The sequence below is a fragment of the Mobula hypostoma genome, chromosome 2 (genome assembly GCF_963921235.1).
Source record: "Mobula hypostoma chromosome 2, sMobHyp1.1, whole genome shotgun sequence".
Classification (NCBI taxonomy): domain Eukaryota; kingdom Metazoa; phylum Chordata; class Chondrichthyes; order Myliobatiformes; family Myliobatidae; genus Mobula; species Mobula hypostoma.
Window position 1 is genome coordinate 34588021 of NC_086098.1, and position 130134 is coordinate 34718154.

The 130134-nt window shown below is 42.0% G+C and overlaps 1 protein-coding gene across 1 annotated transcript; it reads left to right on the forward strand.

Moving 5' to 3' along the window:
- Positions 1-13281: 13281 nt before the first annotated feature.
- Positions 13282-121405, forward strand: LOC134358524 (macoilin-like). The gene is made up of 12 exons (XM_063070847.1): positions 13282-13460; positions 14118-14198; positions 60864-61005; positions 65706-65832; positions 83104-83227; positions 86627-86802; positions 87765-88221; positions 97553-97711; positions 97835-98017; positions 99771-99891; positions 118932-119106; positions 120966-121405. The coding sequence occupies exons 2-12, from the start codon at positions 14170-14172 to the stop codon at positions 121163-121165; spliced, it is 1893 nt and encodes a 630-aa protein (XP_062926917.1). The 5' UTR covers positions 13282-13460; positions 14118-14169; the 3' UTR covers positions 121166-121405.
- The last annotated feature ends 8729 nt before the right edge of the window (positions 121406-130134 follow it).

Sequence of the window (130134 nt, forward strand, 5' to 3'; positions counted from 1 at the left end):
GTCCGGTCCATCGACCCTTGCTCCAGGTTTTCCTGTCTACCCTGTTTCTGTTCTTGTTGAGCTCTAATTGAGGCAGCGGATTCTCGTTGGGGCTGGCTGCATAAATACCTTCAGAGACCAGGGTGTGGCTGCTGGATTGTTCTTGTCCTTACTCCTTGTATCCCTTCCCCTGCCTTCTGTTTCCTGGCCTGAAGCCCTGCCTTGTCTTGCCGGTAACTCTTGCCTCGCCTGAAGTTCTGTCTTGCCTTGCATTGCCTGAAGCCTTGCCTGAAGCCTTGCCTTGTCTTGCTGTCTTGTCCTGGAGCCACCCCGTACCTAGTTCCCTTCCTGTCCCTTGCCTCTGTCAGGTAAGTCTGGCCGTATTGCCGTTACCTACGGTTGGTTCTGTCTCTTCCTGTCCCTTGCCTCTGTCGGGTGGTGATCCGCGCCCTGCCCAGGGGAACCGCGCCCTGCCCAGGAGGAGCCTCCAGCCTCTAGCCTCGCCTCCAATCTCCTGCCTCCTGCCAAGCCTTGCCTCAAGTCTCTAGCCTCAAGCCTGAAGATTCCAGCCTCCTGCCTCCTGCCAAGCCTCGCCTCTAGTCTCTAGCCTCAAGCCTGAAGACTCCAACCTCGTCCTGCCTGCCAGCCAAGCCTCGTCCTTGCCTAGTTCTGGGGTCTGAGCCAGAGGCAAGACCCAGTTACTGGGTCCTTGTCCAGTCTCTGGCTCGGAGTCCGAGCCTGGGCTCCTAGCTCTCTTGTCCAGTCCTGTTCCGGGTTCCCGGTTTTCGTGTCCATGTCCTTGCCCTCACCCTGTATCCTAGTCCTGTCCCTAGTACTTCAGTGTACGTGTCTTGCACTTGGGTCCGTTCCCAGCCACCGCCTTATGACAGAAAGTTTGCTAGGTCTGCATAGGAAGTGGGGTGGCGGGGAGTGGTTTAAACTAAAGTTGAAGGGGATGGGAACCTGTGTGTCAGAACAGATAATGGGGTTTGGGAAACAAATGTTAAGACCTCAGACAAAGTCAGGAATCTAAAGGTTGTGTATGGTATGACTGATATCTTAAGCTGCGCATATTTCAATGCAAGAGGTACTGTAGGAAAAGCAAGTGAGCTCAGGGCATGGATCAACACCTGGAATTATGACATTGTAGCCAACAGTGAGACCTGGTTGCAGGAAGGGCAGTACTGGCAGCTGAATATTCCAGGGTTCCATTGTTTTAGATGCAACAGAGCAGGAGGGATTAATGGAAGAGGGGTGGCGTAACTGGTCAGGGAAAATGTCATGGTAGTGCTCAGTCAGTCCGGACTGGAGAACTCGTCTAGTGACACATTATGGGTGGAAATCCCATAAACCACAAACCCCAGCTTGTCCCTGTGGTGCCCCAACGCAGAACATCCTCCACCTGGCCCAATCATGCCCTCTCAGCAAGATCTGAGATGGCTTTGCCTCAGTCGATGCAGCCACAAGCTGGAGGAGTGGCTTGACAGGAGGCAATTAGAAACGTGAAGAGAAAAACAGCGGCCATAATAAACAACAACATGGGTGAAAATGAGAAATAAGACAGGCACGACCACATTAATGGGGCTAAATTACAGACCATCCAACAGTCTGCAGGATTTAGAGCAGTGATTCCCAAAGGGGGGGGGGTGGCATTATGGGAAATAGAAGCTGATGGGAGGGTTGTTCAAGATTCCTGGGGGGGTGGTGTTCAAAACTCCTGGGGGGGTGCGGTAGGTGGCACCCTAACTTGAGGCACAAGACCTGACCAACCAATAGTAGAGCAACAACTTCCAAAACAGAGTATGAGGCACTGGAACAGAGGAAGAGCCGTAGGTCTGCTGGTGGTAGGTACTCGTCATCACAACGCATCCAAAACTCAGCAATCACATCCGACCTTACCAATCAACCAGACATTATTGGGGATGCATAAATTAGCAACCAGGATGCCCATCAGTTCCCCTTGATTCATGGCACGGAACGAGTTCATGCAATTTAACAGTTGATAGGTCAAGTACACCCTATCAACTTTACAGATCTATGAAAAACAGATCATGCAACAATACAGCGCTGGCCGGAAGCAAACGGTGAAAAAAAGCCAATCAGTGAACCTGCCAACCCCAAGGATCCCTCTTGAGATGTTCAAAGTGATCTTGGCCTCATACGTGCAGTTAAGAGCCATCTTTGAGACCTTATGTGCTAACTGAAATAGTATAAACTGGGATAGTCAATCGTGCTAACTGGAATAGTATAAAGGTAGCTTGCCGAACACCAGCTCTATTCCGATTAACATTCAGATTCTAATCTGAATCCTTGTCAACATAATTTTCACTGTTATGATTGTCTTCATCTTCGTCTTATCGTTCCTTTGTGAGCCACCACCATCGTTGCATCTGTGTCAACTCATTGCCCTCGTCAACATCAGATAGGCATTTCCAGTTTGTGTTAATTTTTTATTTTAATTTAGCCCCGTTAGTGATAGATAAATACGTACGGCGTGATCTCCGAGTCTGAAGGCGGTGAAGCTTTGAATTCTAATCCTGCTAAGAGGCAGAAACTACAGAAAGTGCATCAATAGGACATTACATACCTGGAGTGCGGTTTTATTTCATTCTCATCAGAACAGTGACACCCCGTGCGTTTTATTTGTATTACTGTACCACCCAATGAAGCCATGAAACCATCAAGATTGCAGGAACACTTCCGTAAAAGACACCGTGAAAAGGCTACTTATGTTATTACTCAATTCCAGAAGATGAAAGAAGCATCTGAAAAGTGTCGCACAATCGAGTCATTTGCCAAGAAAGCTAAAAATGACCTTGATAATTATCTCATTGCTTCTTATAACAGCAAAGTGTGGAAAAACTCATACAATAGGTGAAAGATTAATAATGCCTGCTGTATCAGAAGTGCTCACTGCTGTTCTCAAAATTTTAAAACCAATTCCACTGAGAAATAACTCTAGCTCATCGTCTTGACAAAACGAGTGAAGACACTGAGCATCAACTATGCACAAAGCTACAAAAAAACAGAATTTGGGATACAACTGGATGAGTCAACTGTGTGAGACAATGAGGCATTGCTAATGGCATATGTATGGCTTATCAAAAATTTTGTAAAAAGTTAAAACAAATTGTCAACAGAGAATCAATCTATGATGAGCTCAAATGTATATTGAGGATAAAAGTATTCTGATTAGGAACATGATTTCTTGTGCAACAAATGGAACACCATATATGACAGGCAGCCATGCTGGTTTAGTGGTATTTATGAAAAAAGAAATTCCAAGTCTGTTTCCAATCTATTGTGTAATTCATCGTCAACCTCTCATAGCCAAAAACCCCTGCCAGTGACTTCTTTCAAACATGACTCTTGTAATATCTGCTATCAATAAAATTAAAGCTTTTCCATTAAATTAGGGGTCCCCAAACTTTTTTGCACCGCGGACCGGTCTAATATCGACAATATTCTTGTGGACCGGCTGACACGGCGGGGGGGGGGGCGGTGTTCACGTAGGGTTAAACTCACCTCAGTCTTTTACAGTTAGGGTTGCCAACTTTCTCACTCCCAAATAAGGGACAAAAGTAGCAGTCAAATACGGGACAATTTACCCCAGGAAAGACTACAATGACCATGGAGCCTCGCGCAGGCACCTGTGTGCGCATGTGTGACGTGCGCATGTGATGTGTGTGCATGCGCGTACGTGCCGATTTTTCCCCACAAAATCCGGTTTTGCCTTCATCTTCCCGATTATACTGTACATACATTATTTCTACTTTATATAGGCGGTGTATTTATCATATCATTCCTGCTTTTACTATATGTTAGTGTTATTTATTTTCGGTTTTATGTGTTATTTGGTATGATTTGTTAGGTTATTTTTTAGGTCTGGGAACGCTCAAAAATTTTTCCCATAAACATTAATGGTAATTGCTGCTTCGCTTCACGCCATTTTGGCACGAAAGGTTTCATAGGAACGCTCTACCTTAGCGGGGGAAATATGGGACAAGGGCGGTCCTGTATGGGACAAACCAATTTAGCTCAATATACAGGATGTCCCGGCAAGTACGGGACAGTTGACAACCCTATCTTCAAGTTCAACAGTGCATGACAGGGAATGAGGAAAGGTGCAGCTGACTCATATCGTTTCCTCACGGCCTGGTAGCACATGCTTTGCAGCCCGGTGGGTGGGGACCGCTGATCTATATCAATGATCTGGGTGATAATATGGTTAACTAGATCAGCAATTTGGTGGAGACCCCAAGATTGGTGGTATAGTGGACAGCGAGGAAAGACTACCAGAGCTTGCAGTGGGATCTGGACCAGCTGGAAAAGATGTGCTGAAAACTGGCAGATGGAATTTAATACAGACAAGTGCGAGGTGTTGAACTTTGTAAGGTCTTTCAGAGAGAATGGTAAGGCTGTAGGAGAAAGGATGCAGGCATACAGGTCCATAATTCATTGAAAATGGCGTCACAGGTGGATAGGGTTCTAGAGAAAGCTTTTGACACATTGCCCTTCATAAATCAATGTATTAAGTACAGTAGATGGAATGTTTATGTTGATGTTGTATAAGACGTTGGTGTGACCTAATCTGGAAAATTGTGTGCAGTTTTAGTCAACTACCTACAGGAAAGATGTAAGTATGTTTGAAAGAGCACAGAGAAAATTTACAAGCATGTTGCTGGGACTGGAGAAACTGAGTTATAATGAAAGATTGAATGGGTTAGGACTGTATTCCTTAGAACGTAGAAGATTGAGAGGAGATTTGATAGAGGTATACAAAATTATGAGGGATATAGATAGGGTAAGTGCAAGCAGGTTTTTTCCACTTAATTTGGGTTGGGACTACTAGACATCCTGGGTTAAGGGTGAAAGGAGAAAAGTTTAAGGGGAACGTGAGGGGAAACCTCTTCACTCAGATTGTTGTGAGAGTGTGGAATGAGCTGCTAGCACAAGCGGTGGATGTGATCTTGATTTCAACATTTAAGAGAAGTTTGGATAGGTACATAGATGATTGGAGTATGGAGGACTTTGGTCCTGGTGCAGTTTGATGGGAGTAGGCAGTTCAGATGATTCGGCAGACTAGATGTATTGCTAGCAGTCCTGGCACAAAAATGTATTGTAAAACACTTTCTGCCATAAAGAAAATAACTTCATGTATAATTTAAGACATAATTTTGCAGACTGAAGAAATTCATTCAATTTGTAGTTGACAATACATAGTGAATCATAGTGAATACATAGTGTTGAAAGATTTGTTTTACAGATTCTTCTGCCCCACAGTATAATTCGTGATTTTTTAGCCTATAGTATTACAGAACTGAAATATCCTCATTCATCTCTTTTGTTTGTGCTGCATGATTCCACTTAACACCTGATATTGTTTAAATTTCTGTTAATGATGCCACGCAAAGCTTTTCAGGCAAACATGACTGACACTGCCAACCTCTTTCGAAAGCAATTTAACTACTCCAAGATAATTTGCGCTCACATCTATTATAGCAATGCCAAGAAATTAACAGCTGTAGTCGTACGTATTGGTATTACATAACAGGGAGTGAACTTTATTCATTATCGTGGCACATCATTTTGAAACATGCTGGAGTGGAAGTTTTGATAGGAGAGCTGAAATTATCACTGTAGATAAATGATCCCACCCCCTTATCAGATATATTTTCCATGCACAGCCTGTGTTTTGCTTTACTGAAGCTCTAACTCATTCCGATGTGCAAAGCAAGTATCTTTCCCTTCACTTGGTCCTGCTCAATACTCACCTTGTTCTCACTGGTTATTTAAGGAGGTCATTAATGCCTCCATCAAGGCATCGATGGAGTGGACAGCCAGTGTCTTTTTGCCCAAGGCGGAAATGGCTAATATGAAAGGGCGTAAATTTAGGGTGATTGTAGTAAAGTGTGTGTGGGGGGGGGGGGCGGGTGGGATGCCAGATGTAAGTATTTTACACAGGGAGTGGTGGGGTGATTGGAACATTATGCCAGGATGGTGGCAGGGGCAGATACATTGGAGACATTTTGGAGATTCTTAGATAGGCAAATGGATGAAAGAAAAACGAGGGCTAAATGGGAGGCAACCGTTACATTGATTCTGCACAACATCGGGGGCTAAAGGGCCTGACCTGTGCTGTACTGTTCTATGTTCCATCTCTCAGCACATTACTTTTAGCTTCCTTACCTTCATCTACAAGTCTCTTCATTGCCTCATCACACGTTAATGTTGCAAACTCCTCCAGGCCCATTTCGTTCTTTGGGCTGCACATCTTCAGTTGAAGTTTCAAGATTCACGATCGTTCATTGGTCCTCAGTACATGAGTATAAAGGAGAATGAAGTGATTGTTACTCCAGATCCCACGCAGCAGGAAAAAAACACAATAAGCAAAACAAACAGAATAAAAAAAAACAAAAACACAATCCTTTGTAAAGCTGCCGCTGCTACTGTGCGATCAAGAATCACCGGAGGGGAAGGCCCCAAATCCTCAGTTTTGCCTATTGCCTGTTGTCGGGGCTGGGGTCGAAGCGCTCAGCAGAGATGGTGCTCAGTGCTCGGTGTCAGAGAGCTGGTCAGAGGCTCAGAGTTTTCGGACGGACCCGGAGTCGGACTCTGGTTGGATGCTGCATCGGCAAGTTTGCGGCACTGGAGGTTCACCGTCTGCGTGAGATGATGGGACTTTCGAGAGACTTTGAGACTTTTTACCGTGCCCATGGTCTGTTCTTTATCAAATTACGGTATTGTTTTGCACTGTTGTAACTATATATTATAATTATGTTGTTTTTGTCAGTTTTTCAGTTGGTTTGTCTTGTGTTTCTGTGATATCATTCTGGAGAAACATTTTATCATTTCTTAATGCATGCATTACTAAATGACAATAAAAGAGGACCGCGTGTCCTCATAACCTAATCTAATCTAATGTACAAGTGACTGTTTTATCTGTATAGAGAGGGTGACTGTATGTACATAAAGTGCAGCTCGGTGATGTGTATGTAGTGGTGTAATGTTGGCACAGGAGCAAGCAGAGCCTTTTGAATAGCCTCTCTCCACCAGGAGAGACTTCCATATTTCTTTGTGACACAGAATGAGGTCATTTCAGCCCAGTGAGATTATGCCAGTGCACAGAGCCATCCCACTGCACATAAATTTCCCTGTAACTATTCTCTGTATATTCCCTTCAACTCCTCCCAGATTCTAGCTTTTACCTACACAACAGGGGCAACTTGAACTGGTCTATTAACTGACTTGTCTTTGAGATGCAGGAAGAAAGCAGATCACCCAGAGGTGGTCACAGGCAAATTCCAGAGAACACTGGTGATAGGGATAGAATCCAAGTTCAATTTCAGGTTATTGTCGTTCACTTGTACACGTACCGTATACTGCCAAATGAAAAAATGTGCGCAACACTGTACACATAATTCACATACATAACACATAAAGTAATATTGCCACAAATAAAATAACAAATAATAGGGTGCATAAATGATACAAGACAATAAGATATAGGAACAGAATTAGGCTAATTGACCCATCCAGACTGCTCCACCATTTCATCATGGCTGATCCAATTTTCCACTCATCCCCAGTCTCCTGCCTTCTCCCCATGTCCCTTCATGCCCTAACCAATCAAGAGTCTACCAACCTCTGTCTTAACTATACATAAAGATTTGGCCTCCACAGCTGCCTGTGGCAAAGAATTCCACAGATTCACTATTCTCTGGCTAAAGAAATTCCTCCTTATCTCTGTTCTAAAAGGACACCCCTCTATTCTGAGGCTGTGTCCTCTGGGTCTAGACATTCCAACCACAGGAAACATCCTCTCAACATCCACTCTATCAAGGCCTTTCACCATTGAATAGGTTTCAATAAGGTCATCCCTCATTTTCTGAATTCTAGTGAATACTGGCCCAGAGCCATCAGCCACTCTTCATATGACAAGCCATTCATTCCTGGGATCATTTTCAGGACCCTCCTTCCCAGTACTGAGGTCAGACTAACTGGCCTATAGTTTCCTTTCTTCTGCCTCCTCTCTCTCTTCTTGAAGAGTGGAATGACATTTGCAATTTTCCAGTCTTCTGGAGGTGATATTGAGGGACCAGATGAGATTGTCCATTATGTGCACTCCCAGAAGCTTAGTGCTACTGTCTCTCCACAGAGCAGCCATGTATGTGCAGTGAGGAGTGGCCAGCCTACACCTTCTTGAAATCCACTATCATCTCTTTAGTCTTGCGCATTTTGTGCTTGCACCATTCCACCAGCCCCTCATTGCTGTTGATGAGGCCAGCCACTGTTGTGTCATAGTGAACTTGATGATTCAGTTTGAACTGGATATAGCAATGCAGCATGTGTCGGCTGCAGGCTGAACATGCAGCCCTATAGGGAGCACTGGTGCTTGGCATGATGGAGCTAGAGGTGTTTCTGCCAACACGGACTGTTTGTGTCCTTTCTGTCAGGAGGTCCACCATCCAGTTACACAGAGAGGTGTTGAGATCCTACGAGGACAGTTTATCCACCAACTTCTGAATGAAGATCCAGAGATCCAAGTTACTGGAGCTCTGAGGCAGCAGCTCTAATAGGCGATATTGATGATACAGCCATACCCATTAAAAAGATCATCTTTAGAATGAACTGAGCATTTATGGAGATGGTTGGAGCAAAAATTGATGGAGAAACTTAGTAGGTTGAGCAGCATCACCAGGGGAAAGGGGTTTTGGTTTGAAACCTTGCACTGGGACTGGGAATTCCCTTCCCACAGATACTGAGGTCCTCCAGCAGTTTGTCATCTTTTGCTCCAGATTCAAGGATCTGCACTCTCTTATGTCTCCATGGCTATGGCTGGAATAAGTTTGGTAGCCAAGTTTGAACCTACAAATCTCTACTTTCTTAAGATGCACACATTTACTGACTGCATAGGAATCATTCAGAAATTACAATTCGGAAGGATACTGGTTGTCTATCATGTACGATAAGGACAGTGAACCTGTGCGAGAGGGTTTTTAAAGTGGAAAAGCCGTTGCACTGGGGCAGTTCCACTCTCTTGACTTCACAAGTCTTTATCCGGTGGTACAAACAAGCGCCAAAAACTTGTGTCTTCCTTGTTTGCAGTGGAATACCATGACATCTCCTGTGCTTTGCCATGCACTTTGCTCTCCAGGGAGTGTTGCAGTACTGCCTTCCTGGCTGTCGGATCTCACTGTAGACTTCACCCACAGGAGCTGACTTCACATGTTAGGACAGGCATGTCCCTCGCTCACTGGGTAGGAGGCTGCCGGCTACCCTTGCCTGGTTTAGCCCATTTCCCGAAGCGGTGTACGGGAGTGTGCTGCTGTCGCATGCTATTTGGAGCCACAGGTGAGGGCTGAGTACCTGGTGGCCAGTGGGGATCAAGAGTGAGTGAGCTGCCTCGGAATAGTCATGGCAAGCCCCCCCAGCAGAGGTCCTACGCCCACCACCCCTCCCACTCCCTGGACACCTCATACTCCACTAAGGATACTTAAACTTAAATTGTAAAAGATACAGCTGTTCTTTGATCATGTCACTTTTTTTTCCTAGTTAAAAGCTAAATCCTGTATTTTTCAGGTAAGTAGAATGGCTTGTTTGAAACTGATTACATTTTGGACAAAATACATGTGGCTCCGGCACCACCTATTGATGGGACTGAAACATCAAAACAAAAGAACTGCAGATGCAGCATATCCAAAATCAAAGCAGAAAATGTTAGAAATACTCAGAAAATCAGGTGGCATCTATAGGAAGAGATAATCATCATTATTGTGCTGTGTCATAAGACGTAGATGATCATGGTCTCATGACCAAGATTTTTCTTGGCAAATTTTTCTGCGGAAGTGCTTTGCCATCACTTTCGTTTGGGCAGTGTCTTTACAAGACAAGTGACCCCAGCCATTGTCAATACTTTTCAGAGACTGTCTCCCTGGTGTCAGTGGTTGCATAACCAGGAAGTGATAAGCACCAGTTGCTCACATGACCATCCACCACCTGCTCCCACGGCTTCACGTGACTTCACTCCACCACCCTGTGCGAAAAGAAACAAAGTTAATTTTGAAAAGCTAACTGTCCCACTCTTTCCATAGATATTACTTGACCTGCTACGTATTTCCAGCATTTTCTGTTTATATGAATGGACTATTGATTATTCAACCCATGATAACTGTTCTAGAAAGGTCCATATCTCTCAATATAATATGTACTGATTACAGAGAGCCTAACAATATAAAACCATATTTACACTTCTTTTAAGTACTACTGAACTCAAGCAAAGGCACCTTCCTGTAATTCAAATTTACTGCCACTTCAACCAGGATGAGTGGTTCTGTAACTTTCATAAATTAATGAACAAGAACTTGGGAGGTAGAATATATCGAAAGAAAGTTGTGTAATGATATCTTGCCTCAATAAAATGGATACCCAGTGAAAATACATCTTGTATGCTGTGTATGAGCTTGGTCTTGTTACAAATCTCATTTGCCCATATTGGGATCTTCTGTGCATTGATAGTTTAAGTGTTTTGTTGAAATGGTTCTTAAATGCAGTAATTGTATCTGATTTCACCAACTCCTCTGGTAACATGCTTCTGATATCATGTATTCTCTGTGTGGACAATTTACCCAATCAGATCCCCTAAGGGGAATGGAATTAGTGCAGGAAAGTGATGCTGAGGTCAAAAGACATACCATAGTCCAAAGGTGTACCAGTTAGTAGGTTAATTGGTCATTGTAAATTGTCCTATGATTAGGCTAGTATTGACTAGATGGGTTGCTTGGCAGTGTGGCTCGTTGGGCTGGAAGAGCCTGCTCCGCTCGGTATCTCTAAATAAATAAATAAACGATCAGCTATCATCTTGTTGAGTGGCAGAGCAATCATGATGGCCTGAATGGCCTCTCTGATTACTGATTTTTGTGTTCTTACGTCTGTTTTCTCCCATTGTTACTACAACACTCAATGATCAGCTACAGAGTTTTCATCCTGCTAATTCCACTGGATATTACACATCAGTGTAGTGAGTATATTACACAATACAGCACTAATACAGGAAATTATTCCTATGCTCTTCCAAGAACTCTACCCATGCAAATTTCTTTTGGTTCTTTTTTCATGAGACAATATAATAGAAACAGTTTGGTGTGGAAGGGGGGCATCTTGCTCTCTAAGAATGATGCCAATTCTCAGTAAACCAATCTATTCGTTCCCATTTCTGGTCTCTTTTCCCCTTACCATGCAAATTATTTTCAACTGATGAAAATAAAAAAAAAATCAGATGCCAGAAAACTACAATAAAAGCAGGAATGCTGGAAGAATTCAGCAGATTGGGCAGCAAATGTGACAGAACATCAAGGTGCTTGGATTGAAGCGTGAACTGGTTCTCTTTTCACAGATACTGCCTGATGAGCTGCTGAGTTTATCCAACAGTTTTTTTTTAAATTCAGATTTTCAGAACATATATTTTTTAGTTGATTTTTATATACCCTGCTTTAAATGAAAGATATTTAGGTTGCTTACAATATCAAATTCAGTGCATGACAAACTGTGGAAAAGGATGGAAGTTTTTACTAGATAGTAAGCAAAGACCGAAAGGCCGGGCAGACAAGAGGAAGTTAAGAGAAGATACAGTTAAGAGCCGAGAAATATATATCTTGTCAAAAACACAAGAGATTCTGCAGATGCTGAAAATCCTTGAGCAACTCACACAAAATGCTCGAAGAGCACAACAAGTCAGGCAGCATCTATGGAGGGAAATAAACAGTCTGACTGAGACCCTTCATCAGGACTCGTGCGTGTTTCTTGATGGAGAACGGGAAAAAGAAGCCACAGCTGTCAGAGGATAGATGGACACAGAGACCTAGGTGTGGACATTTGGATATGTGTAACTGCACGTAAAAGCTTCGAAATGAGAAAAATTCTACGTTTTATCTAATCTTACAGATCCAGAGAGCAGGCTGGTTTTCGAAAAATGATTAGAGAAAGAAAATAAGAAACAGGATAAGAACATGTTGCCTCAGATAAAGTTATAATACTAGAATAGATCGCATGAACTAGAGAGCCTCACATCCAGAATTCCAACCCTTCTATCAATCTAGACTTAAACCTGTTCAGTATGTTTTCGCTCATTGTGCTCTAACATGCCTTTAAATATTTTAGTGCACTCAGTCGCCAGTTTATCCGGTACACCTGTACAACTGCTTGTTAATGTGAATATCTAATTAAGCAGCCAATCATGTGGCAGCAACTCAATGCAGATAAGGTCAAGAGTTCAGCTGTTGTTCACCCAAACTTCAGAATCTCATGGAAGAAATGTAAACTAAGTGACTTTGACTGTGGAGTGATTGTTGGTGCCAGACCGTCGGGTTTGAGTGTCTCAGAGACTGCTGATCTCCTGCGATTTTCAGACACAACAGAATCCAGAGTTTACAGAGAATGACGTGAAAAACAAACAAAAAAGTATCCAGGGAGTTGCAGTTCTGAGTGCGAAAACTTCTTGTTAACGACAGAGGTCAAAGACGAATGGTTCTAGCTGATAGGAAGGTGATAGTAATACAAAATACCATGCATTGCAACAGTGGCGTGCAGAAGAGCATCTCCGAACACAGCACGACGAACCTTAAAGCGGTTGCAGCAGAAAACCGCGAACATTCACTCAGTGGCCACTGTATAGGTAGAGGAGGTACCTAATAAAGTGGCCTCTGAGCGTAAGCATACTCTGCGATACTTTAAGGTCCAAATTACTTTGGTTACCTAATACAAAGTATTATATTACACGTCTGGGCCAATTCCATTTGAACAATCCCCATACTGATTTCGCTATTTTCTTTTAATTGCAATTCGACATTGTAGTTAAGAGAGATCGATCACACATCAACACACAATAATTTCCACTGCTCCGTTTGATGGTGCCCCGTATTCAATCTCGAAATGCAAACACCCTCACAGCCAGCGGATGAAACGGTACATGCTCCGAGCTCATCCTAAAAACTAGAAGGGCACATATGGTCTCATTGTTTAACAGTCACCAGTGATTGCATCTGTAATATGGGACTTCGCCTCTGCTGTTCTTAATGCTTGTTTATTTTCCCTTTTCCACAAGCGAGCATGAGCCTTGGCTGATTTGGGTTTTAACTGTTCCCAAATACCGACAATATAATGTTATAGCATCTTTTGCACCAATATCTGGAGCTTGGACCTAGCTTAAATCCACACACACGCCAGACTGGGGTAAATTGGGTGTGTGTGTGTGTCGTGGGGGGGGGGGGAGCCTGCGTGTACGTCGGGGGCATCGGGGCGGGTTTAAGCATCTAAATCTTTGTATCTGAATCCCCTGGCGAGGTTATGTTTTCGCGGCTTGTGGCGCGATATTTATTTACAAACGTGGCCAGCGCACCAGTGGACCTAGTGGGAGACTGACGGGAGGATGCGAGGTTGCAAAGGCAGCAGTTTGGCAGCAGCCGGCGTCTGTGCGAGCTAAGGTAAGGGCTGGGAGCGCAGCTCTTTGTGTTCCGCGCTGCCCCGGGTTTATTGTTAAAACATCAGCAGCTTCCACGCCGGCTTCACATCCAGGCGCCAAGACAGCAAGAGAAACTGTCCCTCTCACTGCAGGCGAATGAGTGTTGAAGGGTTTAAAACATGATTTTATATGCAAATAGATGAAAATATAAATCTGTGCCTTCTCCTTGAATTGGACTTGTTAACAGAACTTCTCTCCACCTGCTTGATAGAGATCATTCAGCAAGCGGCGTCTTTCCGTTCAGACACATCTTCCTTCAAACACCTCTCTCTCTTTGTCTGATTCATTTAGACGGCCGTTTGGGATGTCTCATGTCGTCTCTGATAACATTGAGACATCAGACTGTCTCTTCCATTTAGCTACACGTAGGTTGCGACTAAGGGTCACCTGCTGGTCCATGGGTCCAGTAAACATTAGGTCCACACCAGAGTCTCGAACCTCTTCCTGGATGAGCGGATGGGTCTGGGCTTCACAGCCAGATCTCTACAAAATGCAGAGATTAGGATGTAGGTTGCGAAACGTTAACACTTTCGTTCCGGCACTGCTATATTTTCCTCGAAACGATTATCCTCTTCGAGAGCGGCCGTCAGTAACATTGCTCATTCTTACATAATTCTAGATTTTCTGTCCAGGGAGTATGAGCGGTCGATTAACCAGCTGCGTGACGGAGAATGAGTTGGTGCACGGAAGAGATGGGAAGGTAGGAATAAATGCGAGGAACAAAGAGGACATATGATCTATCAATGCCATTTGGATAAGTAAAGTTTCCCTCCAGTTTGGGGACATGTCCAATGCTGGATTCACGTGCAAGAAATCATATAAATTCCATTAATCATATAGGTTGTGATATCATATCTGAGTTTTACATTGAGTTATAGCTATATTTTGAACACGTGATATTGATAATTACACAACAGGACATATTTGCAATGCTAACGTACTAGTTGTCAGGGAAACAGTAAACCAGTAATTGGGAGAAATCGTTTAATGTCATTATGTACGGGCTTTTATTAGGATGTTTCTAACAAAATCGCATCCTAATTATCTCTTCTTGGTTGAAAAGTATAGTACAAATCCAATATGAAAATTAGAATTTTGTACAAACAGTGTAATTAGAGCTTAATTAAGTTATTTATAATATTTAATGACCTAGCAGAAGTCTAGAAAGATTAATATTGACATTAATGTTTGTCATAAGTGAGTAATGATTTTGTATATTTGCTCAGCAGGATCTTCTAAGACAGGGAAGATGCATGTGTACAGTAAAGTGATTTACAACCAATGAAATACTTCTGAAATGTTTTATTGGCAATAGTGACATAAATGAGTAATGAATGAGTTTTAGAGGCCATGGTTCAGAATGAGTGACAGGAGATCTGGATCTCTGGATCTCCTGTCTGGAAATGGAGATCTCTGCCTGGAAATGTCCCTTAGATTCTACTTTCACCAGAAATCAAAACATCTCCAACATTACTTGCAAAAGTGTTAACCTCTGGAATTTCCTTTCTAAATCTCTTTTCTCCCATATTCCTCTCTCTCCTCTAAGCCACTATTTTGAACCCGCCTCTACAGCTGTGAATCTTATTATCCAACCTCACATTTTCTTCTGGGCTCAAGTGCCTTGAGTTGTTTTGCTACACTGAAGATGCCATATTGATAGAAGTTTAGTTGCAGAACAATGAACACATGTTCGTGTAAAATGCTATTAAATATGCACATATTATTTTACTTGTTTTCTGTAAGATGACACATTGTTTTAAAAGATTAGGGTTCTCAGCAAAAGATTTGACAGAATTTATTGCAATATAGCCCTTCGAGCCTCGCCTCCTAGCAACCCCCGATTTAACCCGGGCCTAGTCACAGGACCATTTACAATGACCAATTAACCTACCAACCGGTACGTCTTTAGACCATGGGAGCACTAGGAGGAAACCCATGTGGTTACTGGGAGAATGTAGAAACACTTTACAGACAGTGGCGAGAATTGAACCTGGGTCTCTGGTACTGTAAAGCATTGTGCTAACCACTGCCACCCCATGCTCTGCTACGTCAGCCTTACCTGCCTAATAATTAACTTGCTTTCACTGTGGCTTCAACTCCTGGACTGATACCAATCATTAACGTCTGTGTAAAATCAATGTTTATGGTAAGTGGTTTGATAATTAATGATAATTATTCATATAGACCTGTAATCAAATGTACACCATTTAAAGAATAGCATAAAAATGCTCAGATAATATCAAGATGTTTCATTCAGTAAGATCTCTATATTATTCTTCATTGAAATGCCTTAGTTCACCATTATACTGGTCCACAATCAAAGATGCTTTATTAGAAGTGAGATATGGAACCAGGCATAACACTCATTTTTATTACCATCTGTTGCAATAATTGATCCATTATTTCATATTTCAGATCCTCTGAAAGTTGGATATCATTCCTTTGGGCTTGGCTTTTGGCTGGGGCAGCAAGTAGGTTTTAGAGGCAAACTTAGTGCAGGATCCTTGCCTGCCTAAAGATAATTATCATGACTTACACCAGGAATACACTTCTTGGTGGATGCCTTGGAAACAATTTTGTGACAATTGCATGGCTACACAGCAGTTTCTTAACCATGGACCAAACATAAACGCTTTTTTCTGAGCCATGTCTTCATCTGCAAGTAAATGAGCTCACACTGGAATAATATATTTACTCTTGATTAGATTACTTTGCACAAGTTTATTCTTGTAATGATCTTTATACCATATAATTAAATGAAGATCCCTTTTAATAAGATGTACTGATGCATAACTAGATTAACCATTTGGCTTTTTATTCATTTCCAGAGAAAAGAAAATTAATTTAGGGCACTACGACAGCGTAGCGGTTAGTGTGACACCAGTACAGCTTGGGGCGCCAGATTTCAGGGTCAATTCCAGTGTCCTCTGTAGGAAGATTTCTACCTTCTTCCTGTATACACGTGGGTTGCCTCCGGGCGCTCTGGTATCCTCCCACAGTCCAGTAAATAGGTTAATTGTTCATTGGAAATTGCCCTGTGAATAGGCTAGGTGCGAATTGGTCGGTTCCTGGGTGGTGTGGCTCATTGGGCCGGAAAGGTCTGTTCCACTCTGTATTTCTAAATAAAAAATAAATATGTATGCTAAGCTTTAAAATATCTTTAAGTTGTTTTCCATTAAATTGTCACCATAGCAGAATGAGAAGAATAGAAAGCAGTCTTAGGGTGGCACGGTAGTGTAGTGATGAGTGCAATTGCTATACAGTACCAGCGATCACTGAAAGACTTTGATTCCTGCTGCTGATTGAAAGGAGTGTTTAGATTCTCCTCGTGTCCACGTGAGTTTTTCCTCTGGTATTCCAGTTTCCCTCCATATTCTAAACTTGTACGTTTAGGGTTAGTGAGTTACACTTGCTACACTTGTGGGCTGTCCTCAGCACTTCGCAAACAACGATGCAAAAGACGCCTTTCACTGTATGTTTCGATGTACATGCCAAGGGCAGGTCATGCCTTACAAGCCTGATTGAATTCTTTGAGGATGTAAGAAAACACATTGATGAAGGTAGAGCAGTGGATGTAGTGTATATGGATTTCAGTACGGTATTTGCTAAGGTTTCCCATGCAAAACTCATTCAGGAAGTAAAGAGGCATGGGATCCAAGGAGACCTTGCTTTGTGGATCCAGAATTGGCTTGCCCACCGAAGACAAAGGATGGTTGTAGATGGTTCATATTCTGCATGGAGATCGGTGACCAGTGGTGTGCCTCAGGGATCTGTTCTGGGACCCCTTCTCTTCATGATTTTTATAAATGACCTTGATGAAGAAGTAGAAGGGTGGATTAGTAAGTTTGCTGATGACACAAACGTTGGTGTACATTGTGGATAGTCTGGAGGGTTGTCAGAGATTACAGTGGGACATCAAGTGGCAGATGGAGTTCAACCCAGGTAAGTGTGAAGTGGTTCATTTTGACAGGTCAAATTTGAAGACAGGATACAGTATTAATGGTAAGACTCTTGGCAATGTGGAGGATCAGAGAGATCTTGGGGTTTGTGTTCATAGGACACTCAAAGCTACTGCGCAGGTCGACAGTTTTGCTAAGATGTTGGCATTCATCAACCTTTGGATTGAGTTCCAGAGTCATGAGGTAATGTTACAGCTATATAGGACCTTGGTTAGACCCCACTTGGAGTACTGTGTTCAGTTCTGGTCACCTCACTACAAGAAGGAGTGCAGAGGAGATTTACAAGTTAAAGTTATGGGGAAATGAATCTTATGAGATGCATTAAATACTTGCTTAATGATTTTACTTCATTTGTGCTTCTGCTGTTTTATAACATTTATGATTTATATCTTCTAAAACCTCCTTACAATAAAATAGTGCATTGTAGCAAATAATTCCTGTCAATCACATTGGATAGAAAGGATTTTATCTGGGAAACATCCATATCATATCTATTTACTCAAACAATATGTGTTAAAGTGTAGTCACAGTGGCCAAAAATTCAGCATCCACTTGGTACAAAACTCCAAGAAAATTCCTAATTAAAAGTTAGTATGGTGGGGAGCTGCCTTATGCCATGTGCTGTGCAGTCAGATCTCAGGCATCCAGCTGATGCCACACAGCCGAAGAAGCAGTCAAGAGTTTCTCACGATCAGAACATCTGGAGGTTAAAATGTATATATGTCATGATGTGTGCTGACAATATTGGTACCCAAGTGTAGAGGAAAGACAGACTCTTGGTATAGAAACAGTGACGAGAGTTTATTCATTACAATTCCAAAAGAATATCAGTGGGTCGGCCGAGCGACACTGTGAGAAGTAATATTCTCAAAACTACACCCAGCAATTAGTCCTGATCAGGTATCCACTTAAATAATATTAGTAACATGAAATCCCTGAACATATCAAAATAAACTTAACAAGCTTAAACAGAAGGCAGCAGGAGATTGAAATACAAAGAGTGAGTTGCTTGAGAAAAAAACGCAAGGAACTTTAAATGCTTAATGACTATTATTAAACACAATAACCCAATTCAGGTGCTCAAAAACCTCAGAGCCCAATGCTCTCTGGCACCATGCACAGGCCTGAGGAACTCATTACAAGACCCTCCTTCCCTATGGCTGGCACCTGACGGCCAGGGAGACCTAAAAATTCGAGATCTAGAAGATTTGAGAGTACTGGGGAGCTCGAGAGGGACAGAGACTTGGGAATGCCGAGAGGCAGCGAGACTTGGGAACGCTGAGAGGCAGAGAGACTTGGCAACGCCAAGAGGCAGAGCAATTTGCGAGCCCGGAGAGACTGTGAGACCAGGGAACCTCGAGCGAGACCAGGAAACCTTGAGGGGAACCTTGAGCAGGGCCCTGAGAAGGAGAGTTGGGAGTCCTCAAGACAGGGAGAACATAGAAAACACTTTGGAAACATTGAAAAGCTCTTGGAAAGATTGGCAATCTTGAGAAAGTTGAATGCATAGGCTGGGACGCTTAAGCCAGGGCACCTAAGCCCAAAAAAAGCCTGGAGACTCTGAGACTCGAAACCTAGGAAGGATCCTGCTCACAGTGTTTTAAGGCTGATTTATACTTGTGCATCAAATGGACGCCATACCCTACGCAAGTGGCCTACACGCGTTTTGAGCATTTATACTTGTGCGTTGGTGTGTCTGCATCGCTCTGCAATTCAGGAACGTCACGTATGCGCACATACCTGCCCGTCCAAGGCTTCATGGTCATGGGAGTCTTTCTCGGGGTAAACAAGTTTAAAGCGAGCGTCTTTTTTCGTAAAAGCGAAATGTGTCCTCCATAATTTCGGAGGTCTGTAAAGCTTTATGGAAAGCATTGCAGCCAGAGTTCCTTCCCTGCCCTTCAGTCGGCCAATGGGAAGCTATTGCAGCGTAGGAGGAAATATGATGCTACCAAGCGGACCAATCACAGTTGTTGTGGTCTGCATTGCCACGACGCGTAGTTACATTTTGGAAGAGGTGCGTGTCAGGCTATGGTGTAGGGATCCGCGTAGGGTTCATGGCGACGCCATACCTACGGCATCGATTTGACGCAGAAGTATAAATCAGCTTTTATTCTTACAAAATTTACACTATTGACTTAAATACTGATTTGTTATGCAGAACTGAGTCACAGAAACACCAAGCTGGGCACCTGGGTTCTTGTGACATGAAAAGCTCAGAATGTAGACCAGAGGAACTCAGGACATAGATTACAGGAGCTCAGAACATACACTCAGAACAGTCTCCAGACATGCACTGAGAATAGAGGGCACCCTCGCCTCCAGCCAGCTGATGCCAAAACACTGATGTTCAACCTCTGCTGGATCTTTCTGTCACAATGTGCACTGGCAATATCAGAACCCAAAGACAGACTCCTGATGTAGAAACAGCAATGAGAGTTTATTCATAATAATTCCAAAATAACATCGGTAGCTTACCCAAGTAACACCATAAGGAGTAACGTTCTCAAAAGTAGGACCCAGTGATTAGTGGTAATAGGGCATCTGCTTGAATATCACAAGTAACACGGAACCCCTGAGCCTATCAAATTAACCAGCTTAAACAGAAGGCACCAGGAGATCGCATTACAAAGAGTGAGTCACTCGAGAAAGAGCATAAGGAACTCTAAACGATTGAAGACAGTTGTTAAATAACAATAAACCAGTTCAGGTGCTCTAAAACACTCACCGGCGCCCTGCACAGACCCGAGGAGCTTATTACAGAAAACTAAAACATTTTGTTCAATATTAAAATTACATTCTCATTCTGTCTGAATTGTCATAAGCGCATATATGTTTTTCTTAAATTTTAGAAATTCTGAAGTTTTGAAATATTCATGTGGGGAACTATAGTCCACAAACATGACTTCTTCTTTTGTGACCATATAGTTTATTAAGCCGTAATTGTGACTGAGTTTGCCGTTACTCGCTCCATAAGAACACCGGTAATTGAGCATAGTTACAGGGCATTTGGCAGTGCCACTAGTTTGTGGTTAGCCTAAAGTCATATCAGTTTTTAGAGATTTTGCTTGCATGTGACAGAGAAAGTTGCAAATAAGATAGCTTGTGAAATACTGACAGCTACTGTGGTATTTATATATTAAACTGTGCACACATGAAAACCTCTCAACAAAAAAGATACTGCCACCAAGTCCAGGCTGATATGAAAAGCAAAGAACTGCCGATACTTGAAATCTAACTAAAAACATAGAATACCGGGAATATAGAGGGAAGCAAAGTGAAATTTTCAGGTGCTGGAATCTGAATCAGAACCATGATAAATAGAAAACAAATGAGTCTTTAGTAGCAGAGAAGGTGGGAACGGGCAATGGGTAGAAAAAGAATATCTCCGATAGGATAAGACCAGATGTGTAAACACTGCAGTTAAAATAAGAGTCCTTGTCGCCTCTATAATGTTTTGCTAATGGCAAGGTTGCAAGACATGTCCAGCAGGCCAGACTATATATAGAATAAAAGGAAAAACTGTAAGTCAAAATGATGACAAGCAGAAATGGCTAGTTCTGATACAGAAATACAAGAGATTCTGCAGATACTGGAAATCCAGAGCAACACACAGAAAATGCTGGAGGAACTCAGCAGCCCAGGCAGCATCTATGGAAAAAAGTACAGTCGACGTTTTGGGCCGAGATCCTTCATCAGGATGGGAAAGGAAGGGAGGAAGAAGCCAGAATAGGGTGATGGGGTGGGGGGGGGGTGGGGAGAATAAGGAGTACAAGCTGGAAGGCGATAGGTGCAGCTAGATGGGTGGGGAAGGCATGATGAAGTAAAAAGCAGGGATGCGATAGGTGGAAAAGGTAAAGGTGTGGAGAAGACAGGATCTAATAGGAGAAGAGAGTGGGCCTTGGGATGAAAGGAATTAGGAGGAGTACAAGGGGAAAGTGCTAGGCATGTGAAGAGAAGAGGTGAGAGGGGACCAAAGTGGGGAATTGAAGAAGAGGGAAGGGGGGAGGGGAAATTACCAGAAGTTGGAGAAACATGTATTCATGTTTTCAGGTTGGAGGCTACCCAGACAGAATATGAGGTGTTTCTCCTCCCACCTGAGGGTGGCCTCATTGTGGTAGTAGAGGAGGCCAAGGACCGACATGTTGGAATGGGAATGGGGATTGGAATTAAGATGGTTGGCTACCGGGAAATCCTGCTTTTTGTGAATGGAGCAAAGTGTTTCCCCCAATCTACAGTGGGCCCCGCCCGTGTAGAGGAGGTCCCATTGGGACCACTGGACACAACAGACAACTCCAGCTGATTTGCAGGTGAAGTGTTGCCTCACCTGGAAGGACTGTTCGGGGCTATGAATGGAGGTGAATGGGCAGATGTCGCACTTTTTCTGCTGGTAACGATAAGTGCCAGGAGTGGGGAAGGACAAATGGACAAGGGAATCACAGAAGGAGTAATCCTTGCGGAAGGTGGCGAATGCTGGGTGGGGTGCTAAAGATGTGTTTGATGACCTTTCATTGAAGATCATCCGATACAGGCGAGAGGGAGTTAGCTGAAGTTGGAGAATTTGAAAGGCAGTTGACAGAAAAATGAGAGCATGAGTGGGCTGTTCAATTAAAGTGGAAGGCCCCAGTTACTGTTTAACCAACTTTTTTCCTCCCTTTTTTAGTTCTAATGAAGTGTTCCTGAACCGAAACATAAATCTTTCCCGTTCCACAGATGCTGCTGATCGTTTCCAGCATTTTTTTTTACATTAACTGTGAAAATATTCTCTGCTGCTGTGTAGTTAGATATTTCCTACATGATTTCTTCTGAGGCAGAGCTAGGAGCTCATAACATCTTCATCCACCTACCTGTAAACTCAATGTGTCAATTTAGCCATGATCGACTGCTTAAATAATCTATTTGCAGTCGTAGTATTTCCTGAGAATAGTAGGAAATTTCAGATACACTTAGGATGCTCAGAAGTAAGATATGTGCCAGACTGAAGCAGATTCATTTTACAAAGTAACAGTTGATATACTCTGAATAGTGTCTTGGAAGATCTATTAGGTGACATACAAAAATTACAAGCCTACTTTAAAAAAAAGCGTAAAACACTTCACACTGCACCTTCCTGTCACTTTTCTACTTATTCCTATTGTACCATCATGAACATCTTCAAAGGTCGATGGGTGGTATTCATCGTGAGGGACCAAACCACCCAACACATGCCCTTTTCTCATTATTACCATCAGAGAAGAGGTTCTGGAGCCTTAAGATGCACACTCAATGTTTTAGGAATAGATTCTTCCCCCCTGCCATCGGGTTTCTGAGTGAACTCCCTCACTATTATTTTCAAACAAGAGAAAATCTGCAGATGCTGGAAACCCGAAGCAACACATACAACATGCTGGAGGAACTCAGCAGGCCAGGCAGCATCTCAATGGAAAAGAGTACAGTCGACATTTCGAGCCGAGACCCTTCACTGGGTTTCAGCTCGAAACATCGACTGTACCCGTTTTCATAGATGATGCCTGACATGCTGAGTTCCTCCAGCGCCCGTGTGTGTTGTTCGCTATTATTTTGCTTATTTAATTTTTTAATATATTTCTTATCATAATTTATCATATATTTTATGTATTGCACCATACTGCTGGCACAAAACAACAAATTTCATGACATATATCAGTGATAAGACACCTGATTCTGCAAAACCAATAATCTCAAACCCTCAGGGTATTTTCTTCCCCAGGCTGATAACTCTGTAGTAACAGAAGAAACCAGAGCAGGAAAAGGCTACTCGCTTCGCCATTCAATATGATCATGGCCAATCCAGTCTTTACTTCAATATCACTTTCCCACTCTCTCCCCTGTGATTCCATTGTACTTTAAATGTTTGTCATTAGCTTTCTGGAATATGCTTAATCACTCTTACACCCCACCCCCAGCTCAGTCAGATCCTGTATTTTAAGCAAGGCCCTACTTTCCATTTCACAATTATCACTGACGTAAATATCTGAATATAAATCTAACAGAAAATATACACTTCAAAGTTCAAAAAGTACATTTATTATCGAAGTATGTATACTAGGGGGGGTGATTGATAAGTTTGTGGCCTAAGGTAGAAGGAGTCAATTTTAGAAAACTTAGCACATTTATTTTTCAACATAGTCCCCTCCTACATTTACACACTTAGTGCAGCGGTTGTGGAGCATACGGGTCTTGAACCCCCAGAAAGTGTCCACAGCAGGGGTGGTTGATAAGTTCGTGGCCTAAGATAGAAGGAGATGAGTTACACAGCTCTTGTTACATGCACGTGCAGTTCAACTCTTTGAGTGAAAATGCAGAAAGTTTGAAGTTAATAACTCATCTCCTTCTACCTTGGGCCACAAACTTATCAACCACCCCTGCTGTGGACCTCTTCCGGAGGTCCAAGACACTGACTTCTACAAAGAAGGGATCCGTATGCTCCACGGCCGCTGGACTGAGTGTGTAAATGTAGGAAAAATAAATGTGCCTAGGTTTTCTAAAATTGACTCCTTCTACCTTAGGGCATGAACTTATCAATCACCCCTCGTCTATACGACCATAGAACCATAGAAACTACAGCACAGAAACAGACCTTTTGGCCCTTCTTGGCTGTGCCGAACCATTTTCTGCCTAGTCCCACTGACCTGCACACAGACCATATCCCTCCATACACCTCCCATCCATGTATCTGTCCAATTTATTCTTAAATGTTAAAAAAGAACCTGCATTTACCACCTCGTCTGGCAGCTCATTCCATACTCCCACCACTCTCTGTGTGAAAAAGCCCCCCCTAATGTTCCCTTTAAACATTTCCCCCCTCACCCTTAACCCATGTCCTCTGGTTTTTTTCTCCCCTTGCCTCAGTGGAAAAAGCCTGCTTGCATTCACTCTATCTATACCCATCATAATTTTATATACCTCTATCAAATCTCCCCTCAATCTTCTATGCTCCAGGGAATAAAGTCCTAACCTATTCAACCTTTCTCTGTAACTGAGTTTCTCAAGTCCCGGCAACATCCTTGTAAACCTTCTCTGCACTCTTTCAACCTTATTAATATCCTTCCTGTAATTTGGTGACCAAAACTGAAAACAATACTCCAGATTCGGCCTCACCAATGCCTTATACAACCTCATCATGACATTCTAGCTCTTATACTCAATACTTTGATTAATAAAGGCCAATGTACCAAACTCTCTCTTTACGACCCTATCTACCTGTGACGCTACTCTTAAGGAATTTTGTATCTGTATTCCCAGATCCCTCTGTTCCACTGCACTCCTCAGTGCCTTACCATTAACCCTGTATGTTCTACCTTGGTTTGTCCTTCCAACATGCAATACCTCACACTTGTCTGTATTAAACTCCATCTGCCATTTTTCAGCCCATTTTTCCAGCTGGTCCAAGTCCCTCTGCAGGCTCTGAAAACCTTCCTCACTGTCTACTACACCTCCAATCTTTGTATCATCAGCAAATTTGCTAATCCAATTTACCACATTATCATCCAGATCATTGATATAGATGAGAAATAACAATGGACCCAGCACTGATCCCTGTGGCACACCACTAGTCACAGGCCTCCACTCGGAGAGGCAATTTTCTACTACCACTCTTTGGCTTCTTCCATTGAGCCAATGTCTAATCCAATTTACCACCTCTCCATGTATATCTAGCGACTGAATTTTCCTAACTAACCTCCCATGCGGGACCTTGTCAAAGGCCTTACTGAAGTCCATGTAGACAATATCCACTGCCTTCCCTTCATCCACTTTCCTGGTAACCTCGTCGAAAAACTCCAACAGATTGGTCAAACATGACCTACCACGCACAAAGCCATGTTGACTCTCCCTAATAAGTCCCTGTCTATCCAAATGCTTGTAGATTCTGTCTCTTAGTACTCCCTCCAATAACTTACCTACTACCAATGTTAAACGTACTGGCCTATAATTTCCCAGATTACTTTTCGATCCTTTTTTAAACAGCGGAACAACATAAGCCACTCTCCAATCCTCCTGCACCTCACCTGTAGACAGTGACATTTTAAATATTTCTGCCAGGGCCCCTGCAATTTCAACACTAGTCTCCTTCAAGGTCCGAGGGAACACCCTGTCAGGTCCCGGGGATTTATCCACTTTAATTTTCCTCAAGACAGCAAGCACCTCCTCCTTTTTGATCTGTGCAGTTTCCATGATCTCACTACTTGTTTCCCTTAATTCCATAGACTTCATGCCAGTTTCCTCAGTAAATACAGATGCAAAAAACCTATTTAAGATCTCCCCCATTTCCTTTGGTTCCGCACATAGCCGACCACTCTGATCTTCAAGAGGACCAATTTTATCCCTTACAATCCTTTTGCTCTTAATATACCTGTAAAAGCTCTTTGGATTATCCTTCACTTTGACTGCCAAGGCAACCTCATGTCTTCTTTTAGCCCTCCTGATTTCTTTCTTAAGTATTTTCTTGCACTTCTTATACTCCTCAAGCACCTTATTTACTCCCTGCTTCCTATACATGTCATACAACTCCCTCTTCTTCTTTATCAGAGTTGCAATATCCCTTGAGAACCAAGGTTCCTTATTCCTATTCACTTTGCTTTTAATCCTGACAGGAACATACAAATTTTGCACTCTCAGAATTTCTCCTTTGAAGGCTTCCCACCTACCGATCACATCCTTGCCAGAGAACAACCTGTCCCAATCCACGCTTTTTAGATCCTTTCTCATTTCTTCAAATTTGGCCTTCTTCCAGTTAAGAACCTCAACCCTAGGACCAGATCTATCCTTGTCCATGATCAAGTTGAAACTAATGGTGTTATGATCACTGGAACCAAAGTGCTCCCCTACACAGACTTCTGTCACTTGTCCTAACTCATTTCCTAACAGGAGATCCAATATTGCACCCCTCTAGTTGGTCCCTCTGTATATTGATTTAGAAAACTTTCCTGAACACATTTTACAAACTCTAAACCATCTAGACCCCTAACAGTATGGGAGTCCCAATCAATATATGGAAAATTAAAATCCCCTACCACCACAACTTTATGTTTCCTGCAGTTGCCTGCTACCTCTCTGCAGATTTGCTCTTCCAATTCTCCTTGAGATTTGTCTCCTTACAGGCATCCACAAAACAAAGAAACCCAAAAGAACACACTTTTAAAAAGAAGACCATCAAATATCAAATGCACAGGGAAAAAAAAGAAGTCATGCAAACATCAAAGGTAACCAAATAGCATTCAGAACTGAAGTTCATGAAAGTGAGCCCACAACCATAAACCAGTCATCACTGCAGCTGGTCCAGGAGCCTGTCAGTTGACGGCCACAGCCTCAGTTCAATGCAGGGATGAGTAAACCTCTCAAAGCGGTAAGCAAAACACCGGCCTGTTCCTCATCTCTGGCCCTGACACCCTGACCTTTCCAATCTGGCCCAGGTCCTGCCACTTCAATATGCTCTTGGGCCCTGGCCCCTCATCCTCGAATTGACCCGAACCCAACCTTTCCAATCTGGTCCGGTGCTCAACTCAGTCAAACCTCATGTCGTTCCTTGCTCTTAGGCTTGGCTCTGCTGCCGTGACTGTGCTTCACCTCAGTTCTGGCACTTCAAATCGTCTCCAAGTCTGTTCCAGCAATGGCCAAACATTGGCTCATTCCCCACTCTCAGGCCTAGGCCCCGCTGCCTCGATTCGGCTCGTACTGCAACTGCCCTGAATCTTCAAGTGTTCAGTTCACACCACAAAGATGGTGATTCAAAAGCTCAACTCCAAAAGGGAATTTACAGCCTGTTGATTGCAGTGATTGTTTCCGTGAAAAAGTGTGAGGAATAGAGTTGCTAATGATTGTGGTTTGCTGCCAGCAAGTCATCGCAGTGCTTCACCAGTGCCATCTTAAACCAGATTCAACAGAGATTAGTGAAATAACTTCAAATTTAACGAGAGTGGTGAGATTGTTATTGAAGAAAAGTTAGAGAGAAAGCTATACAGGATGTCAGTGTATGCATAAGAAGGAAATTAGGTGGAAGGAAGTCTTTTCGTTTGAGCAACTGTCAGCTAAACATAGCTTACCCAAAACTCACTTTTTTCGATACCTACAAATAAGAGGCTTTTTCCAGTCTCAAATATGTACATTTCCTAAAAGTCCTGATAAGAATCTACTAGATGTAATTTTTAATTTGAAACCTTTTTATAATGGATCTATATCTAATATTTCTAATATGTTGCTAATATGTTAATGAGAAGTGTTCCTTTAGATAAAATTAAAAATCTTTGGGAACAAGACTTACAGACTTCAATTTCTGAGGAAACTTGGAATGAAATTTTTAAATTGGTTAACACTTCATCGTTATGTGCTCACCACTCTCTCCTACAATTTAAAGTGGTCTATAGGGCCCACATGACCAAGGATAAGTTGTCTCGCTTTTATTTGGATATATCTCCTTATTGTGATAAATGTAATAACGAAGAAGTTTCCCTCATTCATATGTTTTGGACATGTCCGAGTCTTGAAAATATTGGAAAGAAGTATTTCAAACCTTCTCGGTACTTTTTAAAGTAAATTTTAAGCTTAATCCTTTGACCAATTTATTTGGTATTGTTGGAGGAAAGGATATTATTTTGGAGAAATATGATTTGCACGTTTTGGCTTTTATGTCTCTTACGGCTAGGAGGGCGGTCTTGCTTAAATGGAAAGATGTGGTCCTGCCCACTCATGTTCAATGGCTGCGTGATGTGATGTCATGTTTAAATTTAGAGAAGAGTCGGTTCAAGCCTTTCAAACATTATGAGGACCTTTTTTGAACTATTTTCAAAACCTTTGATTTGCCGTTAAAGCACAGATGATGGCTAATAATGTACTTTTTTTTCTTTTTTCTTCTTTGCTAATCAGCTTTGGTCTTGGTAGTGAGTTAAGTCTTTTTCCATATAATAAATTTACTATATTTCAAAACTATGAATTAATCAATTTGTATGAATATAGAGTAAAGAGTTTGTATGTGTGATTCAATATAATGTATTTGATATATTTCTTTTTTCTTGAACTCTGTATTCTCCTATGCAGAAAATTAATAAAAATATTGAAAAAAGAAAAGGAAATTAGGAGGACAAAAAGGGACATGAGATATACCTGTTAGGAAGGATAAAGGCAAACCCTAAAAGATTCTGTACTAGGAAAATTGTTGCTCAACTTGGAGCTGCTGGAAATGCGTGAGGTCTTCAATGAACTCTTCTCATCCTTATTTTACTGAAGAGAAAATTGTGGAAGCTAGTAAGTTCAGGAGAGGAAACGATATTCTGGAGAACTTCAACGTCACCGAGGAGGAAGTACTAGAGATCCTGAAACACAGAAATCTAGATTAATCTCCAGTGCCTAAGCAGGTAATTCCAGGTATTTTAGGAAGCAAGGGAGGGTTTTGCTGGAATACTGGGAGAGACTTGTAATTTTGTTAGCCACAGGTGAAGTACTGGAAAACTGGAGGAAAGCTAATGGACACTTTTTTTATAAAGGGCAGCAGGGATAAATCAGGAAACTACAGGTGCAAAAATTATTGGAAAGGATTCTGAGAGAAAGGATTTATTTGCATTTAGAAAGGCAAGGGCTTAGTAGAGGTAGTGTGGCTCTGTGGGAAATTGCAGCTCAAGAATTTGATTGACTTTTTTGAAGAAGTGAACAAGACGAAAGAAGGTCGCTGAGCATTGTCTATATGGACCTTAGCTAGACGTTTGTAAAGGGTCTGCATCATAGGCTGGACTAGAAGGTTGGTAAACATGGTGTTGAGATGATCCAAGGTGAGCTAGTCATGGATACAAAATTGGCTTGGTAGATGGAGGGTTGTTTTGCAGATTGGAGACCTGTGGCCAGTGGTCTATCACAGGAATTGGAGCTGGGTCCCCTGCTGTTTGTCATATATATTAATAATTTGGATCAGAATGTTAGTGGCATGACTAGTAATTTGCAGATGACCCCAAAATTGGTGGTATGTGGAGGGTGAATAATGTTGTCCAACGATGCACAAAGATAGGCAGAATAATAGTTTGGTATGGACTAGGTGGGCTGAAGGGCCTGTTTCTGTGCTGTAGTGTTCTGTGTTCTATGATATTCATCAACCGAGAAAATTGGCAAAGAAGTGACAGATGAATTTTAACTCCAACAAGTGTGAGGTCATGCATTTTCTGAAGTTAAACGAGTGCAGGATATACATGGTGAATGGTAGGCTTCTGAGGAGAGTTATGGAATAGAGTAACCTTGGTGTTCAAGTACATTGGTCTCTGAGAGTGGCAACAGGTAGACAATTTGGTGAAGAAGGCATATGGCATGCTCGCCTTCATTAGTCAACACATGGAGTGCTTGGGACGTCACATTTCAGTTGGTTTATGTTTGTTAAGCTACACTTTCAGTATTGTACGCAGATCTGGTCACCACACTACAGGAAAGATGTGGTAACATTTAAATGATTGCAAAAGATATTCACTAGGATATATCCGAAAAAGGAGGGTTTTAGTTTCAACAAGAGATTAGATGGACTGTATTTATTCACATTGGGTTGCAGGGGGCCTTTAGAATGGTTTATAACATTATGAGTTTCATAAGACTCTTTTTAATAGGGTGGGGGAGTCTCAAACTAGGGGGCAACAACTTGGGTTAAAATGACTGTAAATCTTGGAATTTTCTCAGCCAAGGGCTGTGGGTGCTTGGCCAAGAAATGTATTAAGGGTTAAAATTAATATATGTTGTTGCTAAGGAATATGGAATACAAAAAAAGGTCAGAAAATGGACAAGGTCGAGGATAGCAATGATCTTATTGAGTGGTAGAACAGGCTCAAGGGGCCATCCTGTCCATAAACTGTTCCATCTGTTCTTAGAGTAATGTTTGGAATACATAACAAGGAATCAAACCAAGCCACAAAGGAATTAGAAGGCATTTTGTGTACTGAAGAGAAAACAGCAAGATGATTAAGATGATTATTGATTAAGTGCGTGCAATCTTCCCACAATGTCAGGCCTTATTTATTTACATCCACAAAACTCAGGGAATGGCTACTCGTGAGCCTGGTCATATTTCAGATTTAGATTTAGAAAATCAAAACTACTTGATTTTGTACATGAGGAAATTTGCATTTTTAACTAATGAAAGTACCAGTGCAATTCACTATTACACTCTATTGTTTTTGCCCAGTTTAGATTGCCCTACTCATGAGGGCTTTCAACTGCAGGATTAAAGGGCAAATCTCAAGTTGAAGACCATACATGAATACTCATGAATACAGCCAAACCAAGCAGCGTAACATTGTCAACTGCCGGTGACAAAATTTCCCATCGCTAAACCAAACAGGCTGGCGATTTATACTTATGCACAGGAATGCAGACAACTTGAATAGTTTAAGAGTAAATCTGAAGATACTGGAAATCCAAGCAACACACACAAAATGCTGCAGGAACTCAGCAGGTCAGGCAGCATCTGTGGAAAGGAGTACAGTCGACGTTTTGGGTCAAGGCCCTTCATCAGGACTGGAAAAATATTGGGGAGTCAGAGTAAGGAAGTGGGGGGAGAGGAGGGAGAAACACAAGGTGATAGGTGAAACCGGGAGGGGGAGGGATAAAGTAAAGAGCTGGGAAGTTGATTGGTGAAAAAGATACAAGGCTGGAGAAGGGGGAATCTGATAAGAGAGGACAGAAAGCCATGGAAGACAGAAAAGGGGGAGGAGCACCAGAGGGAGGTGATGGGAAGGCAAGGAGATAAGGTGAGAGAGGGAAAAGGGGATAGGGAATGGTGAAGTGGGGGGGCATTACCAGAAGTTTGAGAAAAGTCAATGTTCATGCCACTAGGTTGGAGGCTACCCCGATGGAATATATGGCGTTACCCCTCCAACCTGAGTGTGGCTTCATCATGTCAGTAGAGGAGGCCGTGGGTGGACATGTCGGAATGGGAATGGGAGGTGGAATTAAAATGTGGGGCTACTGGGAGATCCCACTTTTTCTGGCAGATGGAACATAGGTGCTCAGCGAAGCAGTCTTCCAATTCACATTGGGTCTCACCGATATACAGGAGGCCACACTGGGAGCACCGAATACAGTAGATTACCCCAACAGACTCACAGGTGAAGTGTTGCCTTACCTGAAAGGACTGTTTGGGGCCCTGAATGTAGGGGAAGGTGTGGCACTTTTTCCGCTTGCAAGGTAAGTGCCAGGAGGGAGATCAGTGGGGAGGGACAAATGGTCAAGGGAATTGTATAGGGAGTGATCCCTGCAGAAGGCAGAAAGTGGGGTGGAGGGAAAGATGTGCTTGGTGGTGGGATCCAGCTGGAGAGTGCAGAAGTTACAGAGAATTATGTGCTGGACATAGAGGCTGCTGGGGTGGTAGGTGAGGACAAGGGGAACCCTATTCCTGGTGGGGTTCAGTAGGATGGGGTGAAGGCAGATGTGCGCGAAATATAAGAGATTTGGTTGAGGGTAGTGTCGATGGAGGAAGGAAAGCCCCTTTTTTGGAAAAGGAGGTCATCTCATTAGTTCTGGAATGAACTTCCTTCTTGAATAGTTTAAGAATTAATTCACTGAGTTCATCACAAAAGGTCAAATTAGTTCCAAGAAAAGAACAAGGATGGAGTCACAGATCTGTACAGCACAGAAACAGGCCCATAGACCCATGCCAACCATGATGTCTATCCACACTAAGTTCAAATGTCTACATTAGGCCTATAAACTACAACTCCATTTCTATCCGAGTACTTCTCAAAATGTCTTTTAAACTCTGTAGTTCTATCTACCTCCAAAACTTCCTCTGGTACTCTTTGTATTAAAAAAATGGCCGAGAGATTCAGCTCCAACCTCCTTCCCCACAACGCTTTAAAGCTATGACTTTTAGTTTAGCCTCTTGACTCTATGAAAAGGATTCTGGCTATCTACCCTATGCCCCTGGTAAGTCTATAAAACTCTGTAAGGCAACCTCTCAACCTCCTATGAGAATAAGCCCAGCCTACCTGATCTCCCCTAATAATAAAATCGTCATTCTGGATAACATTTTGGTAATCCACTTGGCATTGTTTCTAATGCCACCACATCCATTCTGTAGAATGGTGACCAGAGTGTATACAATACTCCAAGTGTAGCCTGACCAATGTTCTGTACAGCAGCATGACATTGCAATTCTAATAGTCAATGCCTTAAACTATGAATGCAAGGTTGTTGACTGCCTTCTCTGCCACCCTATTCATTTGTGTCACCATTTTCTGAGAGGCATGAACTTGAATCCTCTTATTTTTTTTTGTAATTTATTTTTTATTGAAGTTCATCATCAAAGAAACATTTCTATAAGGTGTATTTCAGGTACTGTACATATATATCATATAATCATATTTGTCACAAATCTCCATATAATATTTATCTGAGGTATACACTTATAGAAAGAAGAGGAAAGAAAGAACAATCGAAAAAAGAAAACTCTGTACAAAGTAGGGAGTGATCTTTTTTTTTTACAACATATTCATTGACTTGTGAGAGTAAAATCAGGCCTATGAGGTGTTATGTAGTTAAACCATTTTTCCCAGTATGAATAAAATTGTTCCAACTTATGATTCTTCTCTATTTTGTAAATGTCCATTGTAATTTCCATCCATACATTTAAAGTTGGGCTCTCCAGTGATAACCATTTCCTGGTCAGGGTCTTTTTACCAGCCACCAGCAGTATATTCATTAAATATTCATCTCCTTTCAACCGTTCTTGAAGTATATACCCAAAATATATGGTCTTACTCTCTAAGGTTATTTCACATTTAAAGATGTCTTGTAGGGCATTATGTATCCCACTCTAATAGTCTTTGATAATGGGGCATTCCCAGAAAATATGATAATGGTTTGCATTTTGATTTCCACAATTTCTCCAGCAAACAGGAGGGGTTACTATCTTAATGAGATTTCTGAGAGGGTGTAATAAAATATCTTATCACGTTTTTCCTCCCAAACTCCCTCCATTTCTGTGAACTGGTACAATTCCATTGATACCTCCATATTATTGCATCCTCTTATTTCTAATTAAATACACTCAGTGGCCACTTTTTATTAGGTACACCTGCACACCTGTTCGTTAATGCAAATATCTAATAAGCCAATCATGTGACAGCAACTCTATGCATGAAAGCATGAAGACATGGTCAAGAAGCTCAGTTATTTTTCAGACCAAACATCAGAATGGGTTGACTGTGGAATGATTACTGGTGCCAGATGAAGTGATTAGAGTCTCTCTAAAACTGCTGATCTCCTGAGATTTTCACACACACTAGTCTCTAGAGTTTACAGAGAAGGGTGAGAAAAACAAAAAAAACATCCAGTGAGTGGCAGTTCTGTGGACAAAAACACCTTGTTAATGACAGAGGTTAGATGAGAATGGCCAGACTGTTTCAAGCTGACAGGAAGGCGATAGTAACTCAAATAACCACATGTTACAACAGTGGTGTGCAGAAGAGCATCTCTGAATGCACAACACGTCCAACCTTGAAGTTGATGTTCTACAGCAGCAGAAGATCACAAACATACATTCAGTGTCCACTTTATTAGATACAGGAGTTACAGCACCTAATAAAGTGGCCACGCAATGTATGTAGAAGGCTTTGGGATGCTTTTGCATCCTGATTGCTGAGGCCATTTCATGCCTATTTTTGCCCTCTAATTAAGTTTTCTCCAACAGCCCTATACATTTTTAAGTCCTCATTTGATATCAAATGCTTATACCTGACTTATACTTTCTTTTCAATTCTAATCACACCTTCAATTCCCTTTGATAATTAAGGGTCCCAATTCTGCCATCTTTGCTTCTTACCCCTAAGGGTACATGTTGACTTTGATCTCTTGCAACACTCACAACACGCTGGAGGAACTCAGCAGGTCGGGCAGCATCCGTGGAAAGGATCGGTCGACGTTTCGGGCTGGAGCCCTTCGTCAGGGGTTCCGGTCCGAAATGTCGACCGATCTTTTCCACGGATGCTGCCCGACCTGCTGAGGTCCTCCAGCGTGTTGTGAGTGTTACTTTGACCCCAGCATCTCCAGATTATTTTGTGTTTATGACTTTGATCTCTTAATATCTCACCTTCAAATGTCCTCCCTTGGATTTTTCTTTTGCTTTACCAGCTCCTCCTGATCTATTTTTGCCAGGTCCTACTGAAAACTATTGAAATCAGCATCCCACCAATTTAAAATCTTAAATCTTGTACATAGGTACTGTCAAGACAGTAATTTTCATCCAGTGTTTTCAAATAGTAGCTATCATTTAGGTGAAGTCCACTCTGTAAGCAGTACTCAGCCTGGCAGACCCAAAACTTCCAATTCCAGTGTTATCCCAGCAGACAGACAAAAAGTTTTTAAGTTTAGATTTGAGAACACACTGAGAATCAAAATTCAGCAGCCGGCAAGTGCAGAGCATTATGCTTTAGCAGCAAATTACCTGGTGGATGGTTCATAGTTGTGGTGCTATACATTGTCTTGGGGACTGTCACTGCATTGTAAAGCTGCTGGTGCACATACTTCAATCATTGATTATTAGAATTACTTGCTAACTCTGCAGAATTCTCCATAATAATTTTGAAACCAACTGTCAGTTAAACTTTAAACTTAATTTGAAGCAATTTAGCTGAACACCAGAAAGGTTTGAAGCATGTTTACTTTTAAATGGCAATTGATTTTCACTTGACTGAGATTCAGAACTCAATGGCAATAATGAACTTAGGCAAGAGTCTGCATGGCTTTTAATTGCTCATTCATTTTATTGCCAGTCTTGGTGAACAAATCACCTCATTAAGCATTTACAGAGTAACCAGCCGGATATCACTGGTTATCAAAACGGTGCTTTAACAAAGATTTGTCGTAATTAAAGAGGACTTTGTGATTCTCCTGTTTAAATGGACTGCTTGATAACCTAGAGGCCTCTCTGAAAGTTGCATTCATAAGGAGATGCATAATAGTCTACACACTACTTAATCTTAACGGACCCTTAGAAAAATTGTGATATCAATTAGTAGGCTTGAAATATTTTATAAAATAGTTTCAACACTTATTTTGCATCTGTTCACTTCTATTATTTCAGTATTCAGGTTGATTGTTGTAAGGATCAATATGATGATGTCAAATTCCATTAAAGTCAGTCTGTATTGCTGAAATAGGAAGTGGATTGTTCCTGGTGGAGGAGCTGAAATTCATTCTGATCTGGGAAAATTTGAAGAATGGCACAAGAATGTTTTCCAATGTTATATGGAAGCTTTGGTGATGGGGGTGAAATTTAGGATAGATGATCTGTGTCACCAGTGGACCAGAATTCCTCTAGAAAAGGAAGGTGGGAGCAGCTGGTCTTTGAGGTCAATGCCAAGAGTCAAAGTGCAGTAACAAGGATGTAGTGCTCCAAGAAGGTGATTGATCTCACTCAGGTGGCTAGAATCAGAGGATGCATCTTCAAGAACTGTATCCTGCCAATTACACAAACACTGTGAAATTCACTGTGTCTAGAAAGAAAGGTACATACAATACAACTCCAGATTCATTCCCAAGAGTCAGATGTTCCAATCTACCCTCACACACATTTAATATGAGCACAAACTTCATGTCTGCATTTCACAGCTTGCACACACTGTCAGCTTGTCAATCATCTCAACTGCATTACCCTGACAGATTGCTTAACTCTCAGAACCTCTCTTCCCTTTCTATTGTAAGTCATGGCAACCAGAGGCAGCAAAAGTTGGTGGCAAAGGGAGATGGTGCAGGCCATCAGAAACATGGCTGTTGATGAGATTGTGGGTGGAGCTGTCGAAGGGATCCCCTTATCCAGTGTTTCTTCTCATATATTGAATTACCTCCGATCCAACACATATCTTTGCCAATTTACAAGCCGTAGTTCGTGAAAGCACCTATTTGTTGCTTTTTATCATACCAAATCCTTGCCTTCATCACAACCCCTTTACAGTGCAGATAAAGGGCAGAAGCAACAAGAAGCAAACGATGATGGCGGGTATCATTTTAGACTTGCATAGAAACAGGTTCTGAATATGTGCATCTCTGGACACCAGCCCTAGGTAGTGTAGTCGTTAGTGTAACGTTATTACAGAGCCAGGGACCCAGGGTCAATTCTGACGCTCTTTGTGTAAGGAGTTTGTACGTTCTCTCCATGACCGTGTGACTTTCCCATGGGTGCTCCGGTTTCCTTCCACAGTCCAAAGACATACGGTTTAGTAGGTTAATTGGTCACATGCGTGTAATTGTGCAACGCAGCCTCTTAGGACTGGAAGGGCCTTTTACAGTGCTGCATCTTTAAAATAAATAAAAAGTAGATAGATAATTTGTTAGGCCCACATCTTTAGTTTGGTCTGGCAGTTTAGAGGAATACCACATGATCTGAGGAAATCCCTTCACATTATTTCATTGTGTACCAAATGAAATACTGGACCAAGTGTAATGGATGGTTTATAAATGTTTCAGTGAGTAGAAACGGCTCTGTGAGAAGTAAATTCTGGGACTTGTTTGTTTTATTCTTTGAGATTAAGTATTGCCTTTGTTTTTATGGGATTGGATGAGGCAGAGCGCCAAGTGTAGAATTTAAAAATCATAGGTCTATCTGAACAGCAAATTTTGAAACTCAGTTTCACATTGGTTATTTATGCAGGATTGCTTAGTGGAATTGTGTTGTTGTGAACCTTGCTTTTGAACAATTAAAGAGACAGGAGCAAGACCTTGCCCCTCTAGTCTGTCTCTTCAAATCATGGCTGACTTGACCTCAATTCCACTTTATTACCTGCTCCCTATTACCCTTGATTCCTTGCATGTACTTAACAGCACTGTTTGTGGACTGTTCAGAATGTTAATTTTTCATAATTAAGCAGTTTAATTCAATCATGTCAGTAAGAACCTTTTTATAAGTAATTACATTATTCAATATGATTGAACGCTATGGGCTTGAAGGCTGTGGGGTTCTAGTGGATTTACTCAGTGAGATATACATAAATATGTATAAGATTTAAATGAGCTACCTTCTGAAAAAATGAGGCTTTTGACAAGTATCGGCACAATTGCTAATTTTGTACTGCTATAAAAATTGTCCTCTGTATCATAACATCAGCTAAAATGCATGAAGCACTCGCACACTGCAGCATGACCTCCTATGTAGAGACAAAGCACAAATGAACTCCGCCAAGAAATGAAGAGGCTGATATATAAATATATTTCCCTTCTTTTTCAAAAAAAGAGATAAGTAAATCCAGCAAAATGAGAAAAGGTGGACATTATTGACTCCAGCCACTAATTGGAGACAAGTTTAACTGGGTTAATTCCTCCAAGAGGACACAATCTTGTAGGATTTGGAGGCTTGCGTGCCTTAATGACCCGGAGAACCATGTTGGCTGAAGTCAGTGCTTCATGCTTTGGCTCTTGGTAGGGTCACCCATGCCAAACAGGTCAAAGGGTAGAGACCAGACTAAGAGTCGTCCACAGGTCCTCTAGGTTCAGGGGTTCAGCTCAGAGCCAACAACCCTGACTGGTAAAACAAAATTATTACAGAAACAGTAATGAAGAATCCTTCTGTATCTATGTGCGACAGTATGGACAGACAGAGATAGAGGATCTCCATTTCTGCCCCAAATGCCAGTGGCATAACAGGCAGTAAGTAAGTTAGCTGGCTTAATGGACAGCCTGAGGAAAACATAACAGTTAAAAATGTGCATGGGGTTGGGGAAAGAGTTTGTGTTGAGAGATAATGAATGAGAGACTCGTGATTCCTTGCAGCAACAGTGTAGATAATGGAAATGATTTGGAGTCAGTGTTAAGCATTTTCCAGTAGTCCCAGAGAACACCTCTGGCTTAGATGCTCTCCTGCAGGTATGCAGAGTGACACACAACCACTCTTGCACCTCAATATTGCGTTTAGGATTGCTCTGTAGAATTATGGTGTTTTAAATTATTTGATTATACTGAAACCATTGCTTGCAAATTTGAGAATGCACCTTGTCCATTATTAGTTAGTGGCACTTCCATCCATTTAGAGGATTGTTTCTTCAGAAAACTGAAGCCACCGCTGATGAACTCAACTATGAGTTTTGCACCAAACCCATAGATGAATGGCACGTGCATTTCACCTTCAATGATCTGCATTGTGATATGTCTTGGAATGACATTATTTGGGATAATTATCACTTGGTTAATTGTTGAAAATGAGCTGCAGTCTCCGTGTGGCATAGTGAGTCAAGACAACCCAGGTTCATGCATATAGGAGCACAGCAATACTATTCTGAATAACTGCGGTTTCCAATTAATAAGGCTATGGGCAATCATAATCAGAATCAGAATCAAAATCAAGTTTAATATCACCGGCATATGCCATGAAATTTGCTGTTATGTGGCAGCAGTACATTGCAATGCGTAATAAAAACTGGATATTTATATTTAATTTATATTTATATAAAAAAGTTAAATTAAGTAAGTAGTGCAAAAAAAGTATGAAATCTGATGGCAGAGGGGAAGAAGCTGTCGCTGAATCATTGAGTATGTGCCTTCAGGCTCCTGTACCTCCTCCCTGATGATAGAATGAGAAAAGGTCATGTCTTGGGTGGCGGGGGTCCTTAATGATGGATGCCGTCTTTTTGAGGCATCGCTCCTTGATGGTGGGGAGGCGAGTGACCATGATGGAGCTGACTGAATTTACAACCTTCTGCAGCTTACTTTGATCCTGTGCAGTAAACCCCCATACCAGACAGTGATGTTGCTAGTTAGAATGCTCTTCATGGTACATCTGTAGAAATTTGTGAGCGTCTTTGGTGACCTACCAAATATCCTCAAACTCCGAATGAAGTATCGCTGCTATCGTGCCTTCTTTGTAGCTGCATGCTATACTGGGCCCAGGATAGATCCTCAGAGGAGTCAACACCCAGGAACTTGAAATTGCTCACCCTTTCCACTTCTGACCCCCGAGGACTGGTGCGTGTTCCCTCTTCTTACTGACATTGATTGCAAGGCAGCCCATATGAAATAGCAATGAAATTGAAATTTGCTATGCACTCGAATGGAAATGATATGTAATATAAGAAAGTTATTGTGATTATAACCATTAATGAACTGAAAAGCAGAACTATCATCTTATTCTGATTGTGGGTCTTTTGTTATTGAACTGTTATTTATCTGTTTTACTTTTGAATGGACAATTGTGGAAAGCTAAAGACTTAACTCATTATCTCAGTGTTAAAGGGAGTAACAGCAATGCCCCGGGATTCATCAGTTTGGGGAGCAGACAGGAGGTTCTGTGGTGCGAATGAGATTCCCAGGTGATATGTTGCCTCCCAAGTGCCAGGGTCTGGAATATCTTGGATTGAGTCCTCAGCATTCTTGTGGGAGGGTGAACAGCCAGAAGTCATCCAGCATGCGCGGCCTCTCCGGTGAATGATATCTGTAATCTGTCAAGTAGGGTACCATGCACAATTCTGATTTGATGGAGACAGACGTGAGAGTACAGAGGAACATCTGGAGAAACTTCTGAAATGTCCGCTTCGCTGCGGCTGCTGCTGTGTGGTCCGGAATCTCCGGAGCAGAAGGCCCCGAATCCTTGGCTTTGCTTGTTTTGGCGGCCGGGGCAAGGTCGAAGGCGCTCGGCAGAGGATGGCGCTCGGGAGGCTGTATCGGAGGGGCTGGTTGGAGGCTCAAATTTTTCGGATGGACGGACTCAGTGTCGGCTGTGGTCGGGTGCTTCCAATGCATCGGCAGTTGTCGGTGCCTGGAGGTTTATGGCAGGGAGTTTCTCCCTTTTGCCGCCTGCTAGCGGGACTATCGGGAGTCGATCGGAACTTTGAGACTTTTTTTACCGTGCCCATAGTCTGCTCTTTATCAAATTATGGTATTGCTTTGCACTGCTGTAACTATATATTATAATTATGTGGTTCTGTCAGTGTTAGTCTTTGGTTTGTCCTGTTTTTCTGTGATATCACTCTGGAGGAACATTGTATCATTTCTTAATGCATGTATGCATTTCTACATGACAATAAACAAGGACTGAGTGTTCTCATAATCTAATCTAATCTAGAGCTGTAGGGGGATGGAAACCAGAGTGCCAGAAGAGTTAGTGGAGAGGGATGCTGTTAAGGCCTCAGACAAAGGGGTAGGAATCAAAAGATTGAGCAAGGTGTGACTGAATTCTTGAGCTGCCTATATTTCAAAAAAGAAGTATTGTAGGAAAGGTGGATAATAGTGCTGAAGATGAGGTAGCTGGTTTACAAACAGAGGCAATGTGTAGTGAGGAGAGGCTGTTAATAGGGTAAATTTGAAGTCAATAGGATGAGTTGCAATGTAAAAGGCAGACAAAATCGAAAAGGGTGAATACAGGACTGAAGGTGTTGTATCTGAATGCACGCAGTATACAGAATAAGGTGGATGAACTTGCAGCACAGTTGCAGACTGGCAGGTATGATACTGTAGGCATCATGGAATCATGGCTGAAAGAAGGTTATTGCTGGGAGCTTAGAGTCCAATGATACACATTGTATTGAAAGGATAGGCAGGAAGGCAGAGGGGACTGCGTCACTCTGTTGGTAAAAAATGCAATCAAATCATTAAAAAGAAATGACATTGGGTTGGAAAGTGTTGAATCATTGTGGATAGAGCTAAGGAACTGCAAGGGTAAAAAGACTCTGATGGGAGTTGTATAATGACCCCAAACAGTAAGGATGTGGCCTACAAATTACAATGGATGACAGAAAAAAATGCATGCCAAAAGGGCAAAAGTCATGGGGGGACTTCAATATGCCGCTAGATTGGGAAAATCAGGTTGGTGCTGGATTCCAGGAGGGGAATTTCTGGAGTGCCTATGAGATGGCTTTTCAGTGTAGCTTGTGGTTGAGCCCACTAGGGGATCAGCTATTCTGGATTGGGGGGTTGTGCAATAAACTAGGAATGATTAGAGAGTTTAAGGTAAAAGAACCCTTATGGGACATGATCATAATATGCTCGAATTCATCCTGAGATTTGAGAAGGAGAAGCTAAAGTCTGATGTATCAGTATTACAGTGGAGTAAAGGGAATTACAGAGGCATGAGAGAGGAGTTGGTCAAAATTGATTGGAAAAGAACCCTGACAGGGATGACGGCTGTAATTTCTGGAAGCAATTCGGAAGGCACATGATATATACATCCCAAAGAGGAAGTATTCTAAAGGAAAGAGGATACAGCCATGGCTAACAGAAGTCACAGCCAATGTAAAAGCTCGAGAGGGCAGATAATACAGCAAAATTGAGTGAGAAGTTTGAGGATTGGGAAGCTTTTAAAAACCAACAAAAGGCAACTAAAAACATCATTAAGAAGGTAAAGATAGAATACGAAAGTAAGCTGGACAATAATATTAAGGAGGATACCAAAAGTTTCTTGAGATCCATAAAGTGTAGAAGAGGCGAGAGTGGATATTGAAGTACTGCAAAGGATGCTGGAGAGGTATAGTGGGAGACGACAAAATCGCGGATGAACTGAATAAGTATTTTGCATCAGTCTTCCTTGTGGAAGATACTACCAGTAAGGTGGAAGTGCCGGGTGTCAGCGACCATGAAGTTACCATAACTAGAGAGAAGGTTCTTGAGAAACCAAGAAGTCTGAAGGTAGGTAAGTCACCTGGTCCAGATGACCGACTCTACCTTCAAGTTAACCTTGAGGGTGTTCTGTAATAGAAACATAGAAAACCTACAGCACAATACAGGCCCTTCGGCCCACAAAGCTGTGCTGAACATGTCCTTGACTTTAGAAATTACCTAGGGTTACCCATAGCCCTCTATTTTTCCAAGCTCCACGTACCTGTCCAGAACCTATCGTACCCGCCTCCACCACCGTCGCCAGTAGCCCATTCCATGCATTCACCACTTTCTGCGTAAGAAAACTTACCCCTGACATCTCCTCTGTACCTTCTTCCAAGCACCTTAAAACTGTGCCCTCTCATGCTAGCCATTTCAGCCCTGGGAAAAAGCCTCTGACTATCTACACGACGTTAGCATTCATTTCCAGAGGTCCAGAACACAATAGCAGGGATATGATACTGAGGCTGTATAAGGAACTGGTGAGGCCTCCTTTGAATATAGTGAATGGTTTTGGACTCCTCATCTAAGAAAAGATGTGCTGGCATTGGAGAGGATTCAGAGGAGGTTCAGAAAGATGATTTTGGGAACGAAAGGGTTATCATGTGAGGACGGTCTGTACTCGCTGAAATTCAAAAGGATGAGGGGGAGTATCATTAAAACCTTTCAAATGTTGAAAGGCCCAGACAGAGTAGATGTGGAAAAGATGTTTTGCATGGTGGGGGAGTCTAGGACAAGAGGGCACAGGCTCAGGATACAGGAGTGTCCATTTAAAGCAGAGATGCGAAGAAATTTTTTTAGCCAAAGGGTGGTGAATTTGTGGAGCTTATTGCCGTGTGCAGCTGTGGAGGCCAGGTTGTTGGGTGTAGTTAAGGCAGAGATTGATAGGTTTTTGATTGGCTATGGCATCAAAGATTATGGGGGAAGGCCAGGGAGTGGGGCTGAAGAGGGGAAAAAAAGGATCAGCCACGATTGAATGGCAGAGCACTCAATGGGCCAAATGGCCTAATTCTGCTCCTATGTCTTATAGTCTTAAAACCCTTTTATCCCAGTACTTATCTAAATGCTTTAACCACTTGTCTGGCTTCACACTGAATAGACACGTCACTCTTTGTGAGAGGAAGTTGCCCCTCAGGTCCCTTTCATATCTTTCACCCATCTCCTTATATCAATGCCCCTTTAGTTTTTTGCTCCTTTGTCTGGGGAAAAGAATATATGCCTACATATGCACCCCTCAGAATTCTATATACCTCTGCTACACAACTCTCCCCAGGGCTTGGCCATTCACTCTAGAAGTCATGTCTTGGTTTGACTTCACAAAATGCAACACTTCACACTTAACCAAATTGAAAGCCATTTGCTAATTTTCAGCACATCTAACCGAGATCTTCATGTAATATTTGATAACCATCTTTCTTGTCTGTCGCTACCTAGTTTATCATCATCTTCAAACTTACTAACCATGACAATTACATTCACATCCAAATCATTTATATAAATAACAAACAACAAAGGTCCCAGTGCTGACCTGTGGTACACCACTAGTTATAGGCCTCCTGCCCAAGAAACAACCTCAGAACCAGATTTATTGTCACTGGCATACAGTAAGACATGAAATGTGCAGATTTGTGGCGGCAGTACAGTGCAGGCAAAACAAGTTGCTGCAAGTTATAAATAAATAAGTAGAGCAAAAGAGGAATAGCATGAATTCATGGACTGTTTAGGAATCTGATGGCAGAGTTGGAGAAAAAAACTATTCCTGAATCATTGAGTGTGGGTCTTTGAGCTCCTGTATCTCCTCTCCGATGGTAGTAATGGGAAGAGGCTAAGTCCTGGTGAGTGAGAGTCCAGGGAGAGTTAGCTAAGAGGAATCCTTCTTGAGGCATTGCCTTTGTAGATGTCCTTGATAGTAGGGAGGCTTGTGTCTGTGATGGAGCTTGATGAGTCGGCAAAGCTGAAGCCTCATACGATCCTGTGCACTGGAGCATCCATACTAGACAGTGACGCAACAAGTCAGAATGCTCTCCATGGTACATTTGTAGACACTCTTTTTTCCTACCACTGAGCCAATTATGAGCACCCTTAGCTACCTCTCTCTAGACCTAAAGAGATCTACCTTGCCAGTCCAGCCTTATCAGTTCATTAACTAATCTGTTTCTTAGTTTGCTTTCCCAATTATCCTCACACGTCTTCATAAAATGTTGTTCCTATGTAATTTGAAGGCATTGGTATGGTCACTGGAACGCTATCATTTGTGGTTACCATCTCCAAAGGGATCTTTAACTACAAGATCCTTTATTTCTCCTTCCCCCACTACACACGACCAAGACTAAAATAGTCCAATCCCAGACAGGCTCTGTAGCACATTGCTGTACAAAACAATTTACAAATTCTTTTTCTGCCACACCATTGCCATTTCAGTTTGTCCAATCAAGATAGATTAAAATTTCCCATAACAACTGCAGTTCCCTTCAAACGTGTCCTCAAATTTTCTTCATTTTTGCTCCACCATATCAAGTAGTAATGTTTTGGGGATCTTTAAACCAGTCCCACTCATGTCTTCTTCTGCTCTATTGTTTGTGTTTCAAACAAAACAGATTCAACAGGGTGACATGGTAGCGTTAACAGTTAGAGTGGCACTTTTACATCGGAGTTCACTTCCGGCATCCTCTGTAAGCAGTCCGTCCTTCTCATCCAATGAGTGGGTTTTCTCCAGGTGTTCCAGTTTCCTCCCAGAGTCCAAAGATGTACCAGTTAGTAGGCTAATTAGTCATTGTAAATTGTCCTGTGATTAGTTTAGGGTTAAATAGGGATTGTTAGGGGGTTGCTGGGCAGCACGACTTGAAAGGCCAGGAGGGCCTTTTCTGATGAACTGTACCCGAGGGTTCTGAAAGAGGTAGCAGTAGAGATTGTGGAGGCATTAGTAATGATCTTTCAAAAATCATTGGACTATGGCACGGTGCCAAAGGTTTGGAAAATTGCAAACGTTACTCCACTCTTTAAGAAAGGAGGAAGGCAGCAGAAAGGAAATTATAGACCAGTTAGCCTGACCTCAAGTGGTTGGAAAGATGTTGGAGTCAATTGTTAAGGATGAGGTTATGGAGTACTTGGAAACACAGAACAAGATAGGACAAAGTCAGCATGGTATCTTAAGGGATCATCTTGCCTGACAAACCTGTGGGAATTCTTTCAGGAGATTACACATAGGATAGATAAAGGGGATGCAGTGGATGTTGTACATTTGGACTTTCAGAAGGCCTTTGACGAGGTGCCACACATAGGATATTTACCAAATTAAGAGCCCATAGCATTACAGGAAAGTTACTGGCATGCTTAGAGCATTGGCTGATTGGTAGGAGGCAGCGAGTTGGAACAAAAGGATCCTTTTCTGGTTGGTTGCCAGTGACTAGTGGTGTTCCACAGGGGTTGGTGTTGGGACCACTTTTTATGCTGTACATCAATTATTTACATGATGGAATAGATGGCTTTGTTGCCAAGCTTACAGATGATACAAAGAGTGGTGGAGGGTCAGGTAGTGTTGAGGAAACAGTAGGCTGCAGAAGGACTTAGACAGATTTGGAGAATGGGCAAGAAAGTGGCAAATGAAACACAATGCTGGAAATGCATGGTCCTGCACTTTGACAGTAGAAATAAATGTGCATACTATTTTCTAAATGGGGAGAAAATCAAAAGATCAGAGATGTAAAGGGACTTGGGAGCCCTTGTGCAGAACACCCTGAAGGTTAACTTGCAGGTAAAGTCAGTGGTGAGGAAGGCAAATGCCGTGTTAGCATTCATTTCAAGAGGTCTAGAATACAATAGCAGGGATGTGAAGCTGAGGCTTTATAAGGCACTGGTGAGGTCTCACCTCAAGTATTGTGAACAGTTTTGGGCTCCTCATCTAAGAAAAGATGTGCTGGCATTGGAGAAGGTTCAGAGGAGGTTCATCAGGATGATTCCAGGAATTAAAGGGTTATCATACGAGGAATGTTTGATATTTCTTATTTATTGATTTTTCTTATTTTTTATTTCTTCTTATTGATATTGCTATTTCTTCTGTTCTTATGTTCTCTGGGTCTGTACTCGCTGGAATTTAGAAGGATAAGAGGGGATCTCTTTGAAACCTTTTCAAATGTTAAAAGACCCAGACAGAGTAGATGTGGAAAGGATGATTCCCATGATGGTGGGGGGAGGGGTGGGTGTCTAGGACAAGAGCGCACAGCCTCAGGCTAGAGAAACATCCATTTAAAACAGAGACGTGGAGAAATTTCTTTAGCCGAAAGGTGGTGAATTTGTGGAATTTGTTACCACATGCAGATGCAGAGGCCAGGTTGTTGGTCATATTTAAGACAGAGCTTGATAAGTTCTTGATTGGACATGGCATCAAAGGTTATGGGTGGAAGGCCAGAAGTGGGGCTGAGGTGGGGAAAAATGGATCAGCCGTAATTGAATGGCGGAGCAGACGTGACAGGCCAAAAGGCCTAATTCTGCTCCTATGTCTTATGGTCTTGTGGCCCATCTAATCCCTGCTGAACAAGTTGCCTGACTGAACTAGTCCCATTTTCCTGCCATAGCCCTCTAAACCAGGGATTCCCAACCTGGGGTCTGCAGACTCGGTTGTTAATGGTAGGGGTCCATGGTATGGAAAAGGTAGGGAACCCCTGCTCTGAACCTTTCCTTTCCATCTAATTGTCTAACACACACGCAATGCAGGGGGAGCTCAGCAAGTCAGGCATCATACAATGGAGGAGAATAGACAGTTGACACTTTGGGCTAAGACCCTTCATCAGGAGATTACTTTTGTGTGTGCCGCAGCATCTGCAGAAACCTTTGTGTTTATCATGTACTGTCCAAATATCTTTTAAGTGTCATATTTGTACACCCGTCTCTACCACTTCCTCTGACAGCTTGTTATATATACACATCCCATCCTGTCCTTGAGGCCCACCTCCACTTTCTATTTAGTTTAAAGCCATGCCTATACCATATCTATGTGATTTACAAGGAAACTGGTCCAGCCCCAGCAAGATGAAGCCTATCTGAACTCACCAGCTCTCTCCTTCCCCTGTACTGGTACCCATGTCCCATGAATAGAATCCATTTTTCCCCACACAAAACTTCAAACCATACACATTTACCTACCTAATCCTATTTACCCTTTTCCAAGTTGCATGTGGCTCAGGTAGTAATCTAGAGATTATCAATATCATAGCTCAGCTTTTCAGTTTTGCTCCTAACACCTCATAATCTCTCAGAAGGACTTCCCTCCTGTGCCTACATTAGTGCCTATGTAGAGCATGACAATATTCCTCCTCCTTCAAGTTCTTCTCCAGCCCAGAAGAGTTAGCATTGACTCTTGAACTGGTCAAACTCAGCTGGACCTCATTTCAGTATGGATGAGATTTACAGTGGTTTTTGAATATCTGGAATTAATTTCGGTGTTAATGTAAAGGGCAAATCTGAACATGGTGATGGTACGTGGCATTGCTGACAGCAATTTTGGGATTTTCATGTAAAAACACAGAGTGAAACCTCAAAATTGCCCTTATTTTTGTTATGTATAGACAGTGAATGCAATCTCACTCTCTTTACTTCCAAAAACTCTGGGCCCATAAGTCTTGTCTGAAAGCAGTTCATTATACTGCTCATTATCCATGTATGTTCCTTTGATGGCAAAGCACAGAAATCAGAAATAGACTGATGACTTCTCAAGATGAGGATAACGCTGGGTAGCAGCTCCTTCACAAGTTTAATGTGGAGGCTGGAAGTTCACTCCAGGCACTCAGCACAGTCCAGTGCAGATAATTAGAGCCGAAGGAACACGAGTAAGAATAATTCTGAATTGGTGGAGTTGTGCATAGTGAAGATAGCTGTAAATGGATACAGTCCTGATGAAGGTTCTTAGCTCGAAATGTCGGCTGTTTACTCTTTTCCACAGATGCTACCTGGCCTGCTGAGTTTGTGTGTATTGCCTACAGTAGGATACAGATCAGTTACAGATATGGATGGAGAAATGTTGGATGGAATTTAATCAGAGCAGGTATGAGGTATTGCACTTAAATATAAAAGAGAAGTAGACAATAAAAGAATGCATCCTTAAGAGCACTGGTGAACTTAGGGATCTGACAGTCTGTCTATAGCAGGAGTCCCCAACTTTTTTTGCACTGCGGACCGGTTTAATATTGACAATATTCTTGCAGACTGGCTGAGCGGTGGGGGGGCGGGGGGTGTTCAAGTAGGGTTAAACTCACCTCAACATGTCTTTTACACTTAGGGTTGCCAACTTTCTCACTCCCAAATAAGGGACAAAAGTAGCAGTCAAATCCTGATGAAGGGTCCCGGCCTGAAACATCGACTGTATGTCTTCCTATAGATGCTGCCTGGCCTGCTGCGTTCACCAGCATAAGTGTGTGTGTTGACGGGCACTTGTGTTTACCCCGAGAAAGACTACCATGACCATGAAGCCTTGTGCGGGCAGCTGCGCGCGCATGCGTGATGCGCGCATATACGACCTGTGCATGCGCGTACGTGCTGATTTTTTTTCCACAAATCGGTTTTGGCTTAATCTTCCCGACTACACTGTACATACATTATTTCTACTTTATATAGGCTGTGTATTTATCATATCATTAATGCTTTTACTTTATGTTAGAGTTATTTTAGGTTTTATGTGTTATTTGGTATGATTTGGTAGGTTATTTTTTGGGTCTGGGAACACTCAAAATTTTTTTCCATATAAATTAATGGTAGTTGCTTCTTCGCTTTATGCCATTTCGGCACGAACAGTTTCATAGGAACGCTCTACCTTAGCGGGGGAAATATGGGACAAGGGCGGTCCCGTATGGCACAAACCAATTTAGCCCAATATACGGGATGTCCCGGCAAATACGGGACAATTGGCAACCCTATCATCATGTTCAACAGGGCGTGACAGGGAATGAGGAAAGATGCAGCTGACTTGTATTGTTTCCTCGCGGCCCGGTAGCACATGCTTTGCGGCCCGTTACCAGTCCGCTGCCTGCTGGTCTATAGCTCCCTGAAGGTGGCAACGCAAGTAGATAGGGTGTGTGGTATGCCGATCTTCATTGGTTGTGGCACTGAATGTAAGAGTCAGGAAGTTATATTGTATGAAACTGGAGTTAGGCTACATTTGGAGTCAGGAAGTTATATTGCAACAGTATGAAACTGGAGTTAGGCTACATTTGGAGTCAGGAAGTTATATTGTATGAAACTGGAGTTAGGCTACGTTTGGAGTCAGGAAGTTATATTGCAACAGTATGAAACTTGAGTTAGGCTACGTTTGGAGTATAGTGTGCGGTTCTGGTTGCACCATTATAGGAAGGATTTACCAGAATGCTGCCTGGATGGAATGTATTCGCTAAAAAGGAGTGATCGGACAAATTAGGGCCATTTTCTCTGGAGCATTGGATGTTGAGGATAGACCTGATAAAGTTAATGAAATTATCAGAGACATACATAGGGTTGATAGCCAGAGTTTGTTCCCCAGCATGGAAAGCCAAATGTTTGATGCCCTAAATGAGGAGGGGGAATGTTTAGAGTAGTTTTTTTACACAGAGGACTGGGTACCTAGAACTAGCTGCCACTGGTGATAAAAGCAGACGTGATAATGGAGTTTATGTAGGCACATGAAGATGCAGCGAGTGGAGAGATACAGATCGCGTTTAAGTAGATCGAATTAGTTGGATCTGGCATCATAAGAACTTAAGAAATAGGAGCAGGACTAGGCCACATGGCTCATCAAGCCTGCCCTGCCATTCAATAAGATCATGGCTGATCTGGCCTTGGACTCATCTCCACCTTCCTGCCTTTTCCCCATAACCCTTAATTCCCCTACTAAAATCTATCCAACCTTGTCTTAAATATACTTACTGAGATAGCCTCCACTGCTTGGGCAGAGAATTCCACAGATAATCATCTGTTCCCCTAACTATGCTATCCTCTTTGACTACTAAATTTCTCTTCCTCCTCCCCCCACCACATGAATATGCCTGGGTAACTTGGACAGTTTGCACTGTCCCCATCCTGGTACCAGTACAAAGATACGTTATAAATGGAATCTCTGAAAGGTGATTGAACTGTTCACCGGTTACTGAAGATGAAAAATCTACCTCCATGTTATTACAGAGTCATAGGAAAGTACAGCACAGAAACAGTCCACCATACCCCTGCCATCCATGTACCTATCCAAACTTCTCTTCAACGTTGAAATAGAGCTCACAAGCACCACTTGGACTGGCAGCTCATTCCACATTCTCATAACCCTTAGCATGAAGAAGTTCCTCCTCATGATCCACTTAAACTTTTCACCTTTCACCTGTAACCCATGACCTCTCATTGTAGTCCCACCCAACTTCAGTGGGAAAAGTCTGCTTGCATTTATCATATCAATACCCCTCATAATTTTGTTTACCTCTATCAATCTCTCCTCAATTTTCCATATTGTAAGGAATAAAGTCCCAACCTATTCAATCTTTCTCAGATCCCCCAGTCCTGGCAACATTCTTGTAAACTCTCACTGTACTCTTTCAACTTTCTCTTTCCTGTAGGTAGGTGAACAAAACTGCACAGAATACTCCAAATTAGGCCTCACCAATGTCTTATACAACTTCAACATAACATCCCATCTCCTGTACTCAATACTTTGATTTATAAAGGCCAATGTGCCAAAAGCTTTCTTTACGACCCTATCTACCTGTGCCGCCACTTTCAAAAAATTATACATCTGTAAACCCAGATTCCTTTTATCTACTACACTCCCCAAGTGCCCTACTGTTCACCGTGCAAGACCTTTTCTGGGTTGGTCCTACCAAAGTGCAACACCTCACGCTTGTCTGTATTAAATTACATCTGCCATTTTTCAGCAATTTTTCCAGCTGGTCTGGATCCCACTGCAAGCTCTGATAGACTGGGGGTGTGTAGTGAAGAGAGAGGAAGTCTAAATCTTGGTGCAATCCACAAATTTGCCAATCCAGTTAACCACATTATCATCCAGCTCATTGATATGGATGACAAATAACAAAGGACCTAGCAGTCCACTAGTTACAGGCCTCCAGTCAGAGAGGCAACCCTCTACTACCACTCTCTGGCTTCTCCCACAAAGCCAATGTCTAATGCAGTTTACTACCTCATCTTATACGCCAAGCGACTGAACCTTCTTGACCAAACTCCCCTGCGGGATCTTGTCAAATGCATTACTAAAATCCATGTAGACAACCTCCACTGCCTTGCCTTCATCCACTTTCCTGGTGACTTCCTCAGAAAAACTCGATAAGATTGATTAGACATGACCATGCATGAAGCCATGCTGACTATCTTAAATCAGTCCATGTCTATCCAAATACTCATATATCCGGTCCCATAGAATACTTTCCAATAACTTTCCCACAACTGATGTCAGGCTCACTGGTCTATAATTTCCTGGTTTATATTTAGACCCTTTCTTAACAGCGGAACAACATTGGCTATCCTCCAATCTTCCAGTCACTAAGGATGATTTAAATATCTCTGCTAGGGCCCCGACAATTTCTGCACCTGCCTCCTGCAGGGTCCAAGGGAACACTTTGTCAGGTCCTGGGGATTTATCCACCCTAATTTGCCTCAAGAGAGCAAACACCTCCTCCACTGTAATCTGTATAGAGTCCATGAGGTGGATGTTGTTTTGACTTACTTTTATAGACTGTGTCCATCCCCACTTCCTTTCTGAATCACAGAGACCTGATTGCTGTGACCTTCCTCTGCTAGGCCATCCTCCCCATCTACAGTATCCAAAGTGGTATACCTGTTGTTGAGGAGGATGATCACAGGAGTATTCTGTTCTGACTCTTTAAAACCTTTCTCCTTCCTGAATGTCACCCAGTTTCCTGTGACCTGCACCTTGGGAGCAACTACCTCTCTATATTTCCTATCTATCTCTCCCTCATAGAGCAATTGCTCATTGAACAATCTCTTCCCGATTGTCGGGTCCATTTCAGTTTTAGGCTGGCACCATTCAATCTTGCCACATAATTGAGAATTGACAAAAATACACAGTACTGACAATTAGTGCTACTAAGCAAAGAATTATCTTTTGTCATTTATAATGTTAAGCAGATCATTGAATGTGGTTCTAGTTTAAAACAGACTTTCAACCATTTATTTTTAGTTTAATCAATTAATCAGGTTCGTGGTAGAGGCTAGAAAGAAAATAAGCATTTTACAATATGTTAATTAGCTGTCTAACTATCAGCCTCGGTACTTTAGTAAAGTTATTACAAGAATAATTCAATAGCTAGGAAGGTTTTATTTAATAGAGGTATAGCTAGAATTTTGAGCTAATTTCCCTGAAGTTGGAGCTGCAGAGTACCTGAAGAAAAGCTGTCGCACTCTGGAATTATGGTGGCTCTCTGAACACCAATGGCTTTTTCTTCTACTTGTCAACTTCTGAAAGCCTCCTGGAGCTGTCTCTTGTGGAAGTGGACCAATATTTCTCTGGAACTGTAGTGATGACGTGTCAGAAACCTATGCTTTTATTTGCTGATATCACCACAAGCCATAGACAAAATACTAAATTAAAGTTGGATAGTGGTAAAACCTGACTCAGTGGATTTGAATAATGATTGTATGCTGTGCAGATTGTGACTGGAGTAAAAATAATAGCCCAAGGCAATTGGCTTTTAATCATTGGGGAAAGAATGGGTGATCGTTTACAAAACAGTGGTCATCAAATTTTCATTGACATGGGTAACTATCCCCTTTATAAATGTTTAACTAGTGAAGCTCTTCATCCAAAATGACATGTCCTGGTACCTCACTTGAATAAACTACTAAAGACAACTAGAAATAGGGAAGAATTACATGGTGTTTTATAATTTTCAAGAAGTATGAAGGCTGTTCAGTGTAATTTTTATGATTCCACAATAGCAAAATCTTATGTGATACCATGCATATATTTTGTTCTTTCTTTCTACAATCACTTAAAATAAGATTCTCCATTAAATCATCATAATTATGCAGCCATCATTTCAGCTCCAGTGGTTATTTCCACTGACATTAAGAATTTGAGTTACATCTTTATCCTTCAAAAAATTTATAGTCCATTCAAAAGTGCCTATTCAACAAAAAGAAAACACACAATTGCTTAGTTATAAAGAACTATAATCAGGACAAGAACTTACTCATTTCTCTTCAATGAATGTTGTTTCAGTTCAAAAATGGTATCATCTAAACTTGCCCTCATTGAGAAGTGACGCAAGTTATGAAAGTAATAGCAAGTTCACTTCACTGCACTGTGTGCAGGTGAGATTCTGATTTTCAATGGTATTTCAAAATATATCTGAGAGGTCATGAATTGGAATTGGTTTATTACTGTCACATGTATGGAGATACAGTGAAAAGCTTGTCTTGCATACTGTTCAAACAGATCAGATCATTACCTTTTGCAATGAGGTAGAACAAGGTAAATCAATAACAATGAAGAATAAAGCGTAGCAGCTACAGGGAAAATGCAGAGCAGGTAAACAAGATGCAAGATCATAACAAAGTAGATTGTGAGATAATGACTCCAACTTATTGTACTAATTTTATAACAGTGGGGTAGAAGCTAACTTTTAGCCTGGTGCTTTCAGATTTTTGTATCGTATGTCCAATGGGAGAGGGAAGAAGAGAGAATGTTTGGGTGGGTGTGGCCTTTGATTATGTTGGCTGCTTTACTGATGCAGTGAGAAATAAAGACAGAGTCCAAAGAGTGGAGGATAGTTTCCGTGATGTGCTGACCCGTATCATAATGCACAAGTTTCCAGAGAACAGGGGAAAATACATCCCCAACACATCCCTTGTCCTGATGGCCACATCTAGCTGTGTGTAGCACTGGAGTAAGCAAGCTCCATGTGCTGAGGTTCTATCTGACCTGGTGTTTTGAAGGATAGGCTTGCCTTTGTTCTTATGTGATATCCAATTTAGTTGTATAGAATACAGTGACAACTATACTACCTGTCCTTTCAGAAAAATACTTTTGACCACGTCCACCAGGCAGCGGTCAGCATGAAAAGGCCTGCAAGTATTGTGGGATAGGAGCACAATGGATCCTGTGGTATGGTTTTCCAAGCAGACTGCCAAAACCATTTGGCAGAATACTACATCGCTGGAAATCACCAACAAGCACCAAGACCTGGCGTTGAGAAGGGCATTCCCATCAAGTCCTTCCTATGCAGTTGGCACCTCAGCCACCGTGCACTCTGCTTTTGGGATGGCTTTGATGAGGACGAGGCAGTTGCCCTCCTCTTCATGGACCGTGTATACGCAAAGAAGATCTCAAGGGTCTTCCACAAGCAGCTACATGACAGCAGACACTGGTCCATGGGCTGTTCCCAAGGATGCACCGAGAGACAGAAATGAAGTGCTGTGGGTTGCTTATCAACTGGGTGAAAATACTTTTTTGGTCTGCCCAAAACCTGTTGAACTTCCAATCCAATGAGATGACCATGACAGAATGCTGCCCACTGGCAGCAATCAAGGCCTTTGATTTGTGGGAGATTGCCAGAGAGCCACATGTGCAGGTACTGTTAGCTGATGTGGAGATCCATTTATCGATGGTGACGTAATTGAACAGCAGCTGGTGCCTGGCTTCTGGACATTGGACTGAGGGACTTGTGGTGATCTCTCAGGGAAGAGAGAGTGTGAGGCTATTGGCTGTGTTGTGGAGCAAAATCTGACTTTGTCCATGAGTGTGAGGTGTTTGAATTTCATGTAATATTAGCTGGATTGCTTCTTCCTCTTGCTGCCACCTCAGCATGAACCAGGATGGCTTTCTGGATTCCTGAATAGTGTTCCTCCTCTTTTGACCAACACACCTGGAGCTGCAGCTGAATGCCCACTGTACCTGTACTCTTGCTACAGCTACCATCAAGCTAGCTATGATTTCACCTGCCACTGCTGGGAATGACAGCTTCGTGCTTAACAGTACTGGTGTGACAATAGAAAATAGACAGTAGACAATAGATAATAGGTGCAGAAGTAGACCATTCGGCCCTTCGAGCCTGCACCGCCATTCTGAGATCATGGCTGATCATCTACTATCAATACCCGGTTCCTACCTTGTCCCCATAACCCTTGATTCCCCTATCCATAAGATACCTATCTAGCTCCTTCTTGAAAGCATCCAGAGAATTTTCCTCCACTGCCTTCTGAGGCAGCGCGTTCCACACCTCCACAACTCTCTGGCATCCATGGCGTCCGTCACTACCATCTACAGTAGTTTCACCTGGGGCTGATCACATGTGAAGCCTGGCCCCGAAGTATGTGCTAAGCCATTAAACAGCGCAGTAATTGGTGGCTGAGCACTACAACCACATGAATGGAAGGAAAACGTACATTTTCCGCATTGCTTGCACAAAGGCTAGTGGGTATGCTGCCATCTCAGTGTATGTTTTTCGTCACTTATCCTATTTAGCTTCTTATGGGTTCAGTTTGAAACCCATCATTGATCTAGATGTTTTTCCAAACCAAACTGGGTGTATCAGTATGTCTATCCAACCCCATCAGTTTTGGTACATCGCAACAAGTTTGCTAAGGTTTATACCAGTGGTTAAATAAACTGAATTTAACTTTATAGAATCATAGATTCCTAGAGTAATATAGCATAGAAACAGACCCTTCAGCCCAACTGGTTTATGCCAACCACAGCATCCTCTCTGTTAGTCCCAGTTGCCCAAGTTCCTCCCGGAAACCTCCAAGCCCTTCCCCCTCTCTGTACCTATCCAAATGTCTCTTAAATGCTGCATTGGTACCTGTCTTAACCACTTCCCTTGGCAGCTCATTCCAAGTTACCTCTCAGGCCTCCTAAATCTCTCTCCTCTTATCTTGTATCAGCACCCTCTATTTTGGAATGCCACAACCCTGGGGAAAAGACTTTGACTGTCCACCTTATCCATACTCCTCATGGATTCATAAACTTCTGTGAGGTCATCTTACATTCACCCACACTCCAAGGAACAAAGATCCAATGTGGCCAGTCACTCACTATAAATCAGTCCCTCTGGTCCAGGCATCGTTCTCATAAACCTTTTCTGCACCCTCTGCAGAATGACAATGCCTTTCCTATAAAAGGGTGGCAAAAACTGTAAACGATACTCCAAGTGCGGTCTCACCAACAACTTGTATAGCTGTAACATAATCTCCCTACTCCCAAGCTCAAAGTGCCCTCAGCATGCTAACAACCTTCTCCACCACCCTGCCTACATGCACAGTCACTTTCAGCAAAATATGCACTTGTACTTCCTGGTCTCTCCGTTCCACTAAACTTGTTAGTTCCCTTCCATTCACTGTATGGGTCCTAATGTCCAAAATGCAACACCTCACACTTACCCACATTCAAGTTCTTTTGTCATTCCTCAGCCCATCTCCTCAGCTGATCAAGGCCTTTGGTAATTTATTATAACCTGCTTCATTATCCACTAATTTAGTATTGTTATGTATTTAATATTTCAGTAATATTTGAGTAATATGTAAATATATTGTTTGAATACGCATTCTTGTTCATTTACATAATTCATTATAGGTTATATGTAAAAGTACATGAATAGCACACTTCACTAAAAGTGAAAACGAAGTTTACACGTATCATTCAGGCTCCTTTGTTTTTCTTTCAATTAGTTTTACATTGCAGAGTTACAGAATATAAACGGTGGCTACAAAGAAGTTTTAAATGAACCTGAGACAGCTACCTACTTGTTAAAGCACAGCAAGATACTGGAATAAAAAAACTCTGCAGCACCTGTCTTTTCAGAAGAGGGAGAGAGAAAAGGCTGTGTTAAAGAAAAGGGCAGAAAACAGACAAATTCATGGGTTCATAGGCAGTGAGTACCAGGTGATAATAATCGTAAATAAAGAAAAAAAGCAGAAATGGCTGGCTACATCAGAAAGATAGACGCATTCAATTGCACAAGAGATCACTGGAATATGTATACTGAATGAATTGAGCAGTATTTTAAAGCAAATGAAATAGTCAATGAGAAGTGAGTGCCAGTTTTGCCAAGTGCATTGGGTGGAAGGAGTTCATATACACCAGATCAATGTAGGTTTTAAAGAGAAACTTGCAGAAAATGCAACAAAGCAGGACATATGACAGACAAAAATAAATGGATTGCACAGAGAAGAAGAATAGATAAAAAGACAAGTTGCAGTTTCAATCTGCAAGCTGTTGATGAAAAATCTAACAATGATGGAATTGGACGCTGGCTTGTCTGTTTTGATCATTCCACAATATGAGTTTGAATGACATTTGGATATTGGCACCAATGATATATGTAGGAAAGGCGGGGAGGTCCTGATGAGAGATTTTAGGGAGCTAAGTAGAAAACTGAAAAACAAGACCACCAGGGTAGTAATCTCTGGATTGCTGCTTGTGTCATGTACCAGTGAGGGTAAGAATAGGAGCATTTGGCACATAAATGCATGGATGAGGAACTATGCAGTGGGCAGGGGTTCATAGTTCCGGATCATTGGGATCTCTTTTAGGGAAGCTATGACCTGTACAAAAGGGACGGGTTATACCCAAACCCAAGAGGAGCCAATATCCGAGTGGACAGGTTTGCTAGAGCTGCTAGGGAGGGTTTAAACTAATCTTGCAGGGGGGTAGGTACCAGAGTGATAGGGCTGAGAGTGGGGCATTTGATATATAACTAGGTGCAGTGAGACTGGGGAGGAAGAACAGGCTCATGATAGGACAAAATTGCAGTCAACATCATGGTCTGCAATGTACGAGGGGCTACAAAATTGAAAAGGTTCGTGAATACAGGACTGAAGGAGTTATATTTGAATGCACGCAGAATATGGGATAATGTAGATGAAGTTGTAGCAGAGATAGAGATTGGCAGGTATGACATTGGCAAGTATCACTGAATTGTGGCTGAAAGAAGATTATAGCTGGGAGCTTGGTATCTAAGGATAAACGTTGTATCAGAAGGACAGGCAGGTAGGCAGAAGGGGTGAGGTGGCTGTGTTGGTTAAAAAAAAATGAAATCAAGTCCTTAGAAAGAGGTGACATAGGATTAGAAGGTGTAGGTGTGGTCTACAAATTACAATGGGAGATAGAAAATGCAGTCAAAAGGGCAATGTTATGATAGTCATGGAGGATTTCAATATGCAGGTAGATTGGGAAAATCAGATTGGTGCAGGAACCCTGCAAGATGGCTTTTCAAAGCAGCTTGTTGTTGAGCTCATGAGGGAATCAGCTATTCTGGACTGGATGTTGTGCAATGAACTGGAATTGATTAGCGAGCTTAAGGTAAAGGAACCCTTAGGAGAAGTGATCATATGATAGAATTCACCCTCTAATTTGAGAGGGAGAAACTAAAGTCAGATGTAGCAGTACTAAAGAGAATCACAGAAGCATGAGAGAGGAGCTGGCCAAAGTTGATTGGAAGGGGACACAAGCAGGAATGACAGCAGAGCAGCAACGGGTGGAATTTCTGGAAGCAATTCAGAAGGCACAGGATAGATACATCCCAAAGAAGAAGTATTCTAAAGGCAGGATGACACAATGGTGGCTGACAAGGGAAGTCAAACCCAATATAAAAGCCAAAGAGAAAGCACAAAATAGATTTAAAAAAATAGTGGGTAGAGGTTTGGGAAGCTTTTAAAAAGTAACAGAAAGCAACTAAAAAAGTCATAAAGATGGAAAAGATGGAATATGAAGGTAAGCTAGCCAATAATATTAAAGAGGATACCAGAAGTTTCTTTAGATATATAGAGAGTAAAAGATTCTAGAGTAGATATTGGACTGCTGAGGAGGTAGTAATGGGGGACAAGGAAATGGTGGATGAACTGAATTAATATTTTGCATTAGCCTTCACTGTGGAAGACACTAGCAGTATACCGTAAGTTTGAGAATGTCAAGGGACAGAAGTGAATGAAATTGCCATTACTGTGGAGAAGGTGCTTGGGAAATTGGAAGGCCTGAAAATAGATAAATCACATGAACCAGATGGTCTTCAGCCACCTCATTCAGAACTCTGGAGTGTAGATCATCTGGTTCCCGTGATTTACCTACCTTCAGACCTTTCAATGTCCCAAGCACTTTCTCCCTATTCATGGCAGAGTTCTGAAAGAGGTGGCTAAAGAGATTGTGGAGGCATTAGTAATGATCTTTCAAGAATCGCTAGATTCTGACATGGTTCTGCAGGAATTGAAAGTGGCAAATGTCATGCCACTCTTCAAGAAGTGAGAGAGGCAGAAGAAAGAAAACTATAGGCCAGTTAGTCTGACCTTGGTGGTTGGGGGTACTTCAGGACACATGATGAAATAGACCAAAATCAGCATGGTTTCATTAAGGGAGAATATTGCCTGACAAATCTGTTGGAATTCCTCCAGCATTTTGTGTGTATTACCTTGTAAATATATTGTTTGATTAAGCAATCTTGTTTGTTGAAATTATTAGTTACTGGTTATATGTAAAATTACATGAATGACATATGTCATGACGCCACCGTGTCGTAAGTGTGCACCTCGCTGGAAGTAAAGTGAACTTTACAGGTATTTCTTGGGCTCTCTTTGTTTTGTTTCAATTATAGTTTGTAACTCCTAACCATAAAACTAACAAGTATCATCAGAAAACTTGCTAATTGTGCCATTTACGTTCAAATCCGAATTATTTGCATTGCTAATAGATAATAGAGGTCCAACATTGACACCCCATTATTCATGAGCTTCCAATTAGAGACATGACCTTCAACCAGCACCCTCTGCTTCCTATCATTGAGCCACATCTGAATCCTGAATCTCCCTCACTAACAACCGTTGAATAGCATGTGACCTAATCTTCCAGATTAGCCTGTCCTGAAGGACCTTGTCATAGGTCCATATGGACAATATCACTTACCCCATCTTTATTTGTCCTGATTATTTATCCTTGATGACCTCAAAGGTTCATCTGACATGACCTCCCACGCACAAAACCATGCTGACTCTTCCTATTGAGGCCACTGAGCTGGGGGCCTAACACACTTGGGGCCTAAACACAGTTTTAACTTCTAATTGTGCAAGTTTCAAATTATACCAAAACTGACAGTGAAACATGTGATGAAGAAAAATACTGAATATGACCTTTTAAAAATACAAACGTTTGTAGTTTTAGTGTAATGACAAAAGGATTAATGAACAATCTTGCATTTAAAGGTCCTTTAGGAAAGAATCATAATAATAAGTAACACACATAAAATGCTGGGGGAGCTCAGTAGGCCAGGCAGCATTTATGAAAAAGAGTAAACAGCTGATGTTGTGGGCCAAGACTCTTCATCAGGACTGGAAAAAAGGATGAGAAGTTAGAGCAAGAAGGTGGGGGGGGGGCGCGTGTGGGAGGACGAAGTACAAGGTGGTACAAGGAACATATAACATTGAGGTCCAGCAAAAAACAATGAAAGTCGTGTACAATTATCCTATCATGGGCTATTTTCTTTTTAGCGGTCACTTGTAAAGTGGGGATACTTTATTCGATTACACCTCTGTTGGTGTAAAGTATCAAATTTACCTTTTCAGAATGTGTGGTAAAATGAAAAACTGGAGTTAGGATTAGGAATAAACATAACGAGGTGATAAGATTCTTCCTTGTTTCCATGGCTGTAAAGAATCATACCTTCTCCTTGTGGTTGTGGAGTGGCAGACTGGAAAGGTGGAGATGGGTTCTAAAAACGGGTCAGGTCTTTCCAAATAAGCTTTGGGCCAGTTACGCCGAGAACGCAATATGAAATTGCAACTAAGCCTTTTAATTATCATTCAATGTGTGGTTGTAAACGGTGCATTACTGTTGGGGTTGAAATTGAATCTTATGACTAATTTATTCTCTTGTGATTTTATAGTGTAGTCACCTCTCTGAAATTCCTTACGATCTGGACACTGATACTGTTGGCAGATTTCATCCTTGAGCTCCGATTTGAATATTTATGGCCAGGTTGGCTATTTGTCAAAGGGGTGTATGATTCCTCTCGATGTCAGGGTCTTGTAAGTATAATTTAGCCCTTTATATTTTGAATACAGATTCAAAATAATTACCATGTCTCTGCTTGGGGTCCTATATATGGCATTGTATTTGCCGTTGGTAAAATAATTCAAAATTTAACTATCGCTCTTGAATCTGATTCTATGTAAAGCTATTAGGTGTGTTACTGTGATCCTAGTAAATAAACTACTGCTAATAGTTATATTATCCAGTGTGGAAAATCTAATTTACATTTCTTAGAAAATGATATTTATTGGTAAATCATCTACAAAGATGCTGGTTGTTAAATTGCAAGGAGGGGGACATATGGAATTGTTTTATTAAAACAAGCATATTGTTCTAAGAGTCATTTCTTTTTAGTATAATGATTCAGTTGCAACATTTTTCTTCAGATCTCATGGTTTTTTTCTTGCTTTTGTTTTACCTATGGAGATTCTTAACTTTATATTTTTGAAATTCAAATAATTATTTTAAATGTTTCAGAATAAGTTATGGTGCAAACTTCTGGTTAAGGTCACGCTACTGAATGTGTGTAACAGCTTTCTGGTAGTCAGAAAGCTCGGAAATCCGACTAAAAGCATCACAAAAGATACCTTTTCTGAGGTAAATTGTGTAAAATTATTGCCGCAAACAGGTAAGGGGTGAGCGATGGGGAGGTGGGTTTGCGGGATGAGCCGAGATGGTATGTTGCAGAATCATTGCAGATGGAGTTCCGATGCCAGTACAGCTGGCCTGGGAGAAAGGTTGGATCCTCTGGGCGCTGAAAGGAAAAACTGGGGCCTGGGCAAAGGAGATTTGATGCACATACAACTGGCCCATGTGTGAGGTTGGATCGCTCTGGGTGCCAAGCTGATTTGAGGAGCTTGAGAGCAGCTTTAGGGTGGGTGACAAAATCTGAGCCCAGACCAAGTCACTGGGCGACATGGTCTCGGCCCGGATTCTTTTGCTGCAACAGTGCCTGGGTTCTAGTACGAGGTACAATATGCTGTTTAAACAATTTAAATGCTGTCCCAGTTTGGAGGCGAGTGTCGATTTTGCTCGCTCTCCGCAATGTTCTCTCCTCTCTCCAGGGTATCGGAGCCCTTCACTGTTCTATCGTTTGGCCAGTTTAAACGCCAGCCCAGATAGACTGGAAAGCCAGGGTGTCGGTGGGACAAGAGCCGATTTTTGCTCTTTCTCCACGATAGTCATCTCCATGGCACTGAGGCTCTGAAGACTGCCCTGGCTGCTGTGCTCCATGCCCGATAATATGATGAACTGATCTGCGAGGCTTTGGGCCTACTCTGGGCGGCTGGGGGATTCGGATCTGAGGACTCAGTTTAGGTTCAATTGTTTGCATGATTTGGATTTTTTTTTCTTTCTCTTGTGCATCGAGTGCTGGTCTTTCATTTTTCTTTTTATCCTTTTTTTCTGTAATTGGTTTATTTCCAGTTTCTTGCTTTGTGCCACCTGTGAGTAAGCAAACCTCAGGGTTGTATAATTTGTACAATCTTTGATAATAAATGTTCATGAATCTTGAACTTGAAATCTGAGATGCTCAAATTTAACTTCACCATCCATAAGACCTTGCTCTCATTATATTTGAACTTTCACAAGTTTTGTCACAGTATTGGCCGAAAGCAGGCATGTGAAGGTGTAAATTCACATCAACTTGTCTACTCAATTCAAACACAACTAAGATACACCCACCATGGTCCAGCCTTCAACTTCCTTACATTTGTGGAATTGTGCCAAAAATTGAAAATTTATCCCAATGATTAGTCAATTAAAAAGCATTTTTATGTATTCAAACTCACAAAACTATTCCTTTCAATTAATGTTCCAAATTCTGAATCATTATCAGAAGTGTGCAAATTCCTCTAATTATGGTCTAATTAATGTTTACACAATTGTAATAGGAGTTCTCTGCTCTTGCATCATACAGTAATTTATTTATATCTCCTTATAGCTTCACTTCCTTCCTCTCACACTGTCCTTAGTTTCATCAGCAAACTAATTAACTGAGCTTTTATAATTAAGGCCGAATCATTTATGTATAACAAATTTCTTTAGCCTCCTAAGGAAGTAGAGGCCGTGATGAGCTTTCTTGGCTGTGGTGTCAACGTAGTTGGGGCAGGAAAGGGTAATGGCTGGGATTTTCCTTGACCTTACCTGCCAGATCTAAGTCACTTGTCTCTGACCTCCTAAACCCCGTGTATGCTTCCTCCTTCTTCTTGACCAGAGCCTCAATACTTTTGTCAAACAAGGTTCCCCGGAATTTGCCAGGTTTACCCTTCATTCCAACATGGGTATGCTGCTTCTAGACTTTGATATTACACTGTTAAAAAAATTCCTACTTGCTTTCCCTTCAAGCAGGCTCACCCAACAAGTTATAATCTCCCACTAATACAACACTATTATTCTTATAACTACGAGTAATTTCTCTTCACACCTGCTCCTTAAATTCCCACTGACTACTGTGGGGTCTATTACACAGCCCCACTAGAGTGGCCGTTGACCTTTTGTTTCTCAGTTCTACCCATGACACTTCACTGAGTGACCACAATAGGGTTGTCATCTCTATGTTGTGCAGTTATTTCCTCCCTTATCAAAAGAAAACACCCCTCCTCATTTACCTGTACTTCTGTCATACCTGTCATACCCTAGAATTCTAAGCTGCCACTCCTGTTCTTATTTCAGCCACGTTTCTAGTATGGCTATAATATCCCATACCTTAGAGCCAATCCATATCCATGTTTGTTCACTTTAACTGTTAATCTACATGCATTGAAAAAGATGCAGATTAAATGTTTGTTTTTTCCCTGCCTTTACTGTGCATTTAGTTATCCCGAATATGCTTGTTGGCTACCATGGCTTTCTCCTGCTCAGTGTCCCAACCCCCTGCAAATCTCAGACCATAGGACATAGGGGCAGAATTTGACCCATTGAGTCTACTCCACCATTCAGTCATGGCTGTTCCTTTTTTTCCCCTCCTCAACCTCATTCCCCGGCCTTCGCCCTGTATCCTTTGATACCGCGTCCAATCAAGAACCTATCAAACTCTGCCTAAATACACCCAATGATCTGGCCTCCACAGCTGGTGGTAACAAATTCCACAAATTTAAATCCTCCCATGTAGCATTGTCTAGAATCAACTAATTCCTCCAGCACTGCTGTTCCAGACAGAATCATCACTGGAATCTCCCCATTAGAGTGGAAAGTTGTCCAAGTTTTCATTAAAGCCATCTATAGGGCACAAGCCAGATGTGTGGAAGAGTATTCTCTACTTCCTTTCGTGAATGCCATTTCAAGGACACCCAAGAAGCCGCGAGAGTACTGCAGACCACTTGATTGACACCTATCTATCACATTGGCACTACCAGCTTCCTGTGGCTGCAGTATATTCTACTCACAGCTGTTCTGCAGAACTTGCCAAGGCTTCTTTGATGGTATGTGCCAATGATCATAGGTGCTGTCAGAATTCTGGAAATTCTTGCTCTCATTGCTTTTCAGAAACAAGAGATAGGAAATACCTTTAACACATCGACCGTGATGGTTCAAAAGGCTCTTTTCACCTCCCACAGGCAATGAGTATTAACCTTGTCATTAACACTAACATTTCCTGAAGGAATGAATTACAGAAGATAGAGTCTCATTAATTATATCAATATATTTTATTGAACAGACACCAATGCCATTTTAATGCATTAAATCACTCAGTATTGACCATCCAATCCTAGTAGGTGTAATACGAATACAATAGCATGCAAAATCAATACATCGTGAGCATACATCGTCTTGCCATGGTGTGCTCTTGGAGGACTGGACCCAAGTGTGGAGGAATGGCAGGCTTTCTCTGTCACGGGGATCGCTGGCACTATCTCAATCCAGGAGCTGTGGATGGCAGGGTCACGACGCGACCCAGGGCGGAGGAATGGCAGAATCACCATGAAGAAAAGAAAACAAGGGGCTAGACATAAGAATACCAACAGAGCCTACGGAGAAGCGACTGAGCGAAACTGCAGGACAAATTGTTCCCTCCAACACAATGACTCTGCTAAGGCATGAAACAAGAGACCACTTTAAGTAGTCATAGAATGCAGGACACCCGTGCCAGTCATAATTACCTTGACAAGATTAAATCAAAAGCACAAGAGCTTAATGGCTCCAGTTAAGATAATGATTAGTAAATATAGCTGCTGAAAAACACTAGAAGCTCACCGCTGTATGGCAAGCCACAGGGCTCATGGCATGTCTAGCATACAGATTATCCACAGCCACAAGAAGCACTTGGTTGAAGGTGGGATCCATCCTGAACCTGTAAGTGTTATGGGTTCAGACTGAACTATCTCTACTTTTGCAAGAAGCAGCACATTTGCTGCTCCTAAATGTCACTGATACAGATCCATGATGACAGATAACTCTCCCTCCCACTGGAGTATGGATCGCTTGTGGCAAAGTGACGACAGCCAGGAATTATTATGTACCAGTCTCACTTCACCTTCCAACAGGCCATCCCCATTTTCCTACTCTATTTGCTATAGTTTGTGAGACAGGAAACTTCCCACTTATTATCTGATGCTCATTACCTGGAAGTTTATCAAATAATGTACCTCTTTTACTGTTCCAGACTACTCCTGGTACTTTTTATAAAGTTATGCTGTGAGAATACTGGTTTATTTTCAGGGCTAACTTGGATTAATGTTTGCTTATTTCTCCATAGGCTATTTCCATACTCTTTGTATGTGCAACATTTACCTCAGACGTGTTCTGCTTTATCTTCATACCACTGCACTGGCTTTTCTTCATTGCTAGTATATACGTATGGATACAGTACCTCTGGAACTCAGGTAAACTATTCGAATTACAAAAGATGCCAAAAATTGAGCAAGTGTGCTTGTCAACAAGCAGATGCTTAAAATCCTTCTACAGCCACATAAAGATATTTACCCTTATTTAAAGCACTCTGTTTGGATTTTCAGTCTATAGCAGAGGTTCCCAATCTGGGGTCTACTGACATCTTGGTTAATGGTCAATAGTATAATAAAAGGTTGCGAACTCATGATCTAGAGCTATATTTTTTTATAAACAGTATTAAGTTACAAAGATGGATGTCAATGAATATGTCAGAAGGCTTTCTATTGGAAATAAGAGGTATTTTAATTGGCATTAAATTCAGCTTTTGCCAATGTTGCCACTCAGTAAATCGAGATATGAGTGAATTGTTCAGAGTACTCCACCACACATAGAATGGGATTCACAGATTATTCCCTTGTTAGTGCATGTCAATTTAATTAAGGTGTAATGTGATGTGGTTACCCACTGAACATGGATATAAAACAAGTAGATGCTTGGTGTGCAACATAAACACTAACATGAGTCATTGAACTGAATGGCTATAAGAACCATGTAATGACAAAATGCAACCTCTTTAGTAATCTTTGATAATTTACGGAATAAATTGCCAGCTGGACCAGTGAAGCTAAATCCAGTCAAATTACTCACAACTGAAGCAAGCTCTTTACTAATTTAACTAAAAGGTAAAAGGGGGACAAAATTAACAACATATCTATCCATGTATCACCTTAATGAAATCAGCGTGGCACTTTGAATATTCTTTACTTATCCTTTCCTTCCCAGCAACCATTACAAAAGAATTATATAAAAAATAAAATCACAAGCTTTACAAGTTCTCCTAGCGGTCCTGAGCTTTAATTATGATTTTCTTTAAACTCTGTAATATATTCTTCTCGGTGGGTTACTTGGAAATTAATCAGAACGATACCTGGGCTCATAAGCCTTAAACTGTTAGGCTAAGATGCATAACCTTGAACTGTATTTTTCTGTGTTGAAAGTTTGGAGAATGTCCCAAATGTGATTATTTAAATTAGCAAAAAGAACCTGAGCAACTTTATCTGCGAGGGATTCCAATTGCCACAGTGCAATCTTATAATAAAACATAGTCGTTACGGTTGAATTATGAAGTACATTTTCACATCAAGCTTCGTGGAAACCTGCAACACTTTCTGAGATCAATAGAGTAAAAATCTTGAGAGATGTGGATTGAAACTAGGTAAATAGAGTTGTGAAATAATTGAACATTTCAAACTGAGAGACAGAGCAGGATCATGGGGCGCTGTTGAAGATTTAATAAATATTGCTGATGCTAGAAACTTGAAATAAAAACAGAAAATATTGGGAATGGTTTCAAGGAGGCAGTATCAATGGAAAGAGGAGCAGAGTTGACATTTTGGATTCAAAGACTGACTCGTTGAAGTGTCCGTGACCTCTGGTTTCTTTCCACGAGTACTTTCTGATTTTGTTATCCTGTATGTTTATACCAAGTGGCATATAGACCTGCCCCTATGTGCATCTAGGGTAAAATACACTATAAAACAATAAGCTGCTCACAAGAATATTGCAGGAATCTGTTGCTAATAGAATTACTTTCATGGGAAATAATTCCAAATCGAAATAAACAGAACTACAAAACCGGTTTGAAAATCTCATTCCTCTGTGTCTGCTGCTCCAAGTGAAAAACACTCTTGCACAAACCAAGTTAAAAATTTATCTTTTTCTTTGCATTATAAAGAACTAATGGATAAATATTAAAGGACAAGGTATTACTTTTGGGGAGAAAGTGTGACCTCTGCTGGAGTAACTAAGGAAAGCAACGATGGAAGAAAACCTGAACTGAGGTTAAATCTCGATTAAGTGAATGTTGTGGTTTTAATTAGAGGCAGAGACATAAGTACAATATTAAGTACAATTTTGTCATTGATTTTTTTAAAAAAAGCCATATACGAAAGGAAACATCTGAGGTATAGAAATTGGCCCACATTGCAGCCTTTTCTTGGGACCAGGATCCTGCACCAGAAGGAGGGCTGAGAAATGTCCAACTCAGTACTGCAGAATGTTAGGCAACCAGTTGGTCAAATTGAAACCAGCTTTAGGACTGCAGCAGAAGAGGGGCTTTTTTTTAAAAAAAAAACAGAACATTTAGATTTTTCATGAGTGGCCCAGGTTTAACATGTGGCTTTCACCTAAAAGATGATTTAAAAAAAATGCTTCATAGATGGTACCTAGAGGAGCAGGAATTCATGGTTGCTCAAAAAGAATCACTAGTTGTTCCCCAAAGAAACATGAATTTGGAAAGGACATCAGAAACTTGTTTCTTTCTTCCTAATATGAAAGGACCTGATTGCTGGAATGAACAGAAGAGCAGAATCGGGCCATTTGGCCCCATGGAGTCTGCTCAGCTGTTTGATCATGGCTGATCTATTTCCCCTCTCAACCAAATTCTCCTGCCTCCTCCTGCAATCTTTCTCACCTTGACCAACCAAGAACCTATCAACCTACACCTTATATACACCCAATGACTTGGCCTCCACAGCTGCCTGTGGCAATGAATACAACAAATTTACCACACCCTGGCTAAAGAAATTTCTCTTCACTCCATTCTAAATGTATGTTCCTCTATTCTGCGGTTGTGCCCTCTGGTCCAAGACTCCTCCACTATTGGACCAACTGCAAATCCACTCTATTTAGGCCTTTCAACATTCAATAGGTTTCAATGAGATCCCCCTTCTCATTCTTCTAATTTCTAGCGAGTACAGGACCAAAGCTATCAAACACTCCTCATATTACAAGCCTTTCAATCCTGGAATCATTTTTGTGAATCTCCTTTGAACCCCCTCCAAAATCAGCACTTCCTTTCTTAGATAAGTGGCTCAAAACTGCTCACAATACGCCAAGTGAGGTCTCACCAGTGCTTTATAAAGCCTCACCAGTACATCCTTGCTTTCATATTCTAATTTTTTCAAAGTGAATGCTAATATTGCATTTGCCTGCCTCACCACCGACTCAACCTGAAGTTAACCTTTAGGAAATCCTGCGCGAGGACTCCCAAGTCCCTTTGCACCTCTGATTATTGAATTTTCTCCCCATTTAGAAAATACTCTACACTTTTATTCCTTTGACCAAGGTGCGTTATCATACACTTCACGACACTGAGACATCACCTAACACTTCTTTGCCCATCCTCCTAATCCGTTCAAGTCCTTCTGCAGTCTCCCTGCTCCCTCAACACTACCTGCCCCTCCACCTATCTTTGTATCGTCCGCAAATTTGGTCACAGTGCCATCAATTCTGCCATCCAAATCATTGACCTAGAATGTAAAAAGAAGCAGTTCCAATACTGACATTGTAGAACACCACCAGTCCCAGCAGCCAATCAGAAAAGGCTTCATGTATTCCCACTTTTTGCCCCCTGCCAATCAGCCAATGTTCAGTCTAAGCTAGTATTTTTCCTGTAATACTATGGGCTCTTAGCTTGCTAAGAAGCCTCTTGTGCGGCACCTTGTCAAAGGCCTTCTGAAAATCCAAGTACACAACGTCCACTGATTATCCTTTGTCTATCCTGCTTGTTATTTCCTCAAAGGATTCCAAAGGATTTGACAGGCAAGGTTTTCCCTTGAAGAAAATCTTATTTTATCATGTGCCCCCAAGTACCCTGAAACCATAATAAGATCATAAGACATAGAAGCAGAACTAGGCCATTTGGCTGATGGAGTCTGCTCCGCCATCCAATCATGGCTGAACCTTTTCTTCCTCTCCTCAGCCCCAATCCCCAGCCTTCTCCACGTAACTTTTGATGACTCCCAAGTCCCTTTGCAGCTCAGATTTTTGGATTTTCTCGCCCTTTAGAAAATAGTCCGTCAATTTATTTCTACTACCAAAGTGCATGACCATGCATTTTCTAACATTGACAGATTAGGAGAATGGGCAAGAAAATGGCAAATGAAATACAAAGTCCTTCTGCAGCTTTCCCGTTTCCTCAACACTACCTGTCCCTCCACCAATGATGGTATCATCTGCAAACTTGGCAACAAAGCCATCTGTTCCCTCGTCTAAATTATTGATCTACAGTATAAAAAGAAGTGGTCCCAACACTGACCCCTGCGGAACACCACCAGTCAATGGCAGCCAACCAGAAAAGGATCCTTTTATTCCCACTCGCTGCCTCCTACCAATCAGCCAATGCTCTAACCAGGCCAGTTGCTTTCCTGTAATACCATGGGCTCTTAATTTGGTAGGCAACCTCATGTGTGGCACCTTGCCAAAGGCCTTCTGAAAGTCCAAATATACAACATCCACTGCGTCCCTTTTATCTATCCTACTTGTAATCTCTTTGAAGAATTCTAGCAGGTTTGTCAGGCAACATTTTCCCTTCAGGAAACCATGCTGACTTTGTCCTATCATGTCCTGTATCACCAAGTACTCCACAACCTCATCCTTAACAATTGACTCCAACATCTTCCTAACCACTGAGGTCAGGCTAACCGGTCTATAATTTCCTTTCTGCTGACTCCCTCCTTTCTTAAAGAGTAAAGTGACATTTGCAATTTTCTAGTCCTCTGGCACCATGCCAGAGTCCAATGATTTTTAAAAGATCATTACTAATGCTTCCACTATCTCTACCACTACCTCTTCCAGAACCCTGGGGTGCAGTTCATCTGGCCCAGGTGACTTGCAGCTTTAGGTCTTTCAGGTTTTGAGCACCTTCTCCCTTGTAATAGTAATGGCACTCACTTCTCTTCTCTCACACCCTCCAGCACTTGGTACTCTGCTAATGTCTTCCACAGTGAAGATTAATGCAAAATACTCATTTAGTTCATTTGCCATCTCCTTGGTCTGGGGTTATTGTTTCTTTGGCTTCATTTTCTAGCAATCCTATATCCACTCTTTATTTTTATATACTTGAAAAAACTTCTTCTATCCATGTTGATATTGGTTGCTAGCTTGCTTTCATATTTAATCTTTTCCCTCCTAATGATTTTTTTAGTTGCTCTCTGTAGGTTTTAAAAGCTTCCCAATCCTCTATCTTCCCATTAATTTTTGTTTTTTGTATGTTTGTTTACGTTAACTTTAACCTCCTTTGTCAGCCACAGAGTACTATTTTGCCATTTGAGTATTTCTTTGTTTTTGGAATACTGTACATCTATCCTGCACCTTCCTCATTTTTCCCTGAATCTCAAGCCATTGCTGCTCTGCTGTCATCCTTGTCAGCATCTCCTTCCAATTTACTTTGGCTAACTCCTCTCTCATATCACTGCAATTACCTTTACTCTACTGAAATATTGTTACGTCAGTCTCTACTTTTTCCCTATCAAATTTCAAGTTGAACTCAACCATATTGTGACCACTGCCCCTCACATAACATCCAATCCAGTATAGCTGATCCCCTGGTATGCTTAATGACAAACTGCTCTAAAAAGCCATCTCGTAGGCATTCAACAAATTCATTCTCTTGAGTTCTATTACCAACCTGATTTTTCCCGATCTATCTGCATGTTAAAGTCTCCCATCACTATCATAACATTGGCCTTTCGAGATACCTTTTCCAGTTCCCATTGTAATCTGTAGCTCACATCCCAGCTACTGTTTGGAGGCCTGTACATAACTGCCATCAGTGTCACTTTACCCTTGCAGTTTCTTAACTCAATCCACAAGGATTCTTCATCTTGCAGTCCTTTGTCACATATTTCTACTGATTTGATGCCATTCTTTACCAGCAGAACCACAGCACCTCAGCCTGCCTTCCTATCCTTCTGATACAGTGTGTAACCCTGGACATTCAGCTCCCAACTGCAGCCATCCTTCAGTCACAATTCGGTGACGGCCACAACATCATACCAAACATACCTGTAAAAGTGCAACAAGTTCATCCACCTTATTTCTTGTACTCCATGCATTGAGATATAACACTTTGAGTACTGGATTTGCTACCCTTTTTGACTTCTGCCTCCCTAATGCATTGATACTCACCCCACTGGCTGCAATTTTGTCCTATCATCTGCCTGCCCTTCCTGACAGTCTGACTGCATGCGTCCTACCCTGAATCCCATCACTCTTGTTCCCATCCCCCTGCCAAATTAGTTTAAACCCTCCCCAACAGCTCTAACAAACCTGTTTGTGAGAATATTGGTCCCCCTCGGGTTCAGGTGCAACCCATCCATTTTGCACAGGTCATACTTCCCTCAGAAGAGATCCCAAAGATCCAATCGTTAACGTCCATAACAATTGACTCCAACATCTTCCCAACCACTGAGGTCAGGCCCAGAGTTAATATAGGCTTATAATATAAATAAGACTGCTTAGAAAACAGTAGAACAGTACAGCACAGGAACAGGCCCGTTGTCCAATGATCTCTGTGATGAACAGGATGTACGTATAATTGCTTCTCTCTGCACATGATCCATGAGATGACTGGTAGTTGCTGTTTAATTAGGCAGCAATTGGACAGTGAGGTTCCTTGTTTAATTTTTTTATCCCTAAAAACCAGAATAATATTGGAATATCTGCCAAGCCAAAGTTTTCTACACCATTGATAGAACTTTAAAAAATTTACATGGCAATAGAACTAATTATCAATCATTATCAATAGACTAGTATCATTCTGTTACAGCAGACAGATTTCCTTTCCTTTTCCTCTTTACTTACATTTTTACTCCTAGTGCCCAGGTTGGGAGTTCTCATTTCAAACGAAGTATGTCCTTCTAACGCAAACACGAGGAATTCTGCAGATGCTGGAAATTCAGGCAACACACATCAAAGTTGCTGGCGAACGCAGCAGGCCAGGCAGCATCTCTAGGAAGAGGTACAGTCGACGTTTCGGGCCGAGACCCTTCGTCAGGACTAACTGAAGGAAGAGCTAGTAAGAGATTTGAAAGTGGGAGGGGGAGGGGGAGATCCAAAATGATGGGAGAAGACAGGAGGGGGAGGGATGGAGCCTCCTGTCCCATGATCCTCTCATATCCCTTTTGCCAATCACCTGTCCAGCTCTTGGCTCCATCCCTCCCCCTCCTGTCTTCTCCTATCATTTTGGATCTCCCCCTCCCCCTCCCCCTCCCACTTTCAAATCTCTTACTAGCTCTTCCTTCAGTTAGTCCTGATGAAGGGTCTCGGCCCGAAACGTCGACTGTACCTCTTCCTAGAGATGCTGCCTGGCCTGCTGCGTTCACCAGCAACTTTGATGTGTGTTGCTCAAAGTATGACCCTGATCCTATTCTAAGGATTGACAGGTGGTTTAGGATCAGAGAGCTGGATTCCCTGGTATTATGGGTCAAAAGATTTGCTCTGATTGGTGGAGGCTGAGGGGAGATTGACAGAAGTTTACAAGACTATGAGAGACATAGATAGAGTAGACCGACGGTATCTTTTTCCCAGGGTTGAAATGTCTAATACCAGAGGTATGAGGGTGTCATTTTAAAGCAGATGTGAGGAGCAAATTTTTTTACGCAGAGAGTGGTGGGTGTCTGGAATGCATTGCCTGGTGTGGTGGTAGTGGCAGATACATTAGGGACTTTTGAGAGAAGTTTAGGTAGGCACATGCATGTGAGAAAATGGTAAGATATGAACATTGTGTAGGCAGAAGTGATTAATTTAGTCGTCCATTTGATTACTTTTTTAACTGGTTCAGCACAACGTTGTGGGCGGAAGGGCCAGCTCCTGTGCTGTACGATGTTCTGTTTGAAGTCGCAGTAAGGCAGGGTCTGGCATTGGACTCCATGTAGAAACTAGCACTGGAGTAAAATCTCTGGCGCATTGACCTTCCTCACTCAGATTTTCCGAAACTTACAGTAGGACTGTGTAAATTCTCGGCTTATTTGTGGTGGTGGGGGGGGGGGTTGAACCAGCAGCCAGAAACGATTTACAATTCTTACTATCATTCATAGTATACATACAGTATTTTATGTATTGCCCTGTGCTGCTGTTGTAAAACAACACATTTCATGACATGTCTCAGTGATGATAAACCTGATAATTCTTCAAGATCCAGCAAGAGCAGCTATATCACAGCATCAGTCCATCTGTTCAGAAATGTAATTAGTTTCAAAAAGAGATCTTAAAATGAGATGATTTATTGCAACCTTCCTTTTGCAACAAGTGTTTGACTAACGGAATGTATTTTTTTCCTGTTTGTGTTTAACCTTAGGCTCACCCTGATGAATATCTACAAACTGCTTACATTATGCTGAAGAGAAATTCTTATTAACATAGTTTTGTAGCTTAAGTGAATGGCAGGGTGCTTCTGATATTGCCGCTTGGGAAAAGCATTTGATTTAGGATTTGTGAAGGAGAGAGGACACCCCTGCATAAATTGCCTGGCCCAGATGTTAGTTTAATGTTATCTGCAATCTGTGCAAGTTAAAAGACCTTTAGAATCATTTTGTGGCGGCACGGAGTCTGATAACGGACTGAAAGGCATGCTGTGGTATGGCTGCTCTTGCTGGATCTTGAAGAAGTATCAGGTTGATTATCTCTGAAGGGAGGAAGGGAACGTCGACTCAGACCATGAGAGGCCTGCGTCGGGCATTTTCATGCCTTACAAGGCACAGATTGGAAGTCTGTGTGGGGCGCCACTCCTCGCACAGACGAGAGCAATGTGTGATTAAGTGCCTTGCTCAAGGACACAAACACGTTGCCACAGCTGAGGCTCAAACTAGTGACCTTGAGGTAACTAGACAAACGCCTTAACCACTTGGCCACGTGACATGTTGTGAAATTTCTTGTTTTGTGACAGAGGTACAGTACAATACGTAAAATACTGTATACTATGAATTATAATAAGAAATGTAATTATCCTTTGAGATCCAGTGCAGAATGGGCCTTTCCCGCCCTTCGAGCTGCACCACCTAACAATCCCTTGATTTAATCCCAGCATAATCACGAGACGATTTGTAATGATCAATTAACCTACCAACTGGTGCGTCTGTAGGAGGAAACCAGAACACCTGAGGTCACTGTGAGAATGTTCTAACTCCTTACAGGCAGCACCGGGGTTTGAACCCGGTGACGACCTGGTGTTTGGACCATTTAAACGTCGGCCCAGATAGGCAGGGTGTCGGGACCGAAGGCAAGGATCGAGCAGATTTCGCTTGCTCTCCCGTGATGTTCACTGCTCTCTCCCTGGCACCGATGGCCTGAGACCAAGGCTTTGGGCCTACTCAGGCTGCTCTGAGGATTTGGATCTATGGACTCAATTTGTTGCTTGCTTCTATTGTTTGTATGGTTTGTGTGTTTTTTTCTCTCTCTGCTCATTGGCTGTTGGGTCTTCTTTTAATTGGGTTCATTCGGCTTTCTTGCTTTGTGACTGCCTGTAAGCAGACAAATCTCAAGGTTGTATAATTTGTACTATCTTTGATAATAAATGTCCTTCGAATTTTCTCTGCTGCTCTATTTTTGGGTCAAGCCTCCTCTACGTTTCCTGACAGGATGGGTGAACCAGCGATTGACTCGGCTGAGTTTGTTTGCCGAAAGGAAGGCATCTGCTGGCACGAGTACACAATCCAGAAGTAACAGGAAACCACAGACTATCTGGTTGCTACTCTTAACCAACTCTCCGTCTGGCTGCAGCAACCCCGCGCTAGTTGACCTCCTCCCCTCGGAGCCCCAGGTTCCAGTGCCTAGGCGCTTTTTGACGGATCCCTAGCTTGAGGCTGCAAGTTCATGGTCCAGTGCAACTTAACCTTCAAGCTTCAACCATCTCTGTATTCTACAGACCGAGCCAAGATTGCCTTTGTCACCTTTGTCTTGACTGGGCGAGCTCCAACCTAGGCCGCTGCTAACTGGGACAACAATACCACCATTTGCAACAAATATGAAGAATTCACTGCTGAGATGTGCTGGGTTTTCAACCGCCTGGGAAGTGGGAGGCAGTGGTTCAGGTACTTCACTTATGTCAAAACTCACGCTTGGTTCTGGATTACACCGTGGAATTCAGGACCCTTGCAGCAGAGCGCGGCTGGACTGCAGAAGAGCTGCTGGCCCATTACCATCACGGCCTCTTGGAATGCCTGAAAGACAAACGGTCTACCCAGCAGACGCCCACCAACCTTGAAAGCCTCATCACTCTGGCTCTCCGAATTGACAAGCATCTTATGGAACGACCCTCCAGCTCTCCAGCCAAACCCCCAGTACCGTTTCCCAGAACCACTTCCGGCTGCAGAACCCTCATCAACAATGTCTGCAGAACACGTGTAGTTGCGGGGGGAGCTCCCTTAGTCCCCAGGAGCGTGAGCGTGTGGAGGAACAACTTGTGCGCTTATTGCAGAGCAGCCCAGCACCCACGTGTCAAATGCCCACTGCTTCTGGGAAAATGGCACCACTAGGTAGCGACAAGGGGTCTTCTGTCTGGTAAGCTTCACCCGGCCCCTCATTCCAGCACCATAGCCCAACTCATTCTCTCTGTCCTCCTCCGCACTCTGAGGGCTCTATGTGCTCAGGGGTCTCTGATTGATTCCAGCACAATAGGCAACTCTCTGGATCAGACTCTGTATGTGCATTTTGGACTCCCTACTGAGCCTGTCTCTCAGCCCTTCTGCACCATGGCCATTGATGGACATCCCTTGGGGTCAGGGATTGTCAGAGCACACAGACGGCCTGTGTACATGAGCATCAGAGACCACCGTGAATCCATCCAGTTCCTCCTTATCAACTCACCCAACATTCCTCTCATCTGGGGTTACCCCTGGCTCTGCACTCACTGACCTCACTCCGCCATTGAGTTGGACCATGAGCCTGCAACCTCAGCTGACTTCACCCCATAAATCCTTGGAGATGGAGGAAATGCTCAACCTCACCAAACTCCCACAGGAATGCCATGACTTCCCCATCGCTTTCAGTAAAAGGGAAGCCAGCATCCCTGCCACCTCATAGACTAGACGACTGTACGATCGACCACCTCCCGGGTACCAGCCCTCCCCTAGGTTGTCTTTTCTGTCTCGTCTGAGACCCAAGCCATAAATGATCACATCACTAGAGCACTACAGCACAGCTTTGTTTGATAATCCCAGTCTCCAGATGGTGCAGGAATCTTCTTTTTCAAAAACAAAACTGGGGTCTCTGCCCCTGTGACTCAACAAAATCACCATTAGGAACTGCTACCCTTTCCCCTTGATGGGTAACACATTTGAAACACTCCACGGGGACAGGATCTTCACCAAACTGGATCTAGGAAGCCCATACAACCTCTTCCACATCTGCCAGTGGAATGTGTGGAAGATGGTGTTCATAACACCCACTGGCCATTATGAATACCTGGTGATGCCTTTTGGACGTTCCAACAGTCCAGCCATTTTCCAAGCCATCATAAATGACATCCTCCTACGCAGGAATGTGTTCATCTATAGTACCTTAAAAACATTCTCATCTTCTCCAAAGAACACCAAGATCACATCTTGCATTTCTGTTCAGACCTTCAGCATCTCCTTGAACACCAACTGTACTGCAAGTTAGAAGAATGCCAGTTCCGCACCCCAGTCATTTCCTTCCTGGGTTATGTCTGTCCTTTCACCCCAAAGGCATAACCATGGACACAGACAAGAGAGCACCATTGTTGAATGGCTCTGATCACGTTCCCACAAACAGCTACAGCACTTCTTGGGCTTCACCAACTTCTACTGCCATTCATCAGGAACGACAGCCCAGTTGCTGCTGCTCTCACCAAATTACCAACCTCACAGATAACCTGGTCTGCTGTCGAAGATAACGCTTTTAAGGAGCTCAAGAGCCTCTTCGCCACTGCTCCGATTCTCCACCATCTGAGACCCTCCCCTTTTGTGAGGTGGATGTATTTGATGTGCCATCCTCTCCCAGCAAGGAACCAGATGGGAAGAAGCATCCTTGTGCCTTCCACAGTCACAGTCCTTCCTCATCCACAGTCCTTACTGACCAATCAAACCAGCCAACCTCAAAAAGTTGCTCCTAGCCTTCAGTTACATTGTTGCCAGTAGTGTTCAGTATCTCTTCTCTCTTTTGTGGCCCCTCATGGCTTGCTATTTTCACAGTCTATTATCAAAGTTATCGTTCATTGCTGAATCGTCTGTGCTGCTCTGCTTTTGCGTCCAGCCTCCTCTATGTTTCCTGACAGGTGAAGCAAGTAGCCTTTTCCTGCTCCGGCTTCTTCCGTTATTACGATGTTGTCAGCCTGGGGAAGAAAATACCCTGAAGGCCTGAGACCATTGGCTTTGCAGAATCAGGTTTGTTATCACTGACATGCTGTGACATTTGTTGTTTGGTGCTGGCCGTACGGTGCAATGCATAAAATATACTGTAAATTATGATAAGAACTATACTTAAAAAATTAAATAACTAGAGCAAAAAGAGAGTAAAATAACAGTGAGGGAGTGTTCATGGGTTCATTTGGAAACGTGATAGCAGAGGGGAAGAAGCTGTTCCTGAAACCCTGAGTGTGTGTCTTCAGGCTCCTGCACCTCGTCTCTGATGGTAATAATGAGGAAAGGGCATGTCCTGGGAGGTGTGGGTCCTTCATGATGGATGCTGCCTTTTTTGAGAAGTGAAGGACTCTTTTGTAAATGATATATCTTAAGTATACTTGAATGGGATTAATATGAATGAGTAACTTCCTCAATGGAGGTTTTCCACCTTGAGGGCATTGAGTTAAACTAATATAAAATAATGTGCTACCTTGCTGCAGTGATGATCATTCTTATGGTACTTAACTAGTCAGCAAACTCAAAGAAGTCTTGACCCCTTTCCCTACTGAGGAGAGAGGACATATATCTCAATATTCCATTTTCCCTGTGCTCTGTAAATCACTTAGTAGCACAGTCTAATTCCCCTGCTGAGAATCCTTGAGATCTTTATGTCTGTTAAGGTATCGAGGAAATGTCTCATTTGTACCTTTCTGTGGGAATTTTGTCAGATAGAGTCAGGCAGTGATGCAGTTTATCTTTAGTTTCACCTTCTTACAGTGAGTAAAAGGACTCAGAGGATCAGTGTACAAATAAAGAAAATCTGAGCATATTTCACTGGTTTTGGCATCACTACACTGGCTGTCTGTGTCCTTTAGGATCAGTTAAAAAATACTCTTAATTGTATATAAGGCTCTGAGCAATCTAGCTTCTCCGTATGTTTTGGTCTATTCCCTTACGTCCCTAATCGTAATCTTAGATCCATGAATACTGGTTTGCCAAACTAGTGATGCAGCCTTTTGCTCTTATGCACCAAAAATCTGGAATACTCTACCGACAGAGATACACCAGGCTGGTACTGTGGAATGTTTTGAAACACTTCTAAAAACCCACTTTTTTAATTTGGCCTACTTATAGGATTACTTAATAGGTAATGCCTGTTGATTTTGATTACATTTATACAATTTGGTATATTTGTTATTCTATATAATGTTTGTCATTACTTACGATTTTTAATTTTGCCTTGTATTTTATGGGCATATTGATTTATCTTTACAAACTATGTTTGAGCCTGCATCTTAATGTACGAAAGGAGCTATATAAAGTTATTATTATTATTATTATTATTATTATTTTGCTGAACTTGAACTAGTAAGACAACTTTTCATCATAAGGTATGTGATTAATGAATACTTTAGCCATATACATGGTGTGAAGGGTGTGCAGCTCTTATCTTTGGGGGATAGTGATGCCCAAGATTTTAAAAAAGGAAGGGGTCAGAATGTTATAGTTTTTTGCTCGCTTTAGATCTCTGTAGATCTCTGTTTGCAGTTCCAAGGTGACAAGGATGACATTAAGTATTTAAAAGTTCCCTTTCCACAGATGCAGATTCAGTCTCAGATTTACTTACCATATGAATATGGAAATGTGCCATACTGTAACACGTCATTTGCGTTAACAATGAACACACATAAGGATGTGCTGGGTGTTGCCTGCAAGTGTCATTGCACAGTCTGCTGTCAATGTAGCATGTCTACTATGCTTGGCAGAACAACACTGAACACAACAAAACAGGACACAACAAACAACAAAACAACAACAGCAAAACAAATCCCATTCCTCACTCCCACTCACACACACGAATAGTCCTCCAAATCTAGGGCAGGCCTTCGGGCCTCCAGTCTCCAGGCTTTGGCCATCAGGCTTCACCTGGACCATAAGACATAGGAGCAGAATTAGGCCAGTTGGCACTTCAAATCTGCTCCACCACTCAATCATGACGGATCCGTTCTCCCCTCCCTGGCCTTCTCTCCCATAACTCCAATCAAGAGCCTATCAAGCTCTGCCCTAAGTACGCCCAACCACCTGGCCTTCACAACTGCCTGTGATAATAAATTCCACAAATTCACCACACTCCGGCTAAATAAATTTCTCGGCATCTCTGTTTTAAATGGACGCCTCTCTATCCTGAGGCTGTGCCCTCTTATCCTAGACTCTCCCACCATAGGAAACATCCTTTCCACATCTACTCTGTCTAGGCATTCAACATTTGAAAGGTTTCAATAAGATCCCCCCCTTATCCTTTTAAATTCCAACGAGTACAGGCCTAGAGCCATCAAACTTTCCTCATATGATAACCCTTTCATTCCTGAAATCATCCTTCCCAATCACTGAGGTCAGGATAACTGGTCTGTAATTTCCTTTCTGCTGCCTTCCTCCTTTCTTAAAGAGTGGATTGACATTTGCAATTTTCCAGTCCTCTGGGACCAGTCCAATGATCATTACTAGCACCTGTACAATCTCTACTGCTACTTCTTTCAGAACCCTAGGGTGCAGTTCATCCAGTCTGGGTGACTTATGTACCATTAGGTCTTTCAGCTTTTTGAGCACCTTTTCCCTTGTAATAGTAACTGCACTGACTTCTCTTCCCTTACACCCTTCTGGCACACTGCTAGTGTCTTCCACAGCGAAGACTGATGCAAAATACTCATTTAGTTCATCAGCCATCTTCTTGTCCCCAATTATTATTTCTCTGGACTCATTCTCTAGTGATCCTATATCCACTCTCATCTCTCTTTTATTTTTTTTTACATACTTGGAAAAGCTTTTATTATCCTCTTTGATATTGTTTGCTAGCATGCTTTCAAATTTCATTTTTTCCCTCCTAATGATTCTTTTGCTTTCTGTAAGTTTTTAAAAGCTTCCCAATCCTCTATCTTCCCATTCATTTTTGCTTTGTTGTATGCCCTCTCTTTTGCTTTTACGTTACACTTCCAGACTTCCGACTGATCTTCAGGATTTATCTTCAGTATCGACCCCTGGACTTACAGATGACGGAATCTCAGACTCCAGGCTCAAACTCCGGGCTCACCAACCGACTGACAAAGCGGTTTTCCAAGGTTTCCTCTGTTTGGCACTCCGCAGCATTTCTTTCTTTTGCTGCATTTAATTCAAGAGTCTCTGAGATCACTTCATTAACATTCTGGGCTAAATCCTGCATCCTTTTTGGGTGCCATCCTTGTTCATTTTTCCTTTGTGCCATGTTATTTGGATGGTTACCTCAGCCATCCCAACTATACACTGCTGCTTCTGCTGCCTAGCTTCACTCAACAGCCATAGAAAGGATTCAGTTACAATATCCAATCCCCATGTCATAATAATACCTGGGAGTTGTTCTCAGCTGATTGCAATGGAGATTTAAAATAAATATCTCAGTTAATTTGCAGCAGAATTCCTGGGTCACCAGCAGCAATATGGTTCAATGAAATGAGTCAATAAATTTCAGGCCCAAGTTATATTGCAGCTTGATTTTTATAATATTCAAAAGCTCACAAGAAAGGCAGGCACTTTTTCTCTCCATTCTGTAAATTCTGTGAATTATTACATAACTCTGATTTGATGGAGACAGACGTGAGAGTACGGAGGAACATCTGGAAAGCTTCTGAAATGCCCACTTCGCTGCTGCTGCTACTGTGTGGTAACCGGAATCTCCAGAGCTGAAGGCCCCGAAATCCTCGGCTTTGCTTGTTTCAGGGGCCGGGGCGAGGTCGATGGCGCTCGGGAGGCTGTATCGGAGGGGCTGGTCGCAGGCTCGAAGTATTTGGATGGATGGACTCAGTGTCGGCTGTGGTCGGCTGCTTCCAAGGCATTGGCAGTTGTCGGTGCCTGGAGGTTTACGGCAGGGAGTTTTTCCCTTTTGTCGCCTGCTATCGGGGACTTGGGAGTCGATTGACTCAAGGACTTTTGAGATTTTTTTTACCGTGCCCATGTGTTCTTCATCAAATCATGGTATTGCTTTGCACTGCTGTAACTGTATGTTATAATAATGTGGTTCTGTCAGTGCTAGTCTTTGGTTTGTCCTGTTTTCTGTGATATCACTCTGGAGAAACATTGTATCATTTCTTAATGCATGTATGCATTTCTAAATGACAATAAAAGGGGACTGAATGTTCTTATAATCTAATACAGGTATATGTCTATCTATGACGGGGACTACAGAGCAGAGTCTATGGAAGAGGAGACTACTTAACTTAGTTTGGTTAATTGATTCATCAGTTTCCTGAAACTTTTAGGAGCTATTTCCTAAGCAGTTCCAGGGTACTTGCCATTCCATCTGAAACTTCATTATAATTATGACTCACTTTTAGTCCCATCTTCTCATTGAAGTTCAAAGTACTGTTCAGATTTCCCTGTTACACTGTCTGCCATCCCATATGCATCCACGAGTTCAAGTCTACAAGGCACTAAAGCCTCCAGCATCGCCATTCAGGTGCCATGGTTGTGTATCAGTTAGCGGGACACTATTACAGCTCAGCATGTCGAATTTCAGAGTTCCATTCTGGCATCCTCTGTAAGAAAGTTTGTATGTCCTTCCCATGTGTGTGTGTGGATTTCCACTGGGTGCTCTGGTTTGGTTTAGAAGGTTAGTTGGTCAATATAAATTATCCTGTGATTAGACGAGGGTTTAAGTCAGTGGTTTGCTGTGCTGCGCGGCTCAGTGGGCTGGAAGGGCCTGTTCTGTGATTTATTGCTAAACAAAATAAATAAATGATCTTTCTATTTCATAAACCTCATTGCCATGAATAAAGATTGCATTTATCATGCCCTCTCGAGCAACTTTGAATATCTGTTTCTTCCCGTTATTCAGTGGTAAGAGTTTTCAGCATTTAACGAAGCAATAGCAAAATTTGAAGGACATTGATATAGAAATATGAGCAAGAATGACTTTTGGCTCATCTTCAACAAAATCAAGGTTATTCTCGATACATGTTCTGTTGCATGTGTCAATAAGCTATGGTGAAGCAGGTTTCGTGTCAATTTACAACTTCCATTTGCAATTGTATTTATAAGTGATCGGATTAATTTTATCCATTTTCTAAAGCAAGTCATTATTTTTCCTTGCAGAGAGAGGTGTTTGTTTGTCTACTTTGTCGCTTTGGATACTTTTTGTTTACATAGAAACAACGTTCAGATTTAAGGATTTGAGAAATTTCAATGCCGATCTGTGTCGGCCATTTGCAGCCCATTGGTAAGTCAGAGGATCCAGCAAACGTGGGACTTTAACACACAATATGAGCTATAATGGATGTATAACATTTAACACCAAATGTTGTCCTTTCCCTGATGATTTTACACTACATGTTGCTGTTCTGGATGCTTCCGAGTTTGAAACATTGTAGTCTATCTCTCCACAAAGAATTAATAGCACGGATTTTTATTTGATGGAACTCAAACGGCATTCAGGGCTTCTTTGAGCATATTGTGGTCGCTGGTGACTAGTGTGTGATTCCTTTAGCGGAGTGCTGTTCTTGTTTGCTAGCTGCAAATCAGGAATTGGGAACGCCTATTTCCTGAGGGCAGCACAGAGCTGCTGCTTCACAGCTTTGGTAATTCTGATCAACTGTCTGTGTGGAGTTTGCATGTTCTCCCTGAGTTCTTCTGTATAATCTGGGTTCCGCCCACATTGGGAGGTGTGCAGGCTGGCAACTGTCCTGCTAATGTGTAGACAAGTGCTGGAAACTAGGAGGCATTGATGGAAATGAGGGGGAGGGGGGGAATAAAATAGAATTGGTGTAAGTGGGCGTGTAATGTGGGATCAATGGACTGAAAGTCCTATTTCCAAGCTGTATGACACTATGGCTCTGGGAAGTGAATCCAAGAATGAGGAAAATACCAAAGTAATGAATAGCTGTTGGTGAAGGCTGGGGGTTTTAAAGTGAAGCAAAGATTGCTGTAAATAAAATGCTTTCATTCTGGCAATAAAAAACACATTAGACCACCTAATGGGAGGGAGGAAAGCAAAGGGCTGGAGTTTTTTGCCAGTAGAAAACTGTCCCGAGCTCTCGGCCTGCACTGACTGTCCATGCTCACCACCTGTGTTCACCACACCGCTCACATTCAAAGTTCAAAGGAAATTTATTATCAGAGTGTGGATACGTTACTGTATATCACCTTGAAGTCCATTTTCTTGCAGGCATTTACAGGAAAAAAGAAATGCAATAGAATTTTACGAAAAACTACAGAAAAATAGACAAAACACCAAAGTGTGAAAGACAGGCTGTGCAAATAAAAGTAATACTGAGAAAGTGAGTTGTAAAGAGTCCAAGAAAGTGAGCCTGTAGATCTTAGAGTCAGTTCAGAGTAGTGGTGAATGAACCGTCTGAGGAGCCTGATGGTTGTAGGGTAATAACTGTTCCAAACCTGGCTGTGTGGGCCCAAAGGCCTCCTGTACCCCCTGATTGATGGTAGAAGTGAGAAGAGGGCAGGGCCTGGTTCTTGAGGACAGATGGTGGAGAGGGCTTTCCCTGTGGTGGACTGGGCTCTCTCCTCCACTTTCTGCAGCCTTTTCTAAGAAAGTGGATGTGCTGCCAAGCCTTCTTTGTGATGACACTTACATGCCGGTTGTGGATAGATCTTCTACTATGTTAACGTCAAAGAATTTAATGTTACTTAACTCTTCCACATAGATTCCACTAATGGAGACTGGCACATGGGCCTCCAGCTTCTTTTTCCTATAGTTGATAATCAGCTTTTGGTTTTGCTGATCTTAAGTGAGAGGTTGTTGTCGTGGCACCACTCAACCAGATTTTGAATCTCCCTCCTATATGCCAATTCGTCACGACCTTTGACTTGGCCAACAATAGTGATGTCATCAGTTAACTTGGGTACAGCATTGGGGCTGTACTTAGCCAGACAGTCATATAAAGAAAGAAGTGCAGGGAGCTAAGCCCTGTGGTGCCCCTGTGTTGATGGTGAGTGTGGAGAAGATATTGTTCTCAACCTGCTCTGACTGGGGTTTGCCAGTGAGAGAACTGAGGATCAGTTGCTCAGTGAGGTACTGAGGCCCAGGTCTTGGAGCTTCATGATGAGTTTCAAGTGGATGAAAGTGTTGAATGCTGAGCTGTGGGGCGTCCTGACGTATTCATCTTCATTGTCCAGCTGTTCCAGAGCTGAGTGAAGTGCCAGTGAAGTAGCATCTGCTGTTGACTTGTGTGGGTAGTAGGCAAATTGGAGTAGATCCAGGTCACTCCTCAGACAAGGGTTCATATGCTTCATTTCTAATCTCTCAAAGCACCTCATCCCTGCTTACCCGCCCCTCTCCACCAATGCTCACTATGCAGCCCAAATTCAATGCCCTTACTGACCTGCAGAGATAAAGATGGGTTTACCTGTGAAGATCCTGCAAGCTTTCTGCAGAATTGAGCCAGAAAGTTCACAAGGAAGTGTTGACAGTAGAGCTTTAAACTGCTGGCACATCCCTGCAAGTTTAGGCCAAAAAATTCATCAGGTTGCACCACACTGCTCCACAGGCCCAAAACATGAAAAAAACCAGACACAAGAAAGTCTGTAGATGTTGAAAATCCAGAGCAACACACACAAAATGCCAGAGGAACTCAGCAGGCCAGGCAACCTCTATGGAACCGAATAAACAGTCGACGTTTCGAGACGAAACCCTTCTTCAGAACAGACACCTCCAGAATCAGGAATCCCCTCTATCCAACGAGCTTTACTGTTTAACATATAAAATGACTTGAATATCACAAATGACTTTTTAAATTGGAATTATTCTTTGAAGTGATTTGGTTGAAGCAAATCAGCTTTGACCCTCACAGGGTAAATTTTATTATTAATCCTTGTCCTGTGGTTCCAGCTTAATATCAGTTTTACCAAATAAAATATTTAAATACATAAGTACTTTGAGATACATTAAACTCAATGCCTACTTTTTCAAAAAATCTATTTTATCATCATTGCTAAGGTAACATTATCATGCTGTGGGCTGAATTAATGGATGATCCCCAATGGGTTAAATGAGGCATGAAGTGAGCCAATTAAATCTGACCTTGCAATAGTTTACTGTATTTTATTGTCGGCTTTTCTTTGTTTCACACTATTATGGTTTTAGGCTTCACATTCCTGTGGCACCCAAGCTTCAATCACTTGCACATTCATTGTAATTGACTAACATTTCTCTCAGAATTGTCAGTACTATGTCATATATCACTAAGAGGCTTAATCTACTCACGTATATTGAAAAACATGCATTTGTTGCTTCTGGAAGAAACACGAAGGATTGATAACTGCTTCGACTTTGGAAAGGGTGGGAAAGATTGTGATTCACACGTGAGAACTAAAGAGAGCACACCTCTTTTCCTTAACCCTACTTGAAACAATGTTTTGTATTTTGGACTAAAGAGTCAGGACATAGAAGATTATTTAAAACCCACAGTTTTAAAGCAAGCAGGCATTTCAGGATTTAGCACAAATGAAACACAGCTTGCTGCTGTGTCAGCTTTGGATTTTGTTTATGATTTTTCAGGTGTTCATGCACATGGTGACCATCACAGGTGGAAAATACTGTTGTCTGTACTGCTACACATGTGTTTTCTCTTTCCTTGAGTAACATCTTTTGTTTTCCTTTTTTTAGCATAGGGTATCCAATGGCATCCTTAGGTTTTGAATTTAAAAGTTATATTCACCACAAAATTAAATCAAGGAAACAAAAAGAAGTTCAAAAGCAGAACGAGTTTTACATGCAACTGCTTCTGCAGGCCTTGCCCTCAACAGAACTACAGGCAGGACCGGACCAGGCACTGGATAAAGGTATTAGAATGATCTCCAAATTCCTGCTACTGTTTTCCTTTCATACAAAGATTCAGGGAAACTGTATTTTTTATCCATTATTTAACAAATAGGGGATCTGTGTCAAGTCACCACAAGATGTATTTATCCAATACTTAAAGCAAACTTGCTAGGAGTTCTTAAATGATTTTGGTTTATATCCCCTTAATTCTAATGGTAGAGCTGACACAAATGCCATCTATTGAGTTTTGCCCTTATTGTTTTTCATGTTTATGAGCAAATGCCAAATGTGGTTTGGGTCAGGGAGTTGAGAGAGTCAGGTTGAGAAGGGACCAAATTTCAGAACAGCTGGATGATCAGTTGCCACAGTCCAGCCGCTGGTGGGTTGCCAGTCCAGTGGGAGGAAAGAGGGGCCCGGATGTTAGCACACTGGGCATATTCAGAGAGTATGACCATCTGAACTCTGAAATGATGTTGGGCGCGGTTTGGCTATTTTCACTGTAATCCCAACTCCGCATTCCCGTCTGCTTGTTGCTATCTTTCACACCCTTGTTTATCAAGAATCTCTTGATACCTTTGCCTTAAAAATATTTGAAGACTTTGCTTTGAGTAAGAGAGTTCTAAACACTCCTAGCTCTCTGAGAATTTTACCTCAAGTCTGTGATAAATGGGTTACTCCTTATTTTAAAGCAATGGCTCCTTATTTCATCTTTAATTGGGAGACCATGCTAGGTATGGGTTGAGTAAAGCTTCTTTCAACTGCTTTCAGTGCATTAACATCCTTCCTTAAATAAGGCAGCTAGTACAATATACATTACACTACTCCCAATGTGGTCTCACTGTATACCTGAACTATAACTTCCCCCAATTCCCTTTGCAATAAACAATAACATTCTCTAAAATTTGCTGCAGGTGGTAGAAATGCTAAATAATTTGTTTTTCTAGAAATCTCCTCATTCCATAAAATGTTTGCTTTGTTTTAGCGTTTAAAGGGCTTTCACTGTGGTCTCAGTACCAGCAAGAAAATAGAGCCATTGTAATCGGGAAGAAGTACAGTTTAGTCCTACCGGAACTGGAGTTTAAAGAAAAAGGTAAAGAGAAGGAGGTCATAAAGCAGACTCTTGGAGCTGGTAATTGTTTACAAGCAACTGACTCTAGATTGAGTGAAATGGAATGTGTGGAAAATCACCTTATCAAAACCACGGAGTATGAGCCTTTCGAAAGTACCGAAAACCTATCCCATGATGACCTGTGTGTTGAAAGCTCAAGAGTCTGCAAGCACAAATCACCAAAGGCACATGGTGCTTCGAATGGCAACGTGATTTTCGCCAAGGTGGAGAAGAGGCAGAAGTGTTCAAGCAAAAGCACCAGCGCACGCAAGGGGATCTTCGAGAACGGCTCTTTGAATCATCAGAGCAGCAAACCAGAGGCTGTGCTACGGTAAGAAATCTTCATGCTGGCTGCAGTCCTCAGTCTCAAATGTAGAAATATGCATGGTCAAATGTTAGAGAGATGTAATTCGTTACATAGAGGTGAATGGCAAAACATTAAGTTAGGGGTCTGATCCAGCCAACTCGGAACAGATTAATTTGTCAACAAGATTTGTGCAGTATACATGTGTCTCCAATATACAACACTTACACTTTCTGAAAATACAGTAATGAAAAAAATTACTTGAACCTAATCCTTAAATGAAATATGATATATTGATGCATGGAGAAAAGTTTAACCTCCAGTCCTAGGATATTGAAAGCAAAAAAAAAACATACTATAATAGGAATGCCTGCAATTATTAGGTTTATTAAGCTGTGGACACGCTACTTTGCTGCCAGAAGGTCAGTAACATGTGCAGGCTGCCTCCGGCATATCCTCAGGCTGTGCTGGTTAATTATGCAAACGATGCATTTCACTGTATGTTCTTTCTGATGTTTTGATGTATATGTGACAAATAAAACTAATCTTTATTACTTTTGTACCAGAGATATGAAAACATACTGAGAACATTAAAACAAGAGTTACCTGCCCTGACCAATGGGATAATGAGGAATATTTCAAAAGCTCAAACAGCTAATCCAAAAGTTTCCACCAATGGGCCCAACACACAGGATTCTAGCACTTATGAACAATTATGTAAAATATAAGACCAAGGAAGTCAGGATGGATATTTATAAAGTGATTTGTGCACAAACAGAGCTTTGCGTTCATTTCTATATGCTGCACTTTATAGTAACGATGTAAAGGCTTTGGAGAGGGTGTAGAAGAGTGTCAGTAAAATATTCCAGAATGAGGGAATTTCAAAGCCAAAGTCAAAGTAAATTTCTTATCAAAGTACATATATGTCACCTTGAGATTTGTTTTTTTTTCAGGTTTTTACAGAAAAATAATGAAAGACAAGAATTTATGAAACATTATACCTAAACAAAGACTGACAAACAACCAGTGTGCATAAGAAGACAAACTGAAAATAAAAAAAAGATAAATAAATAATACTGAGAATGTGAGTTGTAGAATCATTGAAAGTGAGTTTATAGATGTGGATAGAGCAGAGAAAATGAAGTTGCACTCCCTGGAACAGATAAAGGGAATCTGATAGTGATATTTAAAATGATGAAAGTTGGAGACGGGATGGAGCGAGACTGTTGCCATTGGTGGAGGTGTTAAAAATGAGGGGACATTGAATGAAAGTGATGGGTAAAAGAACAAAAGCCAGCTCATGAACATTTTTAGCAGCCAGTGGTTACATTCTGAGTCATAGAGTACCTCCTGAATCAGGCCCTTTGATCACCATGTACTGTATTTCACTGAGAGGGTGGTCAGTATATGGAATGAACTATCAGAGAAAGTGGCTGAGGCAGGTACAGTCACAACGTTTAAAAGTTTCTTGGACTGGTGTACAGATAGAAAAGGCGTGGAGGGATTTGGACCAAACATGGACAAGTGAGACTACCTTAGATGGGACTCTTGGTTGACATTGACCAAGGGCTGAAGGGTCTGTTTCCATGCTGAATGACACATCCTGAAGCCCCGGGCCACCTAGCATTGAAACAGGTTCATTCTGCAAAATCTGGGCCATTTTATTCAAATAAAATCATAAATAGCATGTTGGTTGCTCTCAAAGTATAAACAGGACATTATTATATTTCTTTCATTACTTTGGAATTCTTACTTACAAATAAAATTGTGATGTTAAAAGACACAACTTAGTTATATTGTCATTAGTAAATGCTATTTTTAATGTACTTATAGTGATTCAAAGAACAGTTTTCTTTTAACACAAAGTGAAAATGATATAATGCTGAACTACTTGTAACATAGCATCAAAGTTAGAACAACCACTATCATCTGAGGAAGACTCTCAAGACCTTTTTTTGGTAAAATATTTAATTTTATATGAGGTATTTAGACGGGAAGGCCCTAGTTTTATTCTCATAACTCAGACCCTTGACATTTACAATCAGAAGAGTGCCTTTCTTTCTAGGTCATCGAACGGAACATGGTATTCATGGGTTGATCTAACTATTCTATTATTTTTGGCTGTGTGTTTCATTATACTAATAACAAAGTGTTCTTTAATAGTTTATGCTACTGAACTGTAACCCAGTATCTGGACCATTCATAAGGTGACATGAGTTTGAAGCTAAAAGGATTTATATTCAAATCATTAAGTCTGGAATAAAAACTGGTGTCAAAATAACAAATGGATTATGGTTAAAACCCACCAAGTTCAGAAACATCCCTCAGGGAAGGAAAATTGCTATCTTTACCTTGCATAACCTATATGTGACTTCAAGCTCATAGTAATGTGGTTAACTCCTGACTACCTCCTTGTTAAGAGGCAGGTTTGGATCCCAATTCATTTATTTATCCTGTACATCGAAAAACGCAGTGAAATGCATCGTTTGTGATAACAGTCAACACAACTTAAGAGTGTGCAGGGGGCAGCTTGCAAGTGTTGTCACACTAATTTCAGTCTTCTCATTAAAGAGATCTACATCTCATGAGTAAATTAATACTTTTGTTGAACGCTTCCTGCATATGTATACAAGTTTGGTTTTCAATTGGCCATGGATCCTGGATCTCATTTGGCTTCATTGAAAGTGAGTTCAGGAACACTTATGGAGCATGTGGGTAGTCCTTTGAGCCTCTCCATTAATTACACTTTCCAGCCGACCAGCTTTCAGTTACCACCGTTCCCGCACGTCTTGTCCAACACTTTCAGTAGAGGTTTATACATGAATGGTAAAGGTGAAGCTATTCATTCGAGGGAATGGAAAATGAGTGAATGGCTGGAGGGTGTCTGATAACCAGTGACTATCAAAGGTCTTCACTTTCATCAGGGGATTGATGTAATACAGATGACTCCTATGTTATGGCAGTTCACCTTTATGGAATTCACAAATCTCTATAAAAATATTTGGGGTACAGAATAAAGATATGCTTTTCGGAACTTTTTCTGCCATGCATTTCTTGATGAACACAGCGTGGTTCATGTTATAGAAAGTTGTGATGTGAATGGTTCAATGGTTCCATTTAATATCAGAACATGTGCACAGAATACAACCTGAAATTCTTACTCTTCGAAGACATCCACCACAAAGAATGAATGACAGAAACATCAGAACCCCAAAGCCCCCTCCCCTTCCCCTCCCCACACACAAGCAGCAAAAGCATCAACCCTGCCCCTCCCCCACTTGCTCCAGTGAAAGCACCGACCCCCACCCCGCGTGCAAGCAATAACAAAGCACTCAAAGAGAGCATGATCTAGAGTCCATCAGAAAAGTACTGTCCATCCCAGCACTTCGACACCTCAGACAGGCTCTCTAGCGAGGGAGAGAGAGATTGCTCCTGCAGCAGACAAGAACGGGACACCAGCAGTTGTTTTCTGGGAATGCAACCCCACCTCACCCCCATAACACAGGGGTTTCCTGTACTTCACTTGCCTGGGTGAGAGCAGCATCAACAACACCCCAATGATCTCTATTCAGGGCACACCACCCTAAGCATTCACCATTACCAATGTTCAGTCGATCAGAGTGTGTATCATTTCACGGTGCACTGCCGGAATTTACCAAGGCTTCTACAACAACACCTACAAGATTGTAGCACCTAAAAAGACAAGAGCAGCATATCCATGGGGAAGTGATTACCTTCAAGTTCCCCTCTGTGCAACACACCATCCTAACTAGGAAACACTCTGCTGTCCTTGCATCATCACAGCATTGTGAAGTACCTTCACTGGGAAGATGATAGAGTTAAAGAAGCTTGCTCTACACCACCTTTTATACAAGCGACAAGACATGGACAATAAATAACCAGCCATGCAAATGGACTGTCTGGACTCTCTCACGGCGGTGTCTGAAAAGAGGATGCTGTCTAAGTTGCATGCCATCTTGGACAATGTCTCCCATCCACTGCATAATGTACTGGGTGGGCACAGGAGTACATTCAGCCAGAGACTCATTCCACCGAGATGCAACACTGAGCGTTATAGGAAGTCATTCCTGCCTGTGGCCATCAAACTTTACAACTCCTCCCTTGGAGGGTCAGACACTCTGAGCCAATAGGCTGGTCCTGGACTTATTTCCATCTGGCATAATTTACATATTATTATTTAATTATTTATGGTTTTATATTGCTATATTTATACTCTTTTCTTGGTGCAACTGTAACAAAACCCAATTTCCCTCGGGATCAATAAAGTATGTTTGTCTGTCTATCTATCTATCTATCTAAATGGAAAAAGTACGTGCTCACCCAAATGGGATGGGAGAGCATCTACAGGTGAAATTTGGGTGAGATTAGGCATTGAATGCCGTTTGCTTGTACCTATGTATATCAATAACACTCTTTGCTTTTACCTCAATGATTCAGAGAGCTGACACTGATTTTTACAAATTTGAAATAACCAGAAACCACAAAGAATGAAGTTCAAAATTCAAAGTAAATGTAGTATCAAGGTGTATGTATGTCAGCATATACAACTCTGAGATTGATTTTTTGTGGGCATAATCAATAAATCTATAGAATCATAACCATAACAGAATCAATGAAAGATCACTCAACTAGGGTGTTCAGCCATTGTGCAGAAGGTAGCAAGCTGTGCAAATACAAGAAGAAAAAATAATAATAAATGAACATTAAGCAATAAATATCGAGTACATGAGATGAAGAGTCCTTGAAAGTGAGTCTATTTCAATGATGGGGCAAGTGAAGTTGGTTAATTAAAACAATAAAATTGGTTCCATATTCATAGTGAAGAATCCAGATACAAAGTGAAGCACTGCCAGCTGCTGATGTATCTCTTCCAAGTTTGCAGCTCTTGTTAAACCTTCTGATATGTTTAAAGCCTGTCAATTACTGATTTCAGATAGTCACATAGTATCGAATTATAATTGTTTGTCAAAAGCAAATCCATTTTAAGTTAAGATAATTACATATGCTCAACATCCCCATTCGAATTATAAATTGGCTTGATGTTACTTAATTCTGACAAAAAGAAACAGTCAGTGTATTACATTGAATACTGGAAATCTGACCCAGGAAACACTGAGAATGCCCAAATGTTCTGTGATTAAAAGTGACTGATGGTGAGACCTTGCTTTGGAACTGGTATGATTAGACTAAGGTGTACTGTATCACCGACAAGAACAAAATATTTAACTGTGTCTTGGCCTACTAAGAGAGAGGATGTAATAGAACTCTTAAAACTTGTGTTAATTGAACGTCTTTCATGACCTTGGGATTTTCAGCACTAATTAAGTACTTCCGAAGTGTAAACGTGGTAGTGGTACAGATTAAATGCCTCTCAATGCAATCTCAGCAAGCTCCCACAAACAGCAGTGAAGTAAGCGAATAGATATTCTGCTGGTATTGGTCGAGAGGTAGATCTTGCCCAGAATCTTGAGAAAACTTTGACTCTTTGCTTCATCCAGCACCATTGACCCATTACATTCAATCAAAAGGGTAAACGGGTCTTTGGCATAGAAGATATGAAAGCACAGTAAAAGTGCCTTCTTCCCACAATGTCTGTGCTGACCATGACGCCAAGCAGTCCGAATTGCCTATACATTCCTTGCCTATTTGCATGCTTGTCTAAATGCTTTTCACATGTTGCTAATCTGTCTGTTTTCCAGCCACTTGTCACTCTCTGTGTAGGAAAAGCTCATCTGGTAAATCTTCTTTTAATTTTCCCCTTTTCCCTTAAACCATGCCCTCTATTATTTGACATTTATGGTCTGCACAAAGGACTCTGACCAGTTGCCCAGTTGAGTCAGAAGAGCATAAGAACACTCACTCACTTAACCTGTCTATACCTCTCTGCAGACTCTCCATACCTTTTGCACAATTTGCTTTTCCACTCAATTTAGTATCATCAGCAAACTTAGATATACTACACACGGTCCTCTCTTCCAGGTTGTTAATGTATATCGTGAACAGTTGCGAGCCCAGCATCAACCTCTGCAGCACAGAGTGCACCACTGATCGCCAACTAGAGTAACACCCATGATTCCAGCTCTCTGCTTTCTGGTTTACCAATTCCCTATCCATGCTAATACATCACCCCCAACTCTATGCACCTTTATCTTATGGGTAAGTTTTTTATGTGGCACCTTATCGAACACCTTCTGGAAATCTCATAATTTTATATACTTCTATCGGGTCACTTCTTAACCTCTGGCACTACGTAGAAAACAGTCCAAGCTCATGCAACCTCTCCTTAAAGCCAATACACACTCAGTGGCCACTTTATTAGGTACTACCTGTACAAGGTCTTCCATTACTGTAGCCCATCCACTTCAAGGTTTGATGTGTTGTACATTCAGAGATGCTCTTCTGCACACCACTGCTGTAATGTGTGGTTAATTGAGTTACTAATAATCTTGAACAAATCTGACCATCTTCCTCTGACCTCTCATTAACAAGGCATTTTCGCCCGCAGAACTGCCCCTCACTAGATTTTTTTTCTGTGTTTTTTCTCCATTCTCTGTAAACTCTAGAGACTGTTGTGGATGAAACTCCCAGGAGATCAGCAGTTTCTGAGATACTCAAACCACCCCGTCTGGCACCAACAGTCATTTCACAGTCAAAGTCACTCAGATCACATCTCTTCCCCATTCTCTTGTTTGGTCTGAGCAACAATTGACCATATCTGCATGCTTTCAGGCATTGAGTTGCTGCCACATGATTAACTGATTAGATATTTGCATTAACAAGCAGGTGTACAGGTGTACCGGATAAAGTGGACACTGAGCGTATTCCAATCCAGGTACACTCTGGTAAACTTATTATGCACCGCCCCTCCCCAAAGCCCTCACATTCTTTCTGTAATTCTGTGACCAGAGCTGCATGCAATACTTCAAATGTGACCAAACCAAAGTTTTATACAGCTGCAACATTACCTGCCAACTTTTATACGCATTACATTGTGCCATCCTTACCACTCTTCCCTCATGTGTTGTTGCTTTCAGGAAGCTAGGGATTAGTACCTCAAAATGCTTCTTAGCATCGGTTCTAACAGTTAGCACAACACTATAACAGCTCAGAGTTCAGAGCGTCAGAGTTCAATCCTAGCGTCCCCTGTAACCAGTCGGTGTGTACTCCCCTTTCAGTACATGGGTTTTCCCTGGGTGCTCTGGTTTCCTCCCACAGTCCAAAGACATACCGGGTAGCTAATTGGTCATCGTAAACTGTCCTGTGATTAGGTTAAGTTTAAATCAGGGTTTTCAGGGGGTTGGGTGGGGTGCTGGGGTGTCGCTACTCTGTGTTGTATTGTTAAATAAAATAAATAAATTTGATCTTCTAAAATGCAACATCTCACACATCTGCTAATACTATCTCTCTGCCCATACTTCCAACTGACACACGTCCTTTGTCAACCTTCACTACCTACAAATCCACCAATTTCTGTGTTTTTTGCTAACTTCCTAATTACCGTAGCTATGTTTTCATCCAAATCATTTGTATATATTGCAAGCTACAGAGGTTCCAGCACTGATCCTCATAGACCTCCAGTCAGAATAACACCTTTCCATCGCTATCCCCTGACTTCCATGGCCAAGACAATTCTGAATCTACCAAGTCACCATGGACCCTCTGGATCAGTCTACCATGAGAGATATGCCCCCCAACACCCCCACCTCCTTCATCATTTCCCATCTCCTTTTCCCTCCCTCACCTTATCTCCTTGCCTGCCCTTCGCCTCCTTCTGTCTCTTACACCAATCAACTACCTAGCTCTTTACTTCATCCCTCCCCCTCCAGGTTTCACATATCACCTTGTGTTTCTCTCTCCCCTCGGGTTTCGGCCCAAAATGTCAACTGTACTATTTTCCACAGATGCTGCCCGTCCTGCTGAGTTCCTCCAGCATTTTGTGTGTGTTGCTCGGATTTCCAGCATCTGCAGATTTTCTCTTGTTTGTACCACGAGAGATCTTGTTGCCAGGGTAGAGTCTTAGAGTCCTACAGCACGGAAACAGGCCCTTCAGCCCACCTAGTCCATACCAACCTGATCTTCGGCCTGTGCCCAAACTGTAGGCCTCCAAACCCCTCCCGCACATGCACTGTACCTTTTCAAACTTCTGCTAAATATTACAACTGAACCCACACCCACCACTTCTGCTGGCAGCTCTTTCCACACTCTCAGCACCATCCGAGTGAAGAAGTTTCCTACTGGAGAAGACAGTCTTCTGAAGAAAACCAATGAGTAGCCAGTTTAAAACAGAAGACAATAAGATAGCTTCATCAGTCTGAGTGAAAGGAGCCTGTGTTACCAAGAGCTGGGTGGTTGATTCGAAATCTTCCTCTTCCAATGCCAATCATCGAGTTGCCATCCTCTCTCCAGTTGCTGCTGATGATTAACACTTTGTGAGTGACAGAAGTTGTTATACACCCACTTGCGGTTGCAAATTTATTCACCTTTTTATTAGAAATAGTGTGGCAGCACGTACTTTGTACTTGCTTGCTTTGTTTTTACCATTTTGGGGCTTTGTACGTATTAATCATAACTAGTTGGTTACACTTTCACCACTGAGTCAAATGACCATAAGATCATAAAACCATAAGATAGCAGAGCAGAATTAGGCCATTTGGCCCATCGATTCTGCTCTGCCATTTCATCATGGCTGATCCAATTTCCCTCTCAGCCCCAATCTCCTGCCTTCTCCCCGTATTCCTTCATACCCTGATGCTTTGAGATTAACCCAGAGACGACACTTTCGTGGAGTGTTGGGGGAGCAAAGCATTGTTAGTGGGGCAGTCTTCTGAGGAAATGTTAAATTGATGCACCCTCCCCCCCCCCCCCCCGGGTGAAGGTGAAAGATTCACAGCTCTATGTCAAGAAAAGCGATATTTGTTCTGCAATCATCTTCACTGAATCAGCTTATCTTGTCATGATCACATCAGGCCTTGTGGGAGTTTGCTGTGTGTAAGTGTCTTCATTATCACAGTGATAGTGTGTCAAAAAGACCTCTTGGGCTGGAAGATACTTCTGTGTAAACATGGTGCTGTGGTGTAATATGGCTTTTATTTCCAGGTTCCTTCTTGCTTGACAAGGGTTACAATTTCAAGGTTTCCCCAGCCATCATTCAAGTAAAAATTTGATCTCAGCACCCCACGAAACTTTCTAGGAGAATGCAGGAAAGCAGACAAGTTTAGTTTTTCTTGATTAGCAATTTGCTGTAATATTGAGGCACTTAGATGAACTATTTAAAAATGTAACTACTCGATCTGTTTTACAAAGCTGGCAAAGCTAACCATAATTTTTGTTTACCTAGACTGGAAAGTGATATAAAGAAACTGAAGGCAGACCTACAAGCCTCTAGGCAAAATGAGCAGGAACTCCGCAATCAGGTTAACATACTGACCAACAGCAAACAAAAAGTACGGTCTGAGCTTGTTCAACTCCGACAAGAAAATGAGATTCTACAGACCAGGTAGGGGTGAGCACAGTGCACAGAACTAAAGTGGGCTCCATTTGACCACTGATTTTTCTCAGATTAAATGGACCGCAGTTAGCCACTGTTCGAATGGGATGGTTGTGTTTCGTTTCCTTTCAGAATGCACTGTGCTTTTCAAGCCAAGCAGAAGGACAAGCAGAACATTGCCTATCTGGAGAAAAGGCTTCGATCAGAGCTGGAGAGTCGAGCTCTGCTGGAGAAACAGCTGATGGATGCAAAAAGGAGAAAGACAGATGAGGCTTCAGTTCTTACTCGGGCTGTTACACTCACCACGTCCATCAGGTACTGCGTCTGTCTTTTACCATGCCTGGTTTTTGTACGGATTCTCTCCAAATCAGTACAAAGACGCAACATTCTCATATTTTGTTTACCATTTCTTAATAATGGGATCCAAGACATAAATATTGTCCTGTAGTCAGTTAACAAATTAGACCATAGACCATAAGATATAGGAGCAGAAGTAGGCCATTCGGCCCATCGAATCTGCTCCGCCATTCAATCATGGGGTGATCCAATTCTCCCAGTCATCCCCACTCCCCTGCCTTCTCCCCATACCCTTTAATGCCCTGGCTAATCAAGAACCTATCTATCTCTGCCTTAAATGCACCCAATGACTTGGCCTCCACAGCCACTCATGGCAACAAATTCCACAGATTTACCACCCTCTGACTAAAGTAATTTCTCCACATCTCAGTTCTAAAAGGACTCCTTCAATCCTGAAGTTGTACCCTCTTGCCCTAGAATCCCGTACCATGGGAAATAACTTTTCCATATCTAATCTGTTCAGGCCTTTTAACATCTGGGATGTCTCTATGAGATCCCCTCTCATTCTCCTGAACTCCAGGGAATACAGCCCAAGAGCTGACAGACATTCCTCATATGGAAACCTTTTCATTCCTGGAATCATTCTTTTGAATCTTCTCTGAACCCTCTTCAAAGTCAGTATATCCTTTCTAAAATAAGGAGCCCAGAACTGCACACAATACTCCAAGTGTGGTCTCACGAGTGCCTTATAGAGCCTCAACATCACATCCCTGCTCTTATATTCTATACCTCTAGAAATGAATGCCAACATTGCATTCGCAAGAGATGTAATTGTACAAGAGTTGTTTATGATTAGTTGCTGTGTCAATTTTGAGGGAATGAACTGTGAAGTGTGCTGGCAACTCATCTGCTACTCAGAAGGTCCTTCTGGAATATGTTAACTTCTGGGCCCCACTATCTGAGATCACCCAATCAATCTGGGTATGAGTGGAAAATAGCAGTCCTTGGCAGCTTCCTATTGGGACAAATGGAAGGTGGAATTGACTGTCAGGACATGTTTGTTTTTGATAAGGAGGTAGTTTAGAATCATCAGCTAAGTGTCTCTGGATATTTCCATTTCCCCACTTCTCTCCTTTGATTTGGTTCCTTTGTTGTTTAATGTCTGTGAAGAACTTCAGATATTTTACCACATTATTGAGCAAGTGTTAAACATGCAACCAAGAAAAGAAACAAAAAACACACATTCTGACCACTCTGACCCTTTACCTTTTCTCACCTGCTCATTACTTCCCTCTGGGTTCCCCTCCTTCTTCCACAATCTGCAGATGCTGGAGATCCGAGCAACACTCTCAAAGTGCTGCAGGAACTCAGCAGGCTGGGCAGCATCTATAGAAAAAAGTACAGTCAACGTTTTGGGCTGGGCTGGAGAGAAGAAGCTGAGGAGTAGATGTAGGAGGTGGGAGAGAGGAACACAAGGTGATAGGTGAAACCTGGAGGGGGGACGGATGAAGTAAAGAGCTGGGATGTTGATTGGTGAACGAGCTGTGAAAGACAGGGCTGGAGAAGGGGGAGTCTGATAGGAGAGGACAGAAGGCCACGGAAGAAAGGAAAGGGGGGAGGAGCACCAGGGGGAGGTGATGGGCGGGCAAGGAGATAAAGTGAGAGAGGGAAAGGGGATGGGGAATGGTGAAGGAGGGGGGCATTATTTCAGGGTTCTGTGTTTTTTTTACCCCACGTACTGTGTACTTATCTATATGGCTCATCATTTCAGGGGAGACTGCACAGACACCCTGAAGAACAGAGTGAAAGAAATGGATGCAGAATATAGACAACTGCAAACAGAACTCAGAATGAAAGACGAACACCTGAGGAAGGTAGAGCAGGAGGTGCAGGTAAATATCACATACCAGATTCTCTATGGGTTAGAATGAAAGACGCAGAGTTCACTGAGAGTGTCACCATTCTTTCAGTGCTCTGCAGTTTTATGGTTTGTACAGGTATATGGATGGTAAGGCTGTGGTCCCAGTGCAGCTGGATGGGAGTAAGCAGTTTAAATGGTTCAGCACAGACCCGATGGGCCAAAGGGCCTGTTCCTGTGCTGTGCTTTTCTATAACTCTGTGTGTGAGCAACTGTGACACTTCACTGACATACTCAAAGCAAGAGTATTGGCTGAATGGACCAGGTTTGTTCACACTGAAGTTCAAAATTCAAAGTATATTTATTATCAAAGTGCTCCTACGCTACCAAATGCTGCCTTGAGATTCATCTCCCTGCAGGCATTTGCAGAAAGTGAAGTGCAGTAGAATTTTACAAAAAGCTATACATAGACGGAGACTGGCAAACAAGACGAGCTATGCAAATAAGCATAATACGGAGAGCATGAGTTGCCAGAGTCCTGGAGAGTGAGTCTGTGGGTCAGAGTAGTGGTGAGTGATGATATCCACACTGATTCAGGACCCTAATGGTTGTATGGTATTAACAGTTGCTGAAACTGTGCTGTGGGACCTAAAGCTCCTGCTCAATGGTAGTAGTGAGAAGAGGGAATGGCCTGGATGGACGCTGCTTTCTTGTGGCAGCGTGACTAGTCAACGTACTCGCAGACTGGGAGAGCTGCACCTGTGATGGACTGGGCTGAACCCACCACTTTGTGTAGCCTTGTCCATTCCTGGGCATCGATATTTCCATACCAGGTCACGATGCAACCAGTCAGGATACCTCCCATTATGCATCAGAAGAAATCTGTTGAAACTTATGGTGACATGGCAAATCTGTGCAAACTTCCAAGAAAGCATAGCTGCTGCCATACTTTCTTTGTGATGACACTGAGGTGCCGGTCTCAGAACGGATCCTCTGATATTTTAATGCCAAGGAACCCAGAGCTGCTCACAACCTCCATGTCCATTCTTCTTATTTATTTGTGTATTTATGGAGCTACAGCCTGGAACAGGGCCTTCTGGCTCTTTAAACCGCACCACCCAGCAATCCGAACCTATTCACAGGACAATTTACTGTACAATGACCAATTTATCTACCAGCCAGTAGAAATGGGACAGTGGGAGGAAACTGGAGCACCCGGAGGAATCCCACGCAGTCAGGGGGAGAACATACATACTCCTTACAGACGGCAATGGGAATTGAACCTGGGTCGCCTGAACTGTAAACTGTTGTGCTAACCACTACTCTACTGTGTCGCCCCGAATGAGGACTGGCTCATGGATCTTCGGCTTCTTTGGCTTTGCTGACGTTAAGAGAGAAGTTGCTGGGGCATCGCAGAACCTAACTTCAATCTCCCTCCTATATGCTGATCCTGCACCGCCTTGATTCGTTCAGCAACAACAGAGAAATTAAATGCATCATTTGGATCTGTACTTAGCCACTCAGTTATAAGTATAAAGTAAGTAGAGCAGGGGGCTAAGCACACAGCCCTGCGGTGCAGCCACGCTTATAGTACGTGCGGAGGAGATGTTATTGCCAACCTGTACTAACTGGGGTCTGCCATGAGGAAATCGCGAATCCAGTTGCACAGGGAGGTACCGAGGCTCAGGGCTTGTTGAAGAGTGTTGAGGGGATGGAAGTGTTGAATGCTGAGCTGTATTCAATGAAGACCATGCTGATATATGCATCTTCGTTGTTCAGATGTTTCAGATCTGAGTGAAGAGTCAATGAAATGGCATCTGATGTGGATCTGTATTGACAGTAGGCAAATTGGAGTGGATCCAAGTTGCTTCTCGGGCAGGAGTTAGACCATAAGTGTTACAAGGGGGGTGTTGGGAGCAGACCCAAGTGCAACACGTCAAAAGGTTAACATGGACGTAAACATAGGATAACCAACCGGTAAAGCCTGGACTTGACCTGAACTTGGACTTGACCTGGACTCGGACTTGGACCTTAAACTCAGAACTGGAAATGGAACTCAGAACTGGAAATGGAACTCGGAACTGGGAACCTGGAACTCAGAGCCTGGAACTGGAACTCGGAACTGGAAATCAGAACTCAGAACTGGAAATGGAACTCGGAACTGGAACTGGAACTCAGAACCTGGAACTCAGAGCCTGGAACTGGAACTCGGAACTGGAAATCAGAACTCAGAACTGGAACTTGGAACTGGCTTGGAGCCTGGAACTGGAACGCGACTTGGAGATTGGAACTGGATAGGGACCACGAACCTGGTCTTGAAGGACTTGGACAACGAGGAGACAGACTACCCAACTCAGGGTAGCGGCAAGCGGCCGGGCTTACTCAGCTGGGCGGATTAGGACAGCAGGCACTTGGCTCGGGCTGGGAAGACCGTCCCTTATTTTCGGCGGCTCGGAAGCTTGCATTACCGCCCTGGCTATGGTAATGGACCCACTGGACACGAAAATGACAGAATTCGCATCCCAACTCCGAGCTGCGGCAAACAACCAGCAACTCAGCTGGACACGAAAACGACTGAATTCACTAAGCAGCCACAGGCACCAAAGCAACTAGAGTCCACGATTCGCATTGGCCCCAGGATGAGCAGCCATACTGGCTACGGTGACTGGTTTCCAGTGACAAACTTCTGATGACCAGCAATGAGCAGCTGTACTGCAGAGCGTTTTATGCTGCCAGTTTGAAATGAAGATCAGGGGCCTTAATCAAGGCACCCAACGGAACATGGGGAAAAGGAAATAACTGGAATGAGGAGTCCACGGACCAGACCCTGACAATAAGATGTAGGAGCAGAATTAGGCCATTTGGCCCATCACATTTGCTCTGCCATTTCATCATGGCCAATCCATTTTCCCTCTCAGCCCCAGTCTCCAGCCTTCTCCACATATCCCTTCATGCCCTGACCAATCAGAAATTTATCAATCTCTGCCTTAAATATACACAAAGACTTGGCCTCCACAGCTACCTGTGGCAAGGTATTCACCACTCTCTGGCTAAAGAAACTTCTGCTCTTCTTCATTCTAACAGAACACGCCTCTATTCTGAGGTTTGATCTCTGGTCTTAGACTCTCCCCATCATAGGAAACATCCTCTCCACATCCACTCTATCTAGGCCTTTCAACATTCAATAGGTTTCAATGAGGTCGCCCCTTATTCTTCTGAATTCCAGTGAGTAGAGGCCCAGAGTCATCAAATATTCCTCATATGACAAGCTTTCCAATCCTGGAAAAATTTTTGTGACCCTCCTTTGAACCCTCACCAATTCTTTCTTAGATAAGGGGCCCAAAACTCCACACAGTACTCCAAGAGAGGTCTTACAGTCCTTTATAAAGCCTCAATATTACATCCTTGTTTTTATATTCTAGTCCACTTGAAATGAATGCTAACATCACGGACTCAATCTACAAACTAACCTTTAGGGAATCCTGCATAAGGACTAGGTCCCTTTGCACCTCAGATTTTTGAATTTTCTCTCTGTTTAGGAAATAGTCTATGCTTTTATTTCTTCTAACAAATTGCATGACCATGACACTGTATTCCATCTGCCACTTCTTTGCCCATTCACTGAATCTAAGTCCTTTTATAGCCTCTCTACTTCTCAAAACTACCTGCCTCTCCACCTATCTTCATCTCATCGGCAGACTTGGCCACAAAGCCATCAATTCCGTCATCCAAGTCATTGAGATATAATAGAAAAAGAAGTTGATATATTTCATCGCCAATCTCTCAAGGCAATTCATCATGGTGGATATAAGAACTGCTGGACAATAGTCAGTGAGGCAGTAAACCATGTTCTTTTTGGGCACCAGTATGATTGATGCCTGCTTGAATCAGGTGGGTTCCTCAGATTGCTAAGGCAAGGGGGTGAAGATATCTGTAACCAGTCCTGCAAGCTGATCATCATAGGCCCTCAGTACTCAGGCGGGTATGGTGCCTTCCACAGATTCACCCTCCTGATAGATCATTTACGTCAGCCTCAAACACTGAGCTCACAGGGTCATTGGGGCTGTGGGGGGTCATGAAGGTGCCTCCATGTACTTTGGTGTAACATGAATTCGGTGCGTTGTGAAGGTTGCAGCAAGGCAAGGTTGAAGAAGGTGTGCAAGCACTGTGCAGTCACCCTTGCTAGCAAGTTAACCTTGAACTCTGTATCGCACGCTTTTCTGGGAGCCATTGCGCCGGGTATACCAAAACAAAAATACAAAGGATTATAAGGCATACAAGCTATTTTACTGGTTCTCATCATATTGGTCTTTAACTCATAGATTTTATTGGTTAGTAACACCTGAAATATGCATTATAATTTGTCCTTAGATATGCAAGTAAAGGGATTCAGAAGTGCACAATGTTTCAATTGGATCGGTACTTGTATAAGAATTGGCAATTTTGAGCTGCAACTTCAGAGCACCTCTGTGGCAGGGTTTAGACTGTTCTCCTTGTGCACCAGTAAAGTGTGGTTCAAAGGTTCAAAGTATACTTATTATCGAGGTGTGTGTGTGTGTATGCAGGCGGTGACAGTTCCACCAACTAGATCCTGAGGACCCTTGGCTTTCATCCAAGATCACTGGATGTTCATTGGCATCACTGGTTGGGTCATGTCAAACAGGAGCTTCAGAACTGCACACCTGAGCTTGTTTCTAAGCAGATTGCCCAGGCTTTATTTATTGATGAAGTAAAGTAAGTCTTGCAGACATTTAATCCCCTACTGTTGGATGAAATGTATTTTGCCATAAGCATCTGATCAAGGGGGGAGGAAACAACGCTGGTGGGCGACACAGTAGCATAGAAGTCAGCATAATATTTTACAGCACCAGTGATCGGGGTTCCATTTCCACCGCTATCGATGAGGAGTCTGTACATTCACCCTGTGGCCGCATGTGTTTTCTCCATGTGCTCTGGTTTCCTCCCACGTTTCAAAGACGTTTGGGTTAGGGTTAGAGTTGCTAAGCTGTGGGCTGGCTATGTTGCCTCCGGATGCATGGCTACACTTGCAGCACATCCTTGGACTGTTGATCATTAATACAGGCCATGTATTTCACAGCATGTTTTGATGTATCATAGTACATGTCTTAAACAAAGCTAATCTTTAAAAAAATCTTAATCTCTTTATCTTCACTGGGAATTATCAGAGAACACAGTCCAAACCTTACAGGCAATCCTTTTGGCTCTTTGTGGAGAGTAGATATCTCTTCGCTGCTGGAAGGCCTGCCACTCTCAGATAAGCTGCTACTTTTTTCTGGCATTAGTGACCAGATGTTGCCTTGTTCCCATCATTTGCCAAGGTGGGCTATTGGCAAGGTGCAATAGTATAGGGTGAACACTGGGTGGCGCTGTGGCTGTTGGTTTGGGTGCAATAGTATAGGGTGAACACTGGGTGGTGCTGTGGCTGTTGGTTTGGGTGCAATAGTATAGGGTGAACACTGGGTGGTGCTGTGGCTGTTGGTTTGGGTGCAATAGTATAGGGTGAACACTGGGTGGTGCTGTGGCTGTTGGTTTGGGTGCAATAGTATAGGGTGAACACTGAGTGGTGCTGAGGTGGATTGGCTGGATGCGATGGTATTGGGTGAAATGCTGGAGGAATTGGGCAAGCCAGGCAGCATCAATGGAGAGGAACAAACAATAATGTTTTAGGCCGAGACCCCTTATTAGGATTGGACAGGAAAGGGCAGAAGCCAGAATAGGACAGGGGAGTGGGGGGGGGGGGGGGCGGTACATGAAAGTTTACAAGCTGGTAGGTGATAGGCGAGACCAGCTGAGAGTGAAGGTGGGTGTGTGTAGGTGGGCAGAAGTAAGAAGCTGGGCGAGCATAGGTGGAAGAGATAAAGGGCTGAGGAAGAAGGAATCTGATAGGAGAGGAGTGTCGGTCATGGAAGAAAGGGAAGGAGGAAAAGCAGAGGAAGGTGATGGGCAAGTGAGGAGAAGCGAAAGGGTGAGAGGGTAATGAGAATGGGGAATGAAAAATGAGTAAAGGAGGGAAAGAGGAGAAATTACCAGAAGTTGAAGAAATTAACTGTGTGGCTGGTTGAGTGGTTGCCAAGGACTGGGTGGCACAGTGATTTGTTGGTTGGGTGCAATAACATTAAGTGAGCACTAGGTGGCAGTCTGGCTGGTTGGCAGGTGTGAGGATTAGCTGCGTGCCAGTGGCAACAGATTGAAAATAAACTCTGCAAGGAAAAATACTGGAGATAAGAGTGAAAGAGAGTATGGATCAGTAGGGTATGACACCTGAAGTGTGTTGGAAAGGAAGTAAACACTAAACTTGTAGAATCTTGTTATGTTTTTCATTAACATATCAAATAAAGAGTCTGGTTCTATACCCTACTTTCTGGCAAAAGCTTGTGGTTTAAAGTGTTGATATTACTCTGTATCCCTCTAAACTAGACAAAGTGCTGAATAAGACTTTTCAAAATTGGCACTGAAAAGTCACTGTTAAAGACTGTTAACCACACAGTCTTGGGTAACTTCTTTGAACTGCACAAACAGTTTCAAGGTCGCTCAGTTGATACAACATTGATATTGCTTGTTTAACTTTTTGTTTAATTTAACATTGTCACAAGAAACAGGATTATTGAGAAATTTTATAACATTAGAAAAAAATCAGTGTTATTGGATTTTGGAGAATGGAAGCTAGTCATGGCAATTAATTTTTATTCATAATTATGTAAATTACTAACTGCTGCTGCAAAGTACACTTCTGTACCCACTTCAAACAGCTTAAGAATACTCGTTTTCTGATGCCAATCATTGGGAATGATAGCTGTAGGTTAGGGCTCTAGAGCTGGTTGACATATGCAGCTTAGAAAAATCAACACCTTTAGAAACGCTGTGTTGGTGGAGGCGTAGATATCAACTTGGGCACTTCTAGTGCTTAACATCTGAGCTCCAAGGCCTTAATAAAACTTGTCAATGACACCACTGTCACTGGCCAAAGCAAAATTGGTGACGAGTTAGCATGTAGAAGGGAGATTGAATATTCTGGCTGAGTGGTGCCATAACAACAACATCTCACTCAAAATCAGCAAGAACAAGGAGCTGATTATTAACTTCAGGATGAGGAAACCGTAAATCCATGAGCCATTCCTCATCGGGGATTAGAGGTGGAGAGGGTCAGCAACTTTAAAATCCTTGGTGTTATCATTTCAGAGGACCTGTCCTGCGTCCAACACATAAATACCATTACGAAGAAAGCACCTCAGCACTTTTACTTTCTTAGAAGCTTGCAAGGATTTGACATGTTACCTAAAACTTTGCAAACATCTATAGGTGTGTGATGGTGTGACGGAGAGTATACTGACAGGTTGCATCATGGCCTGGTATGGAAATTCCAATGCACTTGAATGGAAAATCCTACAAAGAGTAGCGGATACGGCCCAGTCCATCACAGGTAAAGCCTCCCCGCCATAAAGCGCTTCTACACAGAGCGCTGTCACAGGAAAGCAGCGTCCATCAACAAGGACCCTCACTACCCAGGCCATCGGGAAGAAGGTACAGAAGCCTCAGGACTCACACCATCGGGTTCAGGAACAGTTATTACCCCTCAACAATCGCTCTTGAACCAGAGGGGATAATTTCACTCAACTTCACTCACCCCGTCAGAAAACTTTTCTTATAACCAATGGACTCACTTTCAAGGACTCTTCATCTCAAGCTCTCAATATTTATTTCATATTTATTTATTATTATTATTTTTTTAATTTTTGTATTTGCACTGTTGTCTTTTGCACATTGCTGGTTTGTCCATCATGTCGGGGGTGGTCTTTCATTGATTTTATTGTGTCACTTGTATTTACTGTTCAAAAATCAATGTTCAAAGATTAATACCGAAGTACAAATATATAACCAAGTACAATCTTGAGATTCATTTTCTTGTGGGCAGACTCAATAAATCCATAATGGAATACTAACCTTAATAGATTCAATGAAAGACCACACAATCTCAGGCTTGTATGTGGTGACTACATGTTCTTTGATAACAAATTTTATTTGAACTTTGAACATCAGTATGAACAATAAATATGCCTGTGATTGCACTATTAAACAGATTTATTATTATTTAAACTATGCTATTAGTTTATACTGTACATAAAGGGTGGCGAGGTGGAGATACTTCTCTACTAAAGGAGGTGTAAAACGCTCCTTCCCTCCGCTAGCTTGCAGGTCAAGGTGTAACACTTGCTTAGACTCCCCGTAAGGGCCACGTGAAGCCACGAGAGCAAATGGTAGATGGTCGTATGAGCAGCTGGTACATATAGAAACATAGAAACATAGAAAATAGGTGCAGGAGTAGGCCATTCGGCCCTTCGAGCCTGCACCGCCATTTATTATGATCATGGCTGATCATCCAACTCAGAACCCCGCCCCAGCCTTCCCTCCAGACCCCCTGACCCCTGTAGCCACAAGGGCCATATCTAACTCCCTCTTAAACATAGCCAATGAACTGGCCTCAACAGTTTGCTGTGGCAGAGAATTCCACAGATTCACCACTCTCTGTGTGAAGAAGTTTTTCCTAATCTCGGTCCTAAAAGGCTTCCCCTCTATCCTCAAACTGTGACCCCTTGTTCTGGACTTCCCCAACATCGGGAACAATCTTCCTGCATCTAGCCTGTCCAATCCCTTTAGGATCTTATACGTTTCAATCAGATCCCCCCTCAATCTTCTAAATTCCAACGAGTACAAGCCCAGTTCATCCAGTCTTTCTTCATATGAAAGTCCTGCCATCCCAGGAATCAATCTGGTGAACCTTCTTTGTACTCCCTCTATGGCAAAGATGTCTTTCCTCAGATTAGGGGACCAAAACTGCACACAATACTCCAGGTGTGGTCTCACCAAGGCCTGGTTATGTGACCACTGAAACTAGGGAGACAACCTCTGAAGAGTATTGATAATAGATGCGGTGTCCTGTCTTGTAAAGACACTGACCAGAAGAAGGCAATAGCAAACCACTTCTCTAGAAAAATTTGCCAGAAACAATCATGGTCAAGACCATGATCACCCACCTCATATGACATGGCATATAATGAATGAATGAATGAACTGTGTATAAAGATGTTCCTTTGATCTGGAGCAGACATTAACATGGGAAGAACCATCATGTGCTTTGTAGCTAATAAGATGCTTGAGTAATTGAAGATCAGATCATGTTGTCCTTCAACATATTCCACCATTGAAAAGGAATGGGGCTGATATGTAACAAGTCTATTCTGTGTGCCCTATCCGCAAGTTCTTAGTTTCTTTGAACATCCATAGGTCTATAGGTCTCTGTCCTTTGGAATGTCTGAATTACTACCCAATTGGCACAGTGTCATTGAGACAAAAGAAATATACGCATAGCTCAAAGATTGGTGACAGAGAAGCGGGTTTGAATTCTTGGAGACACAAAATACTCTGCAGATGCTGGGGTCAAAGCAACACGCACAAAATGCTGGAGGAACTCAGCAGGTCGGGCAGCATCCGTGGAAACGTTGACTGTTCATTTCCGCGGATGCTGCCCGACCTGCTGAGTTCCTCCAGCGTGTTGTGTGTGTTGGACTCTTGGAGCATTGCCACCACCAGGGGAAAGGAGGAAGCCATTCTGACAGGACGGCTTCACTTGAATCATGTTAGGAGCAGAGTCGTGGTGAATTGCATCACTAGGGTCTTAAGCTAATCAGTGGGAGGAGGGGGGTTTCAATAGTACGGTAGAGTGAGGAAAAGTTTAAAGAGAAGTGAAGCACAGGAAAGATTATTAAACTCTCCAAATAAAAAAAATAGGATAGAGAGTTCAGAAAGGGTTTAGAAATCTAGCTTCAGGCAACATCAGGGTGACTAGAAAGGGAGGTAATGAATACATGACTGAGGATGTTGTATTTGAATGTACGTTGTGTAGATAACAAGATTAATGAGTTTACAGCACAGATATCATCACAGAGACGGGGCTGAATAGGTATCAGAGCCGTGAGCTAAATATCCCAGGATCTGCATCCTATTGACAAGGCAAGGCAGATGGGCAGAAGGGACGGGCCAGCTCTGTTGGCAGCAAGGAGCAATATAGGATCAGATGATGTAGAACCTTATGTGTGTGGATTTGAGGAGCTGCAAAGGTAAAAAAGACTCAGATGGGAGTTATGTACAGCTCTCTGGATAAAGGTCAAGACATGGGGTACAAAATACGCCAGGAGTTAGAAAAGGAATGCGCGAAAGGTACTGTTACAGTGAGATCAGAGGGGACTTCAATATTCAGATTGGCAGTGAAAATCAGGTTGGTAGTTGACCTTAAGAAAAGAAATTCATGGAATATCTACAAGATGCCATTTTAGATTAGCTTGTGGTAGATGCCACTAAGGAACAGACTGTAGTGAATTTGGTGTTGTGTGATGAGGGAGACTTGATCAAGGAGCTTAAGGTGAAGGAATCCTTAGGAGGCAGTGACAATAATAAAATAGAATTCATCCTGCAGTTTGAGAGAGAGAAGCTGAAATCCGATGTAATGGTAGTACGGATGAGTAAAGGTAACTATAGAACCTTGGGGGAGAGCAGGCCAGAATAGACTGGAAGGGGATCCCAGCAGGAAAGATGGTGGAGCAGCAATAGTGGGTTTCCTGGGGTAAATTGGGAGACGCAGAAGAACTTCCTCCCATAGAGGAAGGAGGAGACTGAAGGGAGGACAGTTCAACTATGGCTGGCAAGGGGAGTCAGGAGCAACGTAAAAGAATAACAGAAGGTATGCAATATGGCAAAGATTAGTGGGCAGCCAAGGGGTTGGGAAGCCTTTAAAATAGAACAACGGATAACTGAAACAGCTAAAAAGGAGAAGATGAAATACAAGGGTAAATTAGCCAATAATGTAAAAGGAGACTCCAGAAGCTTCTTTTTTAGGTGCATAAAGTGTAGAGACAAAAGTGGACATTGGACCAGTTGAAAATGATGCTGGAGAAGTAGTAATGGGAAGCAGGGAAATGGAAGAGAAAGTCAGGTCTTCACAAGGAAAGACACTAATAACATACCAGAAATTCAAAAGAGTCAGGGGGCAGATGTGAATGCTGTGGCCATTACTAAGAAAAAGGTGCTGGGAACGTGAAAGGCTGGAATGTGGATGAATCATCTGATGGAATACACCCCAGGGTTCTGAAACAGTTCGCTGAAGTGATTATGGAGACATTAGTAGTGATCCTTCAAGAATCACTAGAGTCAGGGAAAGTCCTAGAGGACTGAAAAATCACATAAGTAACACCTTTGTTTAAGAAGGGATGGAGATAAAAAAAAAAGGGAAATTATATACCAGTTAGCCTAATGTTGGTGGTTAGTAAGATTTTACAATATCATTAAAATGAAATTTTAAAATTCTTGGAGGTACAATGGATTGTGATTAACTGGCACACATTGGGACCAGAGTGAGAGTTGGGATCTTGAGGCTTTAGCTCTTTGAGGTTTCATCAAAGAAAGGTTTCACTCAGAGACAGCAAAGGAAAAAAATGCTCAAGTTTTTTTGTTCTCCTTATATCTGCTCAGCTAGGGATAGATACAGGGGGGTAGTTACACCCAAGGAGCAGGACACAAGAAACTGGATGACAGTCAGGAAGGGGAAAGGGGTTAAGGAGCCAGTGCAGAGTATCCCTGTGGCCATCCCCCTCAATGACAGGTATATCACTTTGGTTACTGTCGGGGGGTGGGGGGAATGACATAACAGAGGAAAGTCACAATGCTCGGGTCTCTGGCACTGGGTCTGCCTCTGTGACTCAGAAGGGAGGTGGGGAGAAGAGGTACACTGTGGTGATAGGGCGTTCGTTAGTCAGGGGAATGGACAGGAGGTTCTGTGGGTGAGAACAAGATTCCTGGATGGTATGACACCTCCCAGGTTCCAGGGTCCGGGATATCTCAGATTGATTCCTCAGCATTCTTAACTGAGAAGCCAGAAGTCGTGGTCCATGTAGGTATCAATGATTTGGGTAGGATGAGTGATGAGGTTCTGCATAGGGAGTTCAGGGAGTTAAAGGGCAGGACCACCAGAGTTGTGATCTCAGGATTGCTACCCATGCCACGTGCTAGTGAGGCCAGAAATAGGAAAATTATATTGTTTAATACATGACTAAGGAGTTGGTTTAAGAGGGAGGAAAGAAAATTTTTGGATCATTGGGCTCTCTTTCAGGGAAGGTGGGACCTGTAAAGGAGGGACAGTTAGCACCTGAACTGGAAAGGGACTAATATTCTAGCTGGAGAGTTTGTTAATGCTGCACAGTGGGGTTTAATTTGGGGTTTAATTTAGAGTTTCAGGGGAATGGGAACCTGAGCGTATATTTCATTGCAAGAAGTGTTGTAGGAAAGGCGGATGATGGTGGTGAAGATGAGCTAGCTGGTTTACAAACGGAGGCAAAGTGTAGTGAGAAGAGGCTGCTGATAGGGCAAAATTTCAGTCAACAGGATGAATTGTAATGTAAAAGGCAGACAAAATTGAAAAGGTTGAATACAGGACAGAAAGTGTTATATTTGAATGCGCAGTATACAGAATAAGGTAGATGAACTTGCAGCACAGTTACATCGGCAGGTATGATGTAGGCATCACTGAATCATGGGTGAAAGAGAGCTTCATGTCGAAGGATACACATTGTATTGAAAGGATAGGTAGTGTTGCTCTGTTGGTAAAAAATGAAATCAAATCTTTAGAAAGAATTGACATGGGATGGGAAGGTGTTGAATCATTGTGGATAGAATGAGGGAACTGCAAGGGTAAAAAAAGACTCTGATGGGAGTTGCATACCGGCCCCCAAACAGTAGTAAAGATGTGGCCTACAAATTACAAAGGGAGATAGAAAATGCATGCCAAAAGGGCAATGTTACAATAGTCAATATGCAGACAGATTGAGAAAATCAGGTTGCTGCTGGATTCTAGGAGGGGGAATTTCTAGAATGCCTATGAGAAGGCTTTTTAGAACAGCTCATGGTTGAGTCCACTAGAGGATCAGCTATTCTGGATTGGGTGTTGTGCAATGAACCAGAATTGATTAAAGAGGTTAAAGTAAAAGAAACCTTAGGGGAAGAGATCATAATATGATCAAATTCACCAATGAATTTGAGAAGGAGAAGCTAAAGTCAGATGTAACAGTGTTACAATGGAGTAAATGGAATTACAGAAGTGTGAGAGAGGATTTGGCCAAAATTGATTGGAAAAGAACACTGGCAGGGATGATGGCAGAGCAGCAATGGCTGGAATTTCTGGAAGCAATTTGGAAGGCACAGGATATATACATCCCAAAGAGGAAGAATTATTCTAAAGCTAAGATGACACAACATGGCTAACAAAGGAAGTCAAAGCTGAAATAAAAGCCAACGAGCGGGCATATAATAGAACAAAAATTAGTTGGTAGTTAGGGGATTGAGAAGCTTTTAAAAACCAACAGAAGGCAACTAAAAAAGTCATTAACAAGGTAAAGAAGGAAAGCAAAAGTAACTTAGCCAGCAATATCAAAGAGGATACCAAATGTTTCTTCAGATGCATGAAGTGTAAAGGAGAGGCGAGAGTGGATATCGGACTGCTGGAAAACAATGCTGTAGAGGTAGTAATTGGAGACAAGGAAATGGGGGAGGAACTGAATAAGTATCTTGGACAAATGTTCACTGTGGAAGACACTAGCAGCATGGTGGAAGTTCCAGGTGTCAGGGGGCATGAAGTGTGTGAAGTTACCATAACTATAGAGAAGGTTCTTGGGAAACAGAAAGGTCTAAAGGTAGATAAGTCACCTTGACTAGGTGGTGTACTCCTCAGAGTTCTGAAAGGTGGCTGAAGAGATCATGAAGGCATTAGTAATGATCTTTAAAAAAATCACTAGATTCTGGAAGACTGGAAAATTGCAAATGTCACTCCACTCTTCAAGAAGGGAGAGAGAAAGAAGAAAGGAAACTATAAGCCAGTTAGTCTGACCTCAGTGGTTTGGAAGGTGTTGGAGTCGATTACTAAGGATGAGGTCTCAGGGTCCTTGGAGGTACATGATAAAATAGACCATAGTCAGCATAGTTTTCTCAAGGGAAAATCGTGCCTGACAAATCTGTTGGAATTCTTTGAAGAAACAACAAGCAAGATAGACAAAGGAGAATCAGTTGATGAAGTGTACTTGGATTTTCAGAAGGCCTTTGACAAGGTGCACACACGTGACTGCTGAACAAGCTACAGGCCCATGGTATTACAGGAAAGATTCTGGCATGGATAAAGCAGTGGCAGATTGGCAGGAGCCAAAGAGCAGGAATAAAGGGAGCCTTTTCTGGCTGGCTGCCGGTGACTAATGGTTTCACAGGGGGCTGTGTTGAAGCTGATTCTTTTTATGTTATATGTCAAAAATTTGGTTGATGGAATTGACGGCTTTGTCGAAAAGTTTGCAGATGATATGAAGTAGGTGGAGGGACAGCTAGTTTTGAGGATGGCGAGCAGCTATAGACGGACTTAGACAGATTAAGAGAATAGGCAAAAAAATGACAGATGGAATAGTGTGGGGAAGTATATAGTCATGCACTTCGGTGGAAGAAATGAAAGGGTTGACTATTTTCTAAATGGAGAGAAAATACAAAAAAATCGAGGTGCAAAGGGACTTGGGAGCTCTTATGCCAGATTCCCTGAAGGTTAATTTGCAGATTGAGACTGTGGTGAAGAAGGCAAATGCCATGTTAGCATTCATTTCAAGTGGGCTAGAATATAAAAGCAAGCATGCAATGCTGAAACTTTGTAAAGCACTGGTGAGGCCTCACTTGGAGTATTGTCAGCAGTTTTGGGCACCTTATCTTAGAAAGGTTGTGCTGAAACTGGAGAGGGTTCAAGGAGATTCATGAAAATGATTCCAGGCTTGAATGGCTTGTCATATAAGAGCGTTTGATAGCTCTGGACCTGTATTCACTAGAATTCAGAAGAGTGAGGGATGACCTCATTGAAACCTGTCGAATGCTGAAAGGCCTTGACAGAATGGATGTGGAGAGGATGTTTCCTGTAGTGGGAGAGTCTAAGACCAGAGAACACAGCCTCAGAATAGAGGGCATCCTTTTAGAATAGAGATGAGGAGGATTTTCTTTACCAGAGAGTGATAAATCTGTGGAATACCTTGCCACTGGCAGCAGCGGAGGCCAAGTCTTTGTGTATATTTAAGGCAGAGATTGATAAATTCCTGATTGGTCAGGGCATGAAGGGATAAGGGGAGAAGGCAGGAGACTGGGGCTGAGAGGAACACTGGATCAGCCATGACAAAATGGGCCAAATGGTCTAATTCTGCTGCTATATCTTATGGTCTTTATGGTCAACTGATGCTACTTAAAAACTGTTTGCTCTAAGCACGATGTACTGTCTTAATGCCCACACAAGTTCTTGCAACTGACACTAGTTAGAAACTGTTTGGCATTATTTTCCTGCTCCATAAAGTAGCAGAGTGCCCCAAATAAAGGGAGTCCCGGCAATTTTCTTGCTTAGGTTTAGGACAGACATAATGGTAATGGCCAGGACTGTAAATATCGTAACACGAAGACTCAAGCAAACAACATTGACCAGGGAGGCATTCGTTGGAAAGTTGCCATTGCAGCAAAATCTGCAAAAACATCAGAGGCCTCACGATACACCGAAGCAGGTCCAGCCGCAGAACAAAGGTGAGTCAAGTGTAATGCACAGACTCAACACCCGGTCAGACGATGGAAAACTCCAGCTGGGAAGCACCTCACACAGCTGAAGATCTCTCCGCACCTGAGCCACCTAGTGCCAACGAAGAGACCAAGTGAGTGCCCCCTCTGTCACCCTAATACATTCATCAAGGAAAGAGAGGATCAGATGGCCAGAACCTTCAGACAATGTATCTTGGAAGCAGTTTGATGATGACCTGGATTGCTTCTTGGAAGCTACATTGGCAAGGCCTGTCTACAGAAAATTGGCTCCCTCACAGCCATTGTGTTCAACTTAAGAGCGATTTGGCCCAATGGAGAAAAAGGGGGATCTTAAACCATCATGGCAATCGAACAGGAGGGAAAGGGAGATTCACCACCTGAGACGCAGGATAAAGACCCTGAACAACCAATTCATAAACTGTTCACCTGACGAGAAAGAAGGTGTCAAACTGTGAGGAAGAACGGAGAAAGAGAGGAGGGAACAGTTGTTTTAAAAAGCCATTCAGGTTCACCAGGGGTCTTCTTAACCAGTGAAAATCTGGCACCAACCAGCTCAAAGCAAGAGCTGGAAGAATTTCTGCAGGAATCACACAGCGATCCCCGTAGGAATCAGGGTCGAGAATTCAGTCCAAAAGTCCCCCAACCAAGAATCCCAGCAGCTGTGCTGAACATGGCAGAGCCCCTGTGGCAAGAGATCCAGGATATCGTCAAGAGAGCAAAGTCATCTGCCACCCCAGGACCAAGTGGTATACCCGACAAGGTATGTAAGAAATGCCCAAAGCTCCTCTGGAGGTTGTGAAAGATAATGAGGAAGATTTGGACAAAAGGCTCTATCCCACCAAGCTGGAAAATGGCTGAAGGGTGCTTTATTCCCAAGGTGCTTTTTCTGGGTGCCTTGAACACATCTCAATAATCAGCCAATTGATCCAGGAGGCCTTGCAGAAGAAAGGTGACCTAACAGTTGTCTGGTTTGACCTAGCCAACGCCAACAGATCAATTCCACCCATCCTCATCCAGCCTGGGCTGGACCACTACCATATCCCACCAGTAACGTGAGACATGATCACCAGCTACCTGGGAGGATTCAAGCTATGCTTCACTTCAGTCCACTTTACAACCAGGCGGTCAGACCTCCAAGTTTTTCTTCAGTAGGGCTGTACATAAGATCAGGCCAGCAACAGCTCCCATTGTCATCGGTAGCGGAGGAGTCCAAGGTGGCAAAGTGTAGAGTTGTGTTAACTCTGAGGGGCTCCGATGACAAGCAGATGAACCAAGCAGGAGTCACAACAAGATCAGGCCAAAAGTGGGCCGCCAACTCGGCTATAGTGAGCCCCCTGCGATTGACAGACATCACCGGCAACCCATTCCTGGGACGGCAAGGCCTCGGCTCTGCACATTTCCGATGATGGGGGAGTACTAGTGCAAGGGATAGGCATGACATGGTCCAGACAGAGGTATGAAATCACGAGGACAAAAGGCAGTTGAGGAAGGTGGCGGAGTTGGGGACGAAATGGGATGTTCCCAAGTGCAAGATCTCTTGGGCAGAGCTTTGGAGACTGGAGCCCTTCTGCATTTCCTTCCTCCTGCGGTCTGTGTTTGACACTCTCCCTACACCACCACAACTACACACATGGGGGATGAGAGAGGACCCTAACTGCAAGGTTTGTGGTCAGCGGGGTTCACTAACACACATACTGGAAGGATGCAAAACAGCTTTAACACAAGGAGGGTAAAGGTGACACCACGACAAGGTCCTCCTGTCCCTTCCTGACACACTGGGGTGGGAGAGGTGTAAAGAGAGACCAGCTGGCAGAGAGGCAAATAGGGCAGTCATTTTCATGAAGGAGAGGGCCACACCAGTCATATCAACGAGGCCGAAATCCAATCTGCTGCAAAGTGCCAGATGAGTGTTGATGTGGAAGGAAGCTGCAGTTCCTGGAGGTGGTGCAAACCGCACTTTGACCAGACATCGTACTGTGGTCCACTGAAGATGAGAAAATCATCCTGGTGGAGCTCACAGTACCATGGGAGGAAGGATGTGACTAGGGTCATGACAGAAAGGGCCTGAGGTACCGATCTTTAGTCGAGGAGTTTGGGGACAAAGGATGGCAGGCGTGTCTATTCCCCGTGGAGATGAGCTGTAGAGGGATCCCAGCAAGGTTGGCACGGAGGTTGCTGTCTGTGCTGGGCCTTGATGAAAAGATCAAGAACCAAGCAGCTCGCAGGATGGGGGAGGAAACAGAAAGGGCCTCTTGCTGGAAATGGAGCAGGTGTGGGGAGTTGAGCTGGAAGTCAGGAGCAGATGGGCAGTGACTTGGCCACCACTGCTGACCCGCCAACTGGGGAGTGTAGTGGTTAAAGGTTGAAACACTCAGTGAAGGTTGGGCACCACCTGACATCATCTGCTTCTGGCCAAAGGCTGCGGTTACCTCATCAGGAAACTGAAGAGAGCACCCCGGTGTATGAGCAAGCTCTTCAAGTGTTGCCCTGATTAATTGATGGCACAATCAACTGGAATCCACTGCATATGAAAATAAGGCAAAGTCAGCACAGTTTAGTTACCCAACAAACCAGTTGGAATTCTTTGAACATGTTAGACAAAGGAGAGTTGAATGAGATTATTATTTGGATTTTCAGAAGCCCTTTGGCAAGATACCGTACATAAGGCTGCTAAACAAGATGGTGTTATAGCCAAGGCTGGCTGACTGGCAGAAGTCAGATTGTGGGAATAAAGGAGTTACTTTCAGGATGGCTGCTGGTGACTGGTGGAATTCTGCGGGGGTCGGAACTTTTTACTTTACACATTAATAATCTGGAATGAAGGAATGGATGTCATTGTGACCAGATTTGTGGATAATAACTAGATAGATGGAGGGGCAGGTAATGTTGCATGAAGGCAGGGAGCCTGCAGAGGAGTTTGGATAGGTTGTGAGAGTAGGCAAACAGAATATACCACAGGGAAGTGTATGCTCAGGCACTTTGGTAGGGAGAATGAAAATATTGGGTCTTTTCTAATGATGGAGAGAATTCAGAATTCAGAGGCATAGAGGGACTCGGAAGGTCTAGTTCAGGGTTTCCTGAAGATTAGCTTGCAGATTGATTTGCTAGCAACGAAGACAAATGCAATTGGAGCATTCATTTTGATGAGGGGAAGAATGTACTGGCGAGGCTTTCTGAGGCATTGGTCCAATCACATTTGGAAGACAGTGAGCAACTATGAGCCACTTTTCTAAGGAAGGATCTTCTGGGCTTGGAGTAAGGTTACAGGGAGAAAGCAGGAGAATGGGGTTTTAAAAAAAAAATCAGACTTAAGTGGGTAAACCCTTTTCCAAACAGAGTTTTGATGATTCTAATTAAGATGACAGTATTGAAAAATGATCTGAATTGGTTGCTTTTATCACTTTACTGCAGGAACTCTGTAAGTATAAAGAAACTGAACAGGAGACTGAAATGCTGATGGCAGCTCTTACAGCCATGCAGGATAAAACTCAGCACTTAGAAACCAATCTCAGTGCAGAGACCAGGATCAAACTGGACCTTTTCTCTGCTCTCGGAGATGCCAGGAGACAACTAGAGATTGCACAAGGTAAGTAGCGTTCGCAATGTTAAAGTCATCGTTATTGTTCATAGAGCTGAAATGAATCATTGTGGCTTTTTTGAGAATTAAGTGTGGTAGTATGTTTTTGGGGCATGGAGGTTAGCAGAAGAAAAATCCGCCATAACATAACTGCCCCTGTGTTTTACAATCCAACAGTAAAAGCTGACATATTGACATGTGTCAATGTGATTTATTGACAAATGACACATTGAGGGCCAGTTTGCCACGTGTCTGGGTTTTCAGTTTTACCACTTGTAAAATACATGAGGCACAGTTAGAAAAGAACAAGCCTTAAGATGGACAGAGAGGGATGCATCCTTGTTGTCCTGGCTTACTCTTTCCTGGTGCTTTACTTCCCCTGTTTGGTACACATGCTCTTCCATCTATTTTTGTGCTGTTTCTAGATACGACTCTAACCACTGAACCATGCTGCTCCTATGAATAAAACAGGTTCAGGGAGTGAAAGGACCCTCCCCTCGTGGCGATATGCTGTTGGCGGCTACCCTCCCCCCACAAAAAAAGATTCTTTATTGTCATTTGTCAATACACAAATGTAAACGAAAATGAAAAATATAACACAATAAGCATAAAGAACACAAAACCACATTAAAATGTATATACTTAGGGTTAGCTTATATACATAGTCTGATTGTATGTATACAATGTTGGAAAATACATGGTCATGCACTTTGGTAGTAGAAATAAATGTGCAGACTATTTTCTAAACAGGGAGAAATTCCAAAAATCTGAGATGCAAAGGGACTTGGGAGTCCTAGTGCAAAACACCCTAAAGGTTAACTTGCAGGTAGAGTTAGTGGTGAGGAAGGCAAATGCAATCCTAGCATTCATTTCAAGAGATCTAGAATATAAAAGCAGGGATGGTGATGCTGAGGCTTTATAATGCACTGGTGAGGCCTCACCTTGGGTATTAAGAACAGTTTTGGGCTCCTCATCTTAGAAGAGATATGCTGGCATTGGAGAGGGTCTGGAGGACGTTCACAAGGATTGAAAGGGTTATCATGCGAGGAACATTTGATGGCTCTGGGTCTATACTCGCTGGAATTTGGAAGGATGGGAGAGGATTTCATTGAAACCTTTTGAATGTTGAAAGGCCTAGACAGAGTAGATGTGGAAAGGATGTTTCCCCTGGTGGGGGAGCCTAGGACAAGAGGGCACAGCCTCAGGATAGAGGGGCGTTCATTTAAAACAGAGATGCGGAGAAATTTCTTTAGCCAGAGGGTGGTGAATTTGTGAAATTTGTTATCGCAGGTAGCTGTGGAGGCCAGGTCATTGGGTGTATTTAAGGTGAAGATTGATAGGTTCTTGACTGGTCACAGCTTCAAAGGTCACAGGGAGGAGATCGGGAAGTGGGACTGAGAAGAGGAAAAAGGGATGAGCCATGATTGAATGGCGGAGCAGACTCGACGGGTCAAATGGCCTAATTCTGTTTCTATGTCTTATGGTCTGGTGTGACACTACATGCAGAAGATATGTACATAAGATAACTTTGACAAGAGATGGTAATGTAGTGGAGGTGGGGAGTGTGGTGGGGTGGGTTAATGGGTGGGGGTATTGAACAGCCTGATGTCTTGGGGGAAGTAACTGTCATTTGAGTCTGGTGGTCCTGGTGTGGATGTTGCATCTCCCCTGATGGGAGTGGGACCAACAGTCCATGAGCAGGACCATGAGTATTGCTTACTATGTAAAGAAGTCTTGATTTTGCTATCTCCTTCCTTTCCACCGGGAATGAACAAAGGCAATAAACATTTAAAAACAGAGGCTACCAGAGGATATGCAACCTGACATATACTTAACATAAATTATTATGCATTACTTTTGTTTTGCAGGACATATAATTCAACAAGATCAGGAAATTGAAGAGCTCAAACAGAAGGTTGCCGAAGTTATGGCAGTTATGCCAGGGATCACTTACAGTGTGGCAAATACACTCAGTCCGGCAACTTCACACTATTCCTCTAAATTTGTGGAAACTGGGAATTCTGTACTTGATTCTAATACTTCAATGTACCAGCCTCTGAAGAAATAAATGCACTATCCTCCCTAACTGACCGTTAATTATTATGACCTTTTACGCATGTTTCATGCTGGAGGAGGTGAATCTTTTTTTTTCTATTCAGAAGTACTGATTTATCTTTTGATTGGATTTGAGGGGTCTTTAGGTTATAATTATATGGAATTAAGGTGCTTCGTATCATATAATTGGCTGGATTCTTCAGAAAACTTGGACATCTGGAAGCATTTGGCCATTATTATGTCCATCAATCTACCCAAAACTTTATAAATTCTGATGAAGACCCTCATGTAGCACCTTACTGCTTAACTGGTATTGATACAACCTTTGAACAATGGCAGCATGTTATGACGTTTTTCTTTTGCTTGAAGCAGCAGTGAGAATTAAGACGAGAAAATCTACAGATGCTGGAAATCCAAAGTAACACACACAACGCTGGAGGAACTCAGCAGGCTAGACAGCATCAATGGAAAAGAGTAAGCTGTCGACTTTTCGGGCCGAGACCCTTCATCGGGACTCAGTGAGAATTAACGCTGGATTAAACACTAAATCGGCATTAACAAGCAAATCGTAAAAAAACACAGGGATGATTATTGCAAAACAGTGCGGTGGAATTAAAGTTGAACTAAAGCAAGAACAAATTTCTAGCAGAGCAGGTCCATTATTTGCACTGCTGTGGATCTTATTCATGGGTTCACCAAAAGCATAACAAAACCAAGATAATAACGGGTAACATATGCACATTAAAAATGTCATCACTTAAAAGCAACATTATTCAGATGTTTAAGACTTCTATAGTTTCAAAGAAATGAAAAGGCTGAATCATTGTTCCTCTTCCTTGAATTGTTAATAGAAAATTATTTAATAATACTATCACTAAAATCCATCCGCAAATTCCTTTTTAATCTTATTCCAGAAATGCTAACACTACTGTACTTGTGAACTCTTTGTTTAAAGGCACTTAACCACACATTGCTCTAGAGCCTGTGCGAGGAGTGGCTCCCCACACAGACTTCCAATCTGCGCTTCGTAAGGCAGGAAAATGCCCGACGCAGGCCTCTCATGGTCTGAGTCGACGTTCCCTCCCTCCTCCGATTTCTTCATTTAACACTTTTATGTCCTCTGTAACTTGTTACATACACCTGCTAGGGTGCATTCTCCAGTTACCTCATAAGGTAACCGTAGCCTTCAGCCAGGAGCAGATGTCTTCAGGTGGTTCCCAACCTTCACTGAGTGTTTCGACCCTTAACCATGACACTCTCCAGTTGGTGGGCCGGCAGTGGTGGCCAAATCATGTAATAATATAATAGGTGTTCCACAGAAACTCTTTGATATTTACTGTAACACTCTTCCCAACATCAATTAAATGTCTAACCTCCTCAGGCTAACATTTTGCATTGCACTTGTCATTTCTATCTTATGTTGCAGCTCCCTTTTCGTAACTGATGTTTGGTCCCAGGTGGTATCGTAATATAGAAACTGCCATAAACAGTTAATTGTGTTAAAACATAATAATGATATTTCTCAATAAATGAGCAAGGACCAGTTTTATATTTACTGTGTTCTGGATAATTAGGGCAATATAAAATAGAGGCTGCTTCAACATGAGAGAGGTTGTTATTTTACACAAACGATCTTGTGGTTGTTGGTAGCAGCAGTTTTTATGGTTTATACAGTTGCAAGCAAATTGTCAAGATATTGGAAATTTTGATTCTAGATGACTGAGTTTTAAGAGAGTTGTATTCTATTTATTTAGTCTGCAAATTACAAATATTGTGTCAGTAAACATGCACAGTTTTTGATGTCTTGTGGTTGATTACTGTCTAGTGTTTTGTATATCTAAGTATTGTTGCTTGAAGGTTGTCCGAGAACAGATACTATTGCATAAAATTCCCTTGTGTGAATCATGAGATGAAACAGTGTTCTGCTCTAGATACATCTTAATCGCACCCATGGGCCTATGGCCACACTCTCTGGTAATGATGGCACTGGGCTGAAAACAGAAAATGTCACATAATGAAGAGAGGACACTGCTTACCAGGATAGCAATGGGAAGAGAGTAGCATAATTGAGGGGATCACTGAACCATTCAATAAAATGTTGATTCTCTTTCAGAACAGCGATGAAGGCCTTCCGGTGCATTCTTTTGATTTGTTTTTCATCAGCCTACCACGAGGGAGTAGCTACTTTAAATTTTACTTTTCCATAGTCTGGCTTCATAGTGGGATTGAATGAATGACCTGGCGCATTGTTTGCCTCTGAATTTTAATTAATTTTGGTCGCAGTAGGGTGAGGATCTGTGCACGAATCTTGTCTATGTAAATTAACTTTAGAAATATTCATAATAACTAGGCCTATAAAATATTTTCTGACAACAACATTGGAAGTTCTGTGATCAGACAGGCGACATGGATTGGAATAAAAATAGCTCTTCATTAATTGTAGCTAAAATAGAATCAAAACGGTGATGGTGCAGTTTTTAGGCAATGTAACAATCCCAGTGCACCTTTAGCTTCTTGTGTTCATTTTACTTTCTAGTGCAAATGTTGGATTAACTGATTGCTGGACTAGTTCTTAAATAATACTTATGATGCTATTTAAGATATGAATCATTTACGTGAACATCCGTACTCCTAATTCATCTGAGAGCTAACGTTCTTCCATCAGGTTCTGTTGTTTTACTCATTTGTTTGGATTGATCCAAATTCCTTCAGACGTTATTTGCTTTGTCATTTAGTGGGATTTCCATTTTCTCCAACTCTCCCCACAATCTAAGCTCTTCAAAAACACATTAGCATGAGTCCAATGTAAATAATTCATCAGAAATGAGATTTCCCACCACACTGGTCTGAGGAATGACAGCCTGCAGGTTTCACTAACTTCATTTCCTTTGAAGCTAAGCAGTTTAAAGGGCCAGCACTCAAAATGCATTTGTTGACCTCACAGCCTCAAGTACAACCTTGTGTGTGCCTTGACTGCTTTGCCATAGAAACCAGGGCCATAGTCCACTTTAGCAACCAAGTCACAGGATCCCTCCTGACTGCTACTGATCTCAACCACATCTCACTGTTTGATGTTCCCTATTGCATTAGAGAGCTCATCCAAACTCCAGACACAAGGGAAGCACATTTCCTTCACCCAACAGAGACAAGCACAAGGCAGACTTCTCCACAACACAGACGTTCATGAACTCCACTCATTTTCTCCCTAGCAACCTCCTTTGATATAGCATTGCAGGGTTTACATGGTCCCCTTGTCAAAGAGAACATGTGAATCCTGTTCTTCACTAGTCTGCTCAGGTTCCCCTGAGTCTCTAGAACATTTTTATGATCCCTCCCACCATTTATTCATTCAATAACAACACTTCCCTGTGCTTGGAAGAGTGCTGCTGGGATTACCATATGACCTTTTGTAAGTTGCTGCAACATTTCACCTGCTGCACCACCTACCTAGAGCTGCAAGAACCTGAAACAATCAGTAGGAGTGCTGCCCTGAAACAGCAGGGTCACATTCAGCATGGATTTATATAGAGAGCTCAATATTCTCCCTCATTATGTGAGCTTCACAAAATGCATGAAACCCAAAATAATGGTGCAGCACAATCCTCAGGTTCTTATATCTTCTCATCATTATTCAATTCTTTCAGGTTTCAGCAAACAATAATTAGGAGAATCCAGTTTAAATGCTGGTCTTTGGGGTTGCATTAGGTCTAGTACAAGCATATATCGCTTTCGACTGGAATCCCAGTCTTCAGTAATATTTACAATTAGATAAAAATGAGTCTTTGACAGTATTATCTGAGGTAGGCAGAGAAAATTATGTAGGAATATTAACTTTTTATTAAATTTAATGAAATACATCTCCTGTCTAGAAAGTGTATCACAATAATCTAGAAGTGCTTTTACAGTGGCAGACTTGTGCTGTGTGCATTTGGATTTAAAATTAAAATAAATCACAGGGGTAAAAAACCACACAGGATTCCCTGCATTAATGCCCAAATAACCTCCCATTGTCTATGGGGAAAGCAAAAAAAAATCCAGCCTTGTGTTTGAAGCGTCAAGTTAAATAAAAACAACTGCATTGATATTCCCGCTGTAGCATTACATCTTAGTCTTCCAGACAGCAGAATGTTGTGAATGTGCTGAATATAGAATGTTTCAAAGACAGAGGAATGGGGTGCATGTGCAAGCATTAACTTGGTGCAGAATATAGAAAGTTTCAAGAATTTGAAAGGTGGCTATTGTTATTTGCTGTGGAGAGTAACTGTTTAATTATCTTTGTGAAATTAAATGGGCAAATCTGTAGAAAACGGACAAACCCAGATGTGAGTTGTTGGACACAGCTCAGTGGACGTAACTGATACTAACTTGGACAGATTCCCAAGAATGACCAGGGCAAAGAACGGAAGTTTCTGTGGTTAGGCAGATAGAACAAAAGTAGTTGTTAAATACTGTGTAAGCTAACAGAATCTGTAGTTCTTCCAGAGATTTATATATCATTTTATTAAGTTTGTATTGGCACACGATGACCTGATACTATATTTTCATTACATGATTTCTCTAGATGGACCAAATTTGGTTGTAGTTACTTTTCACTTTTCTTGGCAAAGCTGATTGCAAGATTGTATTAAATAAATTGAGAGGAAGACACTTGGGCCTTCAGAATCCATTTTGGATACCAGCAGGCAGGGCTTCACATTACTGCTTAAGAGTTAATTGTTTATCTCTCTAAAAAGAGATTTAGACAAGTACATTAAAAACTCATTTACCAAAATAGCAGAGAAATTCAATTCAGTCAAGTGTATATCAAGTGGTGGCATATTATTTCTAAAAATATAATTTCATGATCATAGTGTAGCTTTCTTCTCTTGAAACAATACCTTCTGCTCAAGTTGAGACATTACACTGATTAAATCATATTGCTTACTGTAAGCTGCAGTTTGTTTCTGCAAGCTCAAAAGACTTGGTGCTACTAACTCACGAAATGCAGAAACATTTCTGTGCTAAGTTTAATTAAGCAGTTGGAAGTTGTGCTGTGCTTAATGCTATTTTGAAATGTCTGGCATCATTATTATGACTGAAAGGTATTCCATCAGACTCAAAATTTATATTTGCCATTAATGGATGGAATTTGGTCTTGGACACAAGCCCAAAATGGCATATAAGGAATATATGATTTATACTTCAATGATTTTCATTTTGTTTAAATTTTAGGCCAATTCCTCACAAACAGTGGTTCTATGAGAAGGAGGAATGTGATCAGGAAGGAATATGATGTTTGGAATTGAAAGGAGGCAACTGGAACATTAGGATTAAAGGGAGTGGCAACTAGGATACAGGGATGTGGGGTATTAGATTAGGGAAGGTATGATCATTATGGGTCAAGACAATTGTAATTTAAACAATTGGTTGTGAATGGATAAGCAGAATTGGAAATTTTGATAGATCTAGGGTATTTGCAAAGAAGTAAGGTGCTCAGAACTGGAAAAGAATTGGAACCGTGTTTCATTGGGCAATCCAATGTTGCAAAAGGGAACTCAAATATGTGTGGTTTCCAACATATGATGAAAAATGCCTAACCCTTTCTTCAATCATGGACTTAGGACCATTCCTTTCTACTTTTTAAACAAGGTAATCAAGAATTCACTTTCAATGCATGATAGGTGCATTCACCTGATAAAACATGTAGGTAGGTTGGAGGCCATTTTGTGCTTGAAACCTGCTGACATTCGAGGTCACTATATTTGGAAAAAAATAATTTGACAAAACTGAATAGCAGAAGTGGAATTATCGTCTGTAATTGTATGAACAAAACAAAAAAATCCTAAACTCACTGTTTGTTAATTAGATAAAAGGAACAATATCTTATTCTTGTATGTACTTCCTGCAGCTTTTATCTGATGTAAATTGTTTTTTCTAACATAGAACATTTTGTGACTTAAATTGATTAACCCAAAATACAAATCTTGTGAAACTATTTTATTCCCATACTGGAACTAAAAAACCTCCAGATGTGGAAATTTTCTCTGAATCTGTACAGTTTTATGACTCTATTTTAGTTTACTGATTATTTGAATTTTATATGAACGCATTTTTTGGCAGTTAATAGTTGGTAGACGGTAAGCAATTTTGAGGGCATTTCTCACTCAAAGTTTAATTGTGAAACAGGGATTCTCTATATTTTAGTATAAAATCGCTATTTGTGAGTAAATATTTGTGGGATCAATTAAGATTAGCACAAGTGTTTTATTGTGCCAATGCATGGAATCTTCCCTAACCATCTAGTATTTATAAACTGTTCATTATTTATAAATTATTTTAAAATAAATTTTTATGTACTGGAACAATGATCATGGTGAAAGCGATGTGTAGTAACACAAAATTATGTGTTGTTAAATGCTAAATTTGAAAGTCAGGTCAAATATGTTTAAATAGCTTTGCTTATTTAGTATTCCAATCATTTATACTATTTACATTAGAAATAGGAGAAAATGTTGCACTCTTTGCAAAGAATTGAGGAGACTGTAGTGTATAAGAATGTTACTGAATTGTTCCCCAGATTCCCAAGGCTTAGGAAACAGCTTCAGTTTGACATGCTGTTTGCACTTAATATCTTTAATGCTAAGAAGTGTTTAAGAGTGCTAACAGGCAACAAAATAAATACCAATGTCATGCAAGTTTTAAACGGCTGCGTGTAATTGTGGAGAATATATATAATATTTAGAATCAGAAAATGTTTTACAATTAGTTTGAAACTATGTGGTGATACTATTAGTTGGCATCATAAAAGCTTTCTTGCAATATTTTACTTTCTGCTGCTTTAAAAAGTTGTTAATCCTCATTATAATTATTTCTCTGTAGAACAGCATAATTTCAATATCAACATTTATCCAAATATTGGTAAAACATTTTAAGCATTCCACACACACTCCACCCAAAATACTCATCCTTTAATTCACCTTCAGCATCTTTCTGTTTTTCCTGTTACCTGTTTTCCCAATGTTCAAAGAAGTATTAGCAACCTTGATTTATTTTCTTAAAAATTCAATCAGACCCTATTTAACAGATACACTGAAGTTTTCCCCAGTGTGTCAGTCAATGTCAAAACGAGTACGGGAATTTTGTGATAATTAAACTTTTTACTTCTACTAAGAATGATGAAAGAGGATTTCTGTGGAGTTTGTTTTAGAACTACAGAATATTAGCTGTGTTTCTACTGTTTTTTTACTGTGTATTGAATAATTTTTGAACTTGTTTTTGTTAATATATTTTACAGAGAAGATTTGTTATTTACTTCAAAATAACTTTTTTGCTACTTAATGGAAAACAGTCAAGCATTTGTATAAGGTAGCAAGCACGTAGTCATTTTTGTAATAAATTCTGAAATTTGGAAAAGTTGATGGACCTGGTAATGTTTTAAAATATTTACAAAGTAGTAATGTATTAGACTGGGAAACCTAGCTGTGTGTAGTCATTGTATCAGTGATTGTAGCTATGTATATCTATGTCATGTTAAAATGTTAGTTTTGGAAATACTAGGCTGCGTAGATCACCTCCAAATGCTACATGGATAAGTGAAAGATATTTACTCCTCTGGAAGAATTAGGCTCTAATTCAAAAAGCATTTTTTCTTGTTCTGTGACAAGGCAGGTATAATTCTTCTGCAATTTTACATGTATTGGAGATTGTACAGTACAACAATTCTTAGAAAATCAACCCTTGCATTTTTACTTCATTGTGTAAACAAAGCCCACAGTCTTTCTTCAAGTGGCAACAGTATTGGTTCCAAGAGAGGCAATGGACTTAATAGAGGGGTTCCCAACCTTTTTTATTCCATGGACCAATACCAGTAAGCAGGTGGTCCGTGGACCCCAGGTTGGAAAGCTCAGACTTAATCGAAACCGGGATAGGCAGCCACCCTCAAATTTACATTGTCGTCCAAAGTCAAGCTGACTTCAAATGGCACCGTTGTAACAAAGTCCCATTGACACCATGCATTTGGGCTCTATTTGCAACAAGTAAGTTTATGCACTTTAGACAAGGGTGCTATTTAACTTAGTTTGATTTTGAAGCTTTCATGCGGTGATTTAAAAATAATGATCTCAAAATACGTAACTGTTTCATGTGGCCACATGCTGGAGGATATACAAAGCTGATGTATTAGTGTTGAAATATGACTCATTGTTTTTTTTAAGTAAATTGGCAGCAATGCTGCAGTAAGAACGAACAATGCAAGGAGACAACTTATGTTTGTAATTAAAGAAAAATTGTCAATGATAGTGCCTTTATAGTGATGGCAATTTAAAAATAAAGCCATACACTTTTATTTAGTGTGCTTTTTCGTCTTATTCATAGATCTCCTAACCTTAGTTTTATTCTGACTTGGGAACTTCCATTTTATTAATTAAAAATATCCATATATCCTGAGAATGATTTCATGCCTATCAATGATGTTTTCTGCTCACGGTTGAGAGGTGACTGGGCTCATCTCAGATTACAGAAAATCTAATCAGCATGAAAGTTAATTGGGCTTCTTCTGCATGGTGCTCAAAGAGATGTATTTCATTAGGAAGAATGACAAGAGTGAGTGTAATTTTAAAGGGTGTTAAGGAACAGAATCCTGAGAGTGTAGAAAACAATCTAAGATGGAAGATCATGTTCAGAAGAGTGTTAAGAAGAGAACAGCATCCATGGCTTTATTACAGAGGCTTAAATAAAAAGAACAAGGAGTATATACAAGAAATCATGGATTAGGCCTCATTTCGAGTACCGTGTCTGCTATTGGTTGCTTATTCAGGGTTAGTATGCCTTAGAGATGGTAACTAGAACGCTACTAGGGTTGTGAGGCTTTAGTTATGTAGACAGACTGATGAACCCCAGAGTAAGGAAATAAAATGCTGCCACAACAAGCAATTTAAAAATTAAAAATACTGCTGGCACTTAATGAGACATGAGTACATTCTTTGCATAGATGTTTGCCTCCCA

Coding starts and splice junctions, on each gene's coding strand:
- LOC134358524 (XM_063070847.1), top strand. CDS start 14,170: ATGAGTTGGTGCACGGAAGAGATGGGAAG. Junction 99,892..118,931: donor AGGTAGAGCAGGAGGTGCAG/GTAAATATCACA, acceptor ACTTTACTGCAG/GAACTCTGTAAGTATAAAGA. Junction 119,107..120,965: donor ACAACTAGAGATTGCACAAG/GTAAGTAGCGTT, acceptor TTTGTTTTGCAG/GACATATAATTCAACAAGAT.